The sequence below is a fragment of the Phlebotomus papatasi genome, chromosome 3 (assembly GCF_024763615.1).
Source record: "Phlebotomus papatasi isolate M1 chromosome 3, Ppap_2.1, whole genome shotgun sequence".
Taxonomy (NCBI): domain Eukaryota; kingdom Metazoa; phylum Arthropoda; class Insecta; order Diptera; family Psychodidae; genus Phlebotomus; species Phlebotomus papatasi.
Genome location: NC_077224.1, coordinates 25710546 through 25848393, shown reverse-complemented (window position 1 = coordinate 25848393; position 137848 = coordinate 25710546). Strand labels below are relative to the sequence as shown.

Below are 137848 nucleotides of genomic sequence, written 5' to 3'. Positions count from 1 at the left end.
GTCTCATACATTTCATAAACAAAATTACGCTGATTCCAAATATGTATATATCTCAAAATCGCAAAAATGAAGTTACGATAAATGCTGATTTAACTGACGATTTGGCGGGAAATTAAAATTTCCTCAAACGGGTCTGTCATTTTGTTAAATTTAATGTCGTGAACTGAAATTTCATGATTTTAACATCGCCATATTTATTAATTCTTTCGCTTCTCCGCATTTTATGGTCAATTCAGATTATCTTCATTGAAAATATTCATTTCTTTACCTTGCCAACATTAGATAAACAAGGTATCTAAAAATTTAATATTGCATCACCGCTTATTGCTTTATATTTTATGTCGGATTTGTGAAAAATGGAAAGAGAAGACAACAAGCGAACAAGGAAGTGTTTTTCATTCAGGATGAAAAATTTGTTCATCAAGAAGTTTTTGAGAACCTTGAGAACAAATTGGTGAGCAAAATAATCTAGAAAAGTCTCTATCCATGCTTAGGGGGAAGTGTGGCAAATTTGAAAGTGAAGCACCTTTGAAATTGGGATTTTTCTCATATTTTTAAAGAGAAGCCATATCAAAATGTAATTTAGCTTTTCAATCTGTTAGTGTACCTAATTATATCATGATAAGGCTCATTTTTTTTTTTAAATAGGTGAAAAATCCCAATTTCAAAGGTGCCCTACTTTCAAAATTGCCCCACTTCCCCCTAAACATGGATAGAGACTTTTATAGATTATTTTGTTCACCAATCGAATTGTTCTCAAGGTTCTCAAAAACTTCTTGATGAACAAATTTTTGCTCATTTCATTATAATTCTTCTCACAGTCACAGAGTAATATACTACTTAACAGCTTCAAGTACTATTTTTTCTATACCTTACCTTGTACGAATATTTAGTTTGAAAATTTGAAACTGAGTTTGAATTTTCGAACATCAACAATTTTCTGTGCTTAGAAGAGTCCCTTTATTCAAGACAATATTGGAGAATTAAGCTCCAGCTTTGAGCACACCGAAAATGTCGAATGATTTTATTAGTTATTTTAATGGTATACTTACTCTAAAATTCCCCGCTGAAGTAGAGATGCGCAAGGTATTAATTCGAAAAAAGATAGAGTGGTGGCATTACTTCACTTGTAAAAATAAAAGGATGAAATCGATCCAAACTTGATAATTTTGCAATTAAATTAAAATGTTCTAATTATGATAAATAATGTGCATTCTGAGTTTGAAATTTGATCCATCCTTTGCAAAAAGATCAAATTTGGATCAATTTGATCCTTTTATTTTTACCAGTGTTATGGCCTGTCTTTACTTATGGTCGCGTTGCAATTTTTGTCAGAAAATTACTCTGAAAACCAATAAAATGTGATGTGCTAACATAACACCTCAAATATTTTTTTTATTTTTGAGGTTTTTCGGAATCATTTTGTGGGAAAAAGTGAAGTTTTTTACGAGGAGTCCAAAAGTGAGTAATCCCGCCACCCTAATTTAAAAAAAAATTCAAAAATACACGATAAAAAATCAAACATTATGACCGATTATAACTTATATTTCCACAAGTCCATGAAATTTCGTTTAATATTTGTTTTAACAAGATTTTTGTGCTCAGGCGCCTTCCAATGGTCAAATCGTGGACTTGTTGGGTGGTTCAAGTCAGCGGTAGTTAAACGGAAATCGGGTAAATTCATGTCCAAATCTGATTATTAAATTAAGCCAAATTTGTCGGGTTAATAAAAAATAAATAAATAAGTTAGTTAGGATTTGCGAAAAATGATTGAAAACTGTGTACTATGGAAGTGCAGTAGAAGACTGTGAAGAACAACAAGCTTTCATATTATTTATATTTCGAATGTTAATTTTGTATCAAGACGACGGAGAAGCACGTCAAATGCACTGAGTCACTGAGTGGTGCTTAATTTTTGGTCCTTCACTGACTGAGAGAAATCCGAAAAAAGTTAAAATAACATTCCGGAAATGTTAATTTTACCCTGAAGTATTGATCCAAAATCGGTGTAAATATTACCCTTTTTAGTTGTATTGGGGGTTACAGTTACCCTTTTGCATGTTAATTTTACCCTTAAAAAGGTGTAAAATTGACATTAAAAATGTTGATATATTTTTGCACCTAAATTGTGTTAAATTTCTGAGGAAAAAATGTTAATCGCATCCTCTTTTTTTCTCAGTGTTCTTTTTTTTTAATAAAGTGTCCCTAGACAAGCCTGTGAATGAGTAATTGTTTGACCATAATTTTGGTGCAGAAATGTGTCTTTCGAGTAACTTTAATTTTTTTTGAAAAAACTGTGCAAAATTTAATTAAAATAAAATTGATGTGAATTTATATTAAAAAAAATATAAATTAATTTGGATTTTTTATGCATAAAAATTTTAAACACTCAAAATATTGTTATTTGGTTATGAAATGCTACTTGGGATTACTTGCTGACTGCTTCAACTTTTTTTTTTTTTTTGAGATATAATTTTTGGTCCTTCGAGCCGTTATAATAAAACACTGAAACTCTCATGAAAATTATGTATTTACATGCAATTAATATGCAAAAGTCTCTGATGGTGGAAATATTCTTAAGCCGCAGATTGACTTCGATTGTAGTCCTTGGATTTCTTGTGGTCGAGATCTTCAGCCTTTCCTGGGACCCCACCGCCTGAATGTCGCGGTATCTCAGCCAGGACAACACGAGGATGAGGTTTCTTCTTCCCTGCATGCCTCAAGGGTGCTCCTGAAGCTCCTTTTCGCTCCAATGGAGGATGCCTCTGAGAATCCTCTGAAATCGATTGTCTCTTCTCAGCTCTTGCTGCCTGTGCAGCTCCTGAATCTGCCTCACTGTCTTTTTTGGATGATGACGACGGTCCCATGGACAAAACCTCAGCCAGACTGGCACCATGAAGCTGCAGAGACAAAACATCTCAGGAATGTTTTCCACAAAAGTCTTCATGAGGTCGGGAATTTTAATATTTTTCTTCATAATCTTAAGGATGTGGGAGAGATACCCTGCTATGAAGAAATTCTTGCCCACAGAGATCTTTGATCTCTTACATAAATATTTACTTTTGTAAGCGGAAAAGTGCTTTCGCGGTTTTTTTATTTCCCTTATAGAGTGAAAATTTGCAGAATTTCCCACACAATTTTGAGGTTGTCCAAATAATTTGGCTACAAGTGGGCCAAATGGGGCTTCAATGACTCCCCATTTGCGCCTTTTAATTATGTTGAGGAGAAACAGATGATAATTATTTGATGCACCCACGAAAAACGATCGGGAAAGCATCATTGGGAAATGTTTGGGTGCATCAATAACTTTTGATTATTGGTAAAAAGTTTTTACGAGATTTACTTGGAATTATCTAAATTGGTTGCATAATCTAAAAATTATCAATTGCAAAATTACGAATGTTTTCGTGTCTTTGTCATCTTATCAATTCAACCTAATTAATCATCTGTCTTATCATTTTATTCAAAATTTAGCAATAATTGATGAACTCTGAACATTTATCAAAAACTTCATTGATTAATTAAGTATTGTTTATTAAATAAAAATCGATATTTCTAATTTTTGCATTATGTTCGACATAACCTCAAAAATGAACGACAAAAACTTCCTATAAATTAAAAATTAGTCAAATTCTAGCTCATGACACAATTAAAGACAATTTAAAATGTTTTTGGTGCCGTCTAATTAAATTTTGTAAAGAAAATCCTAACTCACGCTGAACCGTGTATTTTTAAGGTTAGGTCTTGCATAACCTCAAATTCCACAATATAACTTCTTTGGAAAATATAAGAAACAGGTGAATTATATTATAGTTTATCCTTCCATGGTTCATTGATAGGGGGAAGTGGGGCACATTTGAAAGTGGGGCAGCTTTGAAATTGGAATTTTTCATCAATTTTTAAATAAAATTGAGAGTAGTGATATAATTTAGCTGCACAAACAGATTGAGCAGCTAAATCACATTATGATGTAGTATGATGTAGAAAAGTCCTAATTTTAAAGTTGCCCCACATTCAAAGGTGCCCCACTTCCCCCTATTTGGCTTAATTGTCTTATTTGGTCAATAGATTATTCGGAATAATTTGAGGTTATCTCACGCTTAACCTAAAATGTACAAAACAATACATATTTTGTGTCAGAATCATTTAAACCGCCATGTAAAAGAATTTTTGATTAATAAAATTAGACACCGCAAAAAAGACACTGAGCTAAAATACCTAAAAGTTTCTTTTAATTTCAGACATATTAGATTGTAGCCTCAAAAAATTGGCAGTTAAGATATTTATGAATTATTTGTAAAATTTTAAAATAAATTGATGGTTTTTGAATTACACGAGAAAACAACACATTACTTTGAGCTGTGAAATGTTTAATAAGATGATCTTCTTTTTACAATGTTAGATCATAATATAACCTTAAAATTTGGAATAAAATAAAAATAATTTTGAGAACAAGAAACAAGCTTTATGTGACTATAGAACTGTTTTTAAAATTAAATTAAATTCAAATCCTTTCACAATGAAACTAAACCAACTCAAATAATAATACAAACTTTTCAATACTAAGAAAACCTATTTACCAATTAAGATGATTAGACCCACTATATCTACGTGTTTTTTTTTTGCAAAATATCACTTACTTAGAGTTTTTTACTTGAAGTTAAAAATAGTAGCTGCACCATCTAACCTTGATTCTCAAGCTCATATAAAAAATGCTTCACAAGATAACCTTTATGAAAGAAGTATTTAGAGGTTATGTCGTGATTAAATTAGGAGTTTTTGGGAATATTTTCAAAAGAATGAATGAAACGTCTTTAAACGCATTTCAGGTGATTTTTTCTTTAAAAATTAACCTCATTCTCTAACTTGTTAAAGAGTAATTATGAATACGAGGTTATAAGACTCAACCTCAAAGAAGGAAGCATTTAAATAGTACAACCAAGGAAAAACAACTACTAATGTTTTTCAGGTGGATTATTTTTCGTCCTTCTTTTTTCTATAACCTTATTCTCTACATAAAACATCTTTATAGGTAAAATATTCAAAATTGCACTTTAAACTGGTTCTATTTGTCTGTGCCATTGAGAAATTTCGGAAAATAATTACTTATTTTTTAGAAAGTTTGAAGATTTGTTCTTTATGAAGTTTTAGTAGCTTTTTTAAAGATTATGCTTAACTTAACCTCACATTGCTAATAAAAACATCTTGACTAAATAAGAGAATTAAGTATCTAAAATGTATCAAAGTCTAATCTTTTAAACTTTTCTTAAAGTTAAATGATAAACGGTAAAAGGTACAACATAACCTCAAATATTTTTAACTAAGTGAATGTAATAATAAAAGCTTATGACCAAAAGTTAATACTAAGAAATGTGAAGAGAATTTTCAAAATCACGAATAAAATTACATTTGTGGCACAGAGATATCCTGAATTTGATTCATCTTATCCATTTTCAATAAACAAATAAAGCAAATTTGTAAATAAAAATCATTCAACAAATGTTGATTAATGTCTATAAAAAATAAATCGGGGCTTTATAAAACACGAAAGAATAGCATTTCTGGGTAGTCTAATGAGATGGACAAACCACTATGAAATTTTTTTTGTCAAATAAACAAGAAAAGTTTGTCAAAAAAATATTCTTTTCTATGGAAAAAGTTTTGTCAAAGCGGTGGCCAAGTGATTCTTATTGAAAGTTTGTCAAAAGGATGTTTTTCCTTAAAAATGTGAGAAAAGGCTTTTGAAAATTGGTAAACAACATCAATTTGACAAAATATTAACAAGATCAATTTATCTGTTTAACCAAACTTTTCTTCCAGAGTAGCCACAAAGTGAAGTTTCTAGCCCCTGTTTTCCCTATCATTTTCCAATACAAGAAATATTTAAAAGAAAAAAAAACGAATAAATTATCCCAAACGGTTAAATTTAACCATTTAGTTTTGAGGTTAGATCTAACGTAACCTCAAATTTACAAATACAGTAGAGCCCCGCTATAGTCCATATTTGGTTCTAGATTTGACACTTGGGTCGCACTAGAGTCTATATGTCATTTTTTAAAATTATCAACGACTTTTAGTATTGAAATTGCTCGACGGCTTCCACTTTCTTTGCGATTGTGGTACTTGGTCCTCGCTCTCTTCATTACGGATCACAATTATCACAACTAATCAATAACCCACCCGGCAAATTCTGCAGAATTCTGCAGAAATTCGTCAGATTTGAATTACTAACTGTCGAAAAATCAGCAGAATTTCTGCAGAATGTTGTTCTAAGGTGGATCCGATCGTTGTATGAAAATTCTGCAGAATTTTCTGCAGAATTTCTATAGAAAATTTTAAAATTATCGGCAGAATTTCTTTAGAGTATTTAGATGATTTCTACATTTCTTCTACCCTTTCTAATGTTTCTAAACATTATTTTAACTACATAAAAATATGTATTTCAATTTATTTAAAATTCAATTTTTATTCAACAATTTTACGTGAATACTCTTTTTTTACAATATTATTATAATGTTATTATAATTATAATAAAAAATGTAGCCATAATAGAAAATACGAAGGGGAAGGAAATGGTTAGAAAACACGAAAGAAATTCGCGATGCTCACGAAGTCGCACGACTATCCCGAAGCCGAAGCCACACGAAGTATCCGATTGAATGACAAGAAACGTTAAAATTTCAAAAGTGCAGAATTGCAGATCGAAGTTTTGCTGGGAAAGTTTGGCAAAAATATTACAATACTTGACAATATTGCATGTCGTGTACTAAAAAACATAACCTAACTTAAAATCAGTGTTTTGAAATCAACGGTCGATAAATTGTGGACGACTATAAGAGCGATGGCCTATAGCGGGGCTCTAATATAATCATTAGATAAATAAAACAATGAAAAGTCGGAATTTCGCGGGTAGGTTTTCGATAAACATAATATTTTGAAATTTGATAAAAGTTTTTATCCCTTTTCCTTACCTCCAAATTTCTTCTGTACTTGTCCCTTTTGGCTGTGTAAAGTACCCAAGCGGTATATAGAACCATTATCAAGGCGGGAATGATTACTCCCGCGAGAACAGCAGTCTTTCTGATCCAAGCATGGTAGCAGGCCAACATTATGATCGACAGGGCCACGATCACTGCCACAATGCGCCCTGTAGTACGTCTTTCCTCCTGTTTAACACGCCAGAAAAAAAATAAAACGGACAATTTGGGTGAAGGATCCCTCTTTAAATTGCCAATGATACTGAAATTGAATCACATATGGTGTTTTAGTGTAAATATTTGAGTGATTTTTCGCCAACAAGACAATTGACCCAAAGCAAATCATCTGGACAAGAGTGGTGCAGCTGTAAAAATATTTTAAACGCGTGGTTGAAATTGTGGGGAGAAGGTTCTTGGGCATAAATCACTCACAAAATAGCGCAATTTACAAGTTCAATTGATGTGATTTTTGGTTGTGGGCCAGAGAGATGGAATCGTCAATGGGGATCATACTCAGACTTCAGAAGATGAATGGACTTGCATGATGATAGTTTTTGGTGGGGAATAAACAAAATTTAGTTCATTTGGGAGTTGTTTTATGATGTGCCGAGCAGAAGAACGAAGAAGTTCAAGGGGCAACTCATTCACAAATCACATTGACAAGGGTTTCTTGTTTTTCGAGAAATTCATATAGGTTTCACAAAATCTTCTGAAGATTTGTCGAATTTCAAGGATATTTTGGATTCTAATGAAGCCTTTCTCAAGGTTTCTTAAGCTTCTTAAGTTACGCCAAAGGTCTTTCACAGAACTTTTCTCAATATTACTCAGGTTTTGTGAAGTATTTTCAAGAATTTTTAAGTTTTGTAAAACTCTTGGAAGTTCTTTTTTGTTTTTAGAAAACTTCTTCAAGTTTCTTGTCATGCGCCGATTCTTCCTACAAATTTCTTGGGTTACGCGAAAGTTTTCTCAATGTTTCTTGAGTTTCACAAACCTTTTTCTTTTCAGTGTTCTTCAGGTTTATCAAAAAAAATCCTTTAAGTATTCTCAGATTTCGCAAAAAACAAGCTTCATTTCAACAAGCTTCTTTCAAGGATATTTTGGGTTCTACGAAACCGACGAAACCTCTCCCAAAAGGTTTCTTTAAGTTTCTCGGGTTACGGAAAAGCTTTTTCAAGGCTTCTCGAGTTCCACAGAACTTTTTTCAATGTTTTTCAGGCTTAGCAAAGCATATTCAAAAATTCTTAGGTTTTGTAAAAATTTCTGAAGTCCTTTCGAATTTCAAATACATCTTTTTCAAGTTTTTTCGAGTTACGTAGAACCTTTTTCAAAGTTTCTTAGGTTTTACAAACACTGTCTCAATATTTCTCGACTCAAGCGAAGACTTTCTCAAAGTTTCTGAAGTTTCGCAAAGTTTCTAAGCAAAGTTTATAAGTATTTAACGTTTTACAGATATTTTGGAATGTTTTCGAGCTTTCTCAAATTTAGCGGAACATTTTCACTGTTTTCTAGGCTTTCATGCAATTTTCTTAAGGATTGTCAACGGATCTTTTTTTGGTTTGAGGAATCTTCGTATTTTACATGTTCGTATTCGTATTGCATATTTCGTATTATGGAAACTTCGTATTCCAAGATGTTTCGTATTTTACCATTTCGTATTTTACATTTCGTCTTTCATACGAAATGTAACATGCGAAGTTTCGGAATCCCCTTTTTTTTAAGTTTCTCTCGCTTAGTAGAATCTTTCTATAATTTTTACAAACCAATTTTTTTGTAAGGAATCAATGGAGTGATTGTCAACCTTATCTTGATGCCTGTCATGATTCGTGAAACCCTCTAGTCAGGGGATGAATAAGTCTGCCACTCACGGTACACTTTGAGTGCGATCAGCGCGATCTTGGAGAGTGATCGTGCGATCTCGTTGATTGATCGCGCGATCAGTGCGATCTCGTTTACTGATCGCGCGATCTGCGGATCTGCCACTCAAGGTATACTCGCTGACCATACTTATTTAAGTATAAGATAAGATAAGATTTATAATGCTCAACACATTGAAATTATGTGTTTTATAAGTTCTCAAATTGTTCTGGAAATTTATTTGATAAACCATAAAACTTAACTTATTGACAATGTATTGCCAGGAGACTTAACCCTCTAACGGTATTTTCTCTAATATGCGAAAAAAATGTCTAAAACAATGTTTTCTAGGATAATTATGATCCAATAAATTCGAAAAAACCATCGATTCTTCATTATCTCTTTTAGTTTAGGCGGTTTAGGTGCTAGGTGAGAAAATATAAAAAAATTTTGAAACTCTTTTTGCTTCTAAAATTCATATTTTAGCTTTTTTCTATTTTCTTTAAATAAAATACACAAAGTAGAACGACATATCTTTCAGTAAAAAAAATAAATTTATTTTAGTTAGATAACTTTATATCGTTGTTTCTGAAAATTGGAAATGAGTTTTTTACATAAATATTTTTTGTTGTTTTTAATTTTGTTTTTTGACTCGTCAAAATGAGTTGAAACTTTCAAAAAATGTTAGTAATTACCGAGCACACTATACCATTTTTAAATAAATAAAAACATTGTAATCGCAGTAAATGTGCTTTTTGTGAAGACCGTTTTGAGTTTGTTTGTTTCTAAAGTCCTTGACACAGTTAGGACTTAAGCCGAGAGACGGCTTAGTGGAAATTGATAGAAATATGATTTAACCATTATTTCGAATATATTTACGCTAAGCCGTCTCTCGGCTAATCCTCAAGTATGTCAATGCCCTAATGAATCCTTCGTAAATTTTTCGGAGTGATCAAAAATGTCTGAAGTTTTCTCGAACTTTTCGGGAAATTTTTGTTATGTTTTTCAAGTTTCGTGAACTCGTACTCGAAGTGTCTCTGATTTCAAAGCACCTTTTCTGTTTTCTGGACTTTAGCCGACCATTTTTTAACGTTTATTGGATCTCGCGAAAGCTCCCTTTGATTTTTTTTGGGTTTTATGGAAATCATTTTTATATTTCTCAAGTTTCGCTCAACCTTTCTAAGGTTTTCTCGGAATTTGCGGAACTTTTCTCGAGATTTTTGAAGTTTTGTGGAAACTAATGAAGTTTTATCGACCTTAGTGGAACCTCGCACAATTTTTCACGGGTATTTTGGAAACTTTCTTGGGTTTCGCAAAACGTTCCTTAGGCAATTGCCATGGGATCCTAAGTATGAGTCACCCCTTGGAAGAAGCCACAGGAAGAAGTGGGATGATGGCCCAACCTTCAGTGGTCACAGAATGCGTGCACAATCGCGGGGGGAGGATCACAAGGGGCTGGGATATAAAATTGAAGTGTGAATTGTGTGTTTGTACGCTTTTTGAATAAATATTTAGATGATTTGGCTTCAATATTATAATTATATGATTTGCTTTTTCTCCGATCTCTCCAATTCCGTATGCCTTCTAAAAGCACTAGATCATCTCATGATCACCTTTTAGAGAACATTTAAAAAAAAAAGTTCTTTTGCTTTCCTAGTTACCAATCCTCACAACTTGATCACTCAATCACTACATCACCTACAGTTTTTTATGCTCTAATCATCAACTAAACAATTTACACCCGCAGTGATCCTCGATGTTTGATTGTTTAACTTACGCGCGATCGCTGGATTTGATTCTCATCCACAATTGGCCGATCTTGATCCATCATTTCTCGCGCGATCTGTATTTATAAGAGGTGATCTTTCACACGATGATCGATAGAATTCTTTTCTATTTATCTCTTTTCTTGTAAAATTTATCGTACAACTTGTACAATTTATGCGAACCACCGCCAAAAGATGCAAAATAGAGACTGACGATCAATGTGGAGATCACAGTTGATTTTTCCTCAGAGATCGTTAAACTTTTTTCTGCGCCGAAGTCTCTGTATTTTTAGTCTATTTCCTTTTATCCAATCACTTGAGGAAAATTACTCAGGATTTTGCTTCATCATGTAATTGTTCTTTTGTCCTCTCAAATTTAAAATATTTCTGTTACATGGATACTTAGGATATCAACAAGATACTGTTGTAAAACGATTAGATAAAACCGGTTTCAAAGCAATTCAAATCGGTGGTGAATCAAAGAAAATCTTTGTAAACTGTTTCAAATCGTTTATTCATCAGTTCAAAGCAGTAGCAAATGATCAACAAAGGGTTGTGGTTGTGATGTTGTGAATCAGTTCAAATCTTTGCGAACTCATTATAATTGATTGCAATAGTTTTTAATTGGACCAAATCGTCTAGAATTCTTTATAAAATCGGTTACGTAATAATTCTAATCGGTTGTGACGCTTCAGAACGGTTGCAAATGATCAACAAAGATTGTGAATCAGTTCAAATCAATTGTGTTTCACTGATTCAAATCCGTTAAGAATGATTCACAACCACAATGATTAACGAAATCTTCAGGAACTCATTGAAGTCAGTTGCAAATCAGTTCAATCGTTCAAATCGATACATAATTATTCAAAATCGTTTCGCACTCATTCATATCGGTAGCGACACAGTTCGAATAAGTGGCAAAATTGTTGTTAAAGGGTTGTGAAATCCTTAAAATGGAATGCGAATGATCTAAATCTATCATTCACAACGATTGTGAATCATACCCATTAGACCAAATCGTTTGGAAGTCACTGAAATCGGTTGTGAATGTATTCGAATCGGTTGTGAATTAAATTACATTGCGTTGTGATCTGATTAAAATGAGTAGAGTACTCCCCAGCGAGCACAGTTAGCTGAAATAGGCAGCGTTTTCAGCAAAAATATGTTATGAATCAGATCTAATTGTTGACAACTGATTCAAATTGGTTCTGAACCAATTTAGTTCGTTGTGAACTGGCTGAAATATTTTGTGAATCAGCATAAGTCGGTTGTTGAGACTCATTCTACAACGGATATGAAATAGTTCAAAACAGTTGTGAACTATCAACAAAGGTTGTTATTCCGTCCATACTTTTGAGAACTGTTTTAGGGGTCAATTCAAAGATTCGGCTGATTTGTTTAGCTGATTAAAAAACAAATGTGCTTAGCTATTCACAGATTAAGAGCTTTCTCCAAAAAAGCTCCTAATGGGTACTGATTATCGCTAATCAGTGTGGAGGGGTCGCTCTTTGGCGGGAAATAAAAATTATTCAGTATAAGAACAGTATTAAAACTTTAATAAACATTTTTTCATTAGAATTTAATTTTTATTTTACTTATGGAATTATTGAATCCACCACATATCACAGACCAGTGATGCACACAAGCAGTGAGAGGGAGGAGAGGCTCTTCAATCTTAAAAAATGAGGGACGTTTAACGGTTTAGATGTCCCCTTTTTGTACGTCATTTTTTAAGATTGAAGAGCTCTCAAGTTGTCAAGTTGTTGTAGTGTTTTTTTTTTATACATGACTACACGGAGTACACGCGAGACAGTAAATGAAAATTCTTTGTTAAAACTTATGATAAAAATGAGTTAAAATACAAATCAAAGTGAAGATTTTGTACTCCAAATGCACGCTCAATACAATTTCTTGCAGCTATTTGCTTTTTATTAAAGTTTTTTTGGAAAGCTTCGTTTTCATTTTCTCCATAGGGAGTTAAAAGGCACGGTTCTCTTGGATAGCCGCAATCAGCTAGAAGAAATTTCGGGTTGAACTGATCAAATCGATCTCTTAAAGCTGCCCGCACAGGCGACTTGGACCAAATTAAGCTATCGTGTGATGATCTGGGAAATCTGGCATTTACACTGGTGAACAGTAATTCAGAATCGCACGTCGCCTCGACATTTATGCTATAAAATTTCTTGCGATTTCGATAATAGCGAGGATGATGTTCAGCTTCCTGGATGTTGGGTTTAATGATAGAGATATGGGTGCAATCCAAAGCTCCAAGTACACAGGGCATTTGGTGTTGAATTCTAAAGCCCTCTGTAACCCTTGTAATCTCATTCTCATTAGACGGAAATTTCACATATTGCTCTGCCAGGTTTTGAACCAAAATTCTTGAAATGAAAGCCATAGCTCTTGAAACAGAAGGCTGACTGACATTTAAGGTGTTACAATCGCCAATTTGGGTTTGAAATGACCGAAATGACCCATTGGCAAAGAAATATAAAGAACTGAGAACTTTAAAATGAAAGGGAATCCCTTCATAAGAATATTCATTGTAGTTTTCCAGAACATCAATAAGATATTTCGTCAAATGTCGAGGAAATCTGTACCTCTTCCTGAACAAAGTTTCTGGAAGTTCAAAGGGATTGTTGGAGTCTCTCAAAATTCTATATCTTCTTCGGCTCTTCCTCCTAAAAATAATACTTATTTATAAAATAGGGAATACAAATAACACAAATAACTTACCACAAGTTTCTATTTTGCAATTTTTTTAAGAAAATAATAGCGAAGAAAATACCAAGAGTCACCGTCGACATTTTCACAACCTTATTTTAAATGTCAAATTATCTTAATCAGTTTTTCGGCCTCCGCGAGAGGTGGTCGAGAATAAATCAGCGACTAATCAGTAATTTGCTGATTCCACTGATGTGTCTGAATACGAACACAGCTTAGGAGCTTTTTGGAGACTTTTTTAATCAGCCAAATCAGTAATCAGTAATCAGCTGGGATATCTGAATTGGAAAGCAGGTTTATAAATGTGTAATCAGTAATCAGCTGAATCTGTGAATTGACCCCTTTAGTTCGTGTGTGGAACAGTTCAAAGCGATTGCGTTGCGGGTCATCAACAAAAGTTTTGTTCAAAACAATTCAATCTCAGACAATTCGGATGTGAATCCAGTTCAAATCTATTTTAAATGATTTACAATTATTTATTAACCAGATTATTATCAACAAATACTGTGAAACAGTTCAAATTCTTCTGAACTTATTCAATTTTACTGTAAATTGAGATCCTCTTTTAAACTGTTTAACTCTTTCCGGACCACAACATATCCAGCGAGTGAATTTCAGTAAAACTCACTTGATTGTAAGTCTTAGTGGTCAAATATGATACTTTTGTAGAGAAAGAATTTTCTCCGCCTCTGGGAAATTGGAAAACTCATGGGAACTCTCGTCCCCTAAAGAAAGCAAACGATACAAACTTGGACAAACTTCAATTTTCCAAAAGCCAATAATATCAATTTTGTGAATTATTTTTGCATGTCAAATAACTCCTTTACAATGTTGATCACTAAAACAAGAAGAATTATTGACCAGTATCTTGTGGGATGTCCAGGAAGTGCTAAAAAGGACACCCAGCTCCTGCTTGCCAACAGATTCCTCAAAATATTTCACAGAATAACACTTTAACACACATTTCTCTCAACAGGATGTTATTGCAGACACATTAAGCTTTCTCAAGAGCCAAAAAAACAGTTCCTGGACAATCAGAATTCACCAAAATCTGGAAGAATAGGAAAAATTTCCTCGAAAGCAATCTCCTTCGCTGCCAAATGTCAAAATTATCGGCCATATTGACAAAAATTTCGCTCCCGCTTGAATTTTCTTACAAGGTTGGTGTCAAAAAGCAAATGGCGGGCACTGGCGGGATAACCTTACATTTGACCTCAAGATTCTTGGGGACGAGAATTCCCATCAACTTTGAACAAGTTTTTTGAAAATTTATGAAAAAATTGTTTTTCGAATTTATGTAATCTGTAATTGATAGTTATCATACTTATTGGCCCCGAGAGGTTTTTTCCTTATTCGGGTCTAGAAATATGAAAAAAGTCACAATATGTGCAAGGAAGCAGAAAATCGAAAATTCACGATTTTTGACCAAGAATATCTTAGCTCAGGAGTTAATTGGGATCCTGCAAAAAATATCCTAGATTTGGACATCCTTATAGTTTGTAATCATCCACAAGAATCGGAATTTTATCGATTCTAAATAGTCTAAAAAAATTCTTTTTTCCATGGATACCCAGAGTCCCAAAGGAGACGAAAGAGTTAAAAGTGATTACGATCTTTTTCTAATCGTCACAAATCTATTAAAATAGGAGGCGAATCAGTGTAAATAGGTCGCGAAGTATTTTAAATCTTTCCGTATTAGAAACAAAATTTATGATTCACTTCAAATATTAACAAAAAAAACTTATAAAAATTGGCTAAATCGTTGGGAATAGGGAAACATTTATCTCGTTGGAGGATTAATTCAAATCGGTTGCTAATGGCTTGAAGTTGGTTGTGAATCAGTCAAAACTTTAGCGAATGATCAAGCACTGCAGAATGAATCACAATGGTTGCAAATAAGACCAAATTGTTGAGAACGCATCGAATTACAAAACGATTCAAGTCGATTTCTAACTGTTTCCAATCTATGTGGAGCAGTTAAAACCATTGAGATGGTTAAAACCATTGAGAAACAGATTGCAATCCGTTGTAATCCAGTTTAACTCTTTGAGAACTGAAATCGGTGGCGGACTGATTCACAACGATTGCAAATCAATACAAATCGTTGAGAACACATCAAAATTATGTACGAAACAATTCAAATCGGTTTCTAACAGTTTCCAATCGATGTGAATTAGTTATCAGGTAAAACCATTAAGAACAGACTGCAATCGGTTGTAACCCGGTTCAAGTCTTTGAGAACTTAAATCGGTTGCGGATTGATTCACAACGGTTGCAAATTAGACCAATTCGTTGAGAACGCATAGAAATCATTTACGAATCAATTCAAATCGGTTTCTAACTGTTCCCAATCAAGTGTGAATTAGTTTATATAATTGAGAACAGATTAAAATCGAGTGTGAAACACTTCAAGTCCTTAAGAATTCACTTAAATCGGTTGCGAACTGATTTACAACCGTTGTAAATTATATCAAATCGTTGAGAAAGCTTCGAAATCGTTTACGAAACAATTTAAATCAGTTGTTAACTGTTTTCAATCATTTGTGAATCAGTAAAAATCATTGAGAACAGATTAAAATCGTTTCAAAATTAGTTAATCTTTAGATATATGACTTAAATCGGATGCGGACTGAATTCCAATGGTTGAAAATTACTCCGTTGACAACTCATTAAAATTATTCATGACTCCATTCAAATCGGTTGCTAACTGTTTCCAATCAAGTGTGAATTAGTTTGTATAATTGAGAACACATTAACTCTTTGAGAACTGATTTGAATCGGCGCGAACTGATTTAAGTTTTAAAAACACATATCCTTGCGAACAGATTCAAAATAGTTGCTGACTTTCTGCGAATGACTGTTCATTTAAACAAACCAAGTGTTTTTTTTTCTCAACATTTTATTTATCTTTTAGCTCCAGCTACAACTTTTTTTCTTTTAATTCTCTCTTCATCTTTTTCAATGTCTGTCTACAGATTTGTTTTTTTTTTCAAATAGTTACCACAATGTTTTTTTTTCTTCAATATATTTTCACATTTTAGCGAATTTTGTAATGGCTATGCTTTACAAAAACATCTAAGAATATTACTCCTATACAAAGATGTTTTTTTTCTTTATTCGAAAAGAAGTATCAGAAGCTGAGTTTTACATCAAAATCACGACTAAATTTTCAAAAAATGGAAAATAATATTTCTTTTCTTCCTTCAATGATGTTCTCCTAAAAAAGAGGGTTTTTTCCTCATAAATTGTCTTACTTATTAGCAAAAAAATCACTATTTTTTTTTGAAGAGATAGTTGTTTTAATTACAAAAAAAACGTATTTTGCCTTAAATGAGAAAAAAATATATGATTCTTCTGTCACAAAAAAAATTGATTAATTAGTACATCTGCAATGATTTTTTTTGCACTATTTTTTTCTCTTTGTAAAAACAGAACAATAATCATTGAATTTTTATTCAACTGCAAAGAGGTTTTCTTTTTTTTTTAATCCTTTTTTATGCAACAATGCAGATTAAAGGGAATCACGTGGCTTTTGTCGCTATAACTTCATTGCTAGGTTCCGAACACATCTCGAAGAATTTTTTCGTCACCTCTTCCATTGTCGTGTCATCTCGCACTTCAACAAATACAGATTTCTGTGAATAAAATCAAGGATTAAATTTGGAATTTTATGTTAAACCTTATTTTTCTTGAGAAAACCTACACTCCCATCATCATTTTCCTGCCGCAGAATTCTCCAAGTGTCGAGGATTCTCGAGTATTCCAAGTACTTATCTGTGTTGGCTAGAGATTCATAAACATGACACAATCCACGGTAATCGTATTCCAGGCCAGAATACGAGTCCCCAAAGAGGCGCAGACCTATTTGGATGGAAAGGCCTTTAGCCCTATTGACATTCATAACACTTGTGTTATCTCTTAAATTTAATTAAATTGAATAAAATGTGGAGACTTTTTTCACTTTTAAATTATTTTAGACCACGCCCCTTTCAGTGTTATCTTTCTATCTTTCTAGAAATACCATTTGCCGTTTATTAAATTCTTGAATGAAGGAAATTGTGGCACTCTTGAGATAAGCTACATCCTCAAATTTCTCTTTGAGTTGAGTTTTAAAAATTGAGCTTATGAAAAAATAAGCCACGCCCCCCGTGTTGCGCTCACAGTGTATTAAAAAAGTCAAGTGATATTATTTCAAAAGTGCTCAAATTTAGTACTAAATTATTAAGTGTGAACACGCAGTCCAATTCTTTTTTTTTATTTAGAAATTAAAATGAAGAATAAATAAGATACAAATTTTTAGAAAGCAGGAATCATAATTGTTTATGCTACCATGAATGATTTTTTTAAGTGATTCTAAAAGATCTTTTTGTCAAAAAGTAGTAGTGCCATCTGAACTGACATGAGAGCGCCTCTTGTGGCAAATTTTCGAACCTACTAAGTTACGAAAACTTGCAGTGCATTCGAAAACCTCTCCATATTTCTTATAAACTGCTCCCTCTTTTATGAGTTAGTTATAGAGCCAGGAGAAGAAACTATCATGAGGAGGTTAATAATGCTCTAGACGCACATACAACTTAAGCTGAGAGACGACTTAACGCAATTATAATCCAAATAATGATCAGATATTCAAATCATTATTTTGAAAATAATTGCGTTATGCTCTCAATTCTTCCGGTGTTCGTCAGAAGGGTATTCCTCTTTCAAATTAAAAGAATCTGGTTTTTCTCTCTTTAGTAGACAAAGCGACAGTGAAAGATCAACACGGATAGTACCAAAAATTTTGAAAAATCAAATAAAATAGTTTAAATAAAACAGTGAGAATCCCCGGGAAAGAGTGAATGTGGCGATGCATAAAATTAGTCAGACGTTAGATGTTTTTCAAATACTTAAAAGTTTCTAAATTAACCCACTGAAGAAGACCCGTACCAAGGGTTGAAAGCTTTGGAGAAAAACCAGATTCTTTTAATTTGAAAGAGGAATACCTTTCTTACGAACACCGGAAGAATTGAGAGCATAAAGTTCTCCGTCAGACTCCTAAAGAAAGAAGATTATAATTGCGTTAAGCCGTTTCTTGGCTTAAGTCCTAAGCAATACGGGCTTCAGACCTAAGGCTTAACTTTTCTAAGGACTTAAGGACTTAAGCCATTATGGCATAACTTTTCTAATATCTTATCAAACAAGATTTTATTCGAAAATTTTGGTTTAGGATTGGATTATGTTACGTTCATTTTTGAAAATGAACGTGAACATGCTGCATATGCTGCATATTCCCTCAATCGATCAAAAATGTACTAGAGATCGCGCGCCAAACTTGATCTATTTATCACTCTATGGTGGGGGAATAATTGCCCTGATATCGGGTGATAAAAAGAGATTCTTTCTCTTGCTCTGCAGCCACTGTCCCAGCAACATCAAATGTAAATTGTTCCGCGTTTGTTTAGTCAAATTAAAATTGTCACTGTACAAGTGTGTTTAAGTTATTAAATTGTTGTTTTAGTCCAATACGAGTGTTTTCTTCCTGGTGCACGATCCTTGTAGGATCTGGCGCCCAACATAAAAATATTGAGAAGTATTTCTGCACCAGGTAAGTATTGTGAGGATCTTCCCTGGAGTTTCCATACTCAGGAAGAAAATCACCACATCGTGGGACAAGAAAAGTTACCCCCTGTGTATCTTGGTAACAATTATTAAAGGCAAATGACCTATTACATTTTAAAAAATCAATAAAATCGATTTCTGTTTAAGGTTTTGAGACCCTCGGGAACTGGGCTAAACCTCTAGTCCGAAGACGGTTTAAGACTAGCACATAAAGATCTATATTAATTGGAATTTAAGAAAAAGGCAGTGGATATTTCTGAATCCTTTTCAAAGCAAAATAATTTGTCCAAAAAGGATAATTAGTTCACAAAAATTACAATGAAAAAAAAACTTTTGCAAAATGTCTACAAAATGTTGGAGAAAGAAAAGTGAATTTTGATTTCATGAAATTTTCTTGATCTAAAAGGTATGCCAGAGTGATGAAAATCTGAATCGTTGAAAAAAATCAGCGTAATTTTTGAAATCCTGTTGCATAAAATACTCTTTTTAAATGAAGCAAAAGGCATGTAGGGGAGGTTGTGGAGCTTCGTACGGAAAATGATATCCAAGATTTAAAATTTTTTACTGAATGCCACGCAAACCAAATCAATTATACCACTATGTCAAAAAAAACTCTTGCTTATTAGTTTCATAATTCCGCCTCACAAAAATCCTTGGATTTTCCTCTGCAGGAAAATGAAAGTGTAGTGGCACTTTTAACGAAGCTGCCCTGGCTTGCTCAGCTTCGTACAATATTTTGCCCACCTATGTAGGCCTCATTTTCCCCGGAAGGAAACATTACACCGGACACCAAGGGGGGCATATTAGTCGAAAAATTGTGTACACCACTTCCAGCACTTCCTAAATTTGTATGGAAAACGTTAGAGACTTCCACACTTCCGGAAGTACCATAGGTGATTTTCAGCACTTCTTGCACTTCTAAGCACTTCCAAGCACTCCTGGCGTTTGAATTTAAAATAAACGACTAAAATCTAATTTGAATTTTCTTGAACAGTTGGATTATTATTTTTCATTCTTTTGGATATCGTAATTGCATTTTAATTCAACTGAAAATAAAATCTCTATTTTAAAAATTTCTATTGGAAGACTTATTTTCTATATTAATCTGGAAAACTTATTCACGCGGAATTACTCTGCAAACTTCAGTGTTATAATAAATTCATTTTTTTACGAAGAACTAATATGTAAAACAAAAAATAGAATTCAGAAGAAAATATGAATCAAGAAATTCGCATAGAAACAAACAGTGTATCATCACTCAACTATTTTTTTAATTAAACAAAATTTAAAAGTCTATTTTCTAATTCTCATTACTTTATTCAAAGCTAATTTTATCACTTTTTTAAAATTTCAAATTATTTTTTTTGCTACTTTGTTAGTTTTGATATTCCAGTGCAAGTCAAATGTTGTTAAAAAAAATCGCTAACAGTTTCATTTACAATATTCGTTTCTTTAATATACTATTATTGTTTCAAAATAAAATTAAATAAAATTCACAAACTAATTAGCAAAAATTTGTATAATTTTCTATTTTTATTATAATTTAATTTAACCCCAAAAAAGTTCGCAATAAAAAATATATTGTCGAATTAAAGCTCAAAAATATAAGAACCATTTATAATTATTGCAGATTCTGATTTACACTACTTTTGTCGTTGTGTCAAAAATATTATATAATATTAATTATTTATATATTTTTTTAAATATTCTAATGTCTCCATATTTTTCATTTTTTTTTATTCTTAATTTTTTTTCTGAAAGTTGTAGGATAAATTAATATCCTGTAATTAAGTTTTAGTCATTCCAGATAGTTTTCAGTAGCAAAACCATCTCATTGAATCGACTATACTTATTACACTCGAATACTTTTCAACTGAAAATCGTAATTTAAAATTTAAATTGTTGGAAGGCATTCAATTAAAATCCCTCCATTGCAACAGAGGACGTTAGTGAAACGATATTTGAATTTTTTAACGAGTTTAATGAGGAATTGACATTAATTGCGACAAAAAAAAACCGGCATAAATTTAGTCCTCCAGCATAAGCTTTAATTGCGCTACATGCTTACTAACACTTTTCCTACTGTAATTAAATAAAATGAGCAAAAATCATTTCATTTTTTTTGAAACTTCCACTTCCTCAGTACTTCCACCTCAGTGTACACCACATTCAAGGTAATATCTCCCCCTTGCCGAACACAAAAATTTGTGTGCATCATTGCTTAGATGGAAATTTCATCTACCTGTTTGTAGGAAGTATCTCGCATTAAAAAATCAATTTTATGATATTTTTCTAACACATGTTGTTACGGTTGCATTTATGGATTCAAAAAAAAAAAATTAAATTTCTTCTTCTATAATTTTATGGGATTGACTGGGAGAGTGGGAGAAGCAAGGAAATACTAGAGATATAGGGATAAGCCACCAATTTGAAATGTATTTTCTTCGAGATTTACGTGAAAAATAATAATATCTCAATTTTATTGTAAACTTATTCAATGGAATCTCTGGATGGATCAAATATCCACAGCGACGTGCACAGTGCGACCCAAAGGTATTCTCAAACTCGGTTTGACGAAGCTGTAAGATTCAATTTTCCTGAGCTGCAAAAGCGGTAATTTTTGTGAATTTTCTTCCACCCACAAAAACGACTCCCTTCGAGCAAAAGATTTTCACGGTAAATATTAATCTTGATAACTTGGAATTGGTGTTTTTTCGAACAGACACTTGAAGTGTAAAAAACGCATAAAATCTAATGGCCTCTACACATTGGGAGCAATTTTTGTAAAAAATTGTCTTTTTGAAGGAAATTCCCTGCAGCGTTGTAGGGGGAAACGTCAAATTTCTGTCAAAAACGCAATTTTTGACGAAAATTTCTCCCAATGTGTAGACACCTTAAGAATATGACCATGGATAAAATTCATTTAGTAATTTAGAAAAAAATCAACTTTCACGAAGCTGCAACCTGCAGCATTACGAAGCTGCAAAACCTTCCTCTACAATCTGAAAAAGGGCATTTTCACCGTTTGGCTTTGGAGGTTGGACATCAACGCTAAGACGGCGGTGGATGCAAATATTGCTTTCTGACAAATCATTGTTTTTTTACTTTTTTTCCTTTGCTTTCAAGAGCACTTGCTCAAAAAACATTTAATAATGAATTAAAATTAAAATTAAGAATATCGAAATATTATTATTCTCCCATTTTTTTCCGATCAATACAAATAATTAAAAAAATTGCAAAATTTCAATTAAAGCATTGAATTTAACATGTTCCTGTCACAAATTAATATATTTTAATAAATAAGTCGGGGGGAGGGGGCTTTTTAGAACTTGAATAAATCATTATTATCATCCATAAATTTATTTTAAAACTTAAAATACTAAAAAGAATATTTCAAGCTTTTTCAACTAATAAAAATAAAATATTTTGAATATTATTTAATTTTTCATTTCGAAATTTAAGTTAGCCTAATCAACAGAAATTTATGCAAGGGAAATAACTAGTAAGAAATTAGAAAAAAACGAAACTTACTTATTTCGATGCTTTTGAGATAGAGCGTCTCGGCTTCGTGATGCTTCTGCATGTGATAGTTGTAGAGGGATGCCAGATGCCCAATTGACAGTCCCACTTCGTAGTCATAGGCTCCCAGGAGGTCTGTCTTGATTTTAATAGCTCTCTGGTGCATCCTTTCCGCATCATCGAACTTATTCATACTCTGATACAGTCTCCCCAGATTCCCATAATGCTTCGCCGTTTGCACATTAATCTCCCCAAAGGCCTCCAGCGACAACTCCAGTGCTGACTTGTGCAGAATCTCCGATTGCTGCAGGAGATCCTGATGGTCAGTACTGGAGTGCATCATCATATTGTCCAGGGCAATTTCTTCGAGAATCAGCGCTTTCACCCGTTTTGCCGATGCCAACATGAGATTATTTGTCGGCACGAGCTTCTTCATGATGCCAATTGCACTCTCAACATGATTTCGTGCCGTTGTGAATTTCCCCGAGCTGTATTCACGCACATAGAGGGCATAGGCGAGATCTTCATGAGCCACAGCCACCAGGAGATTCATACTACCAAAGATTTCCGTTTTAATCTGCAGGGCTTCATTGTACACTTCCACGCTGGACGTAATGGCGTCCACATTGAGAAGGTAGAAGCCATAGTCTAGCAACGCATCGGCGTACTTCTGGTGATTGCTGCCGTAGATACTGCGTGTCTTCGTGACGGCCATCATGATCAGAAGATTGGCCTTCTTGAAGTGACGCTTCACTACGCACGATTTTGCCGCTTGCAGCAGCACATCAATCACCACCTTTCGCCCAAAGAATAATCAATAGTTAAGAACTGATATCCAAAAATCAGTTCCTAAATACCCTAAAGAGCCTACGGTAAACTAAACTTCTTCATTGCAGTTAGATTTTAGGTAAAAATTCAATTTCCGGTTCATTACCGATTCAATACCGGTACAAATCGGTTCGAGTTTATTGGAAAATCAAACACCTTTCTAACTAATCTAATTTTATTCGAATCGGTTGAGAAATACGTCCTCTAAAAGTATTTAACATTTGACCTTGAAAAATATCGGGTAATCAATGAAATATTTACCGAAAACTTAGAAAATCTCCGGAACTATCTCATAGATCAGTGTCAACCAAAGTCCCAAATGGATCGAAATCCCAAAGAGGACCTATACTGGATTTTGGGTTTTCGACCAGGACACCTTACAGATAGCTTAGAAAGAAAACTAAGGCCCTTCAGAGACATTAGGATTAGTCGAGAGACGGCTTAGCGTAATTATATTAGAAATAATGGTTAAACTACATTTCCATCATTTTCCACTAAGTCGTCTCTCGGCTTAAGTCGTAATGCCCAAGACACACTTACGACTAAAAGAAGGAAAAAGGGTGGCAATGTGTCTCAGGCTTTGCAAAGTACTCGAACTCGTGGCTTAGAGACTATACCTAAAAATAACTTTCCCATTATTTGCCGTTTACCGGTTCTCAACCAATTTAAACCGATTCAAAAATCACTCAAAACATCCCCGAAAATAGTTTTAACAGTAATAAAATTAGTTTTTGTACAAAATTTACTTAATGGTTCATTACCGGTTCACGACCGATCTGAACCGATTTATAGATCATTCAAAACATTGCCCAAAAAACACCTCAGGAGTAACACAATTGAAGTTCGGATAATAATTAGTTATCGGTGATAAACCGGTTCATTACTGGTTTATTACCGATTTACAACCGATTGGAATCGGTTCAGGTTTGTCAAGTATTCCAAGGATTTCTAGACCTTTCCAACAAGTCCAAATATGATACCATTCAGATGAGAAATACCCTCTCTAGAGCCTTTTTAACCTTTGACCGCTATTATGAATGATTTAAATTAAACGGATTTTCGTATAAGGACGAAATGTCCGTTTGGGTAATCTCCAAAACATATATAAAAATGAAAGAAAAATTCACGACGCCTCAGCAATGGCAAAATCTTTGTGGTCAGTAAAAAATAAAATATTGGTCAGTAAAAAATCAAATTCGGTCAGTAAAAAATAAAAAATGGTCAGTAAAAAAATTTAATATGGTCAGTAAAGAACTTTAAAAAAAATCAGTAAATATTTAAATTTGGTCGGTAAAAAGTCAAATTTGGTCAGTAAAAAATCAAATTTGGTCAGTAAAAAATTAAATATGGTCAGTAAAAAACTTTTTAAAAAATCGGAAAAAATTTAATTTAGTCAGTAAAAAATAAAATTTGATCGGTGAAAAGTCAAATTTGATCAATAAAAAATCAAATTTGGTCAGATATATATAAAATTTGGCCAGTAATAAATAAAATTTGGTCAGTATAAAATAAAAATTTAGTCAGTAACAAATCAAATTCGGTCGGAGAAAAGTCAAATTTGGTCGGTAAAAAGTCAAATTTGGTCAGTAAATTTTCTTTTAAATTAGTAAAATGTGAAATTTGATAAGTGGAAAATTAAATATGATAAGTGAATAATAATAGTCAATAAAAAAACTAAAAGGAAATCAATAAAAGTTAAAACTTTGCATATCCGGATAAAAAGTATTGCACATTTTGTTTTTTGTTTACCATTTCGTATTTCATATTTCGTTTTCCCTAAATTTTGTACAAAAATTAAACAGGTGCTACTGATAACTTTCCAAAGCACAGAAAATTTCCCTTAGCCTCAACAGGCGGTACAAATTACCTGCCAAAGCACAGAAAATTTCCCTTTGCCTTAACAGGCGATACAGATAACTTCTGGAAGCACAGAAAATATGATTTATTACTTCCCAGGTTCTTTATTTTTTACTGACCATTTTTTATATTTTACCGATCAAATTTCATTTTTTACTAATCAATTTCGACTTTTCACTGACCAAATTTGATTTTTTACTGATCAAATTTGACTTTTCTCTGACCAAATTTTATTTTTTACTCACCAAATTTAACTTTTTACCGACCAAGTTTGACTTTTCTCCGACCGAATTTGATTTTTTACTGACCAAATTTTATTTTACACTGACCAAATTTTATTTTTTTACTGACCAAATTTGATTTTTTAATGACCAAAACGCTGATAAAATTTGATTTTTTACTGACCAGATTCTTTTTTTTTTTACTGACCGTATTTGATTTTTTACTTACCAAATTTGACTTTACTGACCAAATTTAATTTTTTACCGATTTCTTAAAGCTTTTTACTGACCATATTTAATATTTTACTGATCATATTTTATTTTTAACTGACCAAATTTTATTTTTTACTGACCAAATTTTATTTTTTACTGACCAAAAAGTCGCAGCCCACAGCAATCCCAGAAAACATGGTTTTGGAAGGGTAGACGAGAGGGGAGGAAAAGAGGCGCATTTTGTGGCAAGGTCGACTTATGAGTAGTCCTCCGAAGCTTCCAAGTCGCTATCTCAAATCGTTTGGCCTTCAGAGCTGGCGACAGCCAACGGACGGACAGAATTCATATCAGAATTCGGTCGGTCAGAATTCTTTGATCGAAATAAATAAAATCGAATGAACATTTTGAAACCAAAATTCGGACCGAATGAGATCCAATCTGGGAAGTAAACCCGGGGCTTCTGCGTCACAAAATGATCCATTTTGAGTGTTTTAAAGTCAAAATTAAACATCTCCAGAAGGTTTATTTCTCAATTCATTTGGTCTAGATTAGATTTATCTGAAAGGTCTTGAAATTTCCGATCTGACTGCGTCGGTCTCAATCGGTAATAACTCATAAAATCGTCGGTAATTATATTGATGGGGATACTGGAATTCTTGAAGAAAAAGGATCTCTCAAGGAAAACTTATTGACTTTTCCCAAAGCTTTCAGCTCTAGCTGTGAGCTTTTAATTATTAGCCGAAAGCTTTGGGAAAAATCGATGTTTTCCTGGAGACATCCTTTTTCCCGACGAATTCCGGTAGTTGATTTATGATTTTAAAGCTTTCTTTTTGATTCCCTAAGTTCTATAATTCCCCATTTAAAACCTTAGAAAAAAATATCGAGATTTTTTTTAAGGTTTCCAAAAACTCTATATATCGAGATTTTAGATGTACTTGGTTATTCGGGATCTTGAGATATTTGAAGTTTCTTGATTGACGCGGCCCGGCATCTTCAAGGTCTCGGGGTTCTCAAAATACCAGGATTTTCGAGATTCCGGGATTTATAGGGTCCTTGAATATCCAAAGTCTTGAGATTTTCAAGATCCTGGGATATTCGATTCCACGGGATTTTCGGTGTTTCGAGATTTTAGTAGTCCAAAGATATTTACGGCACCGGGATTAATATGATCCTGGGATTTACGGGGTTCTCCAGGACATTCCAATTCTTAAAATTGAACTTTTGAGGTTCTGGGTTATTCTGGATTCTGAGATATTCGAAATCCTGGGATATTCATGGTCCTGGAATTTTCCAGGTCATGCGATTTTCAAGATTTCGGAATATTTGAAATCCTAGAGGATCCTTGAATTTCGAGGTTTTGGGATAATCGGAATCCTGGGATATTCGAAATTACAGCATTTTCGAGTTTATGGAATTTTCAAGATCCCGGGACATTCGGGGTTGCGAGAATTAATGAGTCCCTGGATTAATGTAGCCGTGAAATTTTCAAGGCCTTGGGAAAAATTATAATTTCTGGAGACTTTAATCCATTTCTCAGCTTAGATCGATGCTATCTAGAAATCTCTCACACTGAGAAAAAAACGGGGGTGCGATTAACTTATTTTCCTCATAAATCTAACACTTTAGGTGTAAAAATATTATCAACATTTTTTAATGTTAATTTTACACCTTTTAAGGGTAAAATTAACATGAAAAAGGGTAACTTTAACCCCCAATACACTTAAAAAGCATAATATTTACACCGATTTCGGATCAATACTGCAGGGTAAAATTAACATTTCCGGAATGTTATTTTTGCTTTTTCGGATTTTTCTCAGTGTATGTTATCCTGATAAATTATAAAGTATACATGATTTTGCCTTATGTTTGCAGAAATGGTTAAAAAGAGACGTAACAATTGTAAAAGACAGTTTAGAAATTAAAAGATCTCTAATATTTATAAATTATTTCTCGAATATTAAAATCCGAAATTCTATTTGGTTTCCGCATTATCCGCTTTTCTTCACATTTTACCGGTCTAGCGGTCAAAGGGTAATAGATTTCAACGTTCGGTTTTCAGTGTATTCTGTAAATGGCTAAGCCTAGCAATAATTTAATAAATTTCGAATATGATTCATGCCAAAATAATTGATATATTGGGGAAATAATATCCGAGACAACGGAAAAACAGAATTTTGACCGGAAAAGCCGCAACTCGGTATTTATCACCGTTTTCTTCCAATTTTACGGATTCGGATAAACACTTCTGAGAAAGTTTGAGCCCAATTGGAGGATGTAAAACATTTTTCTAACTACAAAAGAATTTTTTTGTCACATACCTTGTCCGGAATATTCTCCTGAGCCACATTAGTCAGAGCCCGTATACTCCACGTATAGCTCTGATCGTATTCACTTCGGGCAAAGAACAACACTGAAATCTGCAGATAGACATTGGCCAGGAGACTTTTCGGGATGCTATCTATGCCCACCCTGTCAATCAGTCCCACGATGGCCTTGTACGTGATATCAGCATCCCGGAATAGACAGAAATTTGCCTGAGCATAGAGCAATCTCTGCAGACAATCCAATTCTGTCAGCAGATGCTCCGTGGATGTCTCATTCCTAGGAATATTTCTCACCACCCTCAAAACACATGACATAACCTCAATACATTCTGACAGCCATCCAGCCTCCGACAGAAAAGTCCCCAGGCGCAGCCCTAGATCAACATCCTGCCGTCGAGCCTTGCTCAGACTGTCTGCATCTTCCTCTTCGGGATCTGTGCAACTTTTGCTACCACTGCCCTGCTTGTACCATCTCCTGTACTCAATATAGTCAACATAGCGTTTGGTCAGGCACGACATGATGGGTAAATTGTTCTTTACGAGACTGGCAAAGCACTTCAGCAGCTTCTGTCTAGCTGAACCGAAGCGCAGAAGTTTGGCAAATACCATCAAGTCGGACAATTCCTCCAGCAATGTCTCGCACAGATCAGCCTTCTGGGAGATCTGGAAGAGGCATCACAAGGGATTTAGGGATTGTCACTGTTCCCCAAAACTGATGAATGGGATCATCAGCGTCTTTGGCATTCATTACGAGAAGTTGAAAAGTATTTAAATATTTCATGATTTCATGATGATATTTCATGATGGGAAAGCGCGTTACCTTCGGACGATTTATGATTCGCACAAATAATTTTTTCTCAATGTGTTATAAATGAACTTGGTCTATAATAATATTATATTTTAATAGCCACAATGAGAGAAAAATTAGGTGTAAAAATATATTAACATTTTTTAATGTTAATTTTACACCTTTCCAAGGGTAAAATTAACATGAAAAAGGGTAACTTTAATCCCTAATACACTTAAAAAGTATAATATTTACGCCTATTTCGGATAAATACTGCAGGGTAAATTAAACATTTCCGGAATGTTCATTTAACTTATTCGGATTCTCTCAGTGTAGTCCAATGCCTCAAATTTTCAGAATTTGAGAATTTATTTTAACCCTTTATTTCAGAATTTATTTTAACCCTTTAAGGACGATTGGGTCACTGGTGACCCAAAAATGAAACTTTCCTACGAACTTCTAAAGTTGTATTTTTCTCTAAAAAAATATAAAAAATATATTTTTTCTGACCCTGAATTTTTGACCTTCTCATTCTTAAAGGGTTAAGGATCTCAACTTATTCCAAAAACCTCTCCTGTGGGTATGCAATTTTTCTGTGTCACTGAAGTGAATTCGCAGCCTTTTTTTCAGTCCCGAAAATTTCTTTGAAAGCGGAACTCCCTGTAAGCCTCACCCGTGAAAGAATTAGTCACGCCCTTTAAGGCCCAATATTTTATAATTTCAATTTTTAATGTTAATAGTTTTTAGGGCTTTGTAAACATTTATTATGGTTTTATTTTCTAAAAGACGATATATATGTTGTTATTCAGTTTTTAAATTCCGAAAAATATCACCTCACCATGAACAATAAAGGCACGCCTCAATAAGACTTAATCTTACCATACACAAATTTAAATTGAAAAATTTGAAATTCTTTTTGAAAAATAAAAAAAGGGACATTATTACTTCTTGATAATTCTGCAAGGTGGCCGAGTCGGGCATATGGGGCAAAATGTCATCTAAATTATCGAAAGATTTGGGCGTCAAAGTCATTATAAATTCCAAAAAAAGCGCTCAATTATAAAGAATCAGGATAAAATAAGAGGAACTATAGCGAATTCGAGCAAATTTACTTCAAAATCAAACGTGAAAATAGTCAAAAAAATTTTTTCTCCCGATTGAAAAAGAGTCGATTGAGCGAGAGTCTACTGTACACTTTTTCGAATTTTGAAGTTCTCAAGTGTCAGAATGTGTTCGTTTTCACTTTGTTGTGAGGAAAACATAAAACAACGACGCTTATTATTCGCACCGTCATTAATGGCCTTTCTAAAACTTTATTAGAAAAGTATTTCAATAAAAACCATCCAATTATATGGGAACTAAAGATAAAATGCCCGAGATCTACAAGGTGGCGTGATCGCCATCTTGATTTGACGTTTCTGTCCGCCATTTTGAATAATTGTCAAAACTAAAAACTCTTTAAAATTTTGAGTCTCTGTATCTAGGTAATTGCTTGATCTAGACCGGAATTTAGATACATTCTGAAAAGGTCTTGATATTAACTACAACACTAAAATTTCAACTCAATCGGACGAATGTGGACGAACACAGGCAAGTGATCCATTAAATTTTGAAAAGCAATAAAATTGATTACAATTTTGAATTTCGAGATCAATGGGAACTAGGCTAAACTTTAGATCTGAAGCCGACTTTAAAGTCCTAGTTATACGGGATTCCGGGATTACGCACTTTTTCGTGACCGAAAAAACACGTTAGTAAAGGAAAATTTTCTGTGTTGTGGGAAATTTAAAGACAGGCACTTTGTGAGCGCCAGTGAATACTATGCCCATCTCATAGTTTCCTACAAAAGAAAATTATTTTATTAAGGTTCTCCATAAAAAAAAACGCTGTCAAATGTCGAGATAAAGTTTTTTACTGATATTCCACGAAAACTAGGCGATTTTAAGCTGCAGTGGAGAGATATTTGACCCATTAGCTCCGTTCAGTAATAACATTTCGAAGAGACAAAGGCACTCGAAAGCCAAGCTAAACCTATTCGAATATCTATGGGAAGCCTAAAATGCAAGTTCATATACCCGCCGCTTTACCGCTAATTATTCTGCCATTTCGAATTTCGATATACTTGACACTTCAATCGTCAACTGTCAACAACAGTGTGCAAACTTTTGCTGCAAAAAGTGATTTTTTGTGTAGTTTTGTGGAAATTCAAAATGGTAGAACGTTTGAACTGCACTTTCATTCAAAGAACTGTTCTTTTTATGAACTTGCTCATTTTTGTGTAAGTCGTCGGTTTAAACTTTCGAACTTCCAACGTGTTTTTAGGTAAGTTCTTTCTGATTTACCTTCGAATCGGTAAAGGAAAAACCTCAAGCGGAGAGAGCTCTCAAATCGGGAAGGTTCTTACTGAACGAGAGGATTAGGGATTTTAACTTATCGGGAATTTCGACGAGATCCTCGATCTATTCGGGATTTTGGCCTAACCGGAACTTTGGGTTTCTTAGGACTTCGACTCATTTAGGATTTTGGCCATAAACATCGAAATTGCTGTCCACTCAAGATATTTTTGATTATAGCTCAAGTCAGGGAACATCGAAGGAGGAGTGCGACTCTCCATTGGAAAGGTCTTAACCTCAGCTGCAACATACTAAAATTTAAAGAAAAAGCATCGTCTAGTTTTTGAAGTATTCGACATCGAATTTTCAAAAATCGATTTTTCTAACAATCGGACCTTCGACTAAATCGGATAAAGTTGAAGTGTCAAAAGTGTAACAGTATTCCACGAGGGCTTTCCAGAACACCAAAATCTTTCAAAATCTGACAATTAAAACCGGAGATATTGTCATTTTAAAATTCAGTCTTTGACCCCTTATAGCCCGGACCAGAGGGGTCGGTGGGGCTTATTTTTTTTCACTCGAAAGGTCTTAGGCCCAGCTATAATATACTAAAATTTGAGACCAATCCATGCCATAGGAGGTGAGTTATTGAGAAAACAAAATTTGAGGGTGTTTCAAAATGGCGGAAGGATGGGTGGTAGGTGGAGGTAACCTCACTTGCTTCTAGCTATCCATTACCATTTAAATTATGACGGATACTGCTTGTCGATATATATTTCCGTTCTTTCTCCAGAAATGGGCTTACAAAAAATGGACAGAACGTCCACGAAAAAAAAAGTTTTAGCCACATGACATTCGTGATCTGTGAATGTCAAAACGTGTAAATCGAAAATGTAGGCGCGGTCTGACGAGGTCGACGAGGTCGAATTTCACCTGTGACCACAAAAGCTGAGATTGTAAAGAATCTCAGCTAAAAAAGAATATGGTAAAAATATGGAGTGTTCGAGTTCGAAGCCAGAGTGTGTGCGAAGCCTGAAAGTCTTCCCTTATTTTTTTTCTTCTATTTTATTCACCTCTTGCCCAAAAAATCATTCTGATGAGAATGAGTTTAAGCAATTTACCATGGATTACCATATTTTATACACCAATTATGGCATTTTTTTCAATAATGAACACCCAATACTCGTAAGGATGTTTATTTCTCTGTCACTTTGAGACTTCTCTAATTGATCTTAATGGACAAGAAAAACAGTTGCAAGTCAGAGATATTGGCTAGTCACTTGTTTTCTCGTGCATTTTCCATTCCACCTTCTTTACTTTGTGTAATTGTTATCAAATAGTCTGGTGAGATTGTGGAATGTTTGCGCGAAAGGGAAACATCGAGGTCAGACTTCTCTGGAATTGGCGGAGAGTGGGCAAGAAATATATGGTTTTATTTTCAAATGGATAGAAGAATTAATTAATTTCCGTGTCAGAAGAGATGTTTAAACTCTTTCAATGCCATTTCATTTGCGCCGAGAAATGTTGTATAAAATTCTTTTTCTTTTGGGATGAGATTCTGAAAAATTGGCTGATATCCACATCCAAAATAAAAAAGGATTTGTGGAATAATCTTCTTTCATGAAAAAATATTCAAAAATAATTCAATTAGTGAGCTATTTAAATAACTGTCTAATTTGGTTTGAGAAGGGTAATTTTATAGAATGACCTTTCGGCACATTCTCTTTTTATTTCAAATTTAAATCAAAAATCCCATACCTATTGATTTTCTAGAAAGTCAAGGGAAATGTTCTGTTCAATTTTCTGCTTGGCATTCGTCCATGAAAATTACCCAAAAATATACAAGATTGCCAAATAAAAGCTTTTCTATATTTTTATAATACTAAAGGGAGAATAGACGAACTTCCCCAATTTTGGGATAAAAGATCCCACTTACTCAAAGTTTTAACAAAGTTTTATTATTCTACGTCAAAATAAAATTAATTGTCTTATTTTGTAGTTGTAAGACCCATTTAAACGTGGGACAGGGAGTTCCACTTTTAAAGAAAAAATATCGGGAACGAAAAAAAACCCCGAAATCACTCCAGTGACACAGAAATATTTCATACCCACAGGAGAGGTTTTTGGAATAAGTTACAGAACGCCGTGATGTATGCAAAATTTTTCCAATTATTTCCAATTGTATTTCCAATTTGATGTGTAAAAAAATGTTGTATACATTTAGGGGCATTTTTTTTATAAATAAGCTCCGGATAGTAGGCAATTCATATCAAATTCTTTCAATCTGTTTTCACTCAAGCCGGAACTTTCTTATTTCGATTTAAAATCTCCTTTTTCTCATTTGAGCTTTCCCCTAATTCATGTTTTTTTGATTCTTTTTGGCGCATAAAATCTTTTCTGAAGAACTTATTTTCGAAATGCTTTCAAAATGAAGCGTGTTTCTTAAGAAAATAATTTCAAAATATTTGATATTACAGTCAGTAATGGCTCAATACGCTCAATATATAATTTAATTATAAAATATATAAAAATTTTTATTGCTATTTGTGGCTGTTTTTACTGATATTTTTCTGAGATGATCAAAATGAGTATAATCTCACAAGTAATATTTAATTATAGAAATTTTATTGTATTGATCTTGAAAAGCTCGTAGTTTTAGCGATGACGATAACTATTTCCCGAATTGTTTTAGTGTCCTGTCTCATTTTATTTACGTTTCAAAATTATAATTTTTTTTTAACTAAATCGTAATTGCATTTGATTTAAATTAATTTATTTTATGACATTAGATTCATATGAATTTATTCAGAGACATCCATCAATCCTGATAGGTGTCTCTGATTTTAATGGGCCATTTCCATTGAGAAATTTCTCAACAAATTTATTGAAAAAATTTCTACTCTATATAGAAAAACGGTCAATAGGTATGTGTCATAGATAGGTATTTATGTTTGGACGAATTGTTCGCCTGGACCACATCTAAAACATATCGAAAAATAAAAGAAATCGTAGGAGCCATTTTCGAAATATACCAAAAAGCATTATTGTGGAGGGAATAGAGGAAAGTGGGGGAAAAAGGAAAAAAAACCTCTGGACCTGGAGATATTGTTTTTTAATGGGGGTTATCGAAATCCGGAAGTTGATATCCTTTACCGTTTAAGCTGCAGGACGGTGACAAATTGAAAAAAAGTAGTCGATTATAATTGTTCTCTCTTTGAGTTCGAGCAGTAAAAAGAGTGCATTTACGAGAAAAAGTTCAATTTGGCTGAACTTTTTCTCATAAAAGCTTAAAAATAAAAATTATGAACAGTTTTGACAGCGTGGATAGCGCCATCGATCGAGTTTTCTTCTGACACTTCCTTGTCAGAGTTGTTAACTGAGAAAACTCAGCCAACTAAGCTTGGACACTCAATGGGTCAAGTGGTAGAGCACTCGGTCTATGATGCAAGTGTCCCGGGTTCGAATCCCCTTTAGGCCACCAGGAATTTTTCTGGTGTTAAAGGTGTTCGAATTGCATCCAGTGAGCTTCACTGCACTTGATTCCACGGGCATGGGACTGACAACCTCATCCCGTACAAGAAAAAATAATAATACATGTCTAGAAATCCCCTTGCGGGAAGGCCTTGTTCCTTCATGGAATGTTGTGCCAGCCTTATTATTATTATTATTAAAAATAAAAATTGGGAACAGTTTTGACAGCGCGGATAGCGCCATCGATCGAGTTTTCTTCTAACACTTCCTTGTCAGAGTTGTTAGCTGAGAAAACTCCAAAAAACTTATCATTTCATTTCACAGTGAAGGTACATTTAGATGAAATTCAAGTAATTCTGATTTTTTGGAGCTGAGAAATATTGCGTACAGTAGATACAGCAAGTAAAAAGTAGCGTTAAAATGCGTTGAAAGAAGTATCCTTGTGTTTTAAAGTGTTAATAGTTACAATTTCTTCGCGTTATCTCTTTCATTGCTTCAATTTGCGTACAAAACGTTTAAAGATATCCTTTAGCAATGATTTCACGAAGGTTTCGATTGTCTCAGTTGATTCTTAATTCTTACCAAGAAACTTAATCAAGAGACCCAAAAGTGAATGAGATATTTGAATTCAGGCTCTTTTGCGAACTTTTATGAATTGAGAATTACAAAAAATCTGAATATTTTTCTCAATGGAAATGTTCCATGTTGGTAATTAAATTAATTTTAAAAAGAATAGGCTGTCACATAGGATTTTAAATAATTTTGAATTTCATTGGAAAGGTCTATTAGAATTGGGAAGGGTTATTTGGAATAGAAATAGGCATTCGCCATTTTGAGTCAAATATTGCATTAGACAAAACGTAAATATTGTAATAAATAAAAGTAATTATTTTTAAATAAGCTAATCATATTGCAATTTATTAGGATTTAAAGGAAAAGGATTAGGTCAAGGACATAGGTATTTGTGTAGGAGAAGCAGATAGACTTTGAAATATAAGTTTTCTTTAATTTTGGGGTATTCTCGGATAGAACTGACGCCTTTTTAATTTTTTATTATAGCCAAAATTTATTCCGCTGTAGAAATTCTGTTGTTGGGAAAATAAAATTGCTTAGAAAAAATACAACAGTCCATAAAGTTTTAAAAGTTTAAAGGTTCTCGCGAGACAGGCAAATTTAAGAAAACTTAGATAGTAATATTCTCAATTAAAGTCGTTATTGTAACGTTTGATACATTTCAGCTTGAAATTTGACTTAAAAATTATGGACTTTTATCAAAAAATACAAATTGAACCTTAAAAAGGAATATTTTAAGACAAAACTTTAAATTTTAAATTAAATCGAACTTTGAAACTTGATGTATATTCTCAGATTAAGGCGGTATTTAGATTAGAGGTTTAGATCAGTTCCTAAAGATCTCAAAACCCTGAATTACAAGCGATTTTATTTGTTTTTCAGAATCTAATAAGATAATTTGCAATTAATAATCCCATCCTAATACGGGCTTCAGACTTATGACTTAGCCATATGACTTAACTGGCCTAATATTTTGGCAAAATTAAGATTTTTTGGAAAAATTTAATTGGGGATTGGATTATAAAGGACAAATGACCTAATTGATTCTGAAAAAGCAGTAAAATTGGTTGCTTGTGACCTTCGGGAAGTGGGCTACTCAGTCTGACGTTTAAAACCCGTAAGATCATTCTATAAAGCGTTAAAGATCTTTAAGTTTGTAGTTTTCTCGGAATTGGTCCATCTAAATCCAAAAATCAAACATTTCCTGTTATCTGTTAAGTTAAAGTAATCATTAACCCTTTAAAGACGAGAAGGTCAAAAATCGAGGGTCAGAAAAAATAATTTTTTCTAACATTTTAGGGCAAAATACAGCTTTGAATGTCGTAGGAAAAATTTCATTTTTGGGTCGATTAAGGGGGGGATTAAGGGGTCCTTAAAGGGTTAAACGAAAGATTTTATGTTCACTTGATCAAAATGTATTCTACGTTCTACAAGACGAAACGTATAGTGTAAAACACGTCAAAAGTGGTATTTTTGTGTAGGAAATTTTCTTAAAAATTCAAATTTCATTTTTTTGAAAAAATACTTCGTTCAAAGACTAGTTTAATTCATCAATTAACATGAAATATTTGGTTTTTTGTTTCCAGATGAACCAATTTCGAGAAATCTTATTCACAGAAAGGTATGCTTTTTTTTCTTTAAAAATCTCTCCAAAAATCAAGTCCCACAGGATAAATTTTTAAATGAAAATTTCTTTAAATATAGTTTGAATGCTGTACTTTTATATGCGTAAGAGCTTCAATTAATTACGTTTTTTATTATGTCGAAAAGAAATTCGAACAAAATCTGCTGTTTTTTGTCAATTTTGGCCCACGTAACCCCTTAAATGTGTATCGAAGAATTAGATTAGAATATATTTTACTTTTAAAATTTGTATTTTTGAATTATTTTTCGTTTTACCTCATTCACTTACATTCAAGTGAAGTGGGACAGAAATCGACTTATCAAAATAGAGCAATCAAAAATTTTGATGAATGCCCTATCCTTAACTACTGATGCCCTACCTTAAATTCAACTCTAGCTACGGCCCTGGATAAAAGTCATCATTCACTATAATCTAACAGATACAGATTTATCGATACTATCGATTCCATAGTATCGAAAAGTGATTATTCCACCCTTGATTAAGAGTAGCCTTTGTAATGCTAAATTTTTTTTAGTGATCTTTAATTAATACAAAATGTCAATAGAACACTAAATACATACTTATTTTGTTACTAGTATTCTTTCCGAGTTAGGATTTTTTGTGAGACAAAAATTTTCATTTCAACAAGAAAAACAAATTTTGAAAACTAACACTGACAGTCTCTTTCTTCGCATGAGAGCGCTGTTTTCTCCCACGAGAGGCGCTGCCAACTGTTCTCAATTTTTAATTAACAATTTCCACATTGAAATATTAAATTTAAACTATTCCTAGAAATTTTCAAATAAATATCCCTCATCTGGATAGACGATTAATGCTTGAGCAGTCATTTTAAATGACTTTATACCATCTCTGTGATTCCTTTGGCTTTAATAGAAGGATCTGGTGGAGGATCATTTTAAATTCTTTTAAACTATTCAAAGAACAGAGTTCAAACCTTGTTTTTACGCATAATTTCACCTTAGCCATTGTCCAAATCTCTCGTAATCTTGTCTTATCAGTCTTAGAGATTAGCGTGAATTTTTAAATCAGGTTAATACGAAGTGCTAAGTTATCTTTCTGGATTGAAATATGTCCTAAAACCTAAAGTTATGGAATAAAATCATTTTTAGGAGAAGTTCAACACCCCAATTGGCCTTATTCAATAGCATTTCTCAATTATCTTCTCTTTCTTTTGCCTATATTTTCCCCATAGATTCCAATTAGTTCTGGATGGTCGTGGGGAGAGAGAGGAAAAAAGGAAAAAGTTTCAATCAACAATGGAGAAAAGTCCGTGGAAAAAGACCACAGAAAGTGCCCCTCAAAATGAAACAGAAAGTTGACGATAAATTGTGGTTTCACTTTCTAATATTGTGGCTATTTCTCTCTGCATCTCCCTCTCAATGTCTTTCCAGGCTTCTTTTGAGTTGATCTCTGGCCTATCCAGCGTCCGGAAGGCTGAATGGACTCAATGGGGACAGTCTTGGTCAAACAGGAGAGTTTTTGGGGGGTTGGAGAGTTAATGGTCATGGAGGTTTTTGGTACTGGAGGACAGAGGGAGCAGGGCTCAGGGAGATGGAAAGTTACTGGGAGAATTATTTTGTTTTGAGGGCGCTATTCTTTGGGATAGACTTTCCCACGGATTTTCTGCGTCTCGACGTCACTCCCGATGGTCAAAATTATTGTTATTTGCGTCTGTAGTTGTGTCATTGAGAGACGTCGTCGATATTTTTATCACACAAACATCACGAGAGTGAAAAAACGCAAGAAAAACATAAATTTTTGCAAAAAAGATGCGCTACCCATCGAGAAATTCCCAACAAATCCCCCACATAAATCATCCTCAGGCTCTTCACGGAAATTTCCCCCAGAATTTTTTTGGAAAATCAAGTGATTTTCCTGGATTTCACCCAGCCAAAAGAGATCAAAGAAAAATTTTCTCCTCTCAGCTGACGACTCAAAATCTCCATTGTTATGAGTTGGAATGGATGATTTTTTTGTGGTGGAAAAAAAAGTTAAATGGATTTTTTTTGCAATGTTACTCACGGCATAGTAGATTTCGGCCAGGATGACCGGAGGCAGCAGTCGAAGGGCATTTATTTTCTGCAGAGACACAACACTTTTGCTCAAATTTGATACATATTTTCCTAAACACAATTCATAGAGCGAACTCGGATTCTTTGCACTGTCCATTTTCTGCAACAAAAAAATACAACTGACAGCCAGATGACGGCGCGCTCGCTGTCACTCTGCCATCTTGACTCAGCGAAATCGCTCAGATTCAAATTGAGCGCAACCGTTGGAAAATGGTGCACAAAGAAAAATTTGTGCTAATTTTACAAAATAAAATCATTTTATTTACACCAAAAATTTGTGCACTAAGATTTATCGGGGGAATTAATAAATTAATTCACTATTTCTCTCAACTAGCTGTGGAAACACAATTAACATAAAACTTTCACGTTTTTGCATAAAAATTTAATAAGAACAATTTTATAAAGTGAAAGAATTAACATTTGGTGATTTAACTTTGCCTTTCTAAATTCTTCCAAGCCCAAGCATTGTCTCATCAAAAGGTAAGGGTCTTGACATACTTGAGGATTAGCCGAGAGACGGCTTAACGGAATATATTCAAAATAATTGTTAAACCACATTTCTATCATTTTCCACTAAGCCGTCTCTCGGCATAAGTCCTAAGTGGTCAAGGACCTAACTAATAAAGAAAAAACTAGCAAGTGATTTCCGTGCTCGTTTCTATTGCAATTTTAGCATGTTTCTGTGATATTCTTTGTATTTTATTGTTTCTCGAAACCGCCTAGAAACGTTTGATGTTTTTCTCGGAAGGAAAAGGAAATATTTCTTTTGGATACGTTTCCTCATTCCTAGAAACATTTCCATGCTTCTTGAATGCATTTCTTCTTTCCTAGAAGCATATTTTGCATATTTTGAAAACGTTTTGGCGATCTTAGAAACATTAACGACTTTTCAGGACCTTTTCCGTGTTCCTAGAAATATTTTCGCGTTTCTTCATTCTTAGAAACACTTCCATGTTTCTTGAATGCCTTCCTTATTTCTTTGAAACATTTCCATGTTTCTTGAAAGTATTTCTGGGCTTTTAGAAACATTTACGACTTTGTCAGGAATTTTTCCGTGTTTCTAAAAACATTTCCGTATTTCTTAAATGCGTTTCCTCATTATTAAAAATATTTCCATGTTTCTTCTTAAACGTGTTTCTGCGTTTCTAGAAAAATTTCTGACTTTCAGGAGTTTTTTTTTGCGTTCCTAGAAATATTTCCATGTATCTTGAAAACGTTTCTGGGCTTTAGCTTTAGAAACATTTATGACTTTTCTCTAGAAGCTTTTGCGCGTTTCTAGAAACATTTTCGTGTTTCTTGGATGCGTTTCTTTCCTAAAAACACTTCCAAGTTTATAAAAAGCGTTTTCGGGATTTTAGAAACATTAACGACTTTTCAGGAGATTTTCCGAGTTCTTAGACATATTTTCGCGTTTCTTCGTTCTTAGAAACACTTCCATGTTTCTTGAATGAGTTTCTTATTTCTTTGAAACACTTCCATGTTTTTTGAATGACTTTCTTATTTCTTTGAAACACTTCCATGTATCTTGAAAGTTTCTGAGCTTTTAGAAACATTTACGAATTTGTCAGGAATTTTTCCGTGTTTCTAAAAACATTTCCGTATTTATTAAATGCGTTACCTCATTATTAAAAATATTTCCATGTTTCTTCTTAAATGTGTTCCCGCGTTTCTAGAAAAATTTCTGACTTTCAGGAGTTTTTTTTTGTGTTCCTAGAAATATTTTCCTGTATCTTGAAAACGTTTTTGGGTTTTAGAAACATTCACGACTTTTCCAGAAGCTTTTGTGCGTTCCTAGAAACATTTTCGTGTTTCTTGTATGCGTTTCTTTCCGAAAAACACTTGCATGTTTATAGAAAGCGTTTTTGGGATTTTAGAAACAATAACGACTTTTCAAGAGATTTTCCGTGATCCTAGAAATATTTTCACATTTCATGTATGCATTTCTTCATTCTTAGAAACACTTCCATGTTTCTTGAATGTCTTTCTTCTTTCCTTGAAACGTTTCTGGGGTTTCTGGGCTTTTAGAAACATTTACGACGTTGTCAGGAATTTTTCTGGGTTTCTAAAAACATTTCCGTATTTCTTGAATGCGTTTCCTCATTATTTCAAATATTTCCATGTTTCTTCTTAAACGTGATTCCGCTTTTATAGAAAAATTTCTGACTTTCAGGAGTTTTTTTTGCGTTCCTAGAAATATTTCCATGTATCTTGAAAACGTTTCTGTGCTTTAGAAATATTTATGACTTTTCTCCAGAAGCTTTTGCGCGTTCCTAGAAACATTTTCGTGTTTCTTGGATGCATTTCTTCTTTCCTAGAAACATTTCCATGATATTGAAAGCGTTTTAGAGATTTTACAAACATTAACGACTTTTCAAAAGCTTTTCCGTTTTCCTAGAAATATTTTCGCGTTTCTTGTATGCGTTTCTTCGTTCTTAAAAACACTTTCATGTTTCTTGAATGAGTTTCTTATTTCCTTGAAACACTTGCATGTATCTTGAAAGTGTTTCTGGACTTTTAGAAACATTTGCGACTTGGTCAGGAATTCTTCCGTGTTTCTAAAAACATATCCGTATTTCTTGAATGCGTTTCGTTTCCTCATTATTAAAAAAATTTCATGTTTCTTAAACATGTTTCCGTGTTACTAGAAAAATTTCTGACTTTCAGGGTTTTTTTGCGTTCCTAGAAATATTTTCCTGTATCTTGAGAACATTTCTGGGTTTTAGAAATATTTACGACTATTCCAGAAGCTTTTGCGCGTTCCCAGAAACATTTTCGTGTTTCTTGGATGCATTTCTTCTTTCATAGACACACTTCCATGTTTGTAGAAAGCGTTTTCGGGATTTTAGAAACACTAACGTCTTATCAGGAACTTTTCCGTGTTTTTAGAAACACTTTTTGTGTATTTCACGGATTTCATGTATTCATTTTCTTGTTTTTAGAAATGTATCTATGTTTCTTGAATGCGTCTCTGCGTTTCCAGAAAAAAATCCGACTTTTTCATGAGTTTTTCCATGATCCTAGAAACATTTTCGTGTTTCTTTGACGCGTTTCTTTTCTCCTGGAAACACTTCCATGTATCTTGAAAACGTTTCTGGGTTTTAGAAACATTATTTACGTATTTTCCAGAAACCTTTCCGCGTTCCTAGAAACATTTTCGTGTTTCTTGGATGCGTTTCTTTCCTAGAAACACTTTCATGTTTCTTGAAAGCGTTTTCGGAACTTTAAAAACATTAACGACTTATCAGAAACTTTTCCGTTTTCTTAGAAATATTTTTTGTGTTTTTCTTGTATTCATTTCTCCGTGTTTGTAAATGTTCCCATGTTTCTTGAATGCGTCTATGGGTTTCTAGATAATTTTCCAACATTTTCATGAGTTTTTCCGCGTCCCTAGAAGTATTTCCATGTTTTATTTACTGCGTTTCTCCTTTCCTAGAAATTTTACCATGCTTCTTGAAAAAGTTTCTGCTTTTTAGAAACACTTACGACTTTGTCAGAAGCTTTTTGTGTACCTAAAAGCACTTCCCTGTTTCTTGAATGCGTTTCCGTGTTTCAAGAAATATTTCCAAGCTTTACTTCTTAAATGCATTCCTTCCATGTATCTTGTAAGCGTTTCTGCGTTTTTAGAAACATTTACAACTTTCAGAAACTTTCCCGCGTTCATAGAAACATTGCGTGTTTCTTGGATGCTTTCTATGTTTCTAGAATCCTTTCCATGATTCTTAAATGTATTCCCTCTTTCCTAGAAACGTATACCAGTATCTTGAGAGCATTTTTCTGACATTTTCGTATTTCTTAGATGAGTTTTCTTGCTTCTGGAAACCTTTCCTATGCTTCTTGAATGTATTTCTGTGTTTTTAGAAAGATTACAACCTTTTCAGAAGTTCTTTTTTGCGTTCATATAAAATTATCGTGTTTCTTGGATACATTTTCTGCTTTCTAGATACGTTTCAATGTTTTGTGAATACATTTCTTCGTTTCTAGAAATATTTCCGAATTCCAAATACGTTTTCGAGTTTAAAGAAACGTTTTCATTCTATTGAACACGCATTTGCCCATTTCTAGCAACATTTTCTTATTCTCTTGAATGGATTTCAGAGTTTTAGATACCATTCGGATGCTTTTCAGCGTTTCAAAGAACATTTCGTGTTTCTTAAACGTAATTTCGCGTTCAAAGTTCAAACATTTCCATGCTTATTTAGTTTTTCTAAAAAACTTCGCAAAGAACAAAATTTTGTGGGGTTAAATTTGGCCTAGTCTTTAAAATTCCATGTCATTCATATCCTTTTCGAAGTTCATCGAAATATTAGACCCTCTATTCTCTCATTTCGAAAAGAGGTTCTTTCAGAATTCGAGGTTATGTATGACCTAACCTAGAAAAATAAATTATCTCTAAGTTAAATGCAGCATACTATTTTCTTGTATAAGCCAAACATGTGCAAGATATCTAATAAATTACCGAATGCCTTAGAAATATTTTAAATTAGCAGGCTCCATTTTATTTTGAAGGTTAGAATTTAAACTTTTAGTGTTTATAAGTCTTACAGCAGTTTTCTTTTACTGTTGCGATTATTGATCAAAAATTCATCTATAACGCAATTGATGAGATTATAATTGGAAATGTTTCGAATATTTTTTAGGTTACGCTCAATATAACCTAAAATTTTACCAGTTAAATTAGAAAACCAGGCTTAACATCTTAATCAAAATTAAGAATAAATTAGATAACGAATTATTTTTGATAAATTGTGAAGGATTAAACAAATTTTTAAATTATCTTCAATAAATATTATTTCCGTCAGCTGAATACTTTTGAGGTTAGGTTGAACAAATGCTTAGTAAATATCTTACCACAGAAATCCTTTGTGAGCAAACAAATGAATCAGGAAAATTTATTCAGAATAAAATTAATGAACTTTGTAAGATTTTGATAGACAATTATTTATGGTGGAAGAAGTGAAGTTATTTTGTAAACAACAAATTGTACATAACCTCAACATTTGCCTAAAAAATGAAAAAAATTTCATTGCACTGCTACTTATTAGATTTTTGAAAATTGATAACCTAAAAAATTGTAAAATATTTGAAAATTTAAGTTTGACTTTGATGGGTCCTGAAAGTTTGGGAAAATCCAGGGGATTTCTCAAAATATAATTTCCTTAACGAAGGGCTAGGTTTTCTCAAAGAAAACGTATTTTTTTGCTTCAAATTCGAAGTTTTCACATTTTGTGAAACTATTTTATAAAAAAAAACACTAAAGTATATTTAAATTTTTAATTTCGTACTATTTATTTAAATAAGATGATCGAAAGCTTTTGAGGAAGATCAGGAAAGACATTTTTCCAGATTGCAAGGAATTTCTTGATTCCTCGAAAAAAAGTGAGGTTAAGTAAGGTTATGTTTCAGCTTCATTACATTGCACTTGCACGTAATGAAACTTTATATGATGGCGTTCTATGTTAATGTGTTTCCACTATAACACTAAAATCGTGTGAAAACCACTCTCCATTCACCATTTAAAAGAAGAAAACAAGTAAAAATTGACGCAAAAGAACATTTGTCTAGAAGAAAAGGAGCGGCAGGATATTGCCGAAGGAATTTGAGGATTTGGTGCCCTAGGATCCAAATTCTTGCGTGCTGCCATCTATCTGGGCAAATTCGTACGATCCACGCCCATCGAATTGCAAATAGTACTCATGATGCTTCCACAGTGACTTCCGATGGGACACCGTGAACAGCGTGATGCCCACCTTCCGGCAGTACTGATACATACTGCCCTCCACGTCCACCGACACCGCACTCGTGCACTCATCCAGAATGGCAAACTGCGGACTATGGTAGAATAGCCTAGCCATGGCAATCCTCTGCTTCTCCCCACCCGACAGCACATCAATCCAATCCTCAATTGCATCCAGCCCCTTCTCCCTCACCTGCAGATACGACAATTGCACCAGGTCCAGGTAACTCAGGAGATCTTCATCTGATCGCCCACGTCGCAGCATCTCATCGTGCGTATGCGGATAGATGATCTGCAAGAACAACAAATGCAATCTTCTCCTAGCCAGGGAGATCCTAAAAATCCTAGCAACAGGCCTTACCTGATCCCTGAGCGTTCCAAGGGTCATGTACGGTCTCTGTGGAATGTAGAAGAGCTTTCCACGTGGAGGTTTTGTCAATTTTCCTCCCCACATCGGCCACAGCTCTCCCAAGACCCTGAACAGACTGGACTTGCCACATCCGTTAGGTCCACACACCAAAACGTTCATTCCCGACCTGGAAATTCCAGGAAAATTACATTAATCTTTCGTCTCTTTTGATACTCTTAAGAACCTAAAGGAAAATATGAATTATGCTGAAAAAACATTTTTTTTTAACTAAGGGGAAGGCTTTCAGGCTTCGCACGTACTCTGGCTTCAAATACTTCATATTTTTCCCATATTCCTTTAACGAATCTAACCTAATTTTAACTTTAATAATTTTAGATTCATTAAAGGAACATAGGAAGAAATGTAGTGTTCAGAGCATTCAGAGCCAGAGTGTGTGCGAAACCTGAATGCCTCCCCCTATTTTGAATCGAACAAACTATAACGATGTTAACGATCTTCAAATCTAGGATATTGCTGCTCGAAATCAAAGAGAGAACAGTCATATAATCCACTTTTTTTCCAATTTCTGACACGGCTAGTGGCCAAACGGTAAGAGATAGCGACTTCCGGTCTTCGACGATCCCCATAAGTCAACATTATCTAGGACAGTCTTTTTATTGCCCCCCCCCCCCCATCGCCCACTTTCTCTTCCAAAACCATGTTTTTTCGAAAACGGCTCCTGCGATTTCTTTCATTTTCGAATATGTTTTAGAGCTCACGGTGAATATTTTTGTCCTTGGATATCTGTTCGAAAAACATTTCAATATCAAATTTTCGAAGATCACAATTTAACCACTTTTTGGAGGGCCTATTTTTCAATCGATTTGCTCAAATTTGTATTTTTTTTGAAAGATATTGAAATTTCCAACCCGATTTCATCGGACTTAATCAATCAGTCATGAATCGATAGGATAGACCGGGCAGAATTAACCATATATAGTATTATATAGTGGGGTGATACAATTTTCCTTAAAAACAATATTAAGCAAACCACTATTCATTTAGACTAATTAACTCCCTTTCTTATTCATTTGTCTATGCGAAACATGTTTTTCACAAATTATAGGCACACAAAAATATCATTTGCTATATGCCCCGTTCTCCCATAAATAAATAAACCCTTAAATAAATAAATAAATAAACCCGTAAATAACTTATCTTTCTCAGATTTACTTTTTATTTGTTCGCATGCTTGTTACTCATTTTAAAACCTACTTTTCTTAAACAATTTTAACTGCTCGAATTTAGTATGGTAAAAAATCAAATTTCTGTCAGTCAAAAAATTAGATTTTGCTCAGTTAAAAAAATATAATTTTGGTCAGAAAAATATAATTTTTCGTCAGTTAAAAAAATAGATTTTGGTCTATGAAAAAATGGAATATTGATCAGTAAAAAATCACTTTTTGATCAGTCAATAAATTCGATTTCGCTCTGTTAACAAAATCAAATTTTGATCAGTTACACAATATAATTTTGGTAAAAAAATTGCTATGTGAAAAAATTGATCAGTAATTTAAATTTGATTTTAGTCTATTAAAAATCAAATTTTGATTTGCAAAAAAAATCAAATTTTTGTTAGTTAAAAAATCGATTTACGTCGGTAAAAAACCAATTTTTCGTCACTTAAAAAATCCACTCTGTTCTGTTAAAAAAATCAAATTTTGATCAATAAAAAAATCAAGTTTTGATCAGCCAAAAAAATCGAGTTTAGTCTTCTAAAAAGGAATCAAATTTTCAGCAGTAAAAACAAACTTTGATAAGAAAAACAAAATCAATTTCGGTCATTATAAAAACAGTTCTAAAAGCTGTCTATTTAAAAAAAAACAATTCAAATTGGTTTTTTTACAGACAAAAATATTTTTACTGCTTGAACTCCACGGAGAGAGCAGTATATACACAATCCCTCGATTTTGAGTTAAATGTATATTTCGACTCCTTACCTTCAAGGGTAAGGAGTTCATTTTTGGATATGTTTTGGAGATTACCCAGGCAGATAATTGACCATGTGCATTGTCTTTGGATCCAAAGACAATGCCATGTGCGAAAATACATTTGAATCATTTGAATCATTCCTAATAACGGGTTTTCAGGTTAAAAAATGCTCTAGAGGGCGCATTTATCAGGCGAATGGGATCATGTTTGGGGTCATTGGAAAGGTCTTGGAATTTCCGACAAAACTGAACCGGTAATGAACCGGTTCATAACTGATAAGTCATTTTTATTCGAAATTCAATTATATTAGTCCTAATTTATTTTGGGCAATGTTTCGAGTGATTTATAAATCTGTTCAAATCGGTTGTGAACCGGTTATGGACCGATAAGTATTGTTTGTCCGAAAATCAATTTTATTATTCTTAAAATTATTTTCTAGCATCTTTCGAGTGATTTGCAATTCGGTTTATATCATTTCAGAACCGGTAAACGATAAATGATGCGAAAGTAACTATAGATACTGATACGAAAGTTTGAGCACTTTGCAAAGTCTGAACGCTTTGCCACCTCTTTACTTCGGAATGTTTTTTTTATTCATCAATTAACTTAATCGGTAGGAAAGCGAAATGTACCCAATAAACATGCACAAAGGTAATACACGGATGGCTCTTTCTCGTAAGTTCGAGCACTCCGCAAAGCTGGAGGAAAATGCATCCCGTTTTTTGTAGGACCTAGATTAATTCCTGAGCTATTTTTTATCAAAAAAATCATGTAATTGGCCTGATTCATAAATGCTGCATTCTCGAAGGGTTATTCCACAAGCAGCAAATATTACATATATGTATTAATTTAAGATTTTTGCATAATAGTGCAAAAATTAATTGAATTCTTACAAAAAATGATCAATTTCTAATCAATTTATAACTTGTCATATTGAGATGCAACTTAAAATGCTTCGAAAAGTTATAGACAATTTTCCTATCCATTTAAATTGCAAAAAAATCCATTAAAAATTAAAGAGCTTACTAATTAGTTTACAAGTCTCAAAGTAGACTGTAAACTTTTTCTTTTCGACATTATTAGCAATTTTGTTTTTTTGATAAAATACATGAGACTTTTAAAGTCAAATAATATATAAATTTTATCAAGGTGAATTCTTTTTTAGCTGTTGACGGTCTTATAGCACAAAAACTTGGTAAGTTTATCGAGAATAATCCAAGATTCGCAAGAAAAACATGTAAAAAGATAAAATTTAGGAAATTGAAGTGTTTCTGTTTACCATAGACTGAAAAGCTACCCATTACTAGACAAAATATAACGATGATCAAACTTTTTGGGGTGTGATTGCAGCTCTCAAAGGTGAGACAGGAATTTTAAAACTATTCAATGGACAAGGTAGAAAAAAAGGTAAATTATGTCAGAGGCGAAGGCTACTAAATGTCGCTTTCCAGAACCAACATAAATTATTTATTGAATCTCATTTTCATATCTGGATAAGAAGAAGAGGCAATACATTCAAAATTTGCGAAATGCTCAAACTTGTGACTCAGATGTTATATCCCAAAAATTATTTTCATATTATTTATCTAAAATTCTAGATAAAGTTCTTGATCAGTTTAACTCATTAGATTTTTTTTTTAACTTTCCAGAAACAATTTACAACGTAGAATAATCATTTAAAAGATTGCCGAAAATAGCATAATACTACAAACGATTTTCAGACAAAAATAATTATCGATTTTTAACCGACTAGAATTGGTTCAGACTTGCTCGATATTCTAAAAGACCTTTCCAACGATTCGAAGCTTTGATTGAATTTCACTAAATTTAAAATGTGTACCAGTGCCAAAAACAAAATGTTTAAACCTTTAAGGACGATTGGGTCACCGGTGACACAAAAATTAAATTTTTCTTATGGCCATCTAAAGTCATGTTTCGCTCTAAAAATGCGGAAAAATGATTTTTTCTGACCCGCAATTTGAAACCTTCTTGTTCATAAAGGGTTAAATTTTAACTTTCTAACTTTGAAATATTTATTTTATCGAGGAAATTAAAGAATGAGATCCATTGAGACATATTCCTTTATTCGGCAAGGAGCTTCTTATAAAGAATTTGAGGTTAGGTTTGACCTAACCCAATTTTCCTAACTTTTATAAATTTTAAAATATGCATTTTTTCAAAAATTGAAAAAATATTTAAAAAAAAAAAACAGATATTTCCAAGCTTATGTTACTGCTCGAACTTCACAGAGAGAGCAGTATATAATCCCTCGATTTTTTCACCCCTCCAAAATTTCCACCTTCCACCCCCCGGAGACCACTTTTCTCAAAAAATCTTCGTGTTTCAGACGATTTCTGAAAAATGTCACGCTGTTTGTCCGTCTGTTGCCAGCTCTAGAGGCCAAACGGTAAGAGACAGCGACTTGGGACCTTCGGCCCCCCCCCATATGCCGACACAAGGATCGTTAATATGCCTCTCATTCCCCCCCCACCCCTCCCCTTCCCAACCAAATTCACGTTTTGTTTTGGGATTGCTCGAAAACGCGTCTTGCGATTTTTTTTTAAATTTTAACTGCTCGAACTCCAAGAGAGAGCAGTTTTAACAATCGTGGTTTTTTTTTCAACTTCTCTCCATCGTGGCTACCAAACGGTAAGAGATATTCACTTCCGGTCCTCAATGACCCCCCCACAAGTCAACATTCTCTATCGAACTAACTTATTCAAATTACCCCCCCACCCCTTCTAACCCCTCCAAAAAACATGTTTTATGACCTTGTAAAAAATTGGCCCTGACGATTTCCTTCATTTTTGGATATGTTATGGAGGTAGTCCAGCTGAATATTTTGTCCTGCGACACCTATCACCGGAAAAATCGCCATCTTGAATTATAGAAGTTCAAAGGTCAACCAACCAGGAGGACCTAATTTTCAACGGATTTGGTTAAATTTGGACATTTTTGAAAGATTTTTTAATTCTAAACCCGACTGCATTGGTCACAATCGGTGATGGGTCGGGAAAGTAGCGGTAATAGCTCTATTTTGAAAATACTGTTTCTCGCACTTTTTCAGTCTTTTGACCCATATGAAATTCAAACGGTAAGAGATATCAACTTCCGTTCTTCGATGACCCCTCCTCAAATGACGTTATCTTGAACTTAACCTCTTTAGTTTTTCTCCCTCCCCTTTCATGCGTTCCCTATCCCCCAAAAATAGGCAAAAAATGAGGATTTTGTAACTTTGTAAAAAATTGTCCCTGGCGATTTCGTTCATTTTTGGATATGTCTTGGAGCTGAACATTTCGTCCTTTGACACCTTTCACCGGAAAAATCGCCATCTTGAATTATTGAAGGTCAAAAGCCTAATTTTCATCCGATTTGGTCAATTAATTAATTAAAAGATTATTGATTTTTTTTGAAACCCTCTTGAACAATTTTCAACTTCAAGATGGTTTTGTGGTGATTTATAGCCAATTACATTCTACTAATAATTTTATATACACGAGAAAAACTTGCGAAAAGGTATATACGACAGAGCTCTTTCTCGGGAGTTCGAGCAGCTCGCAAAGCCTTGGACGCTTTGCCACCCCCTTTTGGATATGTTTTAGAGATTACTCAGGTGGACAATTGATCATGTGTGAAAATACCGTTGAGTCATTCCTAATAACGGTTTTTCAAGGTCAAAGGTTAAAAAGGGCTCTTGAGGGCGCATTTATCAAGCGAATGGGATCATGTTTGGGGTCGTTGGAAAGGTCTTGGAATTTCCGACAAAACTGAATCGGTTCCAATCGGTTTCAAACCGGTAATGAACTAGGAACCGGTTCATAACCGATAACTATTTTTTATTCGAAATTCAATTATGTTAATCCTAAGGTGTATTTTGGGCAATGTTTTGAGGGATTTATAGACCCGTTTTAATCGGTTGTGTACCGGTTATGAACCGATAAGTAATTTTTGTCCAAAAATCAATTTTATTATTCTTAAAACTGTTTGGGAGATATTTTGAGTGAACCATAAAACGGTTCAAAATCGGTTAAGAACCGCTAAACGATAAATATTGCGAAAGTACTTTTGTAGTATAGCATCTAAGTTACGAATTCAAGCACTTCATAAAACCTGGGACGCTATGCCATACCTTTTTTCAATGATTGAATATTTCATGAAATATTTAGCTTGGGGTAAATGTCCTGATTAAAAACCAATTCCAGACGCTTTAACTTTGACAGAAGATTCAACACATTAAGTTCATATTTTTTCTGAAGAGAATTACATGAATTTGCCCCTTGACTCTTCTAGAATGTTACTGTTTAGTAAAAATTCTTTAGATATAATTTGAAAACTTTTTAAAGGAAAGTACTCTCCTTTCGACTTAGACATTTCTATTAAATATTAGTTGGCTTATCATCAATTGTTGATAATTTAGTGTAAATCTCTTACGAAAAATAAAAGAAATTCATCGTATTCGAAGGCATGAACGTTCGAAGGGAGAGTACTTTCCCCTATGCAATTTTTCTGTGTCACTGGAATGAATTCGCGGGTTTCTTTTTTCAGTTCCGAATTTTTTTGTAAGCGGAACTCCCTGTAATGTTTCTTTCTTATGACTAACAGCATATTATTTGAGGATCTATACTGTTTTTGCAAAGATGAAAAAATAAAAAATAAATAAATAATCAAACTTTTCTCTTAATTTAAGAGGAAACGAAATCTAATGAAACTATGTTTTTTTGTTAAATAATAAGAAGGGATTATCAGGAAGGATTAGCCTTTGTCCTTTGACACTTCCACCGTTAATAACTCACTATATTTAGTGAAAATATCTCATAATGGCTTCGGCACACCTTTTAGATCAGGAAAATTTCATGAAGTCGAAATTCGCTTCCCTTTCTTTCTCACATGTTTTGCATATATCTCATTCTATTGTACTCTTTTTCTTCTTCTTCTTTTAAAAATCACTCCAAATTCAATTTAGCTGAATCGAATTTGCTGTGCGAAAGAATGAGATAGTCATATGCAAAACATGTGAGACAGAAAAGGATTCGAATTTCGACTTCATGAAATTTTCCTGATCTAAAAGGTGTGCCGGAGTCATAAGTATATATCAGAAAGTAAAAGATAAAAAGATTTTAAAAGCTCTTAAAGCATTGAACTTACTTGACTTCAAAGGTGAGCTCCTTGACGAGGATATCTCCATTGGGAGTGACCAGAGGCACTTGATCGAAGCGGATAATGTTGTCCTGGAATGCAATGATGCCCGTGCCGACGCCAATTTCTCCATCAGCGCTACTGGAATTGCTCACCATTGTCCTCTCATACTTCCCTTGATTGAGATCTGCCAGCACACTCTTCAGCTCCGTCATTCGCTGAGTGAATCCCGCCAGACGAGAAAGTTCCCGTCCAGCCAACACCAAACGCCCAATGGCTTCAGCCAACTTCACCAGCATCCTCCCGAATGTGTAGTAATTCTACAGGGAAAGCATTTTCTCAGCTCCTGCCCTTTTTCTTTTTCAAAAAATCCCAAACTCACCCTCAATCTGTCACCTTCCTTTCCACGAGTCAACAGTGGATGATCTTTGGCGAAGAAGGGAAGGGAGACAGCATAGAATCCAACAATTGTAGCAATATACTTGCCCACAATGTTATCAATAATTCCCATGCTCACCCGGAAGTCCAGGAACTTCCTCATGTGAGCCATTAACTTTGAGAAACTCGCGAAAATCGTCAGTTTTTCGCGATTATTCCCCTGATAGAAGGCAATCTCTTCGGAATTTGTGATCAGACGACTATTAACATACCGGAATTCACCCTCAAGTTTCTGTTCCAGCACCGTCAAACGTCCAGTTGGACGTCTGAGGTGAGTGAGGAAGATTCCGGCAAACAGAAGATATGCCAATAGAATTGACGGCGTCTGACCACCCAGATTCACTGTCAAACGATAGACATAAAGCATAATGTCCAGAGCGGGCTTGCTGACGTTTGAGTAAAGGTCAGTGAAGCTCTCACAGAATTTGTCAATGTCTGTGGTCAGGAGTTGATCAGCATTGGCTATTCTGTTGTCTAAATTGGACATTTTGTAGTATGTGAATCCCCTGGAATCAACATTTCAACATAAAGTTTCCTTCTCTGAAATTATTGTTTTAAGAGATCTTTTTGGCCACGCTCCTTCAGCATTTTTGCACAATTAAAGTGTTACTAATCTTCAGTATTGTCACGCTTTCAGATAATCATTTACGCTATTGCAATAGAATAAGAAATACATAGAAAAATAAGCCACGCCTTCTACAATTTTTCTGGCCACTCCCTACTGGCCACATCCCATTAAGTATTACGGGTAACTGAAATTTATTTTCAAATTTTCAATATTCCTTAAAGCAGACAAGTTTCCAGTGAAAATCATCTTTTCCGTTGAAATGTAACCTTGAGAAAAATACATAATAAAGAAAGAAACGTCCATTCTAAATTCTAAATGACTTTAAAGCCATATATTTTAACAGTATTTTTCTTTGAGCATTACCTACAAGTACTTATCTTACAAAGTTACAAGTACTTATCTACAAGCGTGGTCTTCAAGGTAGGCGTGATTTCCAAGTGGGCGTGGATTACATTTTTTGCAAAATCTCAAATCATTTTAAAAAATATCTAATCAAAAAAAATTGTAGAAAATTGCTTCACAATACGAATCTAAATAATACAAAAGAATGCATATCAGCGTCATTTGCTTTTATCGAGTTCTTTTACTCTATTAAAGTCCAAGAAAAATAGTGTAGGTATTTCTGGACAATGTGTTTTTCGGGACATATGGGTATTTTGGGACACATAAAAAATCCTACAAATCTTTGTTTTCTAATTATTTTTAAGTTCTATATGAAATATTAAGATCTTTACGTATCAGATGAACATAAAACTTCTGAAATTTTATTTAATTTAAAGCGTGAAATACACGTGAATTGTGAGTGTCACATTCCACTTTTTACAAAACCTTGAGTGTGGTCAATTTTGCAGATGTCAACAAAAACAGTGCTTAGTTTTTCGATTTAAGTCACTTTACAAGTGAAATTTAAACAAAATTTTTAAGAAAGAATGAAGTTTAGACTTTTACTTAAAGGTAAATAATCAGGCTCGGTGAAATTTAATTGCATAATAGCGACTTTTGTCTGTCCTGAAATACCCAACTGTCCCGAAATATACCACTCTTACTTCTTTCCATTTTTTGCTATTTTGCATTAAAATTATGCATTTTTCGACATTTTTCGATAAGAATCTTATTCTGGATAGAATAAGGAACATAAATATCTGTATCAAGAAAGAAAAAAATAATTTGAGAAGTCGTTAAGCTGTTTGAAACTTGCAAGTGCTAAAAAGTGTCCCGAAATACCACATGTTACCCTAATACAAATTTATTTACAAATAGGATAAGCTTTAAAACGCATTTAAAATCAATTAATTAAAATTTGTTATTTTAATTAAAAAAAATTTTTTTTGCAATATATTTTTTATAAAAGAAAAATTTTGCAAAATATTGCTTTAAATTCACACGGGTCAGTTCAGTAAAGGGTGTGGCCTTTTTTCATGGGGGAGGGCCACAGATAAACCTTTCAAGATTACCATGATGCGAATAAATTATTGAAAATATGTTGTAGGGTGAAAGAAACACCTATTGACACTTTAAGAAGTCGTGTCAGGACTTATTGACACCCTACTCTGTACCATTTGGCATATGAAATTTGAACATCTATCCTTATCATAAAACGTAGACTAAGGAAAAACTTCATATTATTTACACTTTATTAGATAACTTTAAATAAATTTCAATATTTTGACAAAAGTATCAATAGGGGTTCACGGTTCACTATCGAAGAGATGTTCCTTTGACCTTAATATCTTAAAAATGAATGGTACCGTCGTTGCGTTGCGGGTGACTTTGCGCTCTGCTGTTCGTGAGACTTTCATTAATTCTAGCACTTATTGATAGTCTTCGTCGATCCGGTCTACCATGTCAAAGTATATAGGGATATGTTATGTACCAAGTAAGGTACAATGATCCTTAAAAGGATTCTTGTAGTTTAAGTCAATGAAATGCTAATATAGGTATTTTGTCAAAAAACAGCTCCGTGAAAAAGTTATCTGAAGGTGCAATTCCAAAATCGATTTCAGAGTAGTTGTATAGAATTTCCATTCTATAAGATCTCTTATTTTAAGAGACAAAAGACGGTTGGATTTTGAATATGCATGGAGGGAGAGAGAAAGAGGAAAAAGTGGTGAATGAGATCAACTGGAAAGAAAGTAGGGGAAGAGCGGGAACTTGTCAGGGCATTACGTAAGACTTGATTTTTGACAAAGAGACGTGAGGAGAAAAGTGTACAAGTTTATTTTGTGAATTATAAATTAAATATTAGTTCAAACTACAGAAAAATTTACGTGACGTAGAGTTAAACGTGTTCAGTGAAATATAAGAGGAGAATTGGTGTAAATAAAATATTGGTGAAGGTGAAAAGTGTGTTTTCCTGCCGCAGTGGACTTTGTTGAATGGCATTTGGCGGTCATCGAGGAAACGTCTTCTGGAAAATCCAGCCGCCTACGTTCCGGATCACTGTTAGGGACATTTAATAAAGGAATATATATTTCCAGGTAAACTGGGCAGGAAGAAGAGGGTATTAAATATCACAGAATCCTATCACAGAGAAATTATTGTTTACCACAGGTACGTGAATATCACAAACGGTAGAAGGAAGCCCAAGAAACACACAGTCCCTGACAGATTTATAACACCACAATATATTTATAGGTAATTCTCCACAGTAGTAAAGTGCCCAAATCTATTTTAAATTTATCTGGCTAGAATAATCCACTTCACTTTTGTTCATTATTTTTATTAAAATATATTTTTTTCACTATTATCTTCCTAAGAACGCATGATTTATGTTTTAAAATTGCATATAATGATCTTTCTAAAGCCTTATTATAGAAGTATATTTGGCTAAAAATTGTCCAGTTTTTTGAGAACTTAAGATAAAATGACCGAGATCTACAAGATGGTATGGTCGCCATCTTGATTTGACGTTTCTGTCCGCCATTTTGAATAACTGTCAAAACAAAAATCTCATGTGATTGAGCTGAAATTTTGGTATGTTCTAGCTGATGTAGAGGCCTTTTCAGAACATATATAAAATACGACGTAGGTCAAGTGATTGTATAGATACTGGGGCTCCAAATTCAAAATTTTGACATTTTCGTGAATACAGAACTACCGGGAGCTTCTTTTTTTATCGAAACCATTACAAAAAATGCAGCGCTAACATTAGACGATGAAATTTAACGAACAAACAAAGAGAAAAGTCATGTTTTTGTTTATAACAGCATATGATTTGGGGATTTGAAAAACTGTTTTTTCAAAGATAAAAAAATAAAAAATAAATAAATTAATGTACTTTTCAGTTATTTTTTTATTTATGTAAGAGTAAATAAATATATAAAATAAAAGCCTCAATTGTCTTTAATGGTTACTGAGGCATTTTGTTTATGTTTCAAAATTCAGGATTAGAAAATAATGACCGCCAAAATATGAATATTTAAAAATTTTCAACTTTGAGCCTCTGTATTTAGGTAATTGCTCGACCTGGGGGCCAATTCTGACCGTATCTAGTCAGACTACATATATGTAGTCTGACTACATAGCTGTACATGTACACTGCTGGGGAGTGTGTGTGAGTGTAGTCGAGACACATTTTTCAGTATTGCCGTATCCCTATCTAGTCTCTGGGATTCGTTAAGTTGGTTAACGAATTGAAAACGCGACAACCCCTGACTAGATAGGAGACTACATAGCCAAAAGCTATCTAGGCACCTCTTGGACATGCCTAGATGGCAAAAATTTCTCTGAAATTGACCAAAAATGTCTTTAATATAGTTGAAGACATTCAGTAAATGTAAAAAAAATGCTAAATAATTAAAGTTATATGAAATGTATGCACAAATTCCACATATTTAAAATAGCATTTTTTGTATGCAAAAGTCCACTCAAAATTAGAATATTTCTTTACATCTAACGTTTGAAAGCTTAGAATCGCTGTTATTTGAATTTAAAATTTCTTTTCTAAGGATAATTTTTTATGGATGTTTGGTTGCCTATTTAAAAATATGCCACACTTAAATTTTATTGCTCGAACTCAAAGAAAGAGCAAGAATATTCTCCTTTCTTTGAAAGAGAAGATTAAATTAAATAAAAAAAAGTGATATAAAATATAATATTTTGATGTATTAACTTGTTCATTTTCCTCTTTAGAAGATTTAAACATTTAAAGACTTGAGGTCTCGTGTTCACTAATCGAGATAATTAGTGAAAATAAAGAATTATAAAGATTAAGTATAAAGAAAAGTTTTTAATCCACGAGGTTTGTTAAAAAAAAGACTTAAAAATTCTGCAAGCTACGTACATTTTATCTGAAGGACTCTTACATTCTTAACACAAAAATTAGTAGAACTTTTTAATATCTCTTTAGAATATTGTAACAATATTCTTGTTGTCTTTCAGAAGCATTATATCATATTAAACATGAAACAATAAATAATGATAGAGTATTTACCAAAAAAAAGCTTTTCTTATGAACGACTCCCAATTTTAATACTCCGTCCGTCCCGAAAAAACTCGTACTTTTGTTAATACATTTTAAATGAAAGAATGTACGACATTTTTGGGACAGAGGGAGTATTAATTCTCTCATGCAAATATAATTTATAAATAAAGTATAAATAAAATTCAATCACTAATACTCAAATTTGCAATTAATTGAAAATTGTGATTTTCCGATAAATAATACAAATGAAATTAGAAAAATTATTTCTAACGATTTTTTGAGAGTTTTTTAATCCCAATAATATGGTTTTGGTAAAAGCTATAAAAAGAATGCATAAATAACTATATTAAGCCTTAATGTTGCGTTCAAATTTCAAATTGAAAAAATGTTTCTAATGGTGTCTACACATTGTTAGCAGTTTTCATCAAAAATTGCTCTTTTGAAGGAAATCGTCCGCACTATTGCAGGTAGAAACGTCAAAATTTTGTCAAAAATGCGATTTTTGACGAAAATTGCTCCCAATGTGTAGAGGCCTTAAAGGAAAAATCCTTCAGAAATAACAATTTGTCTTTTAAAGTTGTTAAAAATGAAAGATATAAGAAATTATAATAGAATGTTAATAATTTTTCTCCTTGTCTTTCTCAATACCCGCAAGCTTCGAAGATTTAACCCTTAGGACGATTGGAACACCGGTGTCCCATAAAGAAAATTATTTTTCCTGACTACCTAAAGTTACTTTTTCCTTATGTTTGTACGTAATTGCAAAGTAGAAGGTTGAAGGAATCTAGGATATTTTTTGGAAGTCTCCAGCTATTTGCTATATAGTAAATTTTTAAGCTCAAAAATGACGAATTTTTAAATTCTCATTATGAAAAATAATTTTAAATATTTTTTATACCTTCAATTTTTTTCAAGCAAAACCGATTTGCGAAAAGAAACTACAATACTCAAACATAATATTTTTCATTATATTGAAAATTATCACTCATTAGTATTGTCAGAAAAATTACTCAAATTTTTTGGCTATTTTTGTCTCTATCATTCATAGAGACAAAAAATACACCGAATCAGACTCTGTTGGCTTTTCGAAGGCCAGATATAAGACATTTTATTGGTTTTGTTCATTGTTTTCATTTTTATTGCTGATTTTCGGTCCGCAAAAACTGTCCCGTCGTTAAAGGGTTAATATCTAAATTTCCCTAAGTCCAGTGCAAGCATTTAAAATTAACGGTAAATAAATATTTCTATACCACAAAAATTAATTCACATCTCATTACGAATTATCGTAGACAGCGTTTTTGATAACTCTAAAAGAGTTTTATTAAAAAAAACCGTCAATTTATTAGCAAAATGTCATTTGAAAGAATTTTAGCGTTTTCTATTATCCGTTAACTACCCCAAGTCCTTCATTTAACTGTTTTACCACGTTGTTGTACGAGGATCAAACTATTTTCTGTAAATAAATTTAAATTTAATTGAAACTGTTTTTGACTTATCAATTAGCCTTTTATTTTTTCTCTTGATATTTTTAGGATTTTTTATAACGATTATAGCCAGAAATTAAATTATTTATCATCAAATACCACAAATATTTTGCAAGAAATTTTAGGAATTATTTTTATTTCAAGTTTACTTCTTTTTTAAATGAAGAAAATGGGTAATTTAATGCACCCACAATATTAATACACCCATTCCCAAAAAAAGATGCAATTTGAATTCAAATAATTACCGCGAAAATAAATAGCGATTTTCAGTCTCAATCAGTGTGTCTCCATTGAATTTCGTCAATTGCGGTAGTTGTCTCAGTCACCGCCGAGTTTTCGTTGTTGACTAAATGAAAAACAACAGCTCCGCAAAAGACAGTTTTGTGCAGTTTTATCGCGGAAAAACCTATCAATTCGATTAAAATTTATAAAATACATTTGAATAAGGTATCATCTTTTTCCAAAGTGTATTAGTGCTTGTGTTTGTAGGTAATAAAATGTGAAGTGGCAAAAGCTCCACATCCTGTGGCTCACACACACAGAGACATTTCAACGAAGCTATGTAGTCTCTTACTACATAGCAAATAAACGTTAGAATTGCTCCCCTGATTCGGAACAAAGATACATTTTGAAAAGGTATTTACATGAGCTACAACATACTAAAATTTTAGCGCAATAGGACAAGTTTTAAGTTTTGACAGTTATTCAAAATGGCGGACAGAAACGTCAAATTACGATGGCGACCACGTCATTTTGTAGATCACCTTACCCTTAGATGTGAAGGTCTTATTTGTTGTTTATTATCAGAAATTGTTGATTTTTTAGCATTTATTATAAAGTGCAAAGTCACCCGCACCGTCTCCCAAATGCAAGCCTTTTTCTTGAATTTTTTTAACATATTAAAATTTTATAAAATTAATGCTAGTGGCACAAAATCCATTCATTAACAACTGAATACAAATAATTTTACCCATTAACCCCCTTCCCTTCACTTTAACTGTCCACTTTCAGAGGGTAAAGTTGAAAAACAGCGAAAAAACGTGCAAGGTCACCCACAACGACGGTAACAAAAATCTAATATTTATATTGGTGCAGAATATTTGAGTGGGCGTGGTTTCTATGCGGGCATTCCTACATTTTTCCTCTATCTCACACATCAAACAAAATTATATGAAGTTGGTACATTCTAAAATTGTTTAAAAGTTTTGCAGAATATAGTTTTTTTTAATCATAAATTTTAGTATGGGAGGCGGAGCCTATATCTTTCCCCAGATTGTCATAGGAAGGAGAGGATCTCAGTGGCGCAATAGGCCTTTGGGTTTTGGATGATTACATCTCTGACTCGACTGCCACCGTTGTGAATTCGAGTCTCGCCCGGTGAATGTCTGTTTTAGACAATTTTCACATGTAACAAAAACGTTATAAATGCATCACCTTCGCCCAACAATTCCAGGAGCACGAAACAAGCAATCAAACAATGGGCATACACTCTTGGGTGGTCTACAATGTACTTCGCAGATGCTTTCAACACGGGGTATGACATTATAAAAATTATTACCATGTAATATAAATATCTCGATACGATTAATAATATTGGTGAGAATAGACCACGCCCCCTATATGAGCCTATAATAAGACAGTATTTCACTAGAAAGAAATTTCTGTACCCTCTATTTCCATTAACTTTACGAAATGTGCAACGTTTATGAAATAGTATTGATACCACGCCCACTTAGAGACAACGCCTACTTGCAATATTCTAAGTATTGCCTTCAAGCAAAATTCCAATTTTTATCCTCCATTTCGAAGGATATTATTACATTGTAAAACACAAACCGACGTAATATAGTTAACGAGGTTGGAGACCGAGCCGAAAGCTCTGCGATAAGTTGATGAGTTTTCCCTGAGTGAATTGCTTTTCCCGACGATTTCCGGAACCCCCACCTCGTTAGATATTATTACACTCAAGATTTGATTTGCAAAATATTATTATCTTTAAAAGATAGATAAAAAAAATTGGGGTTAAGGTTAACAACAATTCTTACAATATGAAAGTAGGCGTGGTTTCTAAAACAGCGTGTTATCATTATTTTTTCACTAACGTTACATATATCGTAAAATGATTAAAAACGGAAAAAACACAAGGCACGAAAATTTATTTTTATAGGAATATTGCCTTATTATAATAAGCTGTAACAGAAGGGGCGTGGCCTATTTTCCATGGCATAAAATAGTAGAGAATGTCAGATTATAATTATGATCGTAACTAATTTTCTCTGAAGGTATTAGACTATCTTTTAAATATGAATTTTAAATATGAAAAACAAACTTAAAATATTTGGCACTAGTTATCTGCATATTCGTGAGGGGCGTGACCAATAAAAACGGTTACAGTTAATTAAAAGTGTCATCAAATTCAAAAACTTACTTCAGGTACTCGTTGTACAAGTGATTCGACAAATTCGTCCTAAATCGCAACTTCAACTCTCCCAAACTCCACTTAAGTACATTATTTACTACAGAAATCTACCAAAAGAAATTAAAACAAAAATATGAAATACTTAGAAACGCCCCACTCCTCCCCTTAAATCACTTACCAGCGGAAGTGCAGCAAAGAACTTCAACAAGGCCTTCTTGAACTTTGGCCTATTCATGGTGATGATACAACTCTCAACCACCGTAGCATTCTGGATCATCCAGATGTCACTGATGGATCTGGCAATCAGGGATAGGCCCACGGTGATCATCAAGCCACTCTCCACACTCCAGGCACGTGGAATGATGATCCCTGACGAAAAAAAAAACAGCAAAGCATGATTCGCTTTTGCCCTTTGGAATCTTGCTCTCTCAACATTTCTGATCGCTGTTCAGCGCTACTCAATTGAATATTCGAGATTAGATAAGAACCTACACCAATTTATTTTCTCCATTTGACAGCAAAAAGTTATTCACAATTAACATCGAGCCTGGTTCTATTTAACATGATCTTTGTTAATTTTTTTTATTTTACGGAAAGTCGAATAGAAGAAAATTGAAAAAGTAAATGAAAATTGGCATTAGAAAAAATTTGAAAGGAAGGATATTTCAAAATGAACAAAAAAATCTCAAAAAATCTCCCATACTGGTTCGTATCTAAACCTCCCAAATATGTGTCGATTAAAATAGAGACATGCATTACCTTCCTTTTTATTTAAAATAGTTGTAAACTGATATTCTTACCAAAATTTCAACTAAATATATAACTGATAAAGTAATTTAATAATAAAAATTCAACAAAGCAGAGAAAATAGACTCTGCATGGTTACACATTTTTTTTCAAAGCTCGATTTGCATTAGAACAAGTGAATCGAGGCCGGAAAAAAATCTGAGAAAAACTTGCATGTAAACAACTTATGTCAGCCCTTCTTAGATACAAATTGTAGGTAATAAATTGAAGCTAATTGAACATATAAAAAATGTGTTTCCACTTCTTCACACATTATTAGCTCTTGATTAAATTAAAAAAAAAAACAAATTATAGCTCTATAGGATAAATGTACCAAATTTCGGCCAGCTTGAAATTCCGGCCACATTTTTTTGTTCCTCGAACTTCCATGAATTTCTAGTTTTTGCATACTCTAGAGATTATACAGTGCAAAGAATAACAAAAAATGTCGCTTTGACGAACGAGAAGATGTGAAAAAAACATTGGAAGAATTCTGGGAGGGCAAGGAACTATGAGAATGGTGAAACTTGAGACTTTGGCGCTTGCATTCAACTATGCCGGAATTTGGCACACTTACCCTAAACGCCCTTAATCATTATAAATATTATTATAAACCAAATTAGAAGACACTTGAGTATTTTTCATCAAATGAAATTTATGAATCGAATCAAGGATTTTTATCAAGGAACTAAGAACCAATAGGATGCTAGAAGTTGCATAAATCAAACTGTAAGGGCCTCGACAGACTTGAGGATTAGCCGAGAGACGGCTTAGCGTAATTATAGTAGAAAGGGACAGATAATCCTAACCGGCTTATGTAGGTGAGATTCTTAACGTGAGCTAACTCGGAGTGCATGCAAATTCGATTTAGAGCTGAAGTTGAGAGACGCCATTCAGTTATCTTGAATCAAATTCGTGAAATTATACAAGTTTTGTATTTAAACCAAAATATCAAGGATTTGGATGAACTGACAGAAAAGTGTTATATGGGTGAAATGTAGACCAGAATGTTCTCTATAATTTTGCCGTAGAACTTGAACTCATCGATTACTCAGAAGCCAAGATAAGCGAGGTTTTTGTTTCTTAACTCGTTTTTTCATCCAGAGTGCCCCAAGTGTTCATTTGTTGAACTTCAACTAAATCAAAGAATTGTTGTATTTTGCGGGACTTTCCATTTAAACCCCTATTTTAAGTGTCTTGGTGGAGTAGAGGCAGTCAAATTAGCATCTGAGTGATTTCAAAGCGTTATTATGGGAAAAATCAATTTTTTCACACTTAAACGGCAAAATCGGAGTGATAGCGTAGTCTGAGCGGAAAATGATGTATGGACGAAATGTAGAGACAAATGTGCTCTACAATTATGTTGAAGTAATCATCAAAATCGGTTCAGCGACAGTCGAGATAATTGAGGTTATGTGATATTGAAATTGGTTTTTCGACTGTGGCGCCCCTGGTGTTGGTCCCACGAAGTTCAAACATTCTAGAAAGTTGTAGCATTTGGTGAGATCTTTCGTTTAAGCCCTCATTCATCAAAATCGGTCACATAGAACCGGAGATATGATTTTTTGAATTTCGTGAACTTTGACCCCTCATATCTCCGGTTCTATTGAAACCACAGCGCGCATACGCACCATTTTGGAAACGTCCTAGACTGGACTACAACATACTAAAATTTCATTAAGTTGCACAATGCCGTTTTTGAGAAAAGTGACTTTGGATTTCGATGAATTTTGACGCTATCACAGCGCCACCTGTGGTGACTTTTTGAACTTCCATCTGAAAGTGCTCATCGAGACGAAACCAAAAAAGTAAAATTTAGGTCGCTATGTTAATTAGAACCGGAGATAGAGGCCGGTCAATGTTCGAACTTTGACCCCTTATAGCTCGGGTCAGGGGTTATGGATCGACTTAAGGTTTTTTTTGTTTGATAGGTATAATCAACGGCTACAACATACTAAATTTTCAGCCCGATGCACAATGGAATTTTTGAGTTATTTAACTTTTAAGATTTAAAAATTTTCTTTTTAAAAAAAGCGCCCCTAGCGGTGGTTTTATGAACTTGCGATGTTAGAAGGGGAAGTGGCATTTCACGAGAGCTTTCCAAAAAGCCCTCACTTTTTAAATTCTGACAATTAGAACCGGAGTTATGGCCATTTTAAGAAATTTTTTTTGGACCCTTATAGCTCGGGTCAGGGGGGTCGGGGGACCTTAAGTTTGGTATTGATGGAAAGCTCTAAGGCCCAGCTATAACATACTAAAATTTGAGTCCGTTGAATGCCATAGGGGCGGAGCTATTGAGAAAACAAAAAAAGGGGGGTCTTCAAAATGGCGGAAGGAGGGGTGGGGGGTGGGGGGTCTATGCACCAAGTTGCAATTTTCACCCGATATATAACCTTTGCCGAAAACCGCAAGTCGATATCTTTTTTAGTTTAGGAGCTATTAAGCTCCAAAGAGCGGCCGGCCGGCCGGCCGGGAACGTAAATTAGCCACATATATATTCGTGATCAGGAAGTGCTGAAACACATTTTGGCCAAATTTGAGGTCGATCGGACGACATGAAATTTTGTTAGGATTATAGTAGGTGAGATTGTTAAGAATCTCACCTAATAATGGTCAAACTACATTTCCATCATTTTGCACTAAGCCGTCTCTCGGCTTAAGTCCTAATTGTGTCTAGGGCATAAGAAACAAATTTCAAATGGGTGGCAAAGTGTCGCAGGCTTTGCGAAGTGCTCGAGTTCGAACTCGTGACTTAGATGCATTCCCTCAAAAGTACTTTTGCTGTATTTACCGTTTACCGGCTCTCAACCGATTTAAACCGATTTCTAAATCATTCGAAAGATCCCAAAAAATAATTTTAAGAGTAATAAAATTAATTTTCGGACAAAAATTACTTATCGGTTCATAACCAGTTCAAAACCGATTTATAAATCACTCAAAACATTGCTCAAAATAATTTAGGACTACACTCAGTCCCGGGATAATGCACATTTTCGGGACCGAAAAAAAACGCGCGAAATTGCATTATGCATCGAGAAAATTTGCATACCTGTAGGGGCTTTCTTTTGAATAAATCGGCCGTAGAACGAATTTTGCGCGAAGTAAAAGTAGTCAGAACAAAAAGATCCAACTGTTTAATACAAATGCATTAACAAACAGTACTTCTTTGCCATAGTTCTTCAATAAGTTGATAGAATATTCAAAAATTTTACTTTAATAAAAGAAATTAAAGTTTTATTCTGACAAATAAGCATAGTGTCTTCAAATTTCCCGCATTACAAAATAGTACTCTCGCTCCATTCAGTAATAACCTTTCGAAGAGACAAAGCCACTCCAGAGTCAAGCCAAACCTATTCGAAAATCTACCGAGAGCCTAAAGTGCAAGTTCATATACCAACCGCTTTAGCGCTGGTTGTTCTGCCATTTCGAATTTCGATATTTTTCAAACTTCCATCGTCAACAATGTCAACAACAGTGTTTGCTGCAAAAAGTGATTTTTGTGTAGTTTTTTGGATTTTCAGGATGGCAGAACGTTTCAATTGCAATTTTATTTTTTTATTTTATTTTATTTTATTTTATTTTATTTTATTTTGTTTTATTTTCATGAACTTACTGACTTTTGTGTAATTCATCGGTTTAAACGTTCGAACTTCCAACGGGTTTTTAGGTTAGTTCTTTCTGATATACCTTCGAATCCGTAAAAGAAAAACCTCAACCGGAGAGAGTTCTCAAATCGGAAAGGTTATTACTGAACGAGATGATTCAGGCGTATTTCAAACATGATTTCATAAATTAACTCTGAATGGTAGGCAAGCAAATTCAAAATAAAAATAATGTCGGGACTTGAGTGTAATATAATTGAATTTTGACTAAATTTAGTTATCGGTTTTGAACCGGTTCATAACCGATATATGGAACCGGTTCTGTTTTGTCGCAAATTCCAATACCTTTCCAACGAGCCTGAATATGACCCCATTCGCCTGATAAATGCGCTCTATAGAGCTTTTTTAACCTTTGACCTCGAAAAACCGTTATCAGGAATAATGCAACTGTATTTTCACACATGGTCAATTGTCCGCATGGGTAATCTCTAAAATATATTCCAGAATGAAAAAAATCTCACGACGCGTTGTCTAGCAATCCCAAAAAACATTGTTTCGGAGGGGCAAGGAAGGTGTGGGCGAAAAATGAGGAGCATGTCAACGAACCTTGGGTCGACTTATGGGGGGTCCCCCTAGGTCTCAAGTCGCTATCTCTAACTGTTTGGCCTCTAGAGCTGGCGACAGCCGGACGGACGGACAGACGGTCAAACAGCGTGACAACATTTCGCACAAACTGTCTGAAACGCGAAGATTTGTTCAGAAAAGTGGTCTCCGGGGGGTGGAAGGTGGAAATTTTGGGAGGTGAAAAAATCGAGGGGTTATATACCGCTCTCTCCGTGGACTTCGAGTAGTAAAAATAATTAATGTATTGAAGAATAGAAGACTCCAAGAAGCTTTAGATCTTTAGAAACTTTGATCTCTTTGAAATTGTACCAAAAAAATGCACATATATACATATGCACATTTGCAAGCATAGGGTAAGTTCGGAATCATGTCTATTTTGGAATTTTGAGATTTTCTCATTGTTTCATATGGTCGATATGGTTAAAGAGGAAAAGGAAGTCACATTCGAGGGTACTTCTTCGTTGTTTTTTTTTTCTTTTGCCATCTAAAACTGTCAGGAATTCTCAAAGTTCCAAAATTAGACATGATTCCAAATTACCCCATCTTACCCTATACATCGTCGATTGGATCAGCAACTGTGCTAACTGCATATGCTTTGTATCAGCATTTGTTGAAAGCGAGACGACAGACACAAAATAAATGCAGTTAGCACAGTTGCTGATCCAACCGATGACATGCACATTAACTTCAAAATGCTTCATTTTGACGAAATTTTCACAGAGTGTGTAGAAGTTTCTGACAAGTTTTGGAATTGTGAAGGATAAAAACACATCATCCCAGTGTTTGTCTGTTTGTCCGACGATATGCCATCGACAGAGTGGCCAAACGGTTTGAGATATTGGGTTTTGGTCTTCAGTGACCCCCTAATAAGTGGATTTTTTTCTCTGTGTCCTTTTTTCTACATAACCAACATTTTTTACTTATACATATTTTGTAAACTGCTCCACCAATTTATTTATTTACTTTTTTTTTTTACAAAATTTCATCACGCCCAGTCAAAATCCGCGCATATTTGTAATTAATCTTGTAACAGAAAAGAGAATAAAAATTATTTGCCCTATTCATCATATGTCCAATAAAATTTAATTTACATTAATCAATGATGATGTTGATTGAAATTTTTGGGCAGTGTAAATAATGTCTTAATATCTCTAATAGGCTTTAATCGTCCATTCAATCATTTCTGCTAAACACTTTATAGCTCTGTGCTAAAAATAAACTCCAATAAACTACTCTTACTAAACAGAAAAAAAAGTCAGCCACTCTCAACTATTTACCTTTTTTACAAATAAAAAACTTCCAAATTATGTAAAGTCATTTGGGAAATATGCAAATTGATATGTCTGCTGATTTTTAAAAGCTTCCAACTGTGAACTTTATGTAATTTCTTTAAAGAAGATGCAAATACCAATTTATTTATAAAATTTATATAATTGTAAAAGTGAAAGCAGGGTTTCTTTCTCTTGCTTCCCCTTGACCATGAATTTAGTAATTTGTGGAGCATAACCTTTAATCGTGCCCGCTTTTACCTGCATTAAATTGTGACTTGCTTTTTTTGTGTGTCGGTCTCTACAGAAAAAAAAAACGTGAATCACTGCATTGTTTTTATCTATTTATCTTTTAATGTGGGATAGTCTGTTACAATTGTTGTGAAGGCACATACTTTTCTTGCGAAAAACTACAATCTGCTGTCGTCACTCCAACTCTAATAATTGCAAGTCTATGTAATTTTCTTCGCCAAAACAAAAAGAAGAAAAGCAAAAAATGTCTCTTGCAGTATGAGGAAAAGCTTGATGCATCCAATGGCAATTGCATCAATCGACTGAGAATTATTTCATGACAGGGTTTCACTTAATTATTTACATGGTCACACAATGTGGAAGGAAAAAAAAGTCATGAAAATGTGAAAAACTAGTTTTTTTTCTGATTCACTCTCTTACTTCTTTACAAGTTCCCCACAAACGCAATTCCATTTATACAAATGAAACATTACACGATTGAGAATATTTAATTAAATTCACCAAATGTCTTTGTCACTTTTCCTATTTCCGGTCAATATTTTTGGCTTTGGAATGTAATGTAAAGTTTATGTTTTCCAAAGTTTTCGATTAGACGCATTAAATACTCAAAATAAAAAGTTATATTCAACAGTTTCTCTAAGTTTCTTCAATTTTCAGTGATTCTGCATTATATTGCATTATCATAACAATTTTCGTCATACTGAGAAATTTGTTTAAGTTAGATAAAAAAATAATAGAAAAAACGTAGAGATTTTTTTCGTTTTCAAAATACAACACAAAAGTTTCATATTTGTTTCATGTTTACATGTTTCAAAATTCGAGGTCGTGTGAAAAGTTCGTGTAGCGACATTTTATGATTTTAATGGTTGAATTATCAATTACATCATATTGATTAAATTTAATTCTAAAGGGCAGAATCACATTGACAGTCAAATGCTCACCATTTTTCCTTAATTTACTAATTTTCATTGCAATTCTACGCAAATTCTCAATTACCGTATTACCTTATCTCATACTCTGTGGCACTAGGTGAAAAAATTATAAGAAAATTGAGGAAATAAAACAAAAATGCGATAAGTGGTGAGCAAAAAAATCACTCGTTAATACCCTCGCCAAAAAAGCTAGCTGGCTAGCGTGCTAGGTCGCTCATACTCTCACTCACATTTTAATTATTGGATGCCTTGGATACTTTGAGGAACACTCCCCAATGAACTTCTCTGCATTTGCAACCGTGGAGGGCTTAATATACTAGATTTCTGTCTAAAAAACTTTTGTAATTATCAATTAAAGCTGGTAATTTATTCTTGTTATTTGTTAATAGTGTTCTATTGTCAATTTCAGGTTTTAAAAAGACGCAAAAGAATCATAAAACAAACACTGAATAACACATAAAAGATCTATTACACAAAAAATACATTATTTGTGTAATTTTACCACAATATCCGTGATAAAAAAGCAAACCAACAGTTATCTTTGTAATCTAGTTTTTTTTTACTGTGTGGTCTAAAGACCTTTTTAGTCGCTTTCTTTCCAGTCAAGTGTTGAAACACAAGTGATTTCACTCCTAGCACAATATTCGATTTAATTAATTCCTTATGGCTTTCTCTCCCGAAATATATGCTAAAGTGTTAATCTCTTTAAAGGGGATCTCAATTGGTGCAATAGGCAAGACTGTCTGCTCTTGGGCGGTGAGATCTTTGACTTGATACTGGTAAAAAGCAAAGGGTCAAATTTGATCATATTTGTTCCTTTAAAAGAATAACTAGTGTCTTTTGAAATTTTGTATGCACATTTATCACCATAGAATATGCCAAATTAGGGTGAGAGGAACGTCTATTGACACTTTAAGAAGTCGTGTCAGCACCTATTGACACCCTACTCTGTACCATTTGGGATATGAAATTTGAACATCTGTGTTTATAGTAAAAGGTATATTACAGAAAAAACGTTATATTACTTATATTTTACTAGATACATTAAATAATTTTCAAGATTTTGACAAAAGTGTCAATAGGGGTTCCCTGTCGAACAGACGTTCCTCCGACCCTATGTCTAGTAAGATTAATCGGTTCCGCGGGTAAAGCCCCTGCGGTTATTGTGCCCTGTCCATTATGTGTTGGACACATTTACGACTAAATTCCAGAGACGACTAAGCTGAAAGCTCGTTCATAGCCAAGTCTGTTCCTGACACACTATATTATTATTATTATTATTATTATTTTATTCCACTCAGGTAAGACTGACACACTATAAATAAGACTTATTAGGGAATACATATTTACTGGCGCCAGGACCGGATTTAAAAATGTGGAGGCCCAATGCCCATTTGTGGGGGCCCCAAAAATCTGACGATAACATTTCCGCAAGTGGGCATACAAAAATTTCGGTAAATTATTCTGGAAGTTCGAACAAAACTTGAAACCCTGCTCGAAACTGTCGCAGAAATCACGCTCCAAATAAGATTTGGCTAAAAAACAACGTTTAGCTTTTCGATTTTGGAGCACAATGACCTCCACGATTCACGGATGCAAAACTGCTTGACTTCTCCAAGAGGGACATTTTGTTGGTCAAGGTTAGGACTAAAAAGTAGCGAAATGTCGATGAGCTGAAGACAGCACTTCATCGTAAATTGCAGGGCATTCATGCAAACTACAATGCATTTTCTGACAGATTTAAGACCATAGTAAAGTCAAAATAAGATTGTACTGAACAAAACTAATAGTATTCTAAAATTTTGATGTTTTTACTACCATTTTTTATTCTTATTTCAAAAAAGCTAAACAGAAAATGAGAATACAGCGTCTTAGTTTTTTTTCACTTTTTTCAGCTACCGTATAAGAGGCAGCTATTTTGCTTCATGGATTTCTTGGGTGGTAATTTCGATAAAGAAAATACATTCTTTTATGCGTTTAAAATTAAAAAAAAAACATAAATTAAATCCAATCTTTTGGAGGATTTCGTAAGCTGAAAGCTTGCTAAAGGCACCAAGAAAAATTTTTCCTTGACGAAAATTACGGGGAATTGATTAAAAATGGAATGGTAAAAGGTCTTTTTTGGTAATAATTTATATTTTGTGACCATAGTAAACTTTTTAAATTTGGAGGTCCCAAAAATGTGGGGGCCCGGTGCCGTGGCCACAGGGAACCCACCTAAATCCGGCATCGACTGGCACTCACAAAATATAACTTTCCTGGGTAAGTTTTTTCTTCAAATTAAAAATACATATTTGGTAAAACTTTCAAAAATACGATGGAATAAGTTTTTTTTAAGAGCCTTTGAACTAAAAGTATTGGATTAACAAAAGAATAAAGACAGAATAAGTTCAAATATTTTCAGAATTATATACTAATTATTTTTTATTTTCGCTCCACGAACATTTCAGGCAACCTGTGTAAAGTTTCAAATCATTTTATGTTTCGTGTTTCTTAAATTTTATTCTTTTCTAACTGTAATTTTCTTCGTAGTTAGAGATTATTTTAGGAGTTAGCTGATTTTTGTAATATCCTATACAAACTTACGACTTACGCCGAGAGACGGTTTAACGAGATCATAATTAAAATAATGATCAGATTATATTTCCGTCAGTTTATGACTAATCCATTTCTTGGTGTAAGCCGAGAAAAAGCTTAATTAGTATAGCAAACTGATGGTAATTCAGTCAAATCATTATTTAGATTATAATTACGTTAAGCCGTCTCTCGGCTTAAGCCGAAAGTTCGTCAAGTGCATAAGACTATTCGATAATCTATCCAGAACAATTACTTAGATCCTTATTTTAAAGAGTTCTCCGCAATTTTGAAGAACAAAACAAAGTTTATTTCATGTTTCATGCCTCATAATCACAAATGACGTGCAATGCAAATGATAAATTACACCGCCAAGATATTCTGGACAATCAAAAGAAAGTGCATTGAAGAAGTTAAATGTAAAATCCATGAAGTGACTTCTTCAATTTTCAATTATTATTCCACAATGGTTGTATTTCACACTTTAACCCCGTGACCTCGACGGTTTCAATTACAAATGTATTAGGTAGCCGCACATAAAATCGTCCCAAGAGGCACAAAGTCACGCTTTTGCACTCACCAGATAGAAAGCAACCACAGTCCATTTTGGGTGAAAACCGCCAAATCGATCGGAGATAAGGAGATAAGGGAACTTTGGCACACAAATCTCCATGTACTTGAACATCAAATCTCTGTTTCGTGAATCGAAGGTGTCTCTATGGAATTTGGAATTGGATTTTTTTTTCTTTGAAGATAGTAACACAAATTGAAGCCTCAAATTGCACATTTTTTGTCTTTTTATTTTGCCTCAGCAGAAATTCCACAATTTTGCAGCAAATTGATTTACTGGCATTTTCGACATTTACTTGTGAAGAAAGTTCAAACCGCAGAGAATTCAGGAAGATTAAGAAATCACCATTGACGTTGAAAGAGAGAAAATTGTGCACAATATATTCAAATGAGCTACCTTGAACAAACGCATATTGTGAGATAGGTTACAGTTCTAGATCAATCAATTACAAGCAGCTAGTAAAGTAATGTAGAAACGCAGATTCCTTCTTTGATATTGTAAAATCATCAAACTTTTGGCATAAAAAATACGTAGCATTCCAAATAACATTGGTATTTTAGGTAAACTCTGCGTGTTAGATGTTTATTTTACAAGTTGCAAATCAATAAAGCAAACAGTTTTGTTCAATTTAAGTTAAATAAACAAGAAGATCTTGAAGAATAAATTAAAACAGCAAATATAAGCAACTTTACTAAAAGATTTCATCAATCGGGAGATCAATCTATAATCTTGAAAATTAGGTAAATCATTTAATTAGCCTTTTAGAAACTGATTCTCATTCTCTGATAACGATTCTTTAAAAAACTTTAAACATAAAATACAAGAAACAAGTCTTTACCAACTTAGAATAAAAAAAAAACTTTAATTAATACACTACTAAATTTAATTTAATATTGTTTAGGATATTTTATTTATCATGTTTAATATCTTCAATGATAAATAATAAAATAAATAAAGAAGTTAGATAAATTTTAGGACTTTCTATTTTAGAATGTAAAAAAGAAATGCTAGAAAGAGTGTCTCTAAACGCCGGTATTTCAATTCAAAATCTCCCTTAAGAACTAAAAATCCTTCATCGAGCTTTACCATGGGACATTTTTGGCCTAATTTCTGGTGTAGGGGACAGTTGTGCAGCTTTGTAATGCTGCAGGTTGCAGCTGAGTAAAAGTTAATTTTTTCCAACCCTGAGAGAAATCCGAAAAAGTTAAAATAACATTCCGGAAATGTTAATTTTTCCCTGTAGTATTGATCCGAAATCGGTGTAAATATTATGCTTTTTAGGTGTATTAGGGGTTAAAGTTACCCTTTTTCATGTTAATTTTACCCTTAAAAAGGTGTAAAATTAACATTAAAAAATGTTAATAATTTTTACACCTAAAAAGTGTTAAAATTATGAGGGAAAAAAGTTAATCGCACCCCCATTTTTTCTCAGTGAAGTTACTAAATTAATGTCATCCATGGCCATATATTCTAATAGCTAGTCCTGCTAGTCCAGTACCTCACAATTCCTGACAAACTTGGGAGCCTAGGTCTTTTTTCTGAATTCAAAAAGCAAAAATAAAAAAATGGACCTAACTTCAAGACTTCAGACTTCAAGTGTCTTTTTGAAAAAAAAAGAAACAACTATTACAAGTTATAGAGGGTTTATCAGGAATCAGGATTAATAATTGATCTGAAAATCTTTTGCTCGAAAGGGTCGCGTTTCAAGAAAATCGAACTTTGCAACTTTCCAAAAACATCTGTCAAAATTATTGACCAAAGACTTTGAGAATTCTTCACTTTTATGGGTATACTGTGCACGCCGCTCTGGACTATTTGACCCATCCAGAGATTCCATTGAATGAGCTCACAAGATAATTGGGAAATTAAATATTTTTCATGAAAATCGCGAAGCAAAATGAGACTTAATCAGATGTTTATGCTTTGCTTCTCTCAAATCACATCTAAATCTACTAAATTAAGCCTAAATCTACTTATAGTAGGTGTGATTCTTTCATTGCCCATGTGGTGTGTTTTGAGGATTTTTCATCAAATTTTCCCTGTTGTGGTCATAGTTTTTCTATCGCAATTTTCCAATTTCACTTTAAATTGGTCATTAATAATTTTCAGGATCAGTGATGTTCAAAACAAGTTCGGTAAGACAGATTAAAGGTGTTAGAGAAAATCCGAGGATTACAGTAGGTGTCTTTATGAGAGAAGCACACCTAATTAACTGTCAAAAATGCAGTGAAAAATGGTTTTCCAAGTGTCACAAAAACATCTCTTAGAAAAATTGAATAAAACTGACGTTAAAATGCATAATACCTCCTACAAACGGTTAAAGTAAGTAGATGAAAGCTCCATCTAAATAGTGATGTACAAATTTTTGTGTCCGGTGTAATGTTGCAGCTGAAAATAAGACTTACGTAGGTGGAAAAATTTATACGTAGCTGAGCAAACCAGGGCAACTACATGGTACTTTCTGTATCCTGGGTATGAACCAATAAACTTATTATTATTATTATTTAACTGTGTAGAAACCGCGGCCAGATTTTAATTTTCCTTCTAATTTTGTGTTGCATTCAGTAAAACTTAGACATCATTTTTGCGTACGAAGCTGCAAAAGCTCTCCCCCTATAAAATTTTATACGAAAAGTTCTATGTTCGAAAATCTGTACTCAATCAATTTGGGTACAATAATGGGGTAATTTTGGCCAGAATCTAATTTTAAATTTTCATTTTTTTCATTGTTTCAAATTAGCAAAGAAAATGACAATGAAAAAAATACAACTTCTTCGTAGTGTTTTTCTTTCACTCATCTAAAACAGTGAAAAAAATCCATAATTTAAAATTTTAAATAATATTCAAAATTACTCCATTCTACCCTAGTCTTCAATTATTTTCTCAATAATTTTTTGAGCTTTTCCGTTAGATTCCTATTTATTGTAATTGTTTAGTGTAATTGTTTTTACGATTTATTAAACTATTTAAATGGTTTTTTTTCTTTAATTTAATTAAAGAAAAGAACATTCTCTACGAATTTGTGCTGCAATATTTAGGTCCTTGGAAATTAAGATCCATGAAACTGTTCAGATACAAAAGGAAGGATTCCAACCACGAACGAATTTCACAAAGATCTGTATCGGATAAGTCTACGTTTTATGTCGAGGTTTGACCAAGTTTTATATAAAAATGTCAGCTCCGATAAGATTATTTTCAATAAATTCTTCTCTGTTTCATTTCAAGGTATGTTAACGTGTTTCACGTATTATCTAATCTAACAAGATCAAGTTAATGCTAATTTTCAATAAAATTTTTTATCATTGTTTCCCGTTTAGTCAAGTCTAGAGAAGCTCCACCAAAATGATTTTGAATAGAAATCAATTTTTCTAACGCTTATATTCGTTATGATTAATTTCTTAAAACATTTTATGCACTAATAACGTAAATTTTAATCTCCTGAAGCAGAAAAGTGAAAAATTTGTTTTTTTTTCTGAAAACTCTAGATTAGAAAGTGCCCGTGCTTCGTACGATTCCAAGCTTCATAAAGACTAAATTTTTCTATGATTCTGAATAAATGTGACTCTACAATAAATAAATAAAAACTATAGGTATGGGTACTTTGCCCTAGATTTTAAAATATGGGTGCGATGAGTTACATTTATTGAATAACAGGAAAAATTTTGTCACTACGAAGCTCAAGATCGTACGAAGTATGAGCACTTTCCCCTATTTCAAAAACATTAAATTATGATTTTAAAATAAAATGGATTAATGGTGATTTTTCTTAAAGAAATTTTGCACGAATTTCAAAAATTCAAATGGATTTTAGGACGGATTTTAATGCAGTTGTGTGATAAAGCATTCTGAAAGAAAGTTACAATGTCGTCATAGAAGAGCCTTTTAGAAATTTTGAGACCGAAAAAACGTGCGAAACGGCTTTATGGTGGTATTCTAATGAAGAAAGAAAAGAGGAAAGTCTTTATCTTGAACATGTTTTTTTGAGTACTTTACTGTTCTTAAGTGCTTCTGTATTATCGACTTTTATTTGTGTTGGTTTACGTCTCGACTATTTTCCTCAGTCCTCGCCGTGTTCACGAAACAGTCATTACAGAAATCAACACAAAGAAAAATCGATTGTGTAGAAGTGCTTGAGAACAGTAACGCGGTAAAAAGGGGGAAAAATGTCTGTTCTCAAGTACATCTACATAATCGCCTTTTTTGTGTTGGTTCCTGACTGTTTGATAGTTTTTGAACACAACAAGGACTGGGAAAAAGCAACGACTCCTTTATATTAATCATAGACAGAAACATACAAAACGCCGAGAGGTAGCTCGAAGCCCAACGACTTTTGCCGATTACTACTCGCCGGCACAACGCGACGGGCCGATGATGAGAGACGATGATGAGAAAGAGAGGACGATGCTTTTTGGTTTTAGTTCAAAAGACGTTTTAGTTTCAGTTACTTCAGTATTTTTCACTTTTTACTAACAATTTCATCATAATACATAATACAGGAGTAGCTGGGAAAACAGTCGAGACAGGAACCAACACAAAGAAAAGTCCGTTTCATTGGTGTAACACAGACCTGAGCTAAAATAAAAGCCGAAGGGAATATGGTGGTGCCTGTTGAGATTCTTCGAAATGCCGCGAAAATTCACGTAGAGAAAATGAGAAGTTTTTTTTTAATGTTAAAATTGCTTAATTCCTTAGAGTTAAGTCATTTTTACAAGAAAATCCTTTTTATAATTCAGTTGAATACAGCTATTTGGGTTAATTGTAAATACTTGTCGATATTACAACAAAAACATTGGGATGAAATTTTGAGCTGAAAGACTCATATTCTTTTGAGCTGTCTCAAAATTCAGGGTAGGTTTGAGAAAAATCCTTTTGTACAACACTATTTTGATTAATAAGGAATGCAAAAGTACATATTACAAGAAGCGACACGACCTGCTAATAAGGATAAAATAGAGAAGAAAATATTTTGTCGCATTTCAGAGATTTTTTGGAACCGCAGCGCCGCCAGACGTTTGTCAAGAGAATTATTTGTGTCTCTATCTCTCTCTCGAGTTGAATCGCGCGCGATTTAGGAAGCTTGTCATTTGAAATGATATTTTCTTTAAATTGCTTCACATTTCCGCAAGATTCAAGTAAAAGGGTGTTTAGTGAACAGCTATCCGTCTTCCAACAAAGATATCAAGAAGACAATTTTTTTCTATTTGAGTTTTTATGTCTGTTATGTCTTTTTGGCGCAAAAATATTTATCATGGCACCGTGAATGAGCGAGATTAGTGTTACCAGCACGACAATCTACAATTTTCATTAGAACTATCAACGCAAAATTTCCGATATTACACGACTTTTAACGAGCACAGGTTTGGAACACCATAATGCTGGGACGCCCTGTATGTCGAATTTTAAGCAGAAAGTTTGTAGAAAAAAAAGGCAGTTTGCAAAGGAAAAATCTAATTTTTTTTAATATTTTTTCCTTGTAACAAACTCTTTGAAAACGAATGAAAATTCTATCAGTTATCCAAACCACCCAAAATCCTCAAAATCGGATTTAAATAGGACTTATTTTTAAAGTCTTGAAGCCATTTTGGTCTAAAAACATTTTTGGAAAGTTTTTTTTTCAAAAAAAGTCTAATCGGATTTGTGACACACTTACGACTTAATTCGACAGACGGTTTAACGAAAATATAATCAAAATAGTGATCAGTAAGGGGAATTGTGTCATTTTCGTGGCATTGTCACGCGTGAGTACGAAATCTGACAATGCCATTCGAACTTTTTTTTGTCATATCATATGAGTTCGAAAATGCAATTCATTGAATTTTTAATGAAATCCCTTTACTGATCATTTTATGAAAATACAGCACGTCTTGGTGGATTTGTTTAACAAAATTCATTGTCATTTGAATTGCCAGAAATGTCAAATATGTGACTTCTGACATTGCCACGTGAGCTGAAATTGCAATATCACGGCTACAGAATCGCATTTTCGAAAAAGCTCTCCTAAGATTCGAACCCAATTTTTCATATGGCATTGTCAGAGCGTCACAGAATTCCTCTCCAGATTACATGTCCATCAGATTCTGACTAATCCTTCACTCGGAATTTTGCATTTTAGTCTAATCATTATTTTGATTATAATTACGTCAAGCCGTTTCTCGGCTTAACTCTTAATTGGGTCTAGGACTTTAATGTATCTTCATCTAAATCGGTAATATAGTTAAAATCGCTGCAGAACTGGATCAAGGAACTCTCGAAGACCAGTTCCTAAGTGATTTTCTTACCTAAAATTCATAGTAATAATTTTACTAAGTTTTCAATAAACTCAAAATCTTTTTTGCATTAAAAAAAACTTTTTTAGGTGATAATCCTTCAATTTGGCCCCAGTTTTAATATATCCTGACCTTAAAGAAGGATAAAATAATGTCGGCTTCTGACTGGAGGTTTAGCCCAGTTTCCGAAAGTCTCAAAAATCTAAATAACAAACAGTTTTATTGATTTTTCAAAATCTAATGGATCACTTGCCCTTTATATCCAATTCTAAACAAGAATTCCCTAAAAATCGTGCTTGATAATGAATTAGAGGAGTTAAGTCAGATGGCTAAACCTTAGGTCTGAAGACCGTATAAATTGAGTAGATTGATATTTTTTGTAAGTTTTTTTTTAAAGAACCTAAAATTTATTTTTTTTATGTTCCTTGCCCGAATCATGAAAACTATCAACCGTTAAAATTAGGAGACTTCGATTTTTTTTTCTAAATTTTGGAAGTCAAATAGAACTTGTCACATTTTGCCCCACGCTCCTCTATGAATGGAAAAATTTTCCTGACAAACTCCTGCTCCTAATTTCACGACCTACAACTGTTAAATCTTAGTACAAAATGCTGCTGTGAATATTTTCTCAATAAAAACAAAATATTTCCTCATTATTCTTCAAGATGTTTGGCCATCACAGAAGTCAACCATCTCAAAAACTGCTTCTCTATCGAGAAAAATGACTGGACAGCAAAAAAAAATTCCCCAGAAAGTGCTCAATCAAGCGACTCTCCCGTCACCGACTTATCTCGGGTCCCAAATTGGCACAAAAACCTAACCACTTGATGAAGTCAAGATCACGATCAGCCATCTTCGGGAGCTTCTCGGGGCTCCGGGAGATGCCGAGAAAGTCGCTGAGTGGCTTTTTAGCGCGACCCTAATGATCGATGATGAGATAATTAAAGAGGGTAAATGTCTCTCACCTAGCAAGACGCGCAATTGCCGGAAGAATAGGCGATTGACATGTGCCTTCTGCGTCCTCTTGTCCTTCTTCTCCGTAATTAGGTACTGGATCTGATCTTCCGGACGGGGCTTTCGCTTCCTGGAAGATTAATTTGCGATTTAGGGAGCTGCATTGAGGAGATTTCCTGGGGCAGTGGCTTATGTTTGATGTCATCAGAAATTTGCTTTAGAGCAGGAATTATGTAATATCTCTGTTTCTGTGTCAACATGCTTTTTTCTTGCTGGCCTTTTTCTTCACAGAGAGAGAGACACCTTTCCTCCTCAATGGACAAGTTCTCTCTGGACAAGTGCGTGGTGTCCATTGCGAAAGACTCTGCATGCTTTGAAGCAGAGCAACAGAGGCAGGAGGGAAGCCACATCTGACCAGTTTTATTGGTAAAAATTTGGGCCAAAAAGAACAGAGCAACAAAAAGTGAATTCTTTGACATCATTCACTTTTCACGGCCATCAGCAGCCACTGCCCGTTAAATTTTGTTAAGCAATCTTCAGAGCAGCTGTTGTCACCTTACCCATTGCGATTGGATCTGGAGCCATAGAGGATTATCCAGACAGCAGCTGAGACGCCCAGGAGACTCAGGACTTTATTTTGATGTTGGGCCAATTTGCTTAAACTCGGAGCCATGACGACAAATCTCGCCACAAAAAAAAGAGTACTCTTCTGGCCTATTCACAGACTCGGTAACTATCAGAAAATATCACACACTTTATCCACAAATGAAATCTCCACGAGAATATCCAGTAACTTCCTGGGAAATGCCCAATTACACGATTTTTCTCAAAGTGCACTCAATTTTCTCACAGCACTGTCTCCATTTTTCTCAAATCACACCGTTTTTAGCTTTAATCTCGATTTTCCACACACGCAAAGTCACTCCGCACTCACGGGCATCAACTCTCCAACTGACCGGCTGCGAAAGGTGCAGAAATTCAATTCATTTGAGACCTTTTTCGCGTGGAGGAAAATAGACAAGTTTTTTTAGTTTGCGAAAAAAACAATGACAGGTTGCGAAATTTAGCCGAAAAGCAAGCGACGATTGCCGAAGTTTGATGTTTCATGTTTTCGGAATCTTACCCAGCAGTCCTATATGCTACCACCCGGCTGAAACACAATGATACAAATATATGGTAAGTATATGATACTCGGTAGCACTGCATATGCATATTGAATTGAATAATTCACTACGCTCTACGCTACGATGGGAAATTTACTTATTACAGGGGATTTCGGGATTATGGATATCAGAAGAGCAATTGCGATCGCCGTCACGTTCTCTATCACAGTATGATAAAAATGACGCTCAGTTTCGCTCTAATGGTGTCCGAATATTACTGATTCTCCACGATGTGAATTAAATTTTTATTTGCTAGTAGTGGCGTTAAAAGACACCCTTTTATGCAATTTAGCTGTTTAGCGATTTCATTCTATTTCCTTTCCTCAAGTTAGTAATAGTTCCAACAATTTTCGTAGCAAAAAGTTTATTTTTTGCAACAAAGTTGAATTTTTAACTATTATCGTTGGAATATTTAACCTTTTAGTTGAATATACAACAATTATTCTTTTATTTTTGGGAATTCAAATAGAAAATTTTAACGAGTTTTTGAACTAACAACGATTAGAGTCTGTTTTCGGTTGTAAAATAAATTTTCTGCAATGAAAAATCGCTTGCAATATTACTGCCATAATCACTCCCATTACATAAGATATCTTTCACGGTATACCTAAAATAAATTAAAATAATCAACATTATTTCATTTTTTTTTGAAAAAGTTCTTTTTTTCAATAGTAAAATCATTATTTATCTATCGTGACGCGAGCATATGCTAGTATATCATACTGATAAAATGACTGAGCGACTCAAGGCTGCCAACTTCGTTTTTTTGTCGCTTAGCGCCAAAACCGAAGATTGACATTTTTAATATGGCGGAAAGCTTTCTATGATAAAAAGTACTGCTAAATCGTACGATAAAGCGCGTGACAGCGATCACAATTTCTCTTCAGTACTGCATAAAAGAAACTATGCAAACATATTTATGCATCTTTGCTTACCACTAGGAGCTAATTTGTGAAATCGTTTTTGAAATACCCCTTGAAAGTATGCAATTTTTTTTGAAGCGGTAAATTCGATATCAACTTCTTATGAACCGTTGACGCTGAAAATAGCCCGAGAAATTGGCACCAAATATATTTTCTGTAACATATCAGAAAAAAATCTCCTGGGGGTATGCAAATTTTCTATATTCATCATGTAGCCACTTCGCGCGATTTTCTTCGGTCCTAAAAATATGCATAATCCCGGGATCCCCTATAAGCCCTATAAGTTATTAAAATGACCAAAGAAATGAAGTGAGAAATTGTAAAAAATTATTAGAATTAGCATAATGTAATAAAATTCTTATTAAGGAGCTCTAAACTTCAAATTGGAGTAATAAAATTGTCTGTGGTACTCTACTTTGAATTTTACAGGAAAAACATTTTGACCTGATAAATTTCAAGCAAAAAATTCCTATCAATGTAATATTATACAGTTCTACAGATGATCGCCTTCAAATAAAAAAAAACCTTTTCGTTTCATTTAATTTCGTTTCGTTTCAGGATATTTTTAAATTTTTATGATTAACATGTGAAAATTAATTGCTTTTCCCTTCAAGTAGCAGTTTATTTTTAATTTCACAAAAATTTCGGATATCAATGGTTTTTTCCAAAGATTTAGTGAATACATAGAGTTCATTAGACAAAGAATCAAGCAAATAGTCAGATTTCTTGCACTCTAAAAAGACTCTTCTACTCTTTTTCAAACAAAAGAAATTAATACTTCAAATGATATTAATTTAATTTAATTTATATTTATTCCATTAAAAGTACAGGTATATATACAATTTAAGTAAGTGTTCCAATTTTGATTTAATTGCTACATCTTTAATTCAGAGTATATTATAAGTATTAAACAGAGGTTTAGAATAGAAGAATATATAAAGTAGATTTAGGTGACTTTTACTTAATGAAACATATTTGACAGATTAGCAATATTAGAATAGAGCTTTTAAACGCTATCATTAACTGAATTTAAACTTGCTAACACTAGTTTAGCTGTTGGATCACTGTGTGAGGCGATATGCGGCAGTTCTCGATAAATTTCAATTGAAGTTTATTGAGGAAGGAGTCGATCATTTGAACATTTGCCAGTTTGTGCAAGCGGTATGTTGAATACTTCAAATGATATTTTGTATTACTAGATTTGTGATTTAGGGGAAACTGGGGCACCATCAAACACGGGGTAGCACCAAACACTGCGATTTTTTAATCAGATATTCGACTTCTAAGCGTACAGGGTTTAATATCTTTTCATTTGTTGTTTCTTTAAAAAGATCTCACAAAAAATCAATCTACTCAATTTATTTTATCGCTCTTTAATAAGGCCAGGATTTTATTAAAACGGGGGCCAAGTTGAAGGATTATCATCACCCAAAAAAGTTTTATTTTAATGCAAAAAATAAGATTTTAAGTTTCTTAAAAATCCTCTCTTTCCTGGATCCAGTTCTGCATCAATTTTAACTATGACCGATTTAGATTAAGATACATTAATGCTCTAGACAGAATTACGACTTAAGCCGAGAGACGGATTAATAAGATATTGATGGAAATGTAGTGATTATTATTTTGATTATAGCCGTTCTTTCGGCTTAAGCTTAAGCCGCACTGTGTCTACTGTGTCTTAACTGTGTCTACTAGTGAATTACACCGAATTCAAACAATAGAAACCTAATGTAAATTAATTTGTGGTTGAATATATTTAATTACTTAGTTAAATAGAAAAAAATAGTTTGAAAAAATGTAAGGACATATATTTTCCTATTTTCGACAATACTTTTATTGAATTATTTATTTTAATAAAATTTAGAAAAATTCTAATTTTCTTACAAATAAATATCAAAATCGTATAAGTGTAAGTTACGAATTGGCTGCCGGGTTGGAATTCCGGAAAGTTTCTTCGGAGTAGGGTGTGGTGATTGTTTTGGTATTTTCCTTGAAAGTTTTTCCCTATTTTCACCCTATTTGCGATGGATTTTATGAAATTTGTCGCTTATTGTGTCTTGTTTGCGGCCTTCTGCAGTAGCTGTAAGTGGAAAATGTCGAAAAAGTTTGGTGCAAATGCGAGAAATCGCGGTGGGAAGTCATTCGAAAGCAAACATAACCTTTCAATTTGTTTTTTTGAGGCTCCGCCCTGGAATGCTACGTCTGTGCTAATCAATCCGCCAACACGGAGAAGTGCCTGAAGACCATAAAGACCTGTGAACCTGGTGAGGATGTCTGTCTCACGGAGATCCGATGGGGCAGCATGCCTTATTGGTCCCAGGGAGCCCTGAAGCAGTATTACGTCTCCAAGAGATGCTCCACCAAGGAGATCTGCCAGAAGATCCGCTCCCGCTACATGCCCTACTGCACTCACATTTGGTACGAGGATTGGTCCTGCTCAGAGTGTTGCCAAGGAGACAGATGCAACTATTTTATAATTGTGAGGAGGAAGAAATAGGCTTCCGGAAAGTGCTTTTGCTCAATTTTTCTTCCCTTTTGCAGAGTGCAGCGAATGATCTTCGAGCTCCGCTGGCTGTCCTGATCCTCGGAGCTGTTGTCCTGATCAGGAGACTCACGTAGAAGCCATAGAAAATAATCCATCACAATCTCAGATATTTTCCTTCCAAATTAGGTGATAAGCATCTAGTAGTCCGTCCACGATTTTTTAAATTGTATTTTATAAAATAAAAAAACACTCGATTTCGATTTAAATTAACCTCTTCTCTCTCTCTCTTTATTCAATTACAAATTACCCATTTTCTTCCACGCACTCATACTGTCTCAAATTCACGGATTTTGGGGGCGCTTCCCGAGGGAGGAAGCTAAGGAAAAACTCAAAGGGGCTTGAAGGGAGGGATTGGGGGCTATCCGGAGGGATTTACAGCTCATCTCGGAGGAGTGTGTATCGGTTCTTAGACGGTGCCAGTTTCTTGAATGTCGACTCCGGAGGCTGCGTGGACTTCTTGTTGATGTCATTTGACGTAATTTCCGGCGTGGTATCCTTCTCCGGGCCATAGTGGAACTCTCGGTGGAGCTTTCCGCTGTAGAGATCATTGAGGAATTCCTTCAGTTTCCCCGGAATGTACATGTCCTTCACATTGTCAAAGAGATACATGTGCCGGAATGAATCGATGGCAATCAACGGGAGATCAGATTGGGACTTTCCCAGGTGATGCAGAGGATGGGCAAAGCGTTTTCCATCGGCCACCAAGAAGTTGACATTTTCTGATTGAAAAAGAAATTACAGAATGAGAATTTTTGCCATTTTTCTCTGCAAAATGAAAAAAATACGCATTTCGTCGCTTGCATCAACAAATGACGTAAGGTAATATTCTAAATATTTTTTATTTGTGTTACAAAAACGTAAGAAATAGAAAATTAGATTTTATTTGTCTACACTCTACAAAAATTAAAAGAAAAAAAAAACAATTACATATTTATTTATTTTTAAATGCAGTGTAATTTTTGATCAACAAAACCTCACTTTTCTTAAATTTAATTAATAATGTATAACAATTTCTAACGAAATAGAAAAAAGACAAATTTAAGAATTATTAAAATAAAAAAAATAGTGAGAAAAGAAAAAAATATGAGGATATTAAATTTGAAAGTAAAGGAGATGGCAACGCGTCCCAGCTTTGCGGAATGCTCGAATTCACGAAAAAAAGCTCTCTATGAATTGTTTTTTCGCACGGCTTTTGGCTGCAATACTGCTTCGCTAACGATTAATTGATCAAGTAGTGTCATTTGCCTAAAGCGAGACAGTTTGGAAAGATGCAAAAATCCTTATAAAACAATCAAAGGGTGACTTGCAAGAAGAATTTTTAAAAAAAATGTATTGCATGCGTGATATTCATAACCTTGACACGGTAGTTGCCATTTTCTCTGTTTCTTATGGAAGTTGCTAGGAAAATATAAAAGTACGGTTCCCGCTCTCTAATCCGGATTGCCGTAATCCAGACGAGTTATCGACGGTTACATTTTTAAATCATTTTGAGGTTATGTATGCACGAGTATTCAGCGATGAAAATGAATTATCCTGTGATGTTTTTGTTTAATAAATGAAGTATAATAGCATAGAATTCTCTAATTATGTCTTTTTAAGCTTCTTTAAAAATTTTATTCTAATTCTAGAAAAAAAACCTTGTATTATATTTTCGAGACGTTGACAAATTCAAAAAATCCATCCGGATTACGAAGCGGACTTCTGTCAGATTGTCTCCCAATCATTCGGATTAGAAAGCGGGCACTGTATTTTGTTTGATTTTTCGGCATAATTTGTGAAATATTGTTGAGTCTGCAGTGAAAATTGAAGGACATACATCCATTTAAAAGGTGAATAAAAAATATTTGTGAAATATGATATTTAAAAAGGAGAGAAAAATGATTTAATTTCGTGTTGCTTTCAAAACAAGTTTTAAGAAATCTTGGACAAGTTGATTTTGTGAATGAATTTGGTGATTTTGTGCAGTGAAATCATGTTCACAAGGAAGACAAAGATCCTTAAGTATCCGGAGAAATAGTTGCAACAACAATTAGCAGCTGATAAGGAGAAAATCTCCTGGAAAAGGCTGCAAAGATTTCCAGATTCCGAAGACCACTTTTTCTGACAGAATGGATCGTAAATATCGCAAAAACTCCTGGAGAAAGACAAATAGGCTCTACAGAACTCCCAAAGCAAGTAGAAAAGGACCTGGCCGGATGAGGTATCCAAATCTGCTAAGAAGTTGCATGCGCTTTAAAGCTATAACTGCTGGACAACGCGAGGCGTCTGTGAAATTTACAGAACCTCTTTTTGGTTGGGCGTCCAAGAAGTTCTTGGTAATTAGCGTTCCTCAACTGTTAGCCGGGCATAAAGGAGGGATTAGGATAACCATCAAATGTGCAAGTATACAGAGAAAACCCTCAACATTAGATTTTCTACATATTTTGCATGATATTTTGTCATTAATATCACTATGTCCAACTTTCCAAAAGTTTTTGTCCAATTTTCCAAAATTTTGTCCATCTTTTCAAAATGTGTTATTTTTTAATTTCCGTGAATTTTCCGATTATTCAGTTGCAATATTTAATAACAACTGTTAAGATTCTGTTAAAATATTTGTCGAAGAATCCCATGATACAAAAAAATGGTAAAAAAATAATCATTTATTCAGTTTAAAAATGCATTTGAAATTGATTTTTTTCTTAACTGTCTCGATTTCCACCATTCACCCTAAAACTGATTATAATTGATTCATAAAATATAAAAGCATTACGAAGTCGAAAATTGATCAAGGAATGCTCACTTCCGGATGTTTTGGCATGAGTAACGGGCAAAAACGACGAAAAAAGAGTAAATTCGAGAAAGGTTAATCATTTACCGGTAAATGATCCAAGTTTTTACCGATTGAAACCGATGGCGTCGGTTTGGCAATTTTAAGGCCTTTCAAAAAATTCTAATTAAGGCAAATCAGTTGAGAAATAGGCCATTTAATATGGTTTAACCTTGATCTTCGAATTCGATACCGAAATGCTTTTCGGTCATAGCTGTTTATGGACGAAATCAGAGGCGTTCAAGAACCGTTGATACCGAATAAACGTCAAAATAAATTTAGTCAAGTAGCGTTTTGACATTGACGTACAAGTTTCATTTGACGTTTTTGTTCGGTTTCAAACGGTTCTTCCACACCTCTGGACGAAATATTCACTTGGACTTGCTATACAACATCCAACCAAAATTTATTAAACAAGCTAGAATCCATTTTAAAGCCAAAAAGAGTCTTTTGAAGAGGCTGGAGCAGTGTGGGAGGAAAAATTAAAAAAAACATCTATTGATAAATTTTAGGGGGAGGCCAACGAAGACAGAAAGTCAATATCTTTGACCGTTTAAGCTCGAGAATGGTGACAAGTTGAAAAAAATGCTGATTATATTAGACTACTCTATCTTTGAGTTCGTGCAAAAAATTAAAAATTTAGCGAACAATTCCAGACTGGGAATATCTTTGAACTCCCTACAGAGAGTCTCGAGGCTCACGAGGAAGCACGGCTTATTTATTTTCAATAAAATTGTCCTTGTAATTATCTTAATTGGCAAACAAATTTCTTAATGATTTTGAGGTTATGTTTGATCTAACCGAATTTTCTAAACAAAATAAAAAAACTCCAGAATATTTTGTTCTTATTAGAGTATGATTATTAAACAAAAATTAAAATATACGAACAGATTTGTTTCTTCTGCCTTGGTTAAATTAAAGTGATAAAATTTTCTCTAAACGCCACGACGCCACTGAAATTCTGCAATAAAATAAAAAACAATATTGAGGCAGCTGAATTTATTCTCAGTTGTTGTCGCTCAACATTCTTATCCCTCTTTCTTTATTAATTTTGCTTCGTATTTTTACATTTTGCTTTATATTTTTCATTTATTTATATTTTCTATTTACCATTGTAAAAAAGATAACCCTTTTTTCTAATTAAAAATGGTGACTATTATTATTTATTATTTAAATCAAAGGTGTGCAAGATCCGTTGAAACCGAATAAACGTCAAAATAAGTTTGCTCAGATAGCGTATTGATGTAAAAAAAAACGCGCGATATTGCATTATGCATCGAGAAACGTTGCATACCTGCAGGGGCTTTTTTACAGTAGTTTTTTGGCCAGAGTTCTTCAATAAATTGTTAGAATATTTAGAACTTTTATCGTAATAAAAGAAATTAAACTTTCATTCTGCAAAAGAAGCACAATGTTTTCAAATATTCCGCGTCGCAAGATAGTATACATTCAGGCGTATTTCAAAAATGATGTCACAAATTGACTCCCAAAAGTAGGCAAATTTGCATAATCGTATGTGCATAATCCCGAAGGGCATAATGCCGGGACTGAGTGTATTCAAACTTCTTCAAAATTCTCCTAATTTAGGCAGTTTTGTTGCACAAATTTCGTCAGAGTAGATTAGCAAAATTAGCTAATGCGACGTCAAAAGTTTAATTTTTTAAAGTCAAACTCAACATAACTTAACACTTATTGAATTAACCTTAAAAAAAAGAGGAAATCATGCAGAAAATCTGAATGCAAATATTACATCTGTCATTGCAAATATAAAAGAATTATATACTGCTAAAGAATAATTTTTCCATGAACTGTACATTGTGAAGAATTAGAGAATGTGTTAATTGCATTTTTGGAACGTCTAGACTTTATTTTGAAATTGATGAACCCCTTGAAATAAAAGTTTCTTATCGCTTTGAGACAGTGACGAATAGTTTTTACTATGACTGATTTCCTTGAAAATTTGTTTAGCGACAAGAAAACAAAAAAAATCAAGAAAGCAGCTTTATCAACATTTGTGTGCAAAATTTTGAAGAAAATTACTCAGAAACAAATTAAATACTTAAAAGGAGGCGTGTCGCTTCTATTAAGTAGTATTGTAATTTCCTGTGAATATTTTTTCAGGGGACATTTTATTAACTGAAGTAAGAAAATTTTAATTTGAGATATGAAAATATAAAAAAAACTAATTCTTGAGCGTAATTTTATCATTTAAATCTGGCGTCTTCGGTAAGCAATTGTCGTAGCAGAAATTGTTTAAAATAACAAGTATTCAAAGAAGAAGAATTCTTTCTGAAAAGGAAACATTTATTCTGTTTTAAAGGTATTTGTAATTGGTAATTCCACTTCAAATTATGTTTTAATAATTTATTTTTCTTCATTTTTATTAACTTTCAATTTTTTGAGTTTGAAAAACATTTGTGGTCAGCCAAATACTTTATAAAAGAACCGGTAAAAAATTAGGTTTTAGAAATAAAACTGTAATCTTAATTAGTAGAAAAATCAATTTGATCAGCAGTGAAGTCGAATTTGATCAGTAAAAAATTCAATTTTATCTAGTAAAAAATGGTCAGAAAAAAGTCAAATTTTCGTTAGTAAAAAAGTTAAATTTGATCAGTAAAGTCAGTAAAACAAAAACAAGTTAAAAGCTAATTTTTGATCAGAAAAATAGTTGGTCACTTAAGAATATTAAATTTCACTCAGGAAAAAGATCAAATTTTGGTCAGTTATTTCAGTTAATAAATTCGATTTTAGTCTGTTAAGAAATCAAATTTTGTTCAGTTAAAAAAATCGATTTTGCTCTGTGAAAAAAACATTGAATATTGGTCAGTGAAAGAATAATTTTTAGTCAGTTAATAAATGCGATATTGGTTTGTTAAAAAGTCAAATTTTGGTCAGAAAAACACCAATTTTTGGTCAGTTTATAAATTCGATTTTAGTATGATAAAAAATCAAATTTTGGTCAGTTAAAAAATTAGATTTTATCAGTTAAAAAAATATAATTTTGGTCGGAAAAAAAATTTCTTCAGTTAAAAAATCGATTTTTCTCTGTGAAAAAAAAAATGAATATTGGTCAGTAAAAGAAACAATTTTTGATCAGTTAATAAATTCGATTTTGGTATGTTAAAAAAATCAAATTTTTGTCAGTTTAAAAATTAGATTTTGATCTGTTAAAAATGTAATTTTGGTCAGAAAAAAAATCGATTTTACTCTGTGAAAAAATCGATTTTTAGTCAGTTAATAAATGCGATTTTGTCTTGTTAAAAAAAATCAAATTTTGGCCTGTAAAAAATCAAAATTTTCTCTGTTAGAAATTTTAATTTTGTTTCGTTCAAAATCATCAATTTTTGATTATTAAAAAATCAAATTTGGTCATTTAAAAAATTCTATTTTGATTTGTTAAAGAAATCAAATTTTGATCAGTTAAAAAAATCGATTTTGCTCTGTTGTTAAAAATCAATATTTGGTGAGTAAAATGCAAAATTTCGGTCAGTCAAAAATCTCATTTTAGTCAGAAAAAATATTCAATTTCGGTGAGTAAAAATTCAATTTTTCCTCACTTAAATAATTCAACTTTACTCTGTTAAAAAAATTAAGCTTTGGCCAGTAAAAATCAATTCTAATGGCGCTGGCACACCTTTTCAATTTAGTGAAATTCAATCGATTGAAATTTTACCTCTTACTCTTTCAAAGCGAAATAAGATATATGTGTCTCTTTCTGTCAAATGAAAATTGAAATTTCAATTTCATTTTCAATTTCAATTTTAAATGTCATTTGACAGAAATGGGGCAGTTTTATCTGATTTGAATTTGAAAGACTAAGAGGTAAAATTTCAATCGACTGAATTTCACTCAATTGAAAAGGTGTGCCAGCGCCATAAATCAACAAAAAACAATTTTACTGCGTTAAAAAAAATCAAATTTTAAACAGTAAAAACAAATTTTGATCAAAAAACAAATTCAATTTTGGTCAATATTAAAACAATTTTATAAAAAGTATAATTATACTGACAATCTGAAATTGATTTTTTACCAGGCATAATCGATCTCTTCCCTAATCGAAATTGATCTTCTACACATAAAAATATTTTTTTTTTACTAAATTTTGCTCAGTATTATGCAGTTGTTTTTTTTAAATCACATTTTCTTCAAAAAGATCCTTAATATTTTCTAACGTGACTTATCAATGATACTTTTTTTTTTTGAAGAGCTTTGAAGCTGTAGCAATAATTATTTAATTATCAAAAGCCCAAGTCACGATAAATTTTCATTTAAATAATTCACCGAATCAATTGAAATCACTTAAAAGTTCTTTTCTTATCAATTTCTCCCTAATTCGTCATCAATAATTAATCCAGAAACGTAATTAATCGCGCTATAAAAAAATACTACATAATCTCTTATCAATTATCTTGAGCTTTAGCTGACCAATAAATTTTAAACAAGTGTCGTATTTCTCTTCGTGGGCAACGAAACAAAAAAAAAAGAAATGAGGAAACTTTATCAATATTTTCTCACGATATTTTTAAAAGAAAGTTTTCTTCATTGAGCAATTTGTCTTGGGATGGGCACTTTCACTTGGATTGAGAAACCTCTTGGGAATGGAGACATTTTTATGCAAAATAGAGAGATTTCACTTACGTTTCTCTGAGATCAGTTGCGTCTCCACGATCGTCTTGAAGTCTTTGATGATGTCGGTGTCATCGGTGGCGTGGAAGAGAATGAGGAAGGGCAGACCTTCCTCAGTCAATTCCTCGGCATTCTCAAATGTGATCTCCCGGACGAGGGGAACGCATTTCTCCTGGACCCAAATGTTCATCTCGTCGAAGCTGTTCATCTTTCCGGTGTATGTCTCGTCGTTCTCATTAGAAACTGCCACATCGGGTCGGAAGACCACAATTGGGTTCCCGGGGGGATGCATCTGAGCCACGGAATCACCAAAGCCCACGTGGAACTGACAATCTTCCTTCATGTTTGTGGCTACGCGCCGGAAGATATTGTACTCAGGCATGTCCCTCCGGTCGAAGTAACCAATGATAATGCGCTTCTTCGAGTCCAGATGCTCAAGATCTTTGAGTGTCTTAAACTCTTTGATGGGATCCTCCATCTGCTTCCGGATGAATTCGGTGAAAGCTTCGACGGAACGCTGTCCACGATACTCACGCTTCATCGGTTGCCCATTCCGGATGACCTTGAGCGTGGGGTACTTGGTGATGTGGAAGCGTGTCGCCACGCTATTTTCCTTATCACAGTCCACCTTCCCCATCACAACCTTCCCGGCGTCCGGGAATTGCTTGTGCACCTCATCTGCAGCCTCATCAAAGATGGGCTGCAGAATGTTACTAAATCGACACCATTCAGCGTAGAAGTTGATAAAAACTAATTCATTTGACGCTGCAAAATAAAATCCCCGGAAAAATACAAATTTATTTACTTTCCCCGCGGAAGTGTCACGTGAAATCCACCGGACTTACCTAGGGTCATATCGAGATTATCACTCTTGAGCTGGACAGCTCCACTCTCAGCTGGCTGCACATTGAGCCACAGCACCTGGAAGAATACAAGAACATCCTGCTGATGTCGTGGCATTGAATACTCCCCAATCCCCCGAAAAATCAGGCAAAAAAGTAAACAGCGGGCAAAACATTCGGAATTTCACAAAAAGTCCCACCCAAATTTCACTCACCAACACGCTTTGGAGGAGAAAAAGTGTCCTTCTGTGGATTTCACTCATAATTTTACCTAAATTTACACTAAATACAGGTTCTCTAAGTGCAAATCAAACAAATGGATTAACTTTTCACTGACTCTGACTGACGACTCCACTGCCAGTGCCAAAAGTTTGGTTAGGTTCATTCGCTCCTGGCATGGCAGCTGAAAATCTCTTAACCGCCAAATATTTCTCTTAATTTTCCCTCGCTCTGTCTCTTAATATTTTTTGAATTAAGAGAAGTGGAATAAATAAATCCCAAGTAACATTTCGTCAGTTAAATCAGCATTTATCGTAACTTCATTTTTGCGATTTTGAGATATATACATATTTGAAATCAGCGTAATTTTGTTTATTTAACGCACTTGTGAAAACAAACTTTTATAAGCCTAATAAAAATTATTTTAAACAAAAATTATCGTAAGTGCCCTTAATTAAGAAAAATTTATCAGAATTTGCCGTAACTTCCATTTTTGGGGAGGTTACGACAAATTTCCATACAAAATTTTCTCTAATCAGCATTTGCCGTAACTTCTTATACTTACTTGCGTGGCTTGTAATTTACAGTAAAATTGCAATATTTCTCAACAAAACGTTTACAAACTCTTCCAAATATCGAAAGACAGTGCGAATAGTGTAAAATGAAATCATTTTAATTCAATATTTGCGAGAAAAAAAGTGAGAAAAAATCCCTACACATCTATCATTAATTCAAAACAAAACAAGCGACGTGGCGCACAATATTATTCAATAAAACTTATGAAATAAAGGGGAAACTTATGAAATAAACTTTTAGGGACAGGGATAAGAGTTTAATTGACTAATTTAGTGAAATAAAGGCACTTATTGACACTAGAGTTATTAAAATTGATATAATGCATTTTTGAAATTTGTCGTAACTTCCAAGATCTCCATACATTGAAAGTTACGGCTTTATAAACGATGGAAGTTACGATAAAATCTTATTGTGTTTCATCGAACATATATCTCAATATCTCAGCTTTTAAATCATTTTATAAAGATTTTCTCGAGTTAACTTACAGTTTATTAGTGCCACTTTTATTATTTTGACTTAAAAGTATCGCATTTGGGGCTCATTTTTAAGAAAAAGAATATTGAAATGAAAATTTCGTCTCCTGAAAAGTTGTCAAAAGGAAGTTACGACAAATGCTGATTTAACTGACGATTTATCTTAACTATTTTGCGCAAAGGACGCAAAAAGATTGCTTTTTAATTTTTAACCAGAAACAAGTCAATTAATTTGTATATTGGTTATGGTTTTGGTGATTTTCAAAACCAGTGATAAGCCCAGATAAGCTTATGGTAGCTGAGATTCTTTACAGGTGACCTCGAAACGCGTGCAACTCGGGGTGCTTGCAACTCGGTTGCTTCGATTGTGAGATGAATTTTGGGGGTAAAGAATCGCGTCGAGTAAACTGTTCTCGGCAGTCGAAATGGACGAAATTGGCCATAAACCATAACCTCAAGATTTCTTGGGGAAATCTTTAGGAAATTTCCTATGGAGGAAGTATGAAAGATTCACTAGCTTGTCTATGGAAAATTTATTTAATTTAATGGGTAAATTCATAGAAAATATTTTTCACTTAAGAATATACTTCAGTAGAGATGTTTTTATTAAAAAAAAATCATATAGAACATCAAATATTCAAGTGAAAATAGTAAAATTTGTAGATAAAAGTCTGGGAAGATTCATAGAAAATTCTCAATTAATTTTCACTTAATGATATACTTCAGTCGAGATCTCTTTATTTGGAGAAAATCATATAGAACATCGAATACTCTCGTGAAGGTAGTAAAATTTTGTAGAGAAAATGTTGGGAAAATGCGTAGTAAATTCCCAACAGAGACATGGAAAATTCAATAGGATTTCTCAGAGAAATCCATATGAAATTAATTTGCATTTAAGGATATACTTCAGTCAAGATGCTTTTCTTGGAAGAAGTTTATATCAACTAGTCAGAATATAAGTCGAACAAGCCGATTTTTTACAAAATTCGTTTTATTCGCTTTTTGGATACTCCTTTACACCCTCTATTCTCCCTGTGAATATTATACTTGAATGTAGGGTAAATTACCTAAAATATAATTGAAGACACAATTTTAATAAATGAGTTGATTGTCCGGAAGTCCGGAAGTGTCTTGTTGAGGTTGTAGAGGTTACAAACCTAAAATATAGTTGAAGATTGAAATTAGTAAATGAATTGGACTTTGTCCTCAGCTCACAGAGATCTTCTCAAACCACAAACCTAAAAATAGAAGGAGACTTCGATTAGTTCTCTATGGTGCGATATCCGGATCGAAAGCGCGCTTTTCCAGTTGTTTTCTTCCGCGATCTTGGGATGACCTTTTCGACCTTGACGACTTGACGATTTGCTGAGTAAAACTGCGTATTTTTCTTTCCACCACCAATTCTTTATTTTCCACAAATGTCCTTTTTCCTTTCCCTTACCACAAACTCCTCACTATCCTTTTCCTTATTCAAAATTATTCACCTTTTTCTTTTCCACTTCACAATTTTCTTTTCCTTATCTCCTCTCACAAAATTAGGCTGCGTACTACTTTTTGACAACTTTCCCTCTTTTTACATTTTTCTAGCAGATTAGGGTTTCAATTTTTCGGAAAATTTCAATTATCTAATTAAATTCATTTTTAACTTTTCCATTAAAAATAAATGAAATGTTTTGCAAAATAATTAGAAATTTCAATTCTGAACACTTGAAAGATAATTATTTTCAAAGTTATAGAGATTTTAAATCTCAAAAATCTTATACTCTGCATGTAAAATCTCACCTTCAAATCGTACTTCTGCAAAATTTGCCTACTGCGACTTATTCGTTTCTTATTCTGAGCGGTCGATAAGAACATCGAAGAGTAATATGGATATAATATTTCAAGCAAAGAGTTTAGAAAGAAGTATAGGGAATATCTCCACATAGACTGGGAAAAATCAGTAGCATATCTCAAGGAAGCCCAGAGGCTCTCGCGTATAGGGAATTAGAATTAGAAATGGAAAAAAGGTAAATTGTAAGATAAGTGAAAATGAAATAAAAAAATAATTGTAAGAAAATAAAAAAGAAAATTAAAACAACAGAAAAATGATACTAAAAAAATTAAAATAAATTTACGCTTGGAATTGCCAGGGATATCTAAGGAAAGTTCCAAATGGAAGTGGGTAAAATTCAGAAGCCTTTCCTGGAGATTTACTTGGGAAAAGTCCCTCATTTTTCCTACATTTGAACTAAATTTTTTGGGAAAATTTTGAGATGCACATGGGGATAATTCAGGATTTTCCGGGTATATCCATGTAACAATTCCCTCAGTTTTTCAGGAATTTTACTAAGATTTTTCTAGAAAATCTATGGGAATTTTGCCTAGTAAAGTGGGAAGAAGTTCACCAACGTCTCCTAGGAATATCCCTTGGAAAAATTCCCCAGTTTTCCGGTTGTCTTTTCGAGATTTCTTCAGGAAATCTATAGGAAATTTCCTTGAAAAAGCGGGAAAAATTCAATGACCCTCCCCGGCTATATCACTGGAAGATCTTACAGTTTTCCGGAAATATTATAAAGATTACTTTCAGAAATCTATGTGAAATGTTCCCCCAAGGATGGGAACTGTACCTAGGGTATCTTTGCAGCTATCCTTTATGACCTCCCAAAGAATTCACTGGGTACGAGAAAAGGAATTTTCACCTGGGGAATGGGTGACATTCTTTATATTTTCCTAGGGAATTTCATATGAAACGGTGGGGACATTTTTTATATTTTTTCTGAGCTGTCATATCAAATTTTGAGAATAAGAGCCGAACAACTCACATCGCGTTTTCCCACGCTGCCAAAAAAAATTCAAAAGAACATTATTAGCTGACTTTAAGAATATTTTCACTCAAGACGCTTTTACTGTTCTGAAATGTCTTTCGTTAAACTTTTTTAAAAGCTCCAAATAATTCATTTTGGATTAAAAAACGATTTATACTATTTGTTTTAAAAGCATTCTACAAAATTTAATTTCTAATATTTTCAAAAAGGCTTTTGAGAGCACTTTGGAGAAGTTTTTGATTATTTTTTTTTTCAAAGAAAGCTATATATAGGGGAAACTGGGACATCACCAAACACAGGGTACCACCAAACACTAATTTTTATTTCTAAACTACTTGGACTATCTCGATGATCCCTTCAGTGAACAAGCATCCCTATAGTGCCTATATATTCCTATCGGTCTTATCCTCTGATATCCAATATCCGAATAAAAAATCGCAGTGTTTGGTGGTACCCCGTGTTTGGTGGTGCCCCAGTTTCCCCTACTTACCAATTTCGTGTTAGAAAAGCTTTAAAGGAATTTCTAGACCTTTTCGAATCTCGCTAAAATAATCAAAATATGGTTAGTATTTTATTAAAAAAGAAAGTTTTCAAAAAGTTTTTGTGATTTGTTAGGGAAAGAGTACCCCGGATCGGAATGTTAAGAAGAGACATGCTCGATATTTAGTTGAAAATATAAGCCTCAAAATACTATTTAGTATTTTTGTGTGATAATTGTGATAATTAAATGATAAAAAGTAGCTAATAATATTTAAAAATTCATTTAAATTGATGCAACAATATGGTAATAATCTGACAATCCAAGGAACACTGCCGATCGCTGGTGCTCTTCCCTTTTTACATTCAATTTTTGATCTATTTTCTGCAATTTTCTTCATGGAAAAGTCTTTTTAGTGGCTTTACCACGCTATCAAGCATATATAAAATCTACTAAAAACTTTAATTTATATTTAATTTTTAAACACACAAAAGAACATTTTTCTTTATTGGAATTACCACCCAGAAAATCCTTGAAAATTTTCATTGAGCCTTTCTATGTAAACTGTGTATTATATTCCTCTTGTACCCTGCCCCTGCGTCCTTTTGTCTAAAAATGTGACATCCTGTGAAGCAAGGAAACCACACTAAACAATCCTCCGTACAAGACAAGTAATTCGTGCGCCAAAGAAGAACCTCTTTTGGGAGAATGTATGCAAATTATTGCAATAAAAGTTTATGGGCAAACCATTAGGGAGACAGAAGAGGCAAATAAGTATGTTTTTGGGAAGATTTTTTTTAGTTAACAGAACATTTTATGAAAGATGAGGCACAATTCGTCTCCCTAGTCTTTTTTTTTGGGTGCTTCACTAAGTACCGAAATATTGTATCTTCTTCGTGTTTGCAGGGCAGTGTATGAAATGAAGAATGAGATGGTTTTTTAACCACTTTTTGCTCTTCCCCCTGCCTTATTGCGCCCAATAAATAACCCATGGAAAGCAGCCTCTTGGATGACAAATGAGTAGAAATTCGGGACTGAAGAAATGCTTTATGTAAAAAAAAACTGTAGCAAAGTGATGAAAAGTTTACATGATCCCTTGGTGAGTGACCGATTTTGTTGGCAAGTTTTTTTTGCTCTTCTTATTTTGGCAAAAAGATCGTGTCGCAAGTTGTCGGATGCTGGAGATTGGAGGAAGATTAGGATAGGACTCAGCGTGGGAGCGATCGTGATCAAGGTGATCCTCTTAAACACCTTGCAGACGAAGATCAAATGTCCTCGATTGCGTGATCAACGAAAAAGGATGTTTCATGATCAAATTTCGCTAATTTTCCCATCATTTTTCCTGCTGTCCTTTACCTTTTCTTGCTTTTGTTCTGCACACTGTGAGAGAAAATTTGTTAAAATAACAATTTTTTCGGAGTAATCTTTTCTTCTTCGTTTTTTTTTTTAATATAGGGAAATTGTGCCAAATTTTGGACAGCTTGCAATATCGGACACTTTCTATTTATTAATTATATAAATTAATTATATAAAAATTTATTATTTTTTATTTTTTTTCTTTAGACAATATACAATCCCAAAAATAAAGAAAAGCTTAGCTTGTTGGAACGATATGGAAAATGTCTTGGAAGGCTTATGGAAGGACAAGAAACTTTGAGAAACTTACTATCCGATATTTGACATAAAACAATGTTTATATTTTTTTAATTTATTTTTAAATATATTAAGAATTATTTTAGAGAAATCAACGACTCTACAAAAACTTTACAAGATTCTGATCAACACTCCTGAAAAGAAAGTAACAAAAAGTATCAAATAGTATTGAAAATATAACGCTTCAAGATTTATAACAATGGTGTTTGTATACAATCTGCCGAAATTTCACACATATCTCCTAGATAAATAAATATACGTGGTGCATTTAATCATATTGAATTAAGAGATTACGTGGGTTACGAATATTAAAAAACAACACATTTTCTTTAATTTATTTTTAAATATTACAAAATTATTTAATTTGAACTCTTAATCATATAAAAGTATAACTTATATTTCCTGAAATTTTCATTTGAAATTTCAGAAAATTTTAAGTAAATTTTTGAAATCATTTTTTTATGATCATAGTTTATTTTACAAGGAAAACGTAATGTAAATTACGTTGATAACGCTAATTTCTTGAAAAAACCTCTTTCTCTCAAATTCTTGTAATTTTTGTTTTTTAAATCCTTACTTACAGTACGATTTTAGGTCTTGTGCTAACGGAAAATATTTGTTTTATGGTTTCAGATGAACCTAACCTATAGGTACTTTGAGTAGTTTACCGCAAAATAAGATCTTAGCATAATCTTTGCAAACGATCTGTGATTCAGTGGTTTCTGCCGTTTATCTGATTAGATGATTAGATCGGTCGTACTAGGTCGGCGGCATCCGCAACCAAGCATTAATTGAAGAGAAATAGGGTAAGTGTGCCAAATTCCGACCAGCTTGCAGTTCCGACCAGCTTGCAATTCCGGCCACCTTTTTTGTTCCTCGAATTTTCATGAATTTTTAGTTTTCTCCAGAGATTATACAATACAAAAGAATAACAAAAAAATGTAGCTTCGACAAACGAGATGACGTAAAAAAGACATTGGAAGAATTCCCGAAGGGCAAGGAACTATGAGAATGAAGGTGGCCGAAATAGGGCACCAAGCTATGTCTACATTTTTATTCATTTAAAAATGCATTAAGAGTGATTTTAAAGTAAATAAAGACGATAAACTGTCTACAAGGTTCTAAGCAACACTCCTTAAGTAGAAGGAATGAAAAAGTCAATTTCTATTAAATATATTACATTTCAAACTTGAGACTTTGGCGCTTGCATGCAACTGTGCCGAAATTTGGCACACTTACCCTATATGAATTGAAAAAAATATTATGAAAAACTGACATAATTATATATTTTATTTATTCTAAATCAAAATTCTTATTTGTCTCAAAGAACTTATTTTTTTACTTAATTTTTTTAAGGAGGTTTCCTGAATTAGAAGGCGAAAAAATTGTTACTAATTTTTTTTTCAAAAAAAAAATTATAACATGGCGGAGAACTTCATTACAGCAATCCTTAATTGGCTGGAAATATTTAGCCCGTAAGTCTTGTCTAATAAAAAAAAACTCTGAAAAAATTTCAATTTTCATAAGTTTACTTCATAATTATATTACTTAGAAAACTCGAAAAAATCGTGAAATAGTAACTTTTTTTGAGTTTAAAAAATACAAGTTTTGGACAAAATTTTGACTTTAAAATGATGCAAAAAATAAAAAAATAGGTTTTGAAAAATTGACTTAGTTTTGTTTTACTAAAATAGAATTTAATACTAAAAAGATTAAGCCTATTTTCTTTTTATTCAGTCAATAATTTTTTTTGTTATCTTCAATCTTCATTATTTTTTTGTTATCCAAATGATAAAATCGTATAAAAGAGAATTTGAGAAAACCGAGGAAAAACTTTTCTAATTTAAAGTTTTCGATATTTGTCTGAGCGCTTACAAATCTACTCTGCGCTCCTTTCTTTCGTCCCTAGGGTAAGATTGGGTAATTCGGAATCATGTCTATTCTGGAATGTTGAGATTTTCTGATTATTTCAGATGGTCAAAGAGAAAAGGAAAACCACGAAGAAATACACGACTTTACATTCGAGAACATATTTTCGTTGTGTTTTTCTTTTGCCATCTAAAAATGTAAGGAAATCTCAAAGTTCCAAAATTGACGTGATTCCAAATCACCCTTAGTCCAACCCTTAATCCAATTCAGACCTAAGGCTTAACCATCTGGCTAAACTCCTCTAATTACTTCAGGAACGATCTTTTAGAAAATTATTGTTTAGGATTGGATATTAAATGCATTCAGGGAATCCATTAAATTTTGAAAAATCAATAAAATTGTTTGTTATTTATATTTTTGAGACTTTCGGGTACTGGGCTAAATCTCCAGTGTGAAGCCGGCATTATTCTATATCTTCGAAAAAATTGGAATTTATTTCTGAATTTTTAGGTAATATTTTCGGATAGTTTATTTATCGATTTAAGCAATAAAGGAAAATAGATTTTTTGACTTTGTAATTCAGACTCCCCTTTAATTGATTAAAATTCGAAAATCTGAAAAAGCATAACCATTCACTTTGAAGAGTAGACTAACATTTACATTTTTAACCTAAAATATGCATTAAAAGGAGAGTTAAAATTACTCTTTACGACATAACAAATCCACATCGAACAAATATTAAATTTTATTCTCCTGTTTATTTATTAATGTCTGTTTCTTTTTATTATAATTGTTTTAATTTACTTCACATTTTTTATTTTTGTTTTGAGCTTGAGGTCCTTAATTGCTAGACACTTGCATAATGGATTACGTGTCTTTCCGAAACATTCTTAAGCACATTTCTGTTTGACATCCATATGAATTTTGCCAAACGAAAATCATCTCGACTAAAGTATATTATTAAATTGAAAACATTCAAGCATATCGCTCCTTGAAAATTACAAGGGGTCAACTCACTTTTTTGCGATTTTGAGATTCTAATGCACGTAGAAAGACAATTTAATAAATTTTCAGATGATATAAGTCATTAAATTTCGTTATTAGAAAAGTTTTTTTTTTTTAATTTTAATCTTTTTGATTACTTGCATAATTTTGTTTGAAGTAAAGGGGCACAAAATATATTCATCGTTCAAATTTTTGAGAAATAGGGGAATAACTCAAGCAAGTTGATCCCTTGTCATTCTAATTTCAACAAAAATTGCACATCATTTAGAACGATAAGGAGCTAACTCATTAAAAAACATATTTTGAAAGGTAAAAATATAAAAATTTCATTGTTTATAGTAGTGCTCATACAAATAGAAAATAAATAAATTGTTTTTGTTCAGTCATTAAATTGAGATTACTTATTTACACAAAGTTGAATCTTTCATGCTGTCTTCTGAAAAATGACCGAAAATTAGTAGGCCCCTTGTAATTTCCAAGAAGCGATATATTTCAGCAGAGATAAAATTTCAAATGAAAAAGTAACTGTTCAATCGATGCCAATTGAGTTAATTTAACTCTGTTTTAGAGTTGTTTTAAATCTTTGGCTTTCTCATATTATCGTTATATACCATAAAGATGAGCTATTCTAGCATTTAAAGAAAATATCCTTAAATAAAAAAAATATTTTCAAAATGTAAGTCACTTTAACATGACGAAAATTGTTAATTTTTGCAACTGTTTCTTCTCAGTGTACCAAAGGGAAAAATGAATCAAAGACCTCAGTTCAAAGGATACAGCAAAAGTTTCTTTTCGTGATTGCAGCAAAAATCTATTGGATTTTACCTGAAACATCGATAAAAGACAACAGGTAGTTGTCGGTTTCTTCTCTTTTGTTGTAATTTCCTCGATTTGCACTGAAGATTCCACCTTTTCATTCTTCACCATTCCATATCCTAATTGTTCTCCTTCACAATCCCGCAAAGAAGTAAAAAAAAAATTGACGGCAATTTTACTTCACAGACAATCGTATGATTCCTTCAATCAATCCCTGTGACCATCTTCTGAATTGAAGAAGACACTCTCCCTCAATAGATGGGTGCAAAATTTTATTTATCTAGACACTTTCAGGACTTTGGACAGGACAACCAGTCAAAGAAGGCTCACATTGTGCTGTTTGTTGCTGAATTCGTTACGACATCGCCTTTTGTGTACATTTTTCATTGTGACCAGGACGAAAAGCCACAATAAAATTCAGTGGGAACTGTGGGCTGACAATAGTAACCGAGTCCTGAAGGATGCTACTGACGTGGAGACCACAGATGAAAAGGGAACAATTGTAAAATCGTGATTTTGGGTTCTCTCTTGGCGTGAGATTGTCGGTTTACACCCAAGTTTCACCCACAAATTAAACACAAAAAAGATCACAGATGATTAAGGAGTTACAATTGATCCTGAAATTGCAATTTTAGGGAGGTTTTGTGAAGAATTTATATTACTTAATAGAGATATTGACGATACATGCATTTTAAGAATGTTGAAAATAATTAAAAGAAGCAACTGAATGGCTCTTAATTTTGAATTTGAATAATTGAAAGAAATTAAAAGAAATCCAGGCACTTTATCAACCGATTTTTGAGGTCGAAATTGTTTTATTATAATAATTTTTGCAGAATTAATATATACAATCTTTTACATCACGAAGTTTGCAAAAGAATCTTATGATAAGATGGTTAATTATTTTTTTTCACTCATTTTTAATTTATAGTCGATCTTGTACTAAAAAATTATCCAACATTTATAAAGACCAGTAATAACTTGTAAATAGAACATATTCAAGTATTTCATTTAACAATTAATTTTTAATAGGATGCCGGTTGATATGATGATCATACCTTGAACTCACGTACCACGAAGAAAGTTTCCTTTGGACCCTTTAAGCCAATTTTCCTAGATTAAATGTGAAATTTAGTACAAATAGGGTTGTAGTATCATTGTCAAGCCCCACTTTAAGCGACTTTAAATAAATTGGTATTATTTATTTTAATATTATTATTTTAAAAGTTTTAAGAGAAGTTTTACTTCAAACGCTTTGATTGTGCAATTCTTAAAATTGTGCAATTGAGATACTGGAGCAGTTAATGCACTAAAACATTTACATACGGTGGGCGTAATTAAGGCAGGGCAATGTACTAACTAAGTGGACCTACTAATAGTGGAACACTATCCTATTAGCCTGAATTGTATCAGGCCTTTCTGATATTATTGATTTGAAAATGTAGAATTGTAGTTAAATTTTTAAACCCTCCAACCCCCTCAACCAACTCATTTTTTTAGTACATTTGAAATATTTGTTAAATAGCACTAAAATTTTAATAATAATAAGACTTCTCTATCATGTTTAACTTATAAATTTCGCGATTACTTACCAAAATGGTTTAGTACAGTAGAGTAAAATGGTACAATTTGGACAATGGTACAAGTTGGACTGGGTTTTTTTTTCTTGATAAATTTAGTACTTCATTTTTATTTGTATATTTTTAATGCTTTAGTTTTATAATTTGGTTCCTTGTGCTTAAAAACAAATTTTGTACTGTATTTATCAAGAAAAAAGCAATGTCCAACTTATACCGGCACATTATTCAACTTGTAACACTATGTCCAACTTGTATCACTTTATCCTACTGTGCTAAATTTTTCATTTTTTTTTATTATAAGCTAATTGGAAATTAGTTTATACTTAAATTTTATACTAATATAAAACATAGGATGTTTCTTATTTTCTTTTATGGGATCCTTTTACAAGTTCATTTAGAGCAGTTCTGTACTAATTTTAAAATCCTCAACTAACGGCTTTTACCTTCATAGAAGATTTACAATATTTGTTAAATTCCTAAAAGCAAGAAATGTGAAAAGTGTTACTTTTCTGTCATTTTTAATTTATAAATTTCGCAAGTACTTGCCGAATGGGTTTAGTACACTCCTGTGCCAATTTTTGAACTTCTTGATTAGGAAAATAAAAAAAGTAGCTTTAGTTTATTTTAGTATAAAATTTTTGAATTACTACAACGATCACTACTAGTACTGGATTATTAAAAGATTATTTAGAGCAGTTCTGTACTAATTTTGAAATCATTTTTTTTAATTCATGCATTTGGCAATTTCTTACCAAATGAGTTTAGTTAAGTTCTGTAATGAATTTTGAATCTGTCGAGTATGCAATAAAAATATCTTATATACAATTTTTCACAAGTCCGTTTAGTACAGTTCTGTACCATCTTGACATTTAGAATAAACAGCTATATTCTTAGAACATTTAAAATATATGTTATATAGTTTCGAAATGTAAAATGGGGTATTTTTGATTTTTTTTACTTACAAATTTCACATTTTCTTACCGTATTAGTTTAGTACATGTCTGTGCAGAATTTTGAACTTCTTTTTTAAATCAAAAAATAAAAGGAATATATTTTATCCTAAATTTAATACGAGTGTAAAATATTGGATCTTTCTTACCTTTTTATATGACATTTTTTACAGGTTCATTCTTTTAGTGGAATTCTGTGCTAATTTTAAGTTTCCCACTTTGAGGAATTTTTCTGTAAATTAAAAAAAATAACAATATAAATTGCAATGAATATTTTATTAATTACTATATATGTACAAATAAGCAATGCCATAGTTATGAATTATTTAGTACAGTTCTGTACTAAATTTTAAATCTCTTTACCATAGAATTGGAATATTAAAACTTTCGTGAATACAACAGCTTGTTAATGTAATAATTCCCAATTCTTCATTTACTCTTTCTTCGCAAAATATCAGATATCAGAAGCTTCTCTTTCTGGAAAACAATATCTGAAGCATATGCAACTGATGCTTCATTTAAATCTCATTAAATTTCCTTAATAAATCATCCGTTGCGAAGGACTTTCTTTCTTTCCAGGAATTGGTCAATATTAGAAAATTCAATTGGGTTTCAAATGGCATATTAATTTCCCTGGAAATTGACACTTTTCCCACTCGAGCATAAAAAATTATTTTGCCTTTCTTTTTTTCTTTTGGGTGTATTGCTTTGTCGCAGGCTGTTGGCATCATCCGGAGAATCATCATTGAAGAGTTTAACGTTTTCTTCAATGAATAAAAATGTGTGAATAATTAATTTTTTACATTTTGGGCGATACAAGTATCATTGTTAGAGATGACTATTTTGACAGGCAAAAATGATAAATAATTTCTAATGGATGTAGAATAGACGAAATAGAAGGTGGATGGATAGAAAAAAAGAATTGAACAATATTTTGTCTCGTCATGTATTTTTTTTTTGGGATTTAACCACCTCTGTGGTCCCATAAGGCACCATATCAGGTGAGACAAGATCTACATTGAGGCTTCAATTGAATTTAACACTTTTTGGTGTTAAATGCACGCGGATGAGACCAAAAAGTTCCCCCGCAGAGATGACATTGATGAGATTCTACCCCATGGGGCAATCGTCCTCGAGTTCTAGTAGTGAGGAAATGTCCATGGAAAATCACCAATATTGTCCTGTGTATTTCCTATGGAGTTTCTCAGAGGACCATTTGAAATAGTAGTTGCTTAAAATATTTATAAGTATACCAATTCTTAAGAAATTTGTACTATGATAAATAAATAAACAAACAAGTGGCAGCTTTAAATTCTCAATGAGCACACAATGAGTCAAGTAACTTTTTGAAAATTTTTAAAATTAAAATTTTAGGACGATTTTATTATTATTAGTCCTAAAATTTTAAATAAAAAATTAGTACTAAAATCCAATAACTGTAATTTTCAATATTTCAAACTGAAATTAACCGAGAATGTTCAAAAAGTATAGAAATAATAGGTGAATCCATTACAACTCGGTAAATATTCCTATTTATTTTTTTATTACTTATATTAAAAAAAAGCTAGTTTCTAAAATTTAAGATAGATTTTTGCCTTAGCACATTATGCGCTTGACTGACTTACGGTATAAGCCGAAGGGTGGCTTAGTGGGAAACTAATCAGAATGTAATACTATATTCAACTATAAATACGTTAAGCCATCTCTCGGCTTAAGTCGCAGGTGTATCCTAGCATATCCAATGCTAATTGGCACTTAGACCTAGGAGCCAAATCTAACAAAATGAGCAAAAACTGTGTATAAAAGGGCGGAAAAGGACGACTGGTATATCAATAATGTGAAGTATTTCCGCTATTCAATTTCTTGGCATCTCCGGGAAAATTTATTCGCTTCACAAATAATCCAATAGTCTTTTCTGATCTTGTTCATACATTAAACATACTGCCTGAATGTGCCAAAAATCCTTGAATTATCGTTGAAAAGTTATGACAAGATTCCAATAAAATGGACAAATCCGCTTTCAAGAATTGACAATGTCTTCTTCAAACAACGTAAGTTTGACTTTAATTGACAGTGTCAACACTGAGAGAAACCCGAAAAACTTAAAATAACATTCCGGAAATGTTAATTTGACCCTGCAGTATTGATCCAAAATCGGTGTAAATTTTACCCTTTTAAGGTGTATTAGGGGTTAAAGGTATCCTTTTTCATGTTAATTTTACCCTTAATAAGGTGTAAAATTAACATTTAGAAAGGTTGATATATTTTTACAATATATCAATATATTTTTCAATATATATTTAAAAAAAAAACATTTAAGGCTATAAGGAGCATTTTCTTCATTTTTTTTTTAATTTTTGATCTATTTTCCAGCATTTTCTTTAAGCAATATGCTTTTCTGATGTCTTTTGCAAGATTTTAACTTACGAAAACCAACAGCTTTATTAAGATTTACATTTAACATAAGGGAAAAGCACCAGCAATCGGCAGTGTACCTCGGATCGTCAGATTATCACTGTATAGTCGTTAAAACAAAAAGTTTTTTTTTAATTAGTCGCTATTTTTTAGCATTTAACATTTAATTTAAGAGCCCAAAAACTGCATTTTTGAAAAAATGGAATTTTTCTTAGGAATTCCATAAGATTTCTTGCAGAAATTCTCTATGGGGTCGACGAGTCGTGTAAATGGAGAATCAATGATCGTGAAATGCTGAATGATTTTTCATTTGTTGATTCTTTTCGCGCCACACTTTACGCTTGTCATTCATGGGGGCCCCCTCTTCTGGCTCCACCTCACCACCCCCTAAAGTACTCCTATGCCGGAGAATAAAAAAAAGAGCCAGACCACCTAATCCTCAATGAATGGGTCTCATGGGCACACCTTTATGCGCGAGAGCCATTTCCACATGTTAACAGCATACCATTGGGATTCACACAGAGATGACCCCGCGGATGAACCAGAAATGATATTGTGAGGCCGATGGCGTGTCATAACAATCAATCGGGCGCGCGATAGAAAGAACATCAACAGCATATAGAACACGTAGAGTGTAAATTACAATATATGACACCGTATGGGGATCATAAATCATTCACCATGTCTTCATGCTGCCTTCCATGCGCTCCCACCAGGAATGGTCTGGATGGATTGACCCAGAGAACATAGGGCATAGCTCTTTCATTTTTTTTCAGCCGCACCAAAAAAATTCTGGGTATCACAACAGAAATTTAATAATAATTTTGATCAGGAAGTGGGTGAGAAAGATTCTTTAGATATCGATAAGTTCAAGGACCATCGCTCATGAAGAATTTCTTTTCAAGATCCAATAGATTTATTGATTTGAAAAGAGTAAACAAATGTTAAGTAGTACATGGCTGAGTTTTAGTACAAAAATTAAGATTAATCCTCAATACAGCACTGATATTAAAGGAATGGTTAGAAAAATATTAAAAGAATCATAGTTTTAGCACAGTCATGTACTAAACAGCCTTGTTTAGTACATGACTGTGCACAGTCATGTAGTAAAAAGTTTTGACACTTTAAGGAAAATATTATTATTTAGATTTTCTAGTATTTAGCACCAAAAACGACTTTAGATTTATTTATTTTTAATTTAGTACGGGCATTTATTTTATGAAATGTTATAATGTTATGAGTAAAAAAATTCTAGACGGTCATAAACAAAGATGTTATACGTCTTATGTGAAGTTTTTTTTTTATTTTTAATTCATCGCATGATAAGAATGGCACTTACTCTTCTTTGTTCATTTAGTACATGCATGTGCTAAATGTTTTAACATGTTTTATTACTTAAACTATTTAAGTCATAAAATGTTTGATCGGTTCTTTTTTTTTTAATTTATGACCGGATAAAGAACATTTTTGTTTATTATACTTATTTAAAATTTAAATATAGAATGTCCTTATGATTCACGTTACTTATAAACTGAGTACATTGACAATAAATTTAAAAAAATAAACTTTATAATGTTAATTGAGTTAAGTGTTCTAGTACTTTATTAGTGGCACTTCAATCATCTGTCACGTAAATACTAAAATTATACACGATTTATCTTTAGCTAATGTGTTTGAATTGAATAAATATTCAGTGTATATTTCCAAAAATAAACTCCCCATGCTCATCAATTTCATGTAAATGGAAAATGAAATTAACTACTATTTTTGGAACTCAATGTTTAACCCTCAAATCAATATTAATAATATATTATTTATTAAAGGCTGTTAGAGAAATTCCTCAAAATTTCTTGTTCTGGGAAGAGTCCTTTGAAATTTCAGAAGCTTCGGTTGGCCACATGCACGCAAATTAACATCTGAAATTGCCATCCCTTCAATATGAGAAAAAAAAACTGTTTGCTTCCAAAGGCAATAAATCAATGAACCATCAGCCGATATCTTATTCCTTTGACTCCTTTTGCTCATGGCACAGGAAATTCAAGAAGAACATCTTTATGCGGAGAAATTTCTCTGACAAAGCCCAAAGAGAGTTCAAAAGTGGTCAGTCGTCGTGGTACAAGATCACATTTCACATGCTACCGCTCCTGAAAGGACATCATGCTAATATCCAAGGGGCTTCTCAGCACTGGAGAAGCTTTCGAATTGTTCATCAAATAGGCAATTCACTCAATTAATAACCTTAAAATATTTTATGATTTTGAGGTTATGTGACAAATATGTATTAAGCGTACGAAAACGATATATTTCCGTGTTAAAGGTTTGTAAATTTCCAATAACACAAATATTGGTCCTCTTGAAAAATGAAAACTTAATAAAATATGTACGGAAAATTGTAATTTTGAAAATATTTATGGGAATTATATGAGGTTATGATAAAATCTAACCTCACTTTGGTTTTCAATCTTCATCAATCTTAATCTAACGTTGCCTCTTTCTACTCCAAAAAAAATTGATGAGTATAGAAACTTAACCCCTAAAAATCATTATTTAGCTGATAAAATGTTTAAATTAAACATATAAGGTAAAGTACCCTTTATTCGACCGGTTCCTCTATTCGACCGGTAGATTTATTTATTCAATTTAATTATATTTGCTATAATATTTTGTATATGATCTAACATTAATAGGTCAATTATTCTTTAAATAATATGAATCAGTGACAAATTCATAGAAATAAATGAAATTCACCATCAAATATTAAAAAATTGACCCACCGGTCGAATAGAGGAACCCGGTCGAGTAAGGGTACTTTACCTTATAGAGGAATTTTTTAAATTAAGGTTATTATAAAAATTCACAATTCACAATTTTTCACAATCTACAATGCTTTAGAATCGTTTTAATTTTATAATTAAATAAATATTAAATACCTCTTAATTTTTTTTAAATAATCTAGTTTTTGAGGTTAAAGGTTTGACACATTTAAAATAGAAGGAAATTTTACACTATAGTATTTGTTGTGAATATTCTTTTATTCTGTGTTGAGTTTATTATTTGTGAGTTTGAAAATTAATTGACAATTTGAGGTTACGTTGAACATAACCTTCAAAAAGCTATGGGACGTTTTGAAATTTGAAAAATATCATATTCTAACCAAACAATATTTTAATCTATTAGCGAGATTTGTGAAAGAAATCAAGAAATCTACTGATAGAGAACTCCTCTATACTGCATCAGTTTAGAAAATTTCTTAACATAAAGAATTTAGAGACATTTTTGGGGTTAGGCTTAACAAAACCTTAAAAAAAAGTTTCAAATTTATCTCATGGGAAAGCAAAAGAATAAAATCCATTGAGCCTTATTTTAATTTGTAATAATAATAAAAATTTACAGTGCTACTCTAGAATTACATGACTTAAATTAATTCCTGATGTAAATGTAAAATCTATTTCAAACTAAAAAGAATTTTTATACCGTTTTTTAGGTTATGTCCTGCATAATCTTCATTATTACGATTTAGCGTAAGAATATGGTACGGGAGGGTTATAGTTTCAGTTTTGAAAAAAGTCTTCGTGAAATTGGTAGAGAAAACCGGTGTAAAATTATACACGCATAGAATTAGACATTGGGACGTTATAGCATTGCCTTAAAAGCAATAGGGGAAAGTGGTCTGCCTTTGAATGCGGCAGCCTTTGAATATTTCAATTTTCTCTTATTTCTCAAATCAAAAATTCTATTTTGTGAAATATATTTAATACTATTAACTATTTTCTATTAACTTCGATTAACAAAACGGAATTTTACTTTTGGGAAATAAGAGAGAAATTGAAGCATTCAAAGGCTGCCTCATTCAAAGACAGGCTACTTTCCCCTATTAAGGAAACCACCATTTTTCTAATTAAACACCTTACCTTTTCATTGAAACATTTATCAGCGTCACATACTATTCTTTTTTTTTTCAAATTATATGCAATGCAAAATTTATTTTACTGGCTAATATTGCCCTGATGTCCCCTAAATGAAAACGATATTATGCTTAACATAACCTACAAAAAGCTATTCGAGCTCCAAATAGAATTAATTTAAAAATTCTCCAAATATAAGCAAATTTAATAAAAAGGAGCAGTTGGAGCAGTTGGTAACAACGCCAATCAGCTTTTTGTCGGTGATATACCTAGCTCGACTCACGCAGTTGTGAGTTCAAGTCCCGCCCGGTGCAAAAGACTGAATGTCTGGGGAAAGAGGACTTTCTCACATGCGATAAAAACGTAATAAAGACGAAGCATTCCACATTGCGGGGAGGATCTCTTGGGTGGTCTAAAAAAAATTAATTAGCTGATTCTTCCAATACGGGAACCTTGTAATGTAAATATCTCGATACGATAGTAATAATGTTTTATAGTCATGTTTTAAATGAAAAAAAAAATCAGAATCCAACCCTATAAAGTTTTGATATTTTTATAGCAAAGATAATGAGGCTTAACAACAGACAGATCCCCCATTTCCCAGCACATGAAAAAGATAAAGAGCTACTTTTTGGCTTAATTTTGTTAAATTTTAGCATACAATATTCGTTGAGTACACTGACTTTTGCTAATTTGGTTAATTTAAGATCTGGCTAGGGGGAATTGGGGCATTTTTGAATAGGGGCATCTTTTAAATAAGACTTTTCTCCTTTTGAAATAGAACTGGACTTTATCTTGATATAATGTAGCTCTATGAACTAATAGTGAAGCTAAAATTGCGTTATGATAAGACTCAGTTCTATTAGAAATATTCTGAAAAATAGTCTTGTTATGCTGACAAATAGATCTTGTTCAATTTGTGTCAAAAGGATGTTATGGCAACACATCCTTTTGACAAACTTTTAACAAGATTCCGTTTGCTGCCGATTTGATAAAACTTTCCCGGATTTTGTATGGGACAACATCCTTTGACAAAATTTCCTTGTTAATTTGACAAAACTTTTTTTTTTAAGTAGGTGGAAAAATCCCTCTTCAAAAAGTATCCCAATTCTAAGCTACCCCACTTCTCCCTACTTTTCATTCGGGCGGGAGTTAGGGGAGACTGGGGCAAAATTCGTCAAAACGCATATTTAATTCTGTCGCGAGCTCTGAGAAAACTCAAATGTTTTATAATGAGCATATTCTTATAGGAAATTTACTGCTCTACAACATTGCAGAAGACTATTTTCCTGTATCTCGAAAGAAATGTGATTTTCGAATCATTTTCTAAAAGTCGATTTTGTGGAGATTCTCAAAATTGTTGGGGCAAATTTTGTCAGTCTTCGGATAATTTGTGACGCTTTACTCTCGTAAACATTAAAAATATCAAATAGACATACTTTTATAGAAAATTTATTCCTCTACAATTTTGTCGAAGATAATTTTTCTTTATCTTAACGAGAAATGTGTTTAAATTGAGCTAATCAGTATTGATATTTTCTGTAAGCCAAATATTCCAAAAATAGGGCTCAAAATTTTATTATTTTTTATTTTACATAACCCTTCCTCGAATCTCTTGAAACTTTGTAAGTTTAAGGAGGTTCATGAAGGCTATCTATAGTAAAAATTTTAAGCCTCTGTCTCTTTTATTTTAGAAATCTAGTGAATATTGAAATTTTCATTTTGACAAATTTTGCCCCAGTGTTCCCTACATATAAAAATTTGTTAGCATTTTTCATATTTTATGGAATTCACAATACTGCCAAGGTCCTTTTATACAAACTCCCCAAATTTCAATACGTGGCAGTTAAGTTCAAAACGATCTTTTTAGATTTTGAGGTTATTTGAGAAAAAATTAATTATCGCAAATTCAATATACAAATAAAAAACTATTCTTCTGATCTTATTTTAAATTTAAAAAAAATTAAAAATGTGTCTCGGTAAAGGTTTGTAGGAAAAAACGGACCGCTGAGACGGCGGCAGACGTATGGTGCAGAGGTGAGCAAGAACCGTTTGAAACCTAACAAACGTCAAATAAAAATTGTACGTCAATATACTGAGAAAAAAGAGGGTCAATTTCACAATCCAGGTTGGGGAGACCGGGGTAGAATTAGCCACGTATATTGTTAGATAGTGGTATTTTATAGTTTGCCTTTGAGGGAAAATGGAGAAAACCACTCTTTATTTTAAATATATACTTCCCTTACTATTTATTGTAATATTTATCAACCTCATACAAACATTTGTTGTACAAATTATACGCAATCACTAATTTTATTTGGTGGCAAATTCTACCCCGGTCTCCCTATAACATTTTGGTTCCAAATGTTCAGATAACCGAGAGTCTATTGCAATTATCCCTCCTGCAGTTACTACATGTAAAGGTACGTATCGAAAACAGCTTTTTACAGCATTTAAATATAGGGGGAAACTGGGGCACCACCAAACACGGGGTACCACCAAACACTAATTTTTATGTCTAAACTACTTGGACTATCTCGATCATTCCTTCAGTGGACAAGCATCCCTATAGTGCCTATAAATTCCTATAGGTCTTGTCCTTAGAATTCGAATATCTGATTAAAAAATCGCAATGTTTGGTGGTAACGCCGTGTTTGGTGGTACCTCAGTTTCCCCTACACTTAGGAGAAGGTTTTCAGGCTTCGCCCACACTGTGGCTTCGAACACCTCTTCTGCCGTATAGTGCTTTAATGCATCTAACCTAATGTGGTGAATAGTATTAGTGGGGATTTTATTGTAACGTCAGAGTGACAGTGATGTTTCCGGTCACTTGAGTTCTGGCATCTGAGCGATAGTGAATAAAGGTGCGTGCAAATATAGTTTTAAGTGATCTCTAAATATCCGTGTTTTATTTGGATCATCTATATCCAACACGACACCTAATTGCAATATATTTTGTCTTAGTCACAGGTTTCCTATAAAAATTAAGTCTTGAATTAAGTCAGATTCATTAAAAGAATATGGGAAGAATATAAGGTGTCCGAAGCCGGAGAGTGTGTGCGAAGTCTGAAAACCTTTCCTTAAATGTGACTTTTGTGTTAATCATGATGATTTTTCTAACAGTTTCACACCTGAATTTCTTATTCGGATGACATTTTGGTTCCATCCCATATGTTGAGAGAGTTGTCAAATTCAAATTTGAAACCAAAAAACAGTTAACGAATTTTAATTTCCTAAAATAATCCCTAATTCAAGCGGTGCAACAGAGTCAGCTGAAGTCGGTGATTCCTTCCTAATTTCTAAGGAAGTCCGCAAGTGAAAGTGTGACAAATAAGTGTCAGAAAATTTATCTAATCCTTTTACTTCGAACAGAGGTTTTAAAAGGTCACACAGAGTCTCATTGGATTACGTTAGATAATCCAATAGACTTGACGTGCCTGGATCATGGATGTCACCCATCAAATCCAATTATCAGTCACACCATGGAGTGCCTAAAAGTGTGACTTTGGGGATTTCCTCTGGACACCACCCACTGTGGATGAGTTGTAAATTATTCTCGAAAAATGTCGCATGTCAAAAAGTGCACTGCTAAGAAAAAAGCGTAGAGATTTATGCAAATGACGGAAGATGTGCAGAATCATGGGAAAATGTGACAAAAGTGAATGAGATGTGTGGAAATATGGGTATTATAAAGCTCGGTATAAAGTAAAGTTGAGAATAATAGAGTGTGAAGGATGATGGAGAAGTTGGCGCACCACGATGAGTCGAAACGAATCAATTTGTCAAAATTAATTAGCCATGTCGAAATTGGACGTGCTTATGTCAAATATTATAGCATGTTAAAATTACAATAATAACAGGAATTTTCGTGGTGTGGTATGAATTAAAATCAGAAAGGATAGGGGGAGGGATAGGGGGGTGAGGTTGACTAAATTGCTATGAAACCTCTTGGGATTTCATCAGAGATTCCTCAGGTTCTGGGCAGAGGAATAGGGGCTTAGAGTCCAAGTTTGAAAAAAAAACGTTCAAATGTGCAAAAGGACACCACAATTTTGACAGATAAGGAGTTGGGGTGGGGAGGAGTGTGAAGTGCGAAGCAGGATTGTGTGCGTTCTTTCCTCTTTCATCCACCTCAATCGCTCTATCTTATCTCCTTATCAGTATGATGGTGTAACATAGTGACACGCCCCCTTAAATACAGTCATTTCATTGGCCCATCTTCACATTATGCTGAGTTCTCTACCTTTTGGCATCCACTCTCTATGTTGCTCATGCTTCTTGTATTTGTGCGACGATTGCTCAGAGTGTGGAGCTCGGATGGGTTTTTTTTCCCAACACCGTCTTCGGGGCAAACTGAGACGACGCAAACACGAAAATATATCGTAACCGTGACTGTATTCATAGGTCTTTCTCGTGTGTGTAGGAATGGGAAGATGGGAAGAAAAAGGAGGAGAGACCTGAGAATGTGATTTGAGAGAGAAGAAAATAAAACTAAAATCTCAGACTCAGTTCCAAATCGCCACTCAAGCGAGAGACATTCGTTAATTACAGACTCACGTAAACGCTCGAGGAAGTTAAACGTAAGAACGCACGGTATTCCTAGTGGATGACTTTTTTTTTATTCGTTCCTCTGTGACTTCAATTAGAGCAATTTTCTCGGAATTTCACCCGATCGATCCGGACAAGTGGGTGAAGAGAGTTTGGTGACCCGGACAATTTTTTACGTTTTTAGTTTTCATTTCGGTTTTTTTTGGGGTGAAGTGAAGTGTGGGGTATAGAAGATGGACTTTCTGCCCAGTTACGCAAATCAGTGGAATAACTTACAATCACCAGGACATCATCATCCACAATTTGCCACCATCAATGTTATGCCATATCCACCCCAAACCCCATCAGCGTGTTCGGCTGCATCCAATGGAGTATCTAGTATGTCCCCCAATCAAGAATCCACCTCATCACGCTGCTCTAATTCCGTAAGCCCAGGTAGTGACATTATGTCAACTGTCTACTCAGCTCAACAGCAACCAGCCCAACCAGGATCCCACATGGACATGGTTTCAAGGTAGGTCCTAATCATCCCTAAGGCCAATCAACATCCCCTACCCTACGCCCAGACTTACAGAACCTGACTTTCCTAGGGCAACCAGTCTTCAGTACTCGCCATATCATCCCGTGCCATACGGTAGTCAGAACTTCTATCCAAACACCTGGTTCCCGCATCGACATCAGGAGACAACCAGCAGTCTCTACCATCCCCATGGGACTTTCGATGCTGCGGCGGCATTTGAGTTCGCCTGTCATCAGAGTCAATTGGCCACGTCGAGGCGCTGTGCCAAGTGCGACTGCCCCAATTGCTACAACGAACAAGCAGGTCGACCACCTTTAGTAGGTCCCGATGAGAAGACAGGAAAGAAGGTGCACCTGTGCCATATACCCGGATGTGGGAAGATCTATGCCAAGACGAGTCACCTGAAGGCGCACCTGAGGTGGCATACAGGCGAGAAGCCGTTCGTGTGTACCTGGTGGGCGTGCAGTCGACGCTTCACGCGATCCGACGAACTGCAGCGCCACATGAAGACCCACACGGGCGAGAAGAGGTTCACGTGTGAGGTTTGTTCGAAAAAATTCATGCGGAGTGACCACCTGTCGAAGCACATCAAGACCCACGAGAAGAAGCTCAGAAGAGTCATGTCAGCCACAAAGAAGTCCCCAGCTCGGAAGGGAACTAAAGTCAAAGAGGAGGTTTCAGTGGAACCCAGCCAGGAGCATCCGGTGACAGTTAAAGTGGAGAACACACAACCTGAAATTCCAGTGTATCAGGATCCTGTGCTCACCTACCATTCCCACCATCAGACTACCTCAGGATACCCAGCCAGTCATGCTGGTAATTCCTTCTCAGTCCCACCTCCACCTGCCGCACAGAACGTGCCAAATGAGGACTTCCCCATGGCATGTCAGTTCTACGGACTGAGATTTCATTCGCACTCCTACCATCAGGCACCGTCAGCTACATACAGCAACTTCCCCGACTATCCAACGTACAAAACTTACTAAAAGACCAGTGATGCAGGGGTAGCCTAGCCCTGAAACATCCTGTGCCAATCCAATGTGAATAAATTGTGTATAGAGCAGGAGGAGAGAAAAGACGAAATATATTTTAGTAGGAAAGCGAAGGTGTGTCTTTTGTGTTGTTTTAATTAAATCCTATGGTCCCCTGGGATCAGGCCTATTCCAAAAAATTAAAAAGGAAGTTTAAAAATCGATACTGCAGTCTACTTGACGAATTTGATAAAATTCCACAGGGGCATGACATTTCCTATGTTTCCCATATGTTTCTAGCGCACCGAAAAAAACCTTCGAGTTTATTAGGTGTTTTCTGTCATTGTAGAATGAATTAGCAAAAAAAAAAATAATACAAAATAAAAGCCAATTATAATAACGAAGAGGCAACCGAAAACTCCAAATTGGCAATCTACGTAGTTTTGAAGATATCTCGTAAAATGTGTACGAAAACAGGAAAAAAATTTACACTAAAACTGGTCGCATTTTTCAGAGCCAATGTCACCCCCCTGACATTCCGCTATTACTTCGACAAAAGCGTAAATAGGAAAAGAGGTTAGGATTATGTGATAGGTTATGATGAAAATGATATAACCTAGAATGATATTTTCCGGACAGTTAAAAAAAAAAATTTTTGGATAGTGGGAGGTGGGACTATTGTGAGCTGTGGGGCTACATTGTTATACGATCTCTTCTCATGTTTATAAAGGAAACTGGGTTTTTATATGATGTAATTTGGACAGACATTTGGACAATTGTGGATTTAAATAAAATAACTCTAAGGACCAGCTTCATTTAGAAATATGCGAAAAAATTGTATAACAATGTAGCCTCACAGCTCAAAGTAGCCCCACCTCACCCTATCACAATTTTATATTTTTTTAACACTTTAAAAACGAGAGGTGAAAAATTGGATTGAATTGAAAGAAAAAGTCAAAAATATTTTTGGATCGAAAAATCGTATCAATATCGTACATAATGGGTTAAAAAATTGAATTGTTAACGTTAAAACGGCGGTGGACAAAAAGTTAAAGCGTGTCTCATTCTATTTACAACATTCTATATCTGACTCATTGATAATAAACAAGAGCAATTTTGGATAAGTTATTAAGTTATTATTAAGAATTATAGGCTTATTAAAAATATTTTCTTTTGAAATTATTTCAATTCAATTTAAAACTTTGATTTTTTGTGGAACCTTTTATTAACCCTTTGAGGACGAGAGCGTCAAAAAATGAAGGACAGTAAAAATCACTTTTTCTGACTTTTTAGAGCAAAATATGACTTTAGAAAGAAAAATTTCATTTTAGGGTTACAGGTGACCCAATCGGCTTTAAAGGGTTAAATCACTAATCCTTCTCTAACTAAACACAAACCCATGAATTTTCCCAATCTCACCAAATAAAATAGTTTTAATAATGATAATTTGATAATATGTTGTTCACCAATAAAGTGTTGGACCCCTTTTTCCTAATTTAAAATATAATTAATGATTTTTTGCTTTCATAAGCAATTGTTTTATACTAAATGCCCTTACAAAAATTTTCTATTTGAATATTGCTCCGTTCATTGTATCGATTATTCTGAAAGTTTTATTTTGCCTTTCGTTTTTAGGCTATTTGAGTTTAAGGAAAAGTTAAGAAAGTGGGCCAGTTCACGGAAGCCTAACTTTAAAAAATATTATTTTTTGGGACAATATATTAACCCATTCCTTACCATGGTATTATACATCATACGCAAATTGAGTGACAAATTGAGTGTTAAATAGTTCTTATTTATTTGAAAAAAAAAAAGAGTCGTGAAAAACTTTTGAACAGCGTGAAAGTGCCATACCCTTTCCTATAGGGGTATATCTTTATACCGAAACTTAACCCACGCAATCTGGTTTCTGTATTGTTATCTAAAGATTATTTCATAATGTAAAAGCAATATAAATTATTTTATTAAAAAAATAATAGATGTTTAATACAGATTTCCTACTAGTTAACGTGTTTTTTTTTTAAATTTCGGTACCTTTTAGGGCAGAATCACATTGATAATAAAATGCCCGCCATAGCCTCACCGTATTCGTTAATTTACGCATTTTCATTGTAATTCTCATGCAAATTCTCAATTACCGTATTACCTTATCTCATACTCGGTGGCACTAGGTGAAAATAATATAAGAAAATTAAAGAAATAAAACGAAAATTGGATAAACGGTGAGCAAAAAAACTGTACGATTAATTTCTCGTAGTTTTTTGCACACCGTTTATCGCATTTTCGTTTTAATTCTTTGATTTTCTTATATTATTTCCAACTAGTGCTACCGAGTATGAGATCAGGTAATACGGTAATCGAGAATTTGTGTAAGAATTGATATGAAAATGCGTAAATTAACGAAATACGGTGAGCATTTTACCGTCAATGTGATTCTGCTCTTAAATGAATACAATGTCGATTAAAATGACTTGAGAAGGAAATTACAGGGGAGAATAAATCTTTAATTCAAATGTTAGGATTAGATTAATATTTGTATAAATATGGAGATATTTAAATTGGATGTAATGTACAATCCTTCTCTTCCTTCTAAAACAAACTAGAACAATCCATTAACATATAATTTGAGCTTCAGTTTCTCCTACAGGAGCTTAATTTAGAAGCTTTTAAAAAAAATATAAAGAAATTATGAAGAATATTGGTGAATAGATGAAAAATATTCTCGTGAAAGACTTATATGTGGAGCTCAGAGGCAAAATGACACATATCCTATGCTTTAGCCATAGGATATGTGTCATTTTGCCTCTGAGCTCTACATATAAAACATCAAAAAATAAATAAAAATCATTAGGATCACTTACTTGTTATCCTCCTTTACCTACCCTCCTTACCTATTACTTAGGCCTAACCTATTTTGACTAAAATTCGATGTTATGAAATCCTTTTTGAAATTAAACAAGTTCAAAAAAATATCAAATCATCAATCGATAAAATTAATTTATCCATTAGATAGATTATACATAAATAAAAGAGTGCACCTTACATTTGTCGTCTTACTTGAAAATCCTTTATAATAAATATTTCTTGAAAGAACGTTTTTGGAATTTACGACCAAATTGAGGGAGGAAGTCGGTTAAATTGTTTAGCTAATAGTTCCTATACGGGCCTATGATTTTAAACAGCTTAATCAAAAATTGATATATTTTCCGTTAAAATGAGCTTTGGACTTCAGGTTTAGTTACTTGGCTTATATTCTGGTTATATACCTACGGCTTAAGCCGATAGCCGGCTTAACGAAATTGCAATTAAAAATCATGAAATAGACTATATTAATATCAGATTCCCACTAAGCCGTCTCTCGACTGAAGCCGTAAGTCTGTCTAGGGCATTAATTTTTATAATTTCAAAGAGTAGGATAAAACCTATTAACGTTGGATTCCTAATATTCAGTGCTCTTTTATTATTTAATAGTAAAAGGCATTGGGAATAGATGTTAAGCCTAAAATTTGAAGATCGTCTAACATAGGTTTAATATAAATATTTAGCCTGATTTATGAAGTCCTTGAAGTTTTAAATAGCAAAGTAAATTGAGCACTTTCCAGGATATAATTAATCATTCACTCATAATATGAAATCCTTAGTAAAAATTTTCCCAAAAATATTTTATTAACAAATTAGAGAAGTTAAGCAATATGGCTTGTAAGAAGACCATGTAAGCCAATTCATTTTTGAGCCTCGGGTCTGTTTATCCTCTTAATACCGGTATAACAAAAAAGGATAAAGGGACAAATTCTTGAATGTTATTATACTTTAATTTCCGAATGGTGATATTTTACTAAAAAATATAATTTTTAGTGATAGGGAGTGTAGAATCGATATAAGTTTATATTGATGGCTCTGAGTCCTACATTGTCTTTAAATTCGAAAAATTAAATAATCCTTTAGAAAAATTTCGGTCTAACACTTAGACCCTTTTCGATTGTCTCTATTTCATTTTTTTTCATCGTTGTGTGGATTATTATCCTTTTCATCAAGTTTCGAATTTGAACTTGGCCTAGATCACAGATCTGCAACTTAAAGGCTCCGGCACACCTTTTAGATCAGGAAAATTTCATGAAGTCGAAATTCGGATCCCCTTCTTTCTCACATGTTTTGCATATGACTATCTCATTCTTTCTCATACCAAATTCGATTGAGCTAAATTGAATTTGGAGTGATGTTTAAGAGAAGAAGAAGAGTGCGAGAGAATGAGATAGACATATGCAAAACATGTGAGAAAGAAGGGAATCCGAATTTCGACTTCATGAAATTTTCCTGATCTAAAAGGTGTGCCGGAGCCATAAAGATCACCATTCAATTCTAATTTGAATTTCAATTGGTTGATTTGAAACATGTATAAGGAAGACAAGGGCTTAAGTTTTCCGTCCATTGCTAGAGAAATCCTTAGACAAAACTACTGAAATTCAAAATTCATCATAACCAAACTCTAACAAGTCCAGTTAAATCTAATAAGACTAATTAGACTTTAGGATTATTTAAGATGAGTTGGTTTACCTTAGTAGCTTAGGCCATTAGCCATATTTTCTAAAACCCGCTAAATAACTTCATTTGTAGAATGACCTCTTGGCACGAGTTAGAATCGATTAAAGCTCTAATGATGCTTCCTTAAGTTCAATCTAAAAACCTCATAATTTTTCAGCACCATCTTTGGCTCCAGCAAAGCAATATTACATTTGGTAAATTTTCACTTCACTCACAATTTCCAAGATGATTAACACAAATGCTCCTCACCGGCGTGTCATTTCTCAAAAGCCAAAGCTCATGGGATCATTTTGGGAAGTGATATGCCTCTTTTGTAGCGCAATACCTCATCTCGCACATGTGCAAGTAATTCTCGCCGACAATGAGATTCAAAATAACCACGGAGGATGATGGTCTATTGTCTAAATGAGCGACAATGGGCTGAATGATGGGCAAGGTCGAGAGTAAAGCAGAGGAGCGCGCAAAAGAAGGAGTAATAATGAGCGCGCGCAACTCCAGGTTTTGAGGGCCTATGTAAAAAGGCGCCAAATAGGAGGTGATGCGTTCCACCTCATCTGCCTTTTTCTCTACCTCATATAAAATTAAACAACATTGCAGAGAGCTCTTCAATAATGGGAAATTCATATTATCTGCCATCAGTCAACCGGCATTTATCCCAAACTACTTGAACGCCCCAATCAATCTGTTGTTCAACTTGCCTATTGCTCATGCAAAAGATGAAGAACGGTTAAAAGTGCAAAAGATTGCTGAGAAGTTGTAACTTGTAATATTGCACGCGTTCCAATATTTTGGTTTTGTGTAAATATCGCATCCCAGGAGAATATTCTCACCAAATTCCCAGCATGTTAACAGCGGGACGTTTTCACTGACTCGCCATGAGGGAGCTCTTTTGTGTGGTTAAGGATCTCAAGAGGCCCCAGGAATTGCCTTTTATGCTCTCTCTTTTTCCCTTCATCGAAATTCCTTTGCAGAAGTCAAAAGGCTTTCGTCTGAATCCCAAACGGTCGATAGTGCCATGTCCCTTGTCGTGAGATGACCACAGTGTCCATCGTGCGTGTGAGCACAATAAAAATACAAACAACTGTATGAATATCATCCAGAATAACAACGAAAAACTATTAAATGGGCGTCCACTTTATTCTTATGCTGTGTATTTCTGTATTGTATATGGATGGAATTCACATGGCCGATCATTCTCTGCCTTTTCCTGCATTTGTATGTATGTTGAGAAATACATATCTATATCAACACAAATACCCGTGATACGTAGTGAGGGTAAAATAATTGCACTTGTACCACACTGAATGTTAAGTTGAAAAGCATTGTATAGTAAAGATTATGAATTTGTATTTAACGGTCGGATTTTGACAGCTTTTTTACATTTTTAAAAAGAAAAAGATGACCATAAAAAAGCGGAAGGAAAGGACATGAAACAGAAAAGAAAGAAGAAAAATCAAAAGTTCCAATTAAGGTGAATAATTTGTTATTTGTTTTTCATGTTTTTTGGAAAACGTTTTCCAGTTTTGATATACGTTTAAATTGACATCGGTGAGTAGTGTCTGCTTAATTTCAAGTAGGGTGAAAGGGTGAAAGTAACACCAATTGACACTTTAAGAACTCGTGTCATGACCTATTGACACCCTACTCTGAACCATTTGGAATACGAAATTTGAACCCTTATCCTTATCGAAAAACGTAGATTAATGCAGAAACGCCATGTTACTTACATTTTATTAGATACATTAAATAGATATTAAGATTTTGACAAAAGTGTAAATAGGGGTTCCGTGTCGAAGAGGTGTTCATTCGTATTAAACGTATTGAACGATATTAAACGCATTCAATGATTTTTATCACGTTGAACGATATTGAATACAGTGATCATTATTAAACGCTACTGAATTCATTGAACACTAATAAATAATGATAAAAGCCATGAAATGCGTTGGATGCTATTGAATGTTATTGAACCGGTTGGGATGTAGTTGAATACTATTAAACGCGTAGCACATATTGATCGCGTAGAACGCTATTAAGTGCGTAAAACGCTATTGAAGTGTAGAACGTTACAGAACGTGTGAAGCGCCATTTAACGCATAGAACGCTATTAAACGCGTAGAACAGAACGTTATAGAATGCGTAGAACGCCTTAGAGCACGTAAAACGCTCTTGAATGTGTAGAACGCTATTGAACTCGTGGAACGATATTGAACGCGTGGAACGCTATTTAACGCGTGGAACGCTATTGAACGCGTGGAACGCTATTGAACGCGTGGAACGCTATTGAACGCGTGGAACGCTATTGAACGCGTGGAACGCTATTGAACGCGTGGAACGCTATTTAACGCGTGGAACGCTATTGAACGCGTGGAACGCTATTGAACGCGTGGAATGCTATGGAACACGTAAAATGCTAATTGAACAGGTGGAAGCCTAAGAAACACATGTAACATTTGATTTTTGAGACATTACAATTTTTATGTCAATTTGTCCCAACAAAAAAAAAAACGCGTTAACGCGCTGCGCATTGCCTATACATTTCGCTAAGACACAAGTTTAAAACAAATATCTGGACACTTTTTAATGATTAGTTTTCATATTTTCTGATCTGAATTTTTTCTAAGAAATACTTAGTTATGCTTTTTTTCTACAAAAATTTTCATTACGTCCTTGCGTTTTGACGCAAATTTTTCGGCCTGACATTATTCAAAATATTCTAGTCTTAAAATTTCAATGAATTCTTATTTATTATAATCATTAAAAATTATAAATATTGGTGGCATGTAAAACAAGCAAAATTAATAATAATAAACCATTGAAACTAGTAGTAAATTTATAGAGTAGTATCATCACTGCGTAAAATTTTTGAGGTTATAATATTCAAAGTAAAAATTCTTTCTGTTTCGCAATCATTGATGATTCAGTGAAGAATATTAAAGACTTTTCTATGAACCAATATTTCTTATATTGTTGCTGTAATGCTAGTTATGTTGAGCATATCGATGATTCTACTCTATGGTATTCTATTTCAAAAGATCAATATTTCTGCGTTATTTTTCTGGACTTCTGTTGAATTATTGAATTTGCTAAATTTTTTAAAAAGATATTCTTGATATGCTTCTGCGACCGCCTAAAATACGACGCTAATAAATTGACAGCTGTCAAAATAATAATCAAATTCTGTAGGACATTTAGTAATTTTGACAGTTATTCAAATTTGAAAATATCCAACGACATTCACAAAGTAAACGGGGCGACTTTAGTTTTCTTTTTTTTTGCTTTGACAAGAGCCTCAGTTTTGATTTAACCTCAAAAAATACTTTGATTGTGGAGCTCTCCTCAAAGATCTCCAACCAAAGGCCCCCAAGACATGTTGTCTGTTTGGAAGAATTCCACTTCAACCGTGAGTTGGGTAGATATTGTATAGCGTTGAAATTGTATTTCGCGAAGTTGGAAAAAATCCACAGAAAAGCATGCAATTACCCCTTTTCCATCGTCATACCATTTCGCACACAGACACAGTGCTCTTGTAAGTATACCAGTGGCAAGCCCAACACTACATTAACGCCAAGTCCAGAGAGCCACTTTTCATGCCAATAATCCACCAACAACTGGGGATAAGCACTGTGGAGTCAGTTTGTGCAGCACGCACCGTTTGAAAAGTTACTTTTCCAGATTTTAGTACCAAGACATCATTGCATCACTTGCCTTTTTTATCAGCAAGTGCGCGCGCCACTTCGCGGACAACTAACGCGAAACGCATCGTCCTCACCCCAAAAAGACGCGCAATGGTGGCTGTTTTTGCTCCGAGTGCCTGTTGCGCTACGACCGGCCTAAAAGCTCATACGCAAGAAAACTAATTAATAAAGTCCAGTGTTGGTTGTCGGTTTTTTTTAGCGTGCTCTGACCCCGCCATCCTCCCCGCGATATCGCGAGTGTCCGCGGAGAAAGATTGTGCTTTGGTGCACGTGAGAGGTCCACGGAGGACGCGGGATCGCGAATGAGAAGAAGAGACATGGACAAGTTGATAGTATTTGGAAAAGAAAAATGATGTACTTAGTGCTTTTTTTTATCCATCCGTGATTTACAGGCATTTTCTTGTGGTCGTTTCTTTGAGTATCTTTTTTTTTGTTAATTCTAAAGCGTTGCCCCACCTCCAGCTGCATTTGAAATAATCATTGTAACTGAATGTGTTTCTGTGCCCATCGAGTTTTGTTGAAACATCCTATTAATTATTCCACAATGGATACATAATTTAAGTTTGCTCAAGTGCTTGTAGTCCAATTCTCCATTAGTTTTGCTCTTTGCCTACTTTTGAGGTTATGTGGTGATAAAAAAATTGATCACAGAGTGACAAAGTGTGTGCAATTAGTTTAAATTTAATCCTATTGGATACCAATTGAATTTTTCTTGGAGTATTGAGGGGATCTCGTGGTCTCCTTTGGAAGTGCCACAATGGATCGTCAGGATACCAAATTGTTCCTAGCTGAGGAGATATTGGCGGTAAGTTGGTGACCGTTGAATTTGAAAGGGACAGCACAATGACAGGAGATTTAACGAAAGATTTACCAAATGGGTGTCTTTCTATGGCACATAATTTGTGTTCTTTGATAAGTTTTATAATGCTCAACACATTGAAATGATATGTTTTATAAGTTCTCAGATTGTTCTGGAAATTTATTTAATAAACCATAAACCATAAAGCTTAACTAATTGACAATGTATTGACAGGAAACTTAACGAAAAATATGTCAATTATAAAATTTGATGATTCAGAAAAATATAGACGATATTTGTTTTTGTTAAGACCTCTACACATTGAGAGACATTTTCACCAAAAAATGTTTTTTTGAAGGAAATAGTCTGTGGCGCTGTAGGTGGAAATGTCAAAATTCTGTCAAAATGAAATTTTTGAAAAGAGTTACCCTCAATATGCAGAGGCCTTTCAGTAATGTGATATAAAATCGGTGAAAAAAAACTCTATGGACGACTCTATATTGACAGATAATAACCTAACGAAGAATGTCTCTTTGATTAATAATCGTTTTGTCTCCGAAGAATTTCAAACTTCTCTGTTTTCTGTTTAGAAATGTAAAAAAAATAATCTCTAAACTGATAGTATATATCGTTAGGATATTCAACGAAAGATATTTCACGAATATGGACCCTGTAATAGTAATAGTAACGAAAGATTTATAGGTTCCCTTTCTTCCTGAGACAATTTTAAAAGGCTTCTTGCTTTCTTTGAAGGTTATTAAGAAACTTTGTCAACAATAAGCTCAAACATAAATTTCTTGTAATTTAGAAAATGACTTTTTCGTTAACTTACGGAGGTTAACGAAACTTACTATTAGTCTATCCCGGAAAGAATAGCTAATATCTTAATTTTTATGTCAAGCTAATATTAAAATACTGCTTTATCAACAATATTTATCACAGAACAACAGTTCTTTCAGTTTCATGAATATTTAAAAATAAATATATAATTTAGTTAATATTTGTTGAAATTAGTCACGTTCAAGGAAATTATTATTAGTTAATAAACCAATTCGAAGAATTCAAATAAAAGTCATATATGTTTAAATGCTTAAAGCGTTTATAATAGTTTCTGTTTAAATAATTGATAAACTAATACTTTTCATATGGAACAGATTGGTGCTTTATGAAAAATAAATGATAACACGTATTTCATTATTCGGACTTTCGACAGGGTTTTGAGTAAATTCTCTATAAAGTACCTTACTTTCGAAGTATGATTAAGCATATGTCACAACCAACATCCACAATTCCAAGTGTCATTTTGTTTCAATTTTCGAAATTCGAAAAGAGTTTTCATGCAGTATAAAAATATAAAGTGAAAATGTCTTGTCTTCAGATTTCTTATTAGAAAAAACATTTTCAATTATCATTCTTTTGAAAGATACTCATCTAATTTTTTGTTCCAATTTCGAAGTATCACCAATAGGTAAATTCTTTAATAATCTGACAATACCATAATGACAAATTGCGTTCGAATCTCAGGAGAGTTTTTTCGAAAATGCGATTCTGTAACCGTGACAGTGCTATTTCAGGTCATGTGGCATTTCTGGAAATTCAAGCGGCAATAAATTTTATTAAACAAATCAACCAAGACGAACTGTATTTGTAAAATATGACTAAGTAAAGTAATTTCATTAAAAAAAATCTGTAAACTGCATTTTCGAACTCATGTGATATGACAAAAAAGGTCGATTGGCATTGCCAGGATATCAACAGTGACAACTTCTATTTTGTCAGAACAATCAAAGCACAGAAGCAACATAAAAGCCACATAATCATTTGATTTTTTTCGAACTTTGCGTAATATTTCTGAATTTGAATTTTCGTACAACAACGATATTTTGTTCTAAAACAAAAAAATGTACCCCAAAACACTATATCAGAGAGAAAGGGAAAGTCAAATTAATGGTCTTGGATAATCCTTTCGGTTTTAGGTAATCCGTTCAGTGTCAGTTGAATTCAAACATGACCGCATTTTGACAGGAAATTGACTGATCGAGATTTAACGTATTTCTGTAATTTTTGTTAAGTAACTTCCCGACTTTGACCTAAATTATCGCAATTTACGACAATTTAGTCGAACAATAGATCCTTCGGCATAAAATGGAGTAAGAGGGTGGGAAACAGAAGGGGTTTGTCTTAGCAAAAACCACTAAGAAAAGCCATCACCAGCCATATGGTGCCAGAATGTGAGGCAATTGACTGAGCCAAGAGTGCTCTCTTTCACCCAAGGAGACATCGAGACTTTACCAAAAAGTGGCCCCTAAGTGAATTCTTTTGTGTGGTTTTTCCATTGATTGTCCCATTGAATGAAAATTCGATAATTGCCGTTAATAAAGAAACGTGCCGAGGTATTGGGGCTTTTCACTTTGGACTTGGGTGAAACAATTGGACGGGTACAATACATTCCGTCGGATGAATTAAATTGCATATACATTGAGAATTTCCGTATAAAATGGCAATGAAAACACCTGCGGCTTTTATTTCTTGCGAAATTAAAATACAATTAGTGCAGAATTCTCTTCGACCTTTACCACCTCTTTTTTTGCCGGGATACCTTCTTTTTTTCCTTCGTGCAGGAGGGAGTGCTGAAGGGATCCCAGGAGGAAGAATCGAGCCCCTCAATTCCTGGCATCAAATGCAATTTCCGCGAAATTCAATAAACACCTGCACATTTCCGATGTAGAAAAAAATGATATAACTTTGCAATATGCACTGAATCATAGAAATTTGGTGTCATTTTACCAAGGAATTACTGCCATCCACCCTCGGATATTCTTTCAGATCATCTTGTGAGATGGAGTTCCTTCTCAATTGAAGGAAATCCAGTAGCATTTGATACATTGTATTTCCTTCCGCCCTTCGAGGAGTCTCTTCTTTGTCCTCCATCCCAATTCACAATTTCCCTGCGATGATTTCATGGCTCTTTTGTGTTGTGATTCTTTCATAGTCACAGCTATTGTAATGCTGCGGTTCAGGCGATCATCTCTCAATGAGTTCACAGTGTAAGATTTTCAAACAATTCTGATTCGTAAATCGCCCATGATCTTGTACAATAAATAAAAAATAGTGACCATTTCACGGAAGAAAATTTATAAAATTCCTATAAACATTTTTTTATATAATGGGTTTATGGACCGAAATTGTTGTAGCGCTCTATAGATTATTATAAATAAATAAATAAGGACACTGCTTTGAAATTAAGAGTTATAGAAGGTTATCATAAGCACTGTATTTACTGTATTTAAATACTCCTTTTTTACATTGTGTATCCTGTAAGGGAATTCTGTAACAGTATGACATTGTCATATGACAAATTTCCGTTGTTCGATTTAGTAACAGGAAAACATTAAACAGGTGAATATTGAACGGCCATAGAAAAGAGCGCTCTGACGCCCTTGGTCATTGATTTGAATAGCATTCTTTAAATAATTTTCAAAAAACAATTCATTAAAAATGTTTGAATTTGTCATACGACATTGCCATACTGTTATACGGGCTTCAGATCTAGGGCTTAGCCAAATGGCTTAACTGCTCTAATTTCTTGTCAAATACGATTTTTTGGAAAACTTTAACAGGATTGGATTTTATTAAGGATAAATGACCTATTAGGCTTTCAAAAAGCAATAAAATTGCTCGCCATTTAGGATTTTGAGACCTCCGGGAACTAGGCTAAACCTCTAGCCTGAAGACCACTTTACAGAATTCCCCTACTGGGTATCAATTAATAAATTATGATTATTAACAGTCCAATAATATCTTACTTAGAGAATTCTAAACGATTATAGTGAAAATTTTGTTGCTTAAACAGTTCAGTAGGAGGATTCTATAACAGTGTGACAATGTCATATGACAAATTTATTTTTTTCAAGTGGTAAATTCGAAAGTATTAATCGAATATTCGATTCATATCAGTGACTAAAAATTTATTAGTGCTCCTAGCAATGGTTATTCCATTCTCACTAGGCTTTAATAAATATTATTCTGCTCATGAATTTACCACGAAAATTTTTCATATGACTTTGTCATATTATTACAGAATTCCCCTACTGGACGGGTAAATACTATATAACCTTGTATAAAGATGCTTTATTATGTGTTGTGTACCCTTATATCCTAAAGTGTATTATTATAACAGCGTGTTTTCTTGATCAGTAACGTTTTCAATAGAACTTTTCTTATTTTTTACATGTTAATTCAAAAAGTAACCTTCAGTTGTGAAACAATTGTGAACGTTTTATTGAGGTCTTAGATTAATCTAAGACCTTAATAAAACGTTTTCGAGATAGGATTTTATTATTTTATATTTGAAAAAAAAAAAACGTTAGCCGAAAGTAATACATTGTATGAGTGACTTAAAAAGAAACAATACCTTAATAATTTTTGGGGGATTTCCTAAGAAATTGATTTTAAACTAAAGTATTTTATACATCTTTATCAATCCTTATATTTATTTTTTTTTTGTAAAATGTTTCTCATAGTAAAAACGTTTTAAAATTCAGTGGACTCGTCCAAATTCGAAAGCTTTCGGTTTATTTTTTAACATTTCTCACCTTCCAAAGTCGAGCGATTTTTTTTCAAAACTAACGGACTTTATGTGACATTAAATTACGATGAATCAAATTCCCGTTCTTTCTCACAAATTCTTGTACTGACGTACTGCATTTCCATTTTATTCGCTCATAATGTACGTAAATATTCAGAAAGTAGCACAGAAATATGATTTTCAATCATCCAAAACGCATTTTTTCACATAACCTTACAATTGACATTTTCATTTCAATCAAATTCGAATTTGAAATTTCGAATTTGGGAGATTCAGATTTGAGAGCCTCTACTGTATAATTCTCTGAGTTAAAAAAAATACACCTTGTTGACTATTGCTCGTTTTGTCAGCTTGCTTTTATCCAAATTTTAGTCAAGTGGATTTTCATATTACTTAATTTTTATCATGTTCTAGGCCTAATTGAGAACGTTCTAAAGCGATGTCAAATTTAGAAAACTGTCCAAATATTTTGGAGACTTAACATTTCATTTATTTATCTTTTTTCTATTCATTCATTTTCAATCACCTGTCCCAATCGAGAATACAAGTTCAGAACATCCATGTTAGCAGTCTATGCCTGTCGACCCTCCGTCACTTCAGAAAAACGTTTGCGTTCGATCCCAAAGCTTTCCAAGACAAGATCCTGAATTTGATTCAGCTACCTTGTCCTACAGGTCTGCCTCAAGGTCGACGCCTCATGGATTTTTCGGATTTCTCTCAGTGACTGAATGGGAAGGGATGTGTTTTCTTCGAATATGTAGTGGTTTCCTCAATATTCCTTCTAAGGCAGGCTATAACATCTCACTGTCTGACACCATGCGTGGCTAATTCTGCCCCGGTTTCCCTTAAGCCAAAATATTGGAAAAATATGATTTAAAAAAAAATACAAAATTCTTTAGCCGAAAAACCACGCTACAATCTCAAGTTTAGGAAGAGGAAGAGAAGATGAAGGCTAAGTAGATAAGATAGACAATCTAGGAAACAACAGGCTCATATAAGTGACTCATTTCGTCGATAATGAGTTCGAAAGGTATGAAATTCATCTTGATCTTATGCAATTTTTAGAGATAAAATCTTTAGAAATTGACTTGAAACTCTCGTTTAAACCAGTCATTTTCCGCTTTTATATATCTTTTTTATTATTCTATAAATTTTCTGGTTAATTTTATGATGTATTTAGTAAAGTATCAGCAAAATTATGACCATTACAAGATGTTGTCAAGATAAAACCTGCGTCAAATATTGAAATATGATCACCACTTCACCCGAATTTCTAATGGTAGAATCACAATTTCCGTAGACTAAACAAGGTCTATTACTAGCTTTTTTATGGTGCAGATGCAATAAAAATAAACTCAACAGACTGAGTGAATGAGGGGTGAAAGAACCACTATTTTTGGGCTAAAATGTCGTGATTTAGAGACTCAACGTCCTTGTGGGTACATAAATTTTTTTACTGTGACTCTTAACAAAAAAAAAATCGTCCCACAGATTGTATAAAATGGTCATAAAATGTCTCTACATTGCTAACTATTTGCATGATTTTCTTGTGCATCAGCACAGAGAAATCTCGGAAATCCTGCGTCGCGGGAAAATTGCTATATTTCCCACCAAAAAAACACGTCCCCCAATCCTCGAAAAAAAAAAATCGTTCCAGCAAAATAGATTGATGGAGAAATGTATTCATGTGGAAAGTTAGTAAGTTATTTATCAATAAATATTAGAGGACGATAGAAGGGTGTGTCTGAGTGAAGCAATAAAATTTCAATAAGTCTCAACATCTCATTCAGACAATCTCCATGCACTTGGGAGTCTCTCCGATGAAAATTGAAATTAAATCGACAGGTTGCGATTTCCCTGAAAAGAGCTTGCGATTCATCAGTTGGACGTGATTCTTGTGCGCTTGAACTTTTCACATTGAATATGCATCTCAAATGTGCCTCCGAGATACCTCGTGACGATTATACATAGCACTATGCTATGTACTAAAGTCTCCGCAAGTTTCCCCACAAAGATAGAACTTTGTGTTTGCAAATGGGAGAAGGAGGTGAATTTAATGAAATAAAAGCAAAAACCATTAATGATATATTTTATTTTCTATAGCGGAGCCAATGGTACATTGAGTGCACTTGATAGGCAGAGATACGAGCTAGAGGCAAGGCTAAATATGAAGTTGAGCTTGATTTAAAAAAGTCAAAAAAAGTCGAAGTAAAATTAAGATATTTCATTAGTCATAATATTCATTCAGTGTTTTAATTAATTATGGCCGTTATTAACTGAGATTTTAAATACAAGTGAATAGGGATTCTAATTAATAAAATGAATAAAATGAAAGTGAAGTCAAGTCCAGAAAGACAAAATTCTGAAAATCTAAAATCTCGAATGAGTCAAGTCTCGAAAAGCCAAAATTCCGAATGGGTCAAGTCCCGAAAAGCCAAAATTCCGAATGGGTCAAGTCTCGAAAAGACAAAATTTTGGAAACCCAAAATCTCGAATTGGTCAAGTTCCGAAAAGCCAAATTCCGAATGAAAAGCCAAAATCCCGAATGTGTTATGTTCCGAAAAGCCAAAGTTTCGAAAATTCGAAAATCCAAAAACCCAAAAACTCGAAAATTTAAAATCCCGAATGAATCAAGTCCCTATTTTGTCTCTTCAGGATTTTGGCTTTTCGGATCTTTGGATTTCGATATTTTGGTTTTCGGGATTTGGTTTTCGGGATTTGGTTTTCGGGATTTTGGTCATCACCGTTTTACATATTTATTTCAAAATTTATTGCCACATTATTCTCAATTAATCACCTAATTTTGATAATTATGCAAATGGTTATTCAAAGATCATTACCATAAGAATTTGTATTTTTTATAGGGTGAAGGAATACCTCTTCGACAGGGAACCCCTATTGACACTTTTGTTAAAATGCACAAATTTATTTAATGCATTCAATAAAATCTAGGAAGTAATATAACATTTTTTCATTAATCTGCGCTTTTCGATAAAACGATAAGTGTTCGAATTACGTATTTCAAATAGTACAGAGTGGGGTGTGAATAAGTCCTGAGACGAGTTCTTAAAGTGTCAATCGGTGTTCCTTTCACACTAATAGTTTTGTAATACTAATATTTTTAAAATTAAACTACTCAATTTTATCAATGAAAATAAAATAAAATAAAATAAAATAAATTAATTGAAGTAACGTTTTTTTCATCCTGAAAATCTTTCGTTCAATTTACTTTTTAATTTTTATTTTAAATGTAAATGCTAATTGAAAGAATGCAACTTTGGGAATGTTACACTCTTGCCGCTCTAATAGGAGAAATATTCTCAAATGTAATTCAAAAGGCATCTGTCCAGAAAAACTTACCCAAGAACTTCTGATCCACGCCCCAGAATTGCAAAATATTTTTCATGTAGGCAGTGAAAATCACTGCAATTAGTGACTGTTAAAAATGTGTAGCAATTTGAAATTGGACAGTTGCAACCGACTAATGCTTAGGAATGTGCTCAAGCTCTTATCCAGCTTGCAATTATCACCGTAGATAGTATAAAGTAGGAGGAGGGCGCGAAAAATTCAGTGTCTTTGATGGATAATTCCATTCTGCTCAATCACACGTTAATAAAATTCTTTAAATAAGATTTGCCGACAGGCGCCAAAAGTGCGAAAGAAATGGTCGAAAACAAGAGAGGTGCTTTAGATCAAAAAGGACGGTGATGCATTATAAGGGAATGTTGTGCGATTGATTTGCTGTCAATTAGTTCAATCATTCCTCAGCTGATGGATAGATTGATGTTCTCTTCAATTTCCTTACCATCTCGATGATGGCTTCATGTCTTCATCGGCTGGGATCTCCTTTAAAGTAACACAAAGATGCGGGGAGGCATGGTTGGCACCCGCGCGTAATGAACAATTCAAAGTATGGCAACAGCAGCACTTTTAATCACGGTGAGCCGAACACCTCCAGACCCGGCTGACCAGTACTAATCGGTTTATTACCTGTGCCTTGGAAATTGATTTTGCTCATCGACTAAATATGGAGCGCTAAAATTGTAAACATATTTATGTTCGAAAATTCGATGTCAACAATTGTACTTGGGCTTCTTATAGAAAAATCCTGGATTTAGAATGGATTAAGTTTTAGTAGGGGCGGTTCTTTAAACCGAACCGTTGCACCCAGGTCTATATTTGAACCATTATGCCAGCTTCAGACTGAAGGTTTAGGCCAGTTCCCGAAGGTCTCAAAAATCTAAATAACAAGCAATTTTGTTGATTTTTCAAAATCTCTTGGATCATTTGCCCTTAATATACAATTCTAAACAAGAATTTCCTAAAAAAATCGTGCCTGATAAGGAATTAGAGGAGTTAAGCCAGATAGGTAAGCCTTAGGTCTGAAGCCCGTATTACGCATCCCTACTTAAACTAACCCCTGTTAGGGCAAGATGGTTCAAGCCAGCCTGTTTTCCTAATAAACTGCATTAAACAGGGCATCTTTAATCCGGGATAGGATGAATGTACCTAAACATGAACTTAGAAACGATGATGTTCATTGCTTAACCGGATGAACTGGACAATACCTCCGGTATTCGGTTTTCGAAGATCGTTTTCAATTAATTTTATTTTTTTCACAGTCTGTTTAGTAAAAACGTGATCGATGGTGTATCTTTTCATTTACCACGAATCTAAGTCGATCCTTAGATTGACAAAACTGCTAGAACATGTTCAAAATTTTAAATTCCGATATGTAATAAGTTCCGATTCAGAATGAGGACTGATCTTTTTGATGAATTGAAAGTCTTTTAAATAATTTAAATAATTTAATGTCAAAAAATTAATAACTGCAAAGAAATATCTGACACTAAGAATAAAGCACAAGTGAGATCTGTCAAGCCTTATTCTAGTAGTTTGAAATTCACAATAGTAAGGCTTCAGTAATTGGGCTTTCAGTAGAATACAAACCAAGTTATTAAAATGTGATCTTCCTAAAACTTATCTCTTCAAGAAGTGATGACAAATAGTGATTCCAATAATCACTTTGTGAGCTAGTTTGAATTTATTCATGGTCAGTCGGGGCAATGGTAAAGCTTCCAATTCCTCCTCATCGTCATCGGCCAAATACTTCTTTTACCTCCTGGACGCGATCAGCATAGAGATCTTTTTGGCTAGTCACACGCTGATCGGGCTCTTTGGACTCAACCAGAGACGCCGACAGGGCAGAAAATATGGCTCGAAAAAATGCCATCACGGGAATTAATAAATGAAAAATACATTTGACTACCGTATTCTTCCACTAATTCGCCTTTCAGGGGCCTCATATGATGCCAAGTGATGGACACATGAGTCCACCTACCGATGGATAAGGTTTCTCTCCTCTTCCTCAGCCTTTCTTCTTTTTTTTTCTCCAACAATATGCAAAATAGAATTATCATCATGACGGGCACAATTTACAAAACACTGAAATGTTGACTTGGGTGTTGTTGCGCTCACTGGATCAATGAGCCTTCGCACGAGGGGTTCATCATTCTCAGAATGGGATGTCCTCTGCCCATAAACACCAACAGTTTTCCTCCGAAACACTCCTGTGTTTGCAAAACAATCTGACGATGGGTAGAGTTTTGTGGGAGGATCTCTTGGTTTATCACCATATTTCTTGATGACACGTTGACACTCTTGCAGAAGATTCATAACAAAGGACTGCGCCTTTTTTTTAGGAAGTTATTGCTAATTTTGTATTCGGAATTTGCAAGCAGTTACACTACTAGAAGTCAGTATTTAAAATTTGCATAAAACATGGCTTAATGAGGAAATCATGATAAAAATAATTTTATTTCAATTAATATTCGTAAATAACTGTCGGTGTATTATTAACTATTACACAATGTCAAAGCAAAAATTGGCATTACTGTCAGTTTTAAATTTTAAATGTATCAGCATTGTAATGCATTTTTATGTATTAGAATTTATGCTAAAACAGGATTAAATGAACCATAGGGTGAAGTCAGAACTTTTAGTCATTTTAATCATAGTTGTAAATTTAGATTTTTTTCTAAGATTAAACTTAAATTTTCCAATAAAGTGCTTTACAGAAAAATCCTTCTATGTGGATTTTATTTAATCACGAAAAGTAATATCAGAAAATAAAATTATCTTCAATTAGTGACATTATTTAATGTGTCTATAAGTGTTTACATGGCCAAAAGATATTATTGCACCCTATAATACCATATATTAAATAACATATTAACAGACTCTGTATTTAAGGAGAATAATGGCAAGATTTTACTTTGGAAATCATCAAGTTATTGGAACAAGTGTTAAATTTACACATAAAAGTGCTTAGTTTAACCATGACTGGTTCTTAACCTCTTAACAGATTTTCTTATTTAGAATAATTGTGTAATCGTGTTCCTTTTTAAGGTCTTAGAAAGATATTCCTGATCGAACCCAAAATTAAGGTTTTATACAGAAAAAATGTCAAAAAATATCGGAAATGACTTTAACGAAATTAATTTGACAGATTTCATAAGTTTGACAGTTCAACAGCTTTCACAAAAAAAACCGTTCAAATGTTCTATCAACGTATTTCAGCATAACTTCTTGAAATATTTATTGGGTAGAGAGCTGCAGAAGGACCCCTTTTAACTCCAATCTTAAACCCATCATCTTTATTTAATTGACTGTATCAGAAAGAAATGATTGGTAATCCCCTCTGGATGGTTCTCAATTCGGAAAATCAATGAAGTGCCAACGTATTCTCTGCTACCAAAAATTCTCTGACTGTCTCTTCGTTTCTTCCAAAGAACTTTCCATACTGGAGTGTCCATTATTTGTAGGCGGCATCGACTCACTCTTTTCAGCACTAATATACTTTTTGCCACTCTCCATAACTCAATATTTGAGTGTGGCGAGCAAAAAAGTTGGTTATATAGACTCCCTAAAAATACACATAAAATTTGTGGCTAAGAACTCCCCATTTGTGATGTCTATAGACACCTTTTTTTTACGACTAAGAGTCTCTTCTTCAGTCTTTCTCAATTTTGGATATTACGTTAAAAGACTGATTGGATGCACCAATTAAGTGTCGGAATGTTTGAATTATAAATTTAACGGTAAGTTAAATTAAGTGTTGAGGAAAAATTGATGCTCAGTTGAATGGATTTTTTGGAAGATGAGTTGAAAAGAACCAAAAGAAATCTATCGATTGATTCGATGGAGGCGCCATAATTTTTTACCCATTTCACTTTTTATTGCTCGAACTCAGAGAGAGAGCTTTCTATGAAATTCAATGATTTTTCAAATCCGTTTCTGGAAAGCATACCTACTTATTCTACTAGAAAAATTTTCTACTCATCTTTTATCGGACCAGAGGCCAAATAATGTGAGATATCGAATTCCAATCTTCA

The 137848-nt window shown here is 33.5% G+C and overlaps 6 protein-coding genes and 1 long non-coding RNA gene across 7 annotated transcripts; 3 read left to right on the top strand and 4 right to left on the bottom strand.

The window, feature by feature from the left end:
• Positions 1-2512: 2512 nt before the first annotated feature.
• Positions 2513-13051, bottom strand: LOC129807365 (uncharacterized). Its single transcript, XM_055856584.1, has 3 exons — positions 10609-13051; positions 6972-7166; positions 2513-2900 (listed from the first exon to the last, which is right to left on the bottom strand). The coding sequence occupies exons 1-3, from the start codon at positions 10660-10662 to the stop codon at positions 2577-2579; spliced, it is 573 nt and encodes a 190-aa protein (XP_055712559.1). The 5' UTR covers positions 10663-13051; the 3' UTR covers positions 2513-2576.
• A 3145-nt stretch (positions 13052-16196) lies between these two features.
• LOC129807357 (amyloid protein-binding protein 2) lies at positions 16197-38957 on the bottom strand. Its single transcript, XM_055856575.1, has 5 exons — positions 38713-38957; positions 27876-28544; positions 22451-23234; positions 17025-17182; positions 16197-16956 (listed from the first exon to the last, which is right to left on the bottom strand). Exons 1-5 carry the CDS (start codon positions 38857-38859, stop codon positions 16843-16845), a joined length of 1872 nt encoding a protein of 623 aa, XP_055712550.1. The 5' UTR covers positions 38860-38957; the 3' UTR covers positions 16197-16842.
• Positions 38958-44014: 5057 nt separating this feature from the next.
• On the bottom strand, positions 44015-80191 carry LOC129807356 (ATP-binding cassette sub-family D member 3). The gene is made up of 8 exons (XM_055856574.1): positions 79695-80191; positions 79146-79264; positions 61484-61674; positions 61315-61412; positions 52356-52917; positions 51983-52293; positions 44858-45032; positions 44015-44788 (listed from the first exon to the last, which is right to left on the bottom strand). Exons 1-8 carry the CDS (start codon positions 79805-79807, stop codon positions 44375-44377), a joined length of 1983 nt encoding a protein of 660 aa, XP_055712549.1. The 5' UTR covers positions 79808-80191; the 3' UTR covers positions 44015-44374.
• LOC129807371 (uncharacterized) lies at positions 55029-61281 on the top strand. Its single transcript, XR_008752276.1, has 4 exons — positions 55029-55456; positions 55530-55613; positions 59898-60061; positions 60128-61281. It is a non-coding gene; the product is annotated as an uncharacterized LOC129807371 (long non-coding RNA).
• A 2953-nt stretch (positions 80192-83144) lies between the features above and the next one.
• On the top strand, positions 83145-83971 carry LOC129807367 (phospholipase A2 inhibitor NAI). The gene is made up of 3 exons (XM_055856587.1): positions 83145-83302; positions 83401-83699; positions 83762-83971. Exons 1-3 carry the CDS (start codon positions 83245-83247, stop codon positions 83837-83839), a joined length of 435 nt encoding a protein of 144 aa, XP_055712562.1. The 5' UTR covers positions 83145-83244; the 3' UTR covers positions 83840-83971.
• LOC129807362 (endoplasmic reticulum resident protein 44) lies at positions 83960-92420 on the bottom strand. Its single transcript, XM_055856579.1, has 4 exons — positions 92258-92420; positions 92046-92121; positions 91213-91965; positions 83960-84484 (listed from the first exon to the last, which is right to left on the bottom strand). Exons 1-4 carry the CDS (start codon positions 92303-92305, stop codon positions 84138-84140), a joined length of 1224 nt encoding a protein of 407 aa, XP_055712554.1. The 5' UTR covers positions 92306-92420; the 3' UTR covers positions 83960-84137.
• A 22875-nt stretch (positions 92421-115295) lies between these two features.
• LOC129807353 (transcription factor btd-like) lies at positions 115296-116961 on the top strand. The gene is made up of 2 exons (XM_055856562.1): positions 115296-115850; positions 115927-116961. Exons 1-2 carry the CDS (start codon positions 115570-115572, stop codon positions 116840-116842), a joined length of 1197 nt encoding a protein of 398 aa, XP_055712537.1. The 5' UTR covers positions 115296-115569; the 3' UTR covers positions 116843-116961.
• The last annotated feature ends 20887 nt before the right edge of the window (positions 116962-137848 follow it).

Bases quoted from the DNA above. Each gene is read 5' to 3' on its own strand.
- LOC129807353 (XM_055856562.1), top strand. From the start codon at position 115,570: ATGGACTTTCTGCCCAGTTACGCAAATCAGTGGAATAACTTACAATCA. The intron at 115,851-115,926 runs GTAGGTCCTAAT...TGACTTTCCTAG, and splicing joins CACATGGACATGGTTTCAAG to GGCAACCAGTCTTCAGTACT.
- LOC129807356 (XM_055856574.1), bottom strand. From the start codon at position 79,807: ATGGCTCCGAGTTTAAGCAAATTGGCCCAACATCAAAATAAAGTCCTG. The intron at 61,413-61,483 runs GTAAGTGATTTA...TTCTTTTGGTAG, and splicing joins TCTTTGCTGCACTTCCGCTG to ATTTCTGTAGTAAATAATGT. The intron at 52,294-52,355 runs GTGAGTTTGGGA...CTTTCCCTGTAG, and splicing joins AGGAAGGTGACAGATTGAGG to AATTACTACACATTCGGGAG.
- LOC129807362 (XM_055856579.1), bottom strand. From the start codon at position 92,305: ATGAGTGAAATCCACAGAAGGACACTTTTTCTCCTCCAAAGCGTGTTG. The intron at 92,122-92,257 runs GTGAGTGAAATT...GTATTCTTCCAG, and splicing joins TTCTCCTCCAAAGCGTGTTG to GTGCTGTGGCTCAATGTGCA. The intron at 91,966-92,045 runs GTAAGTCCGGTG...TTTATTTTGCAG, and splicing joins TAATCTCGATATGACCCTAG to CGTCAAATGAATTAGTTTTT.
- LOC129807365 (XM_055856584.1), bottom strand. From the start codon at position 10,662: ATGATGGATCAAGATCGGCCAATTGTGGATGAGAATCAAATCCAGCGA. The intron at 7,167-10,608 runs GTAAGTTAAACA...CGTGTTAAACAG, and splicing joins ATCAAATCCAGCGATCGCGC to GAGGAAAGACGTACTACAGG. The intron at 2,901-6,971 runs GTAAGGAAAAGG...TTGTCTCTGCAG, and splicing joins AGTACAGAAGAAATTTGGAG to CTTCATGGTGCCAGTCTGGC.
- LOC129807357 (XM_055856575.1), bottom strand. From the start codon at position 38,859: ATGGACAGTGCAAAGAATCCGAGTTCGCTCTATGAATTGTGTTTAGGA. The intron at 28,545-38,712 runs GTGAGTAACATT...TGCCTCTTCCAG, and splicing joins TGGCCGAAATCTACTATGCC to ATCTCCCAGAAGGCTGATCT. The intron at 16,957-17,024 runs GTAGGTTTTCTC...TTTTATTCACAG, and splicing joins AGGAAAATGATGATGGGAGT to AAATCTGTATTTGTTGAAGT.
- LOC129807367 (XM_055856587.1), top strand. From the start codon at position 83,245: ATGGATTTTATGAAATTTGTCGCTTATTGTGTCTTGTTTGCGGCCTTC. The intron at 83,303-83,400 runs GTAAGTGGAAAA...TGTTTTTTTGAG, and splicing joins TGCGGCCTTCTGCAGTAGCT to GCTCCGCCCTGGAATGCTAC. The intron at 83,700-83,761 runs GTGAGGAGGAAG...TCCCTTTTGCAG, and splicing joins GATGCAACTATTTTATAATT to AGTGCAGCGAATGATCTTCG.